We start from the raw sequence: 144179 nt of genomic DNA on the forward strand, positions 1-144179 counted from the left end.
CTCGGAGCGCCCAGCAAGCTACCGAGAGTATCCCGTCCGCATGGTAGAGCCTGGCAAGCTCCCTGTGGCGTATTCGATATGCCAAAAACAGTAACAACGAGTCTCACTACTGAGACGTTACTGGTGCCTGCTCGAGCAAATCGATGAAGAGGACAGTGCTACAGTATTAGTACTGGTGGCCAGAGTGGTAGTACAGCATGAAGGGTACTTGCTTTGCACACAGTCAACCCAGGCATCACATATGGTCCCCCAAGCACTAGTGGGAGTGATCCCTGAACGCGGTCAGGAGTAAGCTCTGAGCACTATTGGGTGCAGCTCCTAAACCAAAATATTAGTACAGTATTTTTACATCCCACCAGAGACTGGAGACCACTTCTACCAGTGTTTCCCATCTTTTCCATGTTAATAATAGTAATGCACAACCATGTAGTGCTGGAGAAAGGGCATGGGATGCTGGGAATAGAAGTAGTGGTTTCATGCATGCTAGGTGTGTGTTCCTTTGAACTATATCCCTGACTGCTATACTGACTTCGTAACTAGTCTCTACCTATTCCAGTGGCAGAGATCCTAAATTTATTATGGTAAAGATTTCTGATATTCTCATTGGAAAATAATTTTAACGTTTAATTAACCCTCACCCCTTGTCACTGATTTTACCTCTCTCCATGTTAACTTTCCATGTCTCACTAAGCATTTAGTGTAGGTGAAGCTGTCAACTATCTTTATGTGTTAGTGCTCTCATGTCAGTTGTTGAAAAGGAGGTAAAAAGGTTCAGCACCTATCTCAGCAGCTGGTAATGTTTTGCTATTGGAAGACTTACAGATGTCAAAGCAGAATAAAGTAATGAACCAATCATAGCATCTTCTACTCTTTCCCTATCTCTTTCTTGTTGTTTGGGCCACACCTGGCAGTGCTCAGAGCTTACTTCTGGTTCTGTGCTCAAGGATCACTATTCTTGGAAGGGCTTGGGAGAACATATTGGACCTGAGGATAGAACTTAGATCAGCTGTGGACAATGCAAGTCCCTTGCTACAGCTCTGTCCCACATCTCTTCAAATTCTTCAAAGTGTTCTTTAAAACAACTTTTTAGAGCCAAAGAGATAGTACAGAAATTAAGGCACCTGCTTTGCATACAGCTGAGCCAGGTTCAATTCCTTGCACCATGTCGAGCACCACCTGCTTGGCCCCAAAACCAAAATGACAATAATAATAATAGTACAGAAGTTAAGGCATATGCCTTGCATGTGGACAACTGCAGTATGATCTCTGAAACTACATGATCCCCTACCACAACTAAGTGTGATCCTGGAGGAGCCTAAACACCGAATGACTGAAGGAATCCCAGACCACTGCTTGGGAAGCACTCTACAAAATAAGTAAACAACTAAGAAGACAAAACCAAAAAATAATCTCTTAAACAATGTTAAAGTTGGGGCCAGAGAGATCATAGTACAATAGGTAAGGCATTTGCCCTGCACAACATCAACCCAGAATCCATCTCTAGCACCACATATGAGTCTCACTGAGGTTCAACCCTGAGCCCAAATCCAAGAGGAAGCCCTGATACATGTAGCCACTTCTGCACCTACCACTACCCCCTTACCCCCCCCCCCACACACAAATTAATATCAACCTTTTTTAAGTTCAACTTAGAATGTAAATATTTTCTGTCAAATCCAGGGCCTCACACACAAGCATATACTACTGCTGAGTCACACCCCTGTTCCAAAGCACAAAATTAACTGAAATAGGGGAAGATATAGCTCTGTGGTAGGCTAGATGCCCTGCATGTGTGAGATCTCAAGTATCACAAAACAAATATTTTCTCAGTCTTCCTTCCCTCCAAGAACCTTGGAACAGTAAAAAACTTAAATGGTAGTAGAGAACTAAAGAACTATCCCACATGACTGGACAAAGCTATAATCTGAATGTTTATCCCTATTATATACCTTAATCACAAAATGGCAAAATAATTTTTTCAGATGTTTTTGAATAATCACCATTAATTAAGGAATTGATCTTTTTTATTTAATAGCTTAATTCAATCAATCTGATGTCTTGAAAACTTCCAATTGTTGACACAAAACAAAGATCTAGGTTTAAGATAGAAGTTCTAAATCTGAACTAGAACAATCAAATGTAACTACGATACATCTCTAAGTTTTATTCACTGGAAAGCAACAGATGGCCTTTGTTCCTGGATGAAACGACAGACATAAGACATGGGGCAGAAAGCATACAAAATGAACTTACAATGTTATAAAGGATAACTAAGAACCCAGATAACTAGTGATGTGATATAAAGAGAATAAGTCAAACCCCAAAATTTAGCAATTAGGTGACAGGGAGATAGCTCAAGGGGCAGGAACACATACTTTGCATGCAGAAGTCCTAGATTTGATGCCTAGCATCTCATAGTACCCCAAAACACTGCCAAATGTGGTCAAAATTTGAAACAAACAAAAAAATAGGGCAACTTGAGATCAGTTAAGGCTTATACTAGGAATGTTTAAAATATCAAATGTTATAATTCACAAATAATAAAAAATTAATCATAATGGGATGAAACAACTTGCATTTAAAAAAATGGGAGTAAAGAAGGGTCTGAGTTGTGGCTCAGTGGTAAAGCACATGGCTTATATATGTGAAGCTCTGGGCTCAATCCCTGATGAGAGGGAGGGAGGGAGAGAGGTATGGAGGGAGGGAGGGAGGGAGGGATGGAGGGAGGGAGGGAGGAAAACTGGTAGGGCCAGAGTACAGTGGGGTAAGTCTCTGGCCTTGTCAACTTCAGTTTCATCTCTAGCACTGTGTATGGTCCTCTGACCCCCACCAGGAGTGATCAGGAGCGCCAGGAATAAGCCCTGAGCACAGTAGGGTGTGACCCAAAACCAAAAAAAATATTGGTAAAAAGAAAAAACAAAAATCAAGTATTATCTTACCACCAAGGAATTAAGTAGTAGGTATGGAAAATTCTTTTTTCCCTAAAAACCAAAAATCTTCTGTACTAGATACAAAATGAGAAATGTAATAAAAATTCTGTTGTAAGTGTGAAATGGAGGGGGAATATTTTATTTACCACATGCATAAAGCAACATCATTAGGATGAATCACAAAAATCACACCTATTAAATAGTATCCTGATTTCCACATAAGGAATTTAAAGGAAACACTAGAGTTTCACAGTAAAGTCCTTATGTCTAAACTAAGTTTTATATAGGCACCTCTAAAAAACAAAACACAAAAAAAATAAGAACTGGGACAGGGAGATGACTCAAAGGGCTAGATCTTTTGCAGACCACAACACCCAAAAGGAGAGAGAGAACACAGGGGATTGCCCCGCCACAGAGACGGGGGGATGGGGGGATGGGGGTGGGAGGGATATTATCCATGGTGGTGGAAAATGGGCACTGGTGGAGGGATGGGTATCTGATCATTGTATAATTGAAACCAAAGCACAAAAAATTGTAAATCTACAACTTTAAAAAAAATAAAATAAAATAAAGGGGAAAAAAAAAAAAAAAAAAAAAAAGGGCTAGAGCACACGCTTTACATAGGGTCCTGGGTTTGATAAAGCCTTGAAGCACTGCTGCGAGTGATTCCCTGAGTATTAAATAGGAAATAGCCTCTGTGTACTGTCAACTATGGCCCCAAAATAAACTAAAAATTAAGCCATTAAAAACGAAAACAAAAAAAGATTAGAAAAATAGCTCAACAGGCTACAGCATTGCAAAGCCTGGTGGAGGTCCAGGTTTGATCCCTAGAACTGCATGGTCCCCAGAACACTGCCAGGAGCAAACCCCACAAGCACATGGCTGGGAATCATCCCTTTGCATCACTGGATGTAACTCTCAAACAGAAAAACAAATACAATGAAATCACAAACAAAAAACCCCTCAAAACTCTGATTTTAACATATATTTCAGAAGCAATACAAGGAAAACAACGTTTAAAAGATTCTTATGGAGTGAGAACACAGTGGTAGGGTGTTTGCCTTGCAAACTGCCGGCCTGGCTGAGCCGGGTTCGATTCCTCCGCCCCTCTCGGAGAGCCTGGCAAGCTACCGAGAGTATTTTGCCCTCACGGCAAAGCCTGGCAAGCTACCCGTGATGTATTCGATATGCCAAACACAGTAACAACAAGTTTCACAATGGAGATGTTACTGGGCCCGCTCGAGCAAATTGATGAACAACGGACAGTGCAGTGCAGTGCTATTTACTTTGAATATGCGGCTGGCTTTAGAACACAATTCTCTAAAATTTTAACAATTCTCTCTTGTATTATCTCATTTACCTACATGGTTTTCAATTACAGTCTTGGTATCCACTATCCTGCTCCTTAATACATTCTTTAGCCTGTGGCATGCGGTACTATTTTGTCCAGGCTGAAAAAGTCTGAAATGAGTGTGCAATATTTGTAAACAACAACAACAAAAAATTTCTATTTTTTGGTTTTTTAATTGGTGATGATTATGCAGAAACTCCTTTACTTTGATGGGAATGGTTTTTTTTTTTTTTTTTTTTTGCTTTTTGGGTCACACCCGGCGATGCTCAGGGGTTACTCCTGGCTCATGCACTCAGGAATTGCTCCTGGCGGTGCTCGGGGGACCATATGGGGTGCTGGGAATCGAACCTGTGTCGGCCATGTTGGCTGCGTGCAAGGCAAACGCCCTACCCGCTGTGCTATCGCTCCAGCCCGGGAATGGGTTTTAAAAAAAGTAACTGTTTTTGATTCCTTACATTTATACTCTATTTATTATCTGATGCACTCTAACAGTTTGGTTAGGTATGAGAAATAGACACTGAAACAATTTAAAATCAGCAGGCTTATTTTATTAAAAAATAAAAAATTAAAATGTAAGGGCTGTGTGTTTTTTCACTTAATTTTTCTGTACCTAATAATGCTTAGAAGATTCTTAAATAAACACTCAAAGGAGGGGTTAGGACTAGTACAGCAGTTTGCCCCAAGTTCGATCTCTGGACCTTATGGCCTCCAAAGAATCACTGAATGTGGCTATGGAGGCACCTGGAACCCTGGCAGTCCCTGAGGGCATGAGCAGCACTGTATCATCAGGAACCAGCATTGAACTGCCAGCTCAGTGGCTGAGCATTGTTGGGAGTGGCCTTTGACACTGCTAGGCATAATTTTTGATCCCAACCCCAACAAAACCAGAACTAAGTCGAAGGGTTAAGACTCAAACTCCAGAGGTTTACAAGAAAAAAGGCGGCTGTGTGGCTTTCAAGTTAATACTGACTTTCGGACTTGAGAGTGAGTATAGCAGGTAGGGTGTTGTCTGACATGCACGCTGATGACCTGGGTTTGATACCCAGCATCTCATATGGTCCCCAGAGCACCCACTGGGTGTGATTCAAAAGCAGAAATAGAAAATCAAATAAATACTGACTTGCTTTGAACTATCTTTAGATGGGTCCTCGTAGAAACAGTGTTGTTAAGAGAAGCAGATAAAATATACCCCAAAAAATTACCAGTATGTAGATAAAATCAAGGGAACAGAAAAATAGCTTAAGTAGTAAAGCCCATATTTAGCACACATGAGGCCTAACTTTAACCCCTAGCACTGGCTGGGCTGGGCAAAGTATCATCAAAAATACATACCTTCAATCTCTAATAGTGCTGGATATGGCCTCCCGCGCCCCCCCCCCTTTATGTTTTTTGAAGCTCAAACACATCTGGGATCAACAAGCAGAAATCTGTATTTTATCCAGAAAAGTTGAAAATTTATTTACTGAGGGTAGGAAGTTGGTGGGGGTGGGAAAGGGGGCAGGGGGGTGCAGGACAGCACATAGCTAGAAATGCCCAGGTGTTAACTCCTGGCTCAGCACTCAGGAATCATTCCTGGCAGTGCTTGGGGGATCATATGGGGTACTGAGTATCAAACCCAGGTTGGCTGCATGCAAGGCAAGTGCCTTACTTGCTGCCCAAGTATTTAAAACATCTCTGACTTTTTACATGAATGCTTGAAACAAAGTGGAACACTGCGATACTGTTTAAATAATAAGTGAAGAATCCCCAAACATCCCAAGTCATAGCAATTGTAGAGATACTCTCTACAACCAGAGGCAAATAAGTATTTAATAAATCAGCCACGGACACAAGGTAGTATTTTAAATATGCAGTAGGAACATTTATTTTAACACTTCTAAAAGATATTTCTCCATGCCTGATGATTTGATATAAAAATCAAACCCATCATACTTTCCCCATCAGTCTCTCTACATCAAGGGCAATCAGAAATTTGTACAACATGAATATTTGCTTTTGAAACAAAAATTACAAATTAAGCGATAACAAAAATACACAAATCAACTGGACCCTAAGTGAATTTCTAATGAATTCTTTCCCCTTTTCCCCAATCACCTAGAGCTTCTTTCTTCAGCCTCATTCTGCTCCTTTTCCTTTCTTTGCTTGGCCATGAACTTCTGTTAAAAAGCAATTTGCAACATAAAATATTTATTAGATGCTGCTTTGTTATGTGTACAAACATATCTAACATATTTTATTATATTTACAAATTAAAAGAGCCTAATCCTACAAATAAAGATTAGAAATAGTGTCTTACATTAACATTCATTCCATCTATTCATAAGTCTTCTCATATTTATGACATACAGGCATTATACTTGGTGTTTGGGAATATTCAGTGGCCTGTAAGATTAAGTAAGGCTCTTCACTGAATTTATATTCTAGTGGGGAGATAGGAACAAAATTAAAGTAATATGGAATGATGGTAAACACTGACAAGAAAGAAATGTAACAAGACAACTAAGAATTACTTTTGAGGGAGAATGAGAGGGAGTTTGTACTACTTTAGCAAGGCCCATGTTTGGCAAAAGTAAAAAGTTGTATTTGAGTGCCACCTACAAAGCAGCTACACAATTCAGAGTGGCAGAAAACAAAGGAATAGCAACATGAATACAGGAAGGGAGCAGAGAAGCCTTTCAGGCTTGAAAAATAAAAACTGAAGAACAGTAAACAGTAAAAAATACTTAAAAAAAAAAAGTAAAAGGCCGTCAGGTCAGAGAAGTAAAAAGGAAACCAGATTATGTATATAAAGTGCTTTAGACTTACAAGAAACTGGGTATTATTCTAAATGTAATAATATCAATTGCCCAAATGATAAGTCACTCGGAAGATTTTAAATGGGGGGGGGGGGGGGGGGGGGGGAAGATAGGCTAACTTTAGAGCCTATGCTAAATAAAATTGTTTAAAAACTAAATAAGGGGCTGGAGCAATAGCACCGCGGGTAGGGTGCTGGCCTTGCACACGGCCAACCTGGGTTCAATTGCCAGCATCTCATATGGTCCCCTGAGCACTGCTAGGGGTAATTCCTGAGTGCATAGCCAGGAGTAACCCCTATGCACTGCCAGGTATGATCCCCCACACCCCCAAAAAAGAAAAAAAAAGCTAAATAAAACCAAGTTAGATTGGTTCAAATCCTAAATCTGCCACTATGAGAATTTGGGATTAGATTAGATTTTGGGTTTCGATACTCTAATAAACTTTCTTCTTTAACATGGGTAAAATTAATGCATGGCATGAAATACCATAAAGTAACAGCTCAATAAACGTTATGAGTGTCTATGAATATTTATACAACAAATTTAATATAAATGTCAAATAAAATAAAAATGTTCAGGGGGCAGAGTAATAGTACAGCGAGTAGGATGCTTGCTTTGCACATGGCCAACTATGTTCAATCTCTGACACCCCATATAGTCCCTTCAGCCCTGCCAGGAGTGATTCCTGAGCATAAAGCCAGGAACAAACCCTGAGCACTGTGGGGTATGGCCGGACTAACCCCATCTCCAAACACACATACAACATTCAGAATGAAATCAGAATTGTGATTATTTTTGCTAATGATAATTTTCTACAGCAATGGTTCCCAAAAAAGTAACTTAAAAAAACAAAACTATTCTCCCCGTTTGGTGTGGAGGCAGGGGTTTCTCTAGTAATACATTTAGAAAATGGGTTAAAGCTATACAATTTTTTGAGTAGACAATTTTTAAAAAACATGATACATGCCCATAACTCTGTGAGAGGGGCAAGGTAAGTTTTCCAAATTCAATGGGGCACCACATAGGATTAGTGAAATATAGTACTAGTGAAAGGCAGAATCTGTCTGCTAATGCTACCAGAGGCAAAGACTAAAGACTAGAAGTTGACTGGCAAAGAGGAATAGTGTAAGATAAGATTTTGGATTTAAGAGGAATAAAATGACACAAACCTGCAAAAGTTCTCCAAAAGGGAAAGAATGTATACTGTAAGTTGACATTTAAGTAGTTTTATGATAAGACAATAATACCACCTGAAATTTTTATGAGTTGAGAAGTAAAACAAACAAAAAAAATTACCTCTGTATTTTGTTTATGGCGTGTACTCTTGCAGTGATTTGTCATTGCTTTTTCACCTGAGTAGAAGAGGGAACAAATTGGACAGAAGAACCCAGCCTTCGGTACAAGAAAGTCTAAATCTGTAAGATGGGACGAGAAAGAAGAAAAATCAACCATAATTTATGTATTGGGTATAATCAATTTATCTTAACAAAAATACTAAGCACAGTATATAATATACATACAAACAAAACATACTGGTATTTATCAAGCTATCAAGAACAACTTAGCTTAAAATCTGAGATTTACCCTAGGTCTTTATTTTTTAACTAAGATTTTAATATTCAAGAGGCATCTAGGAAGGCAGGGGATTTCTTCTAAATAGCTATTTAGAAGTAGAGAAAGTAGCTCAGCGGTATGTGGTATGTCATATGCCTCACATCTGTAAAGCCCAGGGTTCAATCACTGGTACCACCAAGACAAAGAACAAGCAAATTAGCAATTCAATGAACTGAGGGCAGTAACTTAAATGGCTGGAATACAAGTTTTGCATGTGGAAGTTCCAGGTACAATCCCAGCGTCCCATTGACATTCAGTCCCTTGCAAACAGTGCTGGGAGACTGTCCACAAACACTGTGCGAGAAATAGCCCCCAAGGCTCAACGGCACAGTCATGGCTCCAGAGCCACAGAAACCAATCTCATAATTATCTAGCTCTTGGCAGAAATACCTCCAGGCTTAATAAGTAAAATATCAGAAATCCAAAATCATGTGGCCGCGGCATCATATGGTTCTCATAACTAACTGCAGAAAACAAATTATTTCACAATGCCTTTTCAGCAATTCTGATTGTTGGGTGTAAACTCTAAACAATAATGGTGCATCTTTGGTTGAAATAATGAATGTAATCAAAGTAGATAGAGCGTTAAGTAGAATTCATCTGCCTCACAGGCATTGGGAGGGGGGGTGAGGGGGGTATATTGCGGTTCTTGGTGGTGAAAAATAAGTACTGGTGAAGGGAAATGTGTTTGATCATTGCATGACTGAGTCTTAAAACCTGAAAGCTTTGTAACTTTTCCCAGAGTGATTCAATAAATAAATAAATAAAAGAAAAAGAAATATATAAAATACATAATATGGTTTGGGTGGGGGTGGGGTGGTGGCAGGAGCGATACTGGGAATACTGGTGGTGGAAAATGTACACTGGTGAAAGGATGGGTGTTCAAACATTGTATGACTGAAACCTGATCATGAAAGCTTTGTAACTGTACTTCACGGTGATTCAATAAAAAATAAATTAAAAAAAAAAAAAAGAATCTTGTTTTAAAAAAGGAAGACTCTCCACAGGCAACTGTCTACTGTAGGAACAAACTGGGCATACAAAGTGCCCCTCAGTTCACCTTAGTTGGCTATAAGCCAAGTTTTTCAGCCTGTTCTGTTTAATTGGAATTTATGTTTGGGAAAATATAAAGTTCTTGCCAGAGCAGCCCAAAAATTAATCAAGTAACATATCCTAGACTTGAAAAGTAGAATTCATCCTTGCCAAGTAAAAACTGCCTAAATAGGATCCTAGGTAAGTTTCTTAATAAATGAGACCATGTCTTGCTTCTACAAAGTACTGAGTTTGATCTCTGGCACGCCCCATGTTGCCAAGGATGAATTCTGACACCTCAACAAAGTATTCTACCCTGCAACACTAGCAGCAGCAACAGCAAGGGTAAAAACAGAACTCCACATCTAAAACTTTTCAGAATTACCAATGTGCAAATCCATCTTAAGTTTCAACTTTAAAATAATTTCCACCCTAAAATAATCATCTAAGCTAGATTTTCACTATTAACCACTGAAACAAAAGAACATTATGATACTAAATTTTTACTTCATAAGGATAAAGAATAAAGTCATTTTCATTTTACCTTCAGAGACATCAGATGTCACTGACGTTCCTAAAGAGTCATCTTCAATTTTCCTGCGTTTTCGTTCTGGTTCTGAATCCTTTAATTTAGATTCTTCATCAACTAAAGTTATTAAAAATTTTGAGGAAAAAAGTTATTTAAAACAGACGAATACATTTTTTAAAGGTAGTATCACAATGTTCCTGCTGTTAAAGATAAATCTATGATTCATCACTCTAAGTAAATCTTCCTAGGCTAATCTCATCTGGCTACTTGTCTATAATTCTTTGATATAAGTAATCAATGGATAAACCTGCTAAATGTTAGTAAATGATTGTAAAGGTACAGCACAAATATTTATTCTAGGGGCCAGAGAAAGAGTAAATGGGGAGAGCATTTGCCTTGCATGTGGCTGACCAGGATTCGACCCACAGCATCCTATATGGTCCTCCAAGCACTGTCATGAGTGATACCAAGAGCAGAGCCAGAAATAACCCCTCAGCACTGCCTGGTGTGGCCCCCCTCAAAAACCAACCAAATCTAAAAATTTAGTTTTTATCTCAGCTCGATACACAGGTTAAATCATTACTTTTATTTCTTTCCCAAAAATGGGAAAAGACTGATAAGAAACTGATGTGTACTAGGTTGCAGAGCTAGTGGCAAAGGTTAAAACCAACTTGGGACTTCAAGTTCAGTGCTCTCTATGTGCAAGTGGGTTGCCCCTTACCAAATTTAGGGAGATAGCTATAAAATATTTTTTTATTCTTTTACTACTCCCATTTTACAGTTTACCTTTACCTAAATGATCTACGAATAAAAAGGTTATTTCCCTTTTAATTTGATGTTTAAAACAGCCTGTCTCATCCTAAAATTTATGTCCTCGCCAGATTTACAAACTTTCTAATACATTTGCCATTACCACTAAAAAGGCATCACATACCCTAAAATAATAGTTATATAATTTAAATAGATTTAAACAAAGAGCTTAATCATTTGCTGTTTTGGCTATACCTGCTGGTGCTCAGGTACTTAACTTGGCTCTGTGCTTAGGGATCACTCCTGATGATGCTTGGGAGACCATATGTGGTGCCTGAGATTATATCCAGCAGCTGCAAGGCAAGAACCTTACCAACTACACTATCTCTAGGGCCCAAAGAATTTAAATTTTTTTCAGATGACTTTTCGTAGCCTAAATGCAGTTCTTATTACAAAATATTGCCCACTACTAGAAATAAACGGCTTGATATTCTTCAGTGAGATGAGGCAGTTCTAAATTATCTGAAGGTGATGTATAACAACACTGACGGTCAGTGTGAGCTGTCAGATTAATAGACCATTAACTATGACCTGATATCAAGAAGAAATGTTTAAGAAAAAGACCAAAAAGGAGTAATTTGCCTGACCATAAACAAAAACCTTTGAGGAAGTGGTAAATACTAACAAATAATTAGAGAAACAAAAGAAATAGGGGCCAAGGATCTAGTTTAATAGTCGAGTGCATGCTTCACAAATGAGGCCCTGTATTTGAGCCCCAGCACAAAAATGTAAATAAAATTGAATCCAATTTGCAAACAGGCAGTCTTTTTAATATTAATTTCATGAAGGAAGTCTAGAAAAGCAGACAAAATACACCTAGTTCAACATAGATGAAGAAAGGAAATGAAGAAAGGAAAGAAGTAGTACTGTTTTGTTCTGAAAGAAAGAGTAGGTGCTAGAGTATTCCAAGGCTAAGGGGCATGGTTTTTTAAATTTATTTTTTAAGTCATTTTTTAAAAAAAGTGTTGGCACCGCAATTTAATGATAGGATTTCACACCACCATCCAAGTGTCTAATTCCCTCCACCACTGTCTCAGTGTCCCCGTCCCTTCAATACTACTCTCTCCATTCCCCATCATTGTTAAGTCCAGGATGACATAGCCATTTTATGTATGAGGAGCCAATGTCGGTTTTAAAAAAAAGAGGACAAACAGAATATGGTGACTCTATTTAACTATGGTAAACAGAAACAAATGCAAACTTATGTGGTGAGTAATCACTGTATATCACTGTCACTGTCATCCCGTTGTTCATCGATTTGCTCAACTGGGCGCCAGTAACGTCTCCATTTGTCCCAGCCCTGAGTGGTGAGTAATAGGCTAATTAATGCAGTAGGTCTTAGGAGAAGGGAATAAAGGTATTACACCTGACCAAAAAAAATTTTTTTAAAAAGGAACACTGTGTAGCAGTACTGAAGGCCCCTGAGATCAGATTTAGTGAATTTGTACTGAGTCATAATAGGTGCATTTTCTTAAAGATAAAATTTAAAAAACCAAATGGTTGACTGAACTTCATCCACTAACTTAAACTGTGTTACTCTCCTCCCACTTACTCTTCTTTTATTAATCTTGCTTTACCTTCATTCATTGAGAACGCCTCTTCACCTTCTGCTGGTTCTGCAGTAAGAGCTTTTTTCAGTGGTACCATTTTCTCAATTCTAACTCTCCTGCTTGAAGTTTTAGCTTTAAAAAGAAGTCTAACTTATGGCTGTGGTAACCACATTTAAGTTGCTTCCTACTCTGAATAACAATTTTTTTAAAGGAAGACTCCTAACATTTATTTTCAAAAATATATTTATTTTTTAAATCTTCAGATATTCCACAATACAAATTACCTATAATCTTCAAATGCCAATTGTAAATTTATTTTCTGATCCATACCCTGCACTGCTCAGGACTCCAGGGATCATTCACGGCAGTATTTGAGGGACCGTATGGGATGCCATGGATCCAAATCTTGTTGACTGCGTAAGGGGCAAATACTGCTATACTACCTCTACAATTTTAACACCTATCTTTTACAAACAAAATAACTTTTAAGAAGAAAATTATTTCTAAATACATATTTAGTTTGTGTTTCTGGCATTTTTCATTCTCAGTTCAATCTTCAGAAATTTTGTTAGAAATTATTTTTATCTCCCTCAAGTTCTCTAAGTAAGCTGATCTATATTCTATAATGTTAAAAAATTAGTTAAGAGTAAAATGGTATCATTAAACATCTTTCTGCTAAAGTCAAGTTTTCTCCCTAATACAGATAGACCAATTTCATCCCAATTCTAAGCTGACTATTCTAGTTTGCTTCCTGTATTTTTTTTTCTTTAAAGATATGCATAAGATCAACTCTAACAGAAATTTGTTAATTTGTACGTGTTGATTAGCACAGTGGGTAGGGCGTTTGCTTGGGTTCGATTCCTCCGCCCCCTCTCGGAGAGCCCGACAAGCTACCGAGAGTATCTCGCCCACATGGCAAAGCCTGGCAAGCTACCCATGATGTATTCAATATGTCAAACACAGTAATAACAAGTCTCACATTGGAGACGTTACTGGGCCCGCTCGAGCAAATCGATGAGCAACGGGAGGACAGTGCTACAGTGCAATGCTACCATCCTCCCACCAGCCACAACAATTTGGTAACTTCGTACTAGTAATAGCATATATTTAACTTTTAGTTATTGATTTTTTTTGGTCCATACCCAGTGGTACTCAGGGTTTACTCCTGGCTCTGCACTCAGAGATCACTTCTGGCAGTGCTCAGGAAAACATTATATGGTGCCAGGAATTGAATCCGGGTCAGCCAGCTGTGTGTAAGGCAAGTCCCCTGCCCACTCTACTATCACTCTGGCCCAATATACTTAACATTTTAAATGCCATATGGTCTGCCAAGCCCATCAGGAGTGACCCCAGAGCACAACTGGGTGTGGTCCCAAAACCGAAAGAAAACAAACTGCTAAAAAAAAAACCCTAAGGAACAACCACTTTTAAATATGTACCTGTTAAGTGTCTTTCAATCGTGCTTTTCAGATCTTCTTCCACAATATTCTCATCTTTTGGACCTACTTCAGACAAGGCTTCAAGTTTTGTTTTCTTTGTGTCCATAGCTCTCTTTTTTCTCTCTCTTTTTTCTGCAGAATGATCATTTTTTCGTGCAAATTCTATTTTCAAATCATTAGCTACATCTTCCTCTTCTCCAACCTCATCAACAGTAACAAAATTAAGTTCTTCTTTAAGACTGTTAAAATCCACTAGAGAATCTTCATCCTCTTCAGTTACTTCATCTAAAGTCACTAAATGCAAATCACTGCTGTCATCTTGTATTTCATCTACAGTAACTAAAGTAGAAGGGTCTTCAGGCATCTGAGAAGAAATGAACCCAATGCTATCTCTTCCGGTATTTTCCTCATCTACTTTAGTATTTAAAGTAAAACTCAGATCTGCCGAATCACTTAAAGGTAGCTCTTCTACTTCTCCAATCTCATCCACAGTCACCAAACGCTCCTGTTTGAGAAGATCTTGTTCTTCAGCCACTGACAATACTGTAACATCTTTAGGTTCACTATGGGAAATGCAATCATCTTGATCAATTAACTCATCTAGCGTAAGAAGTGCATTTGAATTTTTTACCATTTCTTCCATATTTATTTCCTCTTCATCAATGACTTCATCGACAGTGACAAGATTCTGTGATAGATGTGCAGCTGCATCCTCCTCTTCCCCTATCTCATCCAATGTTACAAAAGATAATTCTCCCTCAGCAACATGAGAGGCAGAAGTTTTCCCCTTCTTCTTTAAGTTAAGCTCTGGTGTACTTTTGAGGGATTCCTTTCTTTTTGTCTTTTCTGGACTCTGCTTGGTTTGAAAAGGGTTCACATCTTCTACCACCTCATCCACAGTAACACATTCATCCAAATTAAATGAAAATAAGAGCAGTTCCTGTTGGCAATATATATAGGAAAAAAAAAAGTCACAGAACTATCAACTACTGATAATTTGCTTGGCATGTTCTAAATAATCATAGACAGCCACTTCCTACAGACTAAAATCAGGGTTGAAAAGATAGTACAGGAGTTAATGCACTGTCTGCAAGTGGCTGGTGCTGGTTGGATACTCAGCATGATATGATGCCCCAAGTATCACTGGATGCAGACCTGGAGGTCCTGAGCACCACTAGGAAGGCTAAGATAATTCTCAGCACTGTAGGGCCCAAACAGAACAGCATCCTTCAGCACTTCCTTACATTATTGGCCCAGTTGGCTCAGAACTGCTAGATGGTCTTTGAGCCTTCCAAGACATCACTTGGGAGATCTTCTGCCCTCTGTCTCAAAACCCTGAAATTAGTCAAGAATGTGGCACTGGGCATGTCTCACATTTTTGTGGCCCTAGACTGGATCCCTGGTACTACAAAATGAATTAGTTATAACTCACAGCATAGATAATTCATCTTAATAGCTTCAATTAGATTTACAAATATTTCTTCAAAGATATACAAATTTCAATGTTAAAAATGGTATTTCAAACATAGTAGTTATATTGTGACATTGACCTCTTTATATATGCAATATTTAAGGCATGCATATTCTACAAATTTCTGTATTTAAAATTACCACTAAAAGGTAAAGGTAAAGGTAAAGGCCCTCCCGTTGATCGTCGATTTGCTTGAGCGGGCCCAGTAACGTCTCCATTGGAGACTTTGTTGTTACTGTGTCTGGCATATCGAATACTCTCGGTAGCTTGCCGGGCTCTCCGAGAGGGGCGGAGGAATCGAACTCGGGTCGGCCATGTTGGCCGCTTGTAAGGCGAACGCCCTACCCGCTGTGCTATTGTTAAATGTAAGTGCATTAAAAAACTATTAAAAACAAATTCAGCAACCCTCCTAACACACTGAATAATATTCTATATCAATTAGCACATAATGATATTGGGATATACTATATTCCCACTATATATAAAAGTTCCATTATACATACTGGTTAACTATAATACATATATCCTGTAATCTTGAGACAGAAAACCATTAAAAAGCCAATAAAACCACCATAATCTTAATTTTGCTTATATAAAGATACACACATACTTTTCAGTAATAATGTTTCAATAAATAAGAGGCAAATTCATACCCCAGAAAAAGTGTGAGTGTATGCCCATGCGTGAGAGAGACAGAAACTGAGACAAAGAGAGAGACAGAGACAAAGACACTGTAGTGGTGGAAAAAAGGAACAGAATAAATTTGTGTGTCTGTGTGTGTGTGTGCGCGCGCGCACTCTTCCCCCCCAGCCCCCCACTATACTATGGATCCCACACAGGATCAATTCTAAGCAACCTTGGCACTAGGGACTAAGTTCAGGACCTCCTGCTTGCTCTGGTTGCCCCCCACCATTGAGTCGTTTCCTCACTGAAGATCCCTAATTGAGCTGGCTGGACAACCTCAGTGCTTGCTGGTAGCACTGGGTTTTGAACTGCTAGACTCGTACTTGCCAGGCAAGTGCTTGAAGTCACTGAGCCACCTTCTGGCCACCCTGAAAAAAATTTTATGAGCAGTGGAACCCTCAAACAGCAAATAACCAAATATAAAATGTTAAAACATACATTTGACAATAGAATTCAATACAAGAAAAATCAAGTCTTAGAGCTGACTCAATTAGTTTAACCACGTAAATGTGTGCAAGTTCCCATTCTCCTTAGTAGCAAGAAATCCAATCTCAAAATAGAAGGAATTTGGTCAGATACCAATTTCGATGAAATCTAATCTTATTCAGTGCGCACATCCGTTCAGTACGAGATTGGAAGTATTTTCCCACTCTAATACCCTGCTGTCCCTGTTCAATCCTTTACTTTGCAAGAACACAAACTAACTTAATACAAACTAGTCTAGCTCAAGATCAAAAAAACAAGTAGATGAAAAGAAGTTTTCATTACTTGTTTCATAGAGAACTAATTATTATAGGAGAAAATTCAAGTTATAAGGTCAAATGAGCTCTTATTTGAGGAACAGAGAGTTACAGTGTTAATGCAACATTTCTTACCTCATTAAACTTGGAGCTTCGACTAGGGGTGCTTTTAGGATTCTTAGTGTTTTTCCCAGTAAAAGTCTGAAATATTAAATGAGAAATACAGAAACATAGTATTTACACCTGGGGAATGAATACCCTTAAACACACACACACACACACACACACACACTCAAGCAGCAAACATCACCCACATTCAATTATGTAAAAGTTTAACAGGAATACCAAACTAAGTTAACAGTCACAACAGCAGAGCCATCATCATCTCCCTAAGTTGTAGTTAAGTGTAATGTTACTGATCTTTTCCTCCCTAGAGTCAGTTAAGAAGTTGGGTAATTAGTAGTTAATAAATAAAAGCAGTTTTGGTTTAAGGGAAAACAATTTCCTATTAAAAGAGCTAAATCACCTCAGTAGATTTGCTGTACCTTTTTAAAAATGCAAATGTATATTTCTGACCTCATTTATACATTATGTTTCAAACCTATTAATTACAAACTTGAACTTATTCTACATGCCTTCCTTGCATAATTCAATGGGATTAAGAAAGGAAAATAGGAGTTTGAGGGTGGCATGAGGAGACAAAGTATAAAATAAAGATTGCATCTCCACAGCTACAACAGCAGAAGTAATCACTTCAAAGACAGACTGATCATTCTTCCTATCCTCCTCACCTTGTTGCTGCTGTCTTCCCATTTCGTGAAGAGAGGTCTAGCCTCTGTTTCCTGAGATTGTTTTGTTACATCCCTGAAATCCGGTTTAGAATCCTTGCCTTGAAAGGCTGAGATCCTTCCACTGCCTCTGGGAAAAGCGCTCTGAGTGGGTTTAAATTTACTGCTCCAATCAGTCAAGCCTGACCTGGCACTTGTAGGTTTAAGCAGACCCACTTCCTTGGCTGCAAGTTTCTTCTCAGCAATTATTTGATCTCTGAGTACAGATCTCAGGAAACTTTTTTGGTTTTCAGATTTTGAAGCTGTAGCTTTTACCTTTGGAGAAGCAACCATTGTGGCTTTGATACTTGTTTTAGCACTAGATACATTTGGTGCAGGGAACATACTAGTTTTACCAGTTTCATCAGGCTTATTTACTTGACCTACTCCTTTATTTGAGAATGCTTTGTTCACAATGTTTTCTGCAGGCTTTTCTTTCACTGCTGCCATGTTCTTTTCCAACTTCTCTGTAACCACCTTAGAATCAATTTTTTCAGTATTTTCTGTTACGATCTGCAGATCTATTCCGGTTTCCTTTACATTAAATTCATTCTCTTCCTTTTCATCCATGTTACTTTTTCCAGAAATTTCCTTTTTGCTCAATGCCTTCTCATTCTCAGTAGAAATTTCTGGTACTAGTGCCGTAACACAATCAGAAGGTATTACTTCTGAAGCCGTTTTGTATTTGTTTACTTCAGCTACGGCTCCCATCATAGACTGTGTAATGTCAGAGAAAAAATCTTCTGCTTCAGATGGAGATTCTTCTAGAATTCCTTTGATGCTCCTTTCTTCTATAAATGCACTTTCAGATGTTAGTAACTCTGTTCCAGGATAAATAGTTTCTGCCTCTTCTGTATGAAAATCACTGGTAGACACCTGCTGATCTAAAACTGATTCCTCTATGTTTTCAGTGAGTAATTCAATACTGACTGGAGTGGATGCTACAAGAGGAATTTCCACCTTGATCTCTTCCTGAGTTTTAATTTCCAATGTTTCTATCATCAAGTCAGGGTCACACAGTGTTTCAGGTTTTTCCTCACCAGGTTCTTCCTTTAGTGTACAAGTTTCTGTTTGAATGTTGGTAATAGTTTCTTCTTCAACCTCACTAGGTTTAACAGAGGAACTATCAGTTGCTGTCTGAACCTCACTTTCGTCAACTGGAATGTTTCTCAAGTCAGGGCTAAAAATATTTGAAAACAAACGACAAAAGAACACAAAAACACAAACAAAAAAAAATCAAACTATGATGAGAATTCAACCATTAGAAATAAGTCGATTGATGCCAATTGTTGAGACTTCCTTTCGCCTTAGTATAAAAGCACTGGAAATCCAGCAATTAGCTTTAAAATGGTTAAGATGCTTTGACATAAATATGTAACAATATAAAATTTTTAAGGACCACCACTGAAGATTGAAGATTTCTTTATAATTCAAAGCATATAAATAAAATAATGACCACTGATATCCTTTTGCTTATATAAGTTATAACCAATTTTTTTGGTATCAAGTTTGCATTTGATATTGGAAAGCCAAATGTAAATGAAGTATCTCAAATGATTTTTGAGATTTTTCATTCTAATTCCCAATAATGTAACTGAAATAGTATCTGCATAGTTCCACAATTAAACTAATGAATAATACAATTAAAAAATGTTATAAACCTTACCTAAAAAGAACATAAAACAAAACTGGTAGGATGGTAAAGCTATACTCTACAACCATGAGACCTTTTATTTTTAGATGTGAAATAGATTCATTTTTAATTTTCCAAGGATCATGTTTGGAAATAATACTTTTTTCTTTAGTGGTATCTTTTAAATGTCCTGGTGGAAATTTATGGAGATGCAGTGTTATGAGGGCAAACAAATCAATCCACCACATGGTCTCATGAGCATCACCAGGACCCTACAGGCCATCAAACATAGCAGCACTGAAGAGCCTAAATGAAGCAGAATCCTCAGGCCCTTGCACCAAATCTCTGGTCCAGACGGCTGAGAATCACTGATGATGATGGCCCCAGAGTCTCAGTACACTACTTGGGGACCTCTGAGTACTACTTGGGAGCAGCAAAATAAACGAATCTTTATAGTGACAAAATAATACAATTACAATGTTAAAAATATAAGGACAAATGCAAAAATACATGACTAGTTATGGAGTTGATCTTATTTCATCATTTTCTTCCCAAATCCAAAGAGATACTAAAATTCGACTTTCATCTATAAAGAAAGAAATAAGCTTCTTTTTCTATTTAATGTTTGGCTGACAACAGGTTATCTTGAAGATTAACAAATCAATCATAGCTCCCAAATCAATCTTAGCATATCATCAACATAAAGTAGGGACTAATAAATATACTTGCTAAAAGAAAGATGGAAAAAATATGCCAGAAAGGATCATGAAACACCCGTATCTAAGGTAAAAAGTATTCATTCTTTTTCTCCATTTTTCAAAGATCTTCCCTTTGGTATACCAAAGAGAGGTCATTAATACAATATGATGTAAATCTGTATCTTAAATGTAAATATTTTTAAAAGTTTTGCAAAAAGTAAATGTTAACAAGTGAGGGTTTAAATTATTTTAGACATAAACTGAAATTTTCCCTGAAGATACTAAGTTTAAATTTCTAAAGGAAAAAATCTTGCAAGAAATCAGAGAAACACCACTTGAAGCAAGAGAAAGGTTTGAGGAATTTTAACTGAAAGTTAATAATCATAGACCTATCATCAATATAGGTTATATTCATTTATATAAACAACACTGCATGCTGAAAGGATGCAAACAGTTTTATTTGAAAATATTCATTTCCTTTATTTTGAAAAATACCAACAGTTGACTAAGTGTTCCAAATTTTTTTTTAGTTTTTGGGTCACACCCATGAGTGCTCAGGGGTTGGTTACTCCTGGCTCTGCACACAGGAACCACTCTTTTTGGTACTTTGGGAGACCATATAGGATGCTGGAGATCAAAATCTAGGTCAACTGCATGCAAGGCAAGTGCCCTACGTTATACTACCAGTTGTACTATCTCTCTAGTCCCCAAATTCTTAATACTAGTCAAAGCAGAAGTGGGGGAAAAGTACAAATATGGAAAAGGGAAAGAAGTAGAGACATTCAGTTATAGCATTTATATATAGCTCCTCAAAATTAAAAAATGTGTTTTAAATTACAATATTCATTTTTATAAATTAAGATTAAAGTTCCTATATCATTATAGAATTGCACATTTAACAATGTGTTGGCAATATAAACAAATGAGACTACATTAAACTAAGAAGCTTCTGCATCTCAAAAGAAACAGTGACTAAAATACAGAAAGAGCCCACAGAATGGGGAAAAAATATTTACCCAATACCCATCAGATAGGGGCTTAATATCCTAATATCCAGGATATACAAGACACTGGCAGAACTTTACAAGAAAAACCCCCTAACCCCATCAAAAAAACAGGGAGAAGAAATGAACAGAAAGTTCCTCAAAAAATAAACTCAAATGGCCAAAAGGCAAATGAAAAAATGCTCTATCTCGCTAATCATCAGGGATATGCAAATCAAAACAACAATGAGGTACCATCTTACACCACAAAAACTGGCACACATCAGTAAGAACAAGAACAACCAGTGCTGGCAAAGATGTGAGGAGAAAGGGACATTGTTGGTAAGAATGCCAACTGGTTCAGTCCTTTTGGAAAACAATATGAACATTCCTCCAAAAACTAGAAATAGAGCTTCCATAGGACCCAGCAATACCACTCCTGGGAATATATCCTGGAGATGCAAAAAAAAACACAGTAGAAATGACATCTGCACTTGCATGTTTACTGCAGCACTATTCACAATAGTCAGAAAAAACCCGAGTGCCTGAGAACAGATGACTGGTTAAAGAAATTCTTCACATCTACACAATAGAATACTATGCAGCTGTTAGAAGAGATGAAATCATGAAACTTGCATATAAGTGGGTAGACATGGATAGTATCATGCTAGGTGAAATGAGTCAGAAAGACAGACAGACATAGAATGACTGCACACTCATTTGTGGAATATAAAATAACATAATATGAGACTGACACAGAGCCTGGCAAGCCACCCGTGATGTATTCGATATGCCAAACACAGTAACAACAAAGTCTCCAATGGAGACGTTACTGGGCCCACTTGAGACTGACACCCAAGGACAGTAGAAACCAGGGCCAGGAAGACTGCTCCATGTTTGGCAGCCTGCCTCATGAGCTGGGGGAAAAAGTGGCTGGGATAGAGAAGGGATCACTATGTCAATGATGGTTGGAGGGATAGTTCCAGATGGGAGATGCATGCTGCAAGTAGATAAAGGACCAAACGTGATAGCCTCTCAGAATCTGTATTGCAAACCATAATGCCGAAAGTAGAAAGAATATGGGAGACATTGTCTGCCATTGAGGCAGGGGGAGGGGTTGGATGTGAGGGGGTGGGAGGTGAGGATACTGGGGACACTGATGGTAGAAAAAGTGCACTGGTGGAGGGATGGGTGTTCAATCATTGTATGATCAAAATTCAAACATGAAAGCTTTGTAACTATCTCATGGTGCTTCAATAATTAAAAAAGAAAAAAGCCAATGTATTGGCTAAAAATAAAATACTGGAGATTTTTGTTCCCTGCTAAAACAAATCCTTCACCTTTCCATTTTAAAATTAATCAAGTAAAGGAATTCAAATTATCTTTTATGTAAAATGAATCACTACGAAGGTTCCACACTTCAATAATAACAACTTTCTCTGAAAAATGGCCGAATTCCATTTTTAACAGAGTTCAATGACTAAAAATTATTTTATAGCTTTCTGGCTAATACAAAAAAGAGCCACAGTGCTCATAGTTAACCTATAAGTCAACATAAGATGTCAAATCTATCAAATTATTAATGTCAGAGACACATATAAATCTTTCAAATATCAAAGAAACACGATCTGGGAGATGGCACACACAAAAAAGGTTAGAGGAAGGCCATTGGCATAAAGATACCTAATTTCCCACATCCCACAACCCATTCCCATTCCCACATAATATTGAAATCTTTAGAAAAGGTCTAACAATAAAAACTGAGTATGAGAACAAAGGTTGACACCATAGCTTAGACTTTCTGAGAAACTAGACTGAGCCTTAATACTGAAGATTAGTATTTATTTCAGAAAAGTGAGTGGGTACTTTTCAACATGAATAATGAACTGGTAGAATTTTATCCAGCATCCTTAGTAGGGCCCTTAATCACATGATGTTTCCATGGGGATAAAAACTGAACAAGCAAAATTTAGCAATGTATAAATTACTAATTATCCATAAGTTTCTTTAAATATATTTTACATTAATTACAAATAGGATCGTATTGTTAAGCATCCATACGTAATTTGAAATAAAAAACATAAAAGCACCAGTATTTTCTCAAGAGCAGTTTACTCCAAATAAAAAAGTGTAATATTAGGCAACTCCCATGTCTTTTTCTGTAGCATTACAGACATATCAGGGAAGAAAAAAAAAAAACACAAAAATGGAAATTTAAATTAGCGACAGAATCTTTTAAGTGATTTTGTAAGAGGCTATCTGTAAAATTATCTGAGTCAAAATATTACAGAGCTGGGAGAGTGCTCAAAGGGCTGAGGACATTCTTCCCTGCAGGCACAGGTATGACCCCTGGTGCCACATGATCCCCAGAAACAGTCTGAGTGGTCCCTAGCAATGCACTGGATGTAATTCCAAAATTTAAAAAATAACAAAAAAATATTAAGAGGAATAAAATGACCTAAGTACAGATAACACTATTTGTAAAGACCCTTAAAAAAAATTCTGCAAAATGAAACATAATTAACTATTTTGAAGAGTCTATTTACCTACCAGCCCAAATTAATGTGATCAAATTATGTATTTGTCTACCTTACTACAAGAAACATTATTATTCTCTATATAATGTGCACTAATAAAATGTACATTATATTTATATCAATAATGCATAGTAATTAACTGCATATTGTGTAAGACGTACAATGTATATTATAGCACTGAGTGGGCTTTATACACAATAATATCAAACAACGGTGCTGTATTTTTAGTCATTTTACTATCCAATAATGCATAGTATTTAAATGCATATTGTGCAAAATGTACAATGTAAATTATAGAACTGAGTGGGCTTTATACACAATATCAAACAATGGTGATGGTATTTTCAGTCATGTTACTATAAAGGGCATGAGAATATATAGCTTAATAAATTCTGTGCTATCAAGTATCAACAACCTATTGAACTACCAATATATTTCAATGTATTCATAATCACCTTTATCACTTAAAGATCACTTTAAGAAAGGAATATATAAGACATACTATTTTTTAGGCTTTACAAAATTAAATAATGAAATAAAAACACATTAAATATTTACATACCAACTTAAAAATTTTTACCACAGGTATTCTGAGGTAAAATAATAAGGGTAAATAAGGGTAAAGTACTTCGCATAAAGGTAGTAAAAAAACTATAAATCAGTGATTTACCATCAAAAGTAGTAAGGAGGGATTGGAGATAGTACAGTATTCAGGGTGTTTGCCTTGCATGCAGCCAGCCCAGGTTCTATCCTGGCTACCGTAAGAAGTCCCCTCAGTACCACCAGGAGTAATCCCTGGGTACAGAGCCAGTACTAAGCCCTGAACACAGCTGGTTTGGCCCCAAAATAACAAAAAAGGTTTTTTTTAAAGAGTAATAAAAGTGAGTTCTTAATTGGTTGAACAATGATGGTTATGGTATTCACTAAAAGAAAGTTACAGTATACTATCTAGGTAAAAAAACAAGGTGACTGGGTTTGTGTACACTGAAGAACAAATTTTGTGTACACTGAAGAACAAATTTTTATAGACTTTGAAAACACAAAGTGCCACACATAGTAAAACTGTTTTTGCAAAACCCCCTTCTACCCCAATTGTTTTTCTGAAAGTTTAAAAATATGTAACAAATACACTTTGACTTTAGGTCAAAAAACTAAAAACAAACAAAAAACACCTACAAACATCTAAAAACATGAACAATAAATTTTTGCTACAGAAATAAACCAAATATTAACTATATACTATATGAAACATTAGCAATATTTAAACAACATACCTTTCTTTTCCTGATCCTGTGTACTTCTCTGCTTGAGCCTGTAACATAATTCCACAGTTTATTAGAAGCTATTCTACTGGGCTTTAAATATTTAACCCATCAATGAAATGCTTTCATTTCTTAAAATGAAAGCCAAAAAAAAGAGGATAATCTTAGAAATAAATCAAAAAAGCTACTGACATTGTCCATAAAAATGATCAAGACTTAGATTTAGATTTTTTTAAATTAGTAGGTAAAAAAAAACTCTTTCAGGTTATACAGGGTAACAAGCAACCAATGAGAAAAATAAGTTTCATAAAAACTTTCACCTTTAAAAATCCTGAAAATATTACCTTTTCCTTAAAATATAAACAACTATAAACAACTAGGTCCCAGGATGTGGATCAAATGCTAGTGCAAATGTCCTGCATGTGTGAAGTTCTGGGTTCAACCCGTGATACAACACAGTGCCCTACCATCCCTTGACATTCTCTTCTCCGCCCTCTGCCCTCCAATTAAAAACTCTCTAGGTCCATTTTTCATTTGAGGGTCACCTGCATGTATAATTGACTTTTTCTCCTCTAGAGAAACCCATCTTTTCTCGTAAACTCTCTTAAACTCTTATTTTCCTTATACATCTCAAAATATAAAATGGGAATGGAGAGGAGTGGGAAGAGGAAGAAGAGAAAGGGGAAAGAAAAGGAAACGGAAAAAGCACTACTCAAGCAAACAGAAAAGTCATACAAGAGAGCTGGTGATGCCAAATCTAAGAAGTAACAGAAGTAACTCAGCAATTAAGATGAAAACCAAAGGTGTTCATGAGAGTTGCTTTACATAGCAAATGGCCACACATTCAAAATAAGGAATGAGAAGAAAAGCTGGGGTTAGATCCGAGTTCACAATCACAAACTGTTTGAACTACATAATATACAAATTCAAAAATCTCCCAAAGCAATACCAAATCAATTCCTAAATTGCACACAATCTAAAGAAAACAAAACAAAGCATGATTAGGAAAAATGACTGAACTTCAGGAAAGCAGCCCAAGCCATACAAGTTGTAGACATCTCTCTGTCATTCTCTCTCTTCACTCTCATTGTATTTGCTTCTGCAGTAAATTATCTTAATATGCAAAATATGAAAGATTCCGATACCCATCTTATTACTTTAGAATTAAGACTTCAGGCTTCATATGCAGGATAACTATAGTTAAAGACTTAATCTAACATACAACATTTAGAAGTAACATAAGCAACAAAACAGGAGGAGCGAGGAAGAGTAATATATCAAGTTAATTAATTAAAAGCAGGGTAATTTACAAAGTGCTATTAGAATGATCTAAAGACAGATTTATTTCCATTTCACAGTCTATTCCTAGGTGTGGCTTTCATTATTTCACAGACTACAACACTTTGATATTAGGGGATCAAGCCCAAGTCAGCTGTACATAAGGCAAACACCCTATGTACTCTACATCTATCACCAATTTATCATTCTTTGAGTATACATACTGGGTACCACATTATCAACAGACCAGTAAAATGCAAAAACATGGTTTTGAGTAAGTCTTAGGGAATAAAATGATCAAATCAGTTAATGGTTTTATATCATTTCTTGAACTAAGAATTTGGAATGTTTCTGAAAGAAAATTTATAGTCAGTGTTTACTTAATTTTAAAAGTTGGCTGCAGGAGCCAAAGCGATACTACAGTAGTAGGAAGGGTGACTGCCTTGCACACGGCTGACCCAAGAGTTCAATTCCTGATATCCCATCTGGTCCTCCAGGCATCACCAGGATTAATTCCTGAGTGCAGAGCCGGGAGTAAGAATAGGAAGAATAGGAACGATGGGGGGAAAATACTCCAAGACTAAAATTTGCTAAATAGAATAACTTGGAAAAATATCAAATACAAATGCTTTAAAAGTATCCTGGAGTGAAGGGACAGTACACTAGGTAGGAGGCTTGCCTAGAACGCAGCTGATCCAGATTCAATGCCTAGCAATTATCCGGTGTAATTCCTGAGTTCAGAGTCAGAAGTTATCTGAGCATCATTAGGTATGGCCCCCAAACGGGGACACACACACACACACACACACACACACACACACACACACACACACACACACGAACAAAGTGTCCTATTGTGTAGACACCAAATATAAAGAACTAAAATGTTAAAAAAAAAAAACAACCAAAAACGGGGGGAGGGTTTGAAAACCTAGCTCGAAGGGTGGAACACATGCTTGCTTGCACACATGTGGCCACAATCAATTTCCAACCCTGCATTATTCCTTCTCACCTAAGTACTACCAGGTGACCTGGAGGCACCTGAGTACTGCACAGTGTTTCTTGTGGCCCGCAGAGCACTGCTTTGGATCCCTCACACACAATTCCCCCCCCCTGGAATTAGCTAGTTAAATCACTCAAATTTGTACTTAAATTAGTGCCTCTCTTTACAGATACTCAACTTCATTGGGCTTTAAATACTGCAAATTTCACTTCAGTTAGCACAAGATTTTTGGCTTACTAACAAAAAAACCATGTATAAGAGAAAAAGATACTACAAAAGTTAGAGTAGAGCTTATAAAAACTAAAAATACATGGAGCTGGAGCAATAGTATAGTGAGTAGGGCTGCCTTATACGTAGCCTACCCAGGTTCAATCCTCAGCATCCCATATAGTCCCCAGAGCAATGCCAGGAGTAACCCTGGAACATCACTGCCAGGTGTGACTCAAAAAGGAAAAAAAGCCAAAAAGGGGAGGGAAAAAGGACTCAGAAAATAAGGCTCCCAGAAGAGAGCAACATAGAACACAGCATGCCACAGAGATGCCTCCAGACCATGCACCAGGCTATCTTAACTGGGGTAACTCAGAGGGGGTTTGGGGGGGGGAAGGGGGGAGGTGAGTTTCCCTCAACAAAGCACCAGCAGCCAAAAACCTCCAGAACTCAAATCACCACCATGCTCACAGCGGCTCTCAACAGACTGTGACGAATCAATCTGCAGAAAAACCCAGGTTGCAGAACTTGTGACTGAAATCTCCAAGCTCGCGCAAGTGGGAATGGGCCTCCTCCTACTCCCATTTCCCTAGTTCACCAGTAGCTTGGCAGTCACACCCACAAACTACTCCTGGCACCTTATAATCTCATCAACAGCCTCACCCATGAGTGAATCTGCTGCACAACCAGAGGTCTAAATCTTAGACCTCTCATACTCTACACCACTGCTGTACAAAGAGTAGCATACGACATTTGATGAGGTTTAACAAAGATGTTAGTTATCAGGGCTTACTGGCTCCAGGATGAAATACAACAATCTTCACACAGTTTCCATAAGGAAACCTTATTGGACCATTTTTAGCGGAATATTCATAACAAGCAATGCAAAATTGTTCTACTTTGGGGGGCACGGTTAGAAACATTCGAAACATGATGTAATGGTGGTGGAATTAGTATCTGAATATTAAATGTAATGAATTATTGTGAACTTTATAAAAATAAAATTAAAAAAAATTTTAAACACAGAATATTGAAACCAATTTTACTAGTACCCGAGAATAATTCATAAAGTTCATCTTCCAGCTTTGGGAGAATAACCTTTATGCTTTATTTGTTAAAAGTACAAAATCTGATACAAAACAATCATACCTCTGACAAATTCATTTTTGGAGATAATTTGCAGGTCAATACATGGTCACCTATGTTCTGTGGATGTTGTTTCAGAAAGCTATACATTGACTGCGCAGATTCAGGACTATCGAGCTGAAGAATTGCCTATAAAGAAGGCAAAAAAGTGTGAGTGCTTATTTACAATTTAAAGATGCAATTACAAATATTCAACAATTTCATCTTTTGGTCTATGTCCAAAGACCTGATCAGGAACTCAAACAGTTATTCATATACACATATTGGTATTGATATCAGTTACTTTTAACCAAAAAGTAGAAAGCCAAGTGCTCATTAACAGTTAACAAGTTAAAATGTGATTTATCATTTGTAATTAGTTGTAACAGAACAGCAATTCTGGCAAATGCTACAACACATTCCAGAAAACACTGTCGTAAACCATGTTTGTCACCAATGAACAATATTCCACTTATATGAGGTGCCTAGAGCATTCAAATTCATAGAAAGTAAATAGCAGAATGATGCCTGCTAGGAGCTAGAAAAAGAATGGGAAGTTCTATTTAATTCAGTCTGGGAACAAAACAAAGTTCTGGCAATGGATAAAGATGATAAATAAACAAAAATTATGACTATAATACTACTGAACTGACAGGTAAGGTCAAAAGGGTAATTTTTACATTCTATGTATTTAATCACAGTACATATCTAAATATGTTAATGACAAATATTTCTTTTAATTTAAAAATTCATCTATTTTGGAGGGCTGGAGCGACAGCACAGCAGGTAGGGCGTTTGCCTTGCACACAGCCAACCCGGGTTCGATTCCCAGGATCCCATATGGTCCGAGCACTACCAGGGGTAATTCCTGAGTGCAGAGCCAGGAGTAACCACTGGGCCTCTCCAGGTGTGACCCAAAAAGCAAAAAAAAAAAAAAAAAAATCATCTATTTTTCTTCAGGACTTCAAATATTTGATTACACCTGTTTCTTCCTTTTAAAGTAAATCAGAGGGTCTGGAAAGTCAAGACAAAATTTAAAGTAATGGCATTTTAATAGTTACTTAAATTTTTGATTCTTTGGTCACACCTGTGGTTCTTAGGGGCCAGTTCTTGGCTCAGTCTTCAGGGGTTACTCTTTGCAGTGTTAAGGCAGCAGAACCCTGGGCTTCCTGCATACAAAACATGAGCTCTAATTCATTAAGTTATCTTTCTGTCCCAAGATGATATTTTTAAAATAAAGGATTAAGTATGTCTAAAGAGTCAGAATTATTCCACCTACTCTATCCTTTCCATCATTTGTCACACTACTTCTAAATATCAAACTTAGTGTATGCTTCTAAAGCAAGCCAAAAAGTTAAGTATCTACTTGTGGTTGATTCGGCATTTTTTGGTGAAGAATACACTGCCAAATTTGATATGAAAACCTACCTTTCTAGGTAATATAGGATTACAATAAGGTAACAGTATTTGGGTAACCATAAGGTATCGGGTATAAAATTGGGGCTTTCTTTATGCAAATCATGCCCTCAACCCAGAACACTATCTCTTCAGCTTTTTGATCTTTTATGAGTATAACTACCAGGATAACAAAGAACAGATCATTCCTTCAGGTATGATCTAAAACTCCTAAAATGTGAATTAAACATTAAACAGAGAGCATGACAAATGTAAACAATAGAATCCAAGTGTTTTATGACTAGAAGGGACTTGTAATAATTCTGAAGACAGATATAAACTTTTCTTGTCAAAGCCGGAGAGTAAATATGAAGGTTTTTCATAACTCTAAGAGACTGAGAAGAATTTGTGGAGTTTTAATGTTTAATTCAGAAGCCAAAGAAAAAGCTACGGACCACAAAAATATTAAAATTCAGTTATATACACTACTAAACTTATAGCTAAAACAAGCAGAACCTTGTTACCTTGTTTCTATTACTCATGAATATGTGGTGATCCACTTTTCCAAACTGAAGCCCAATACAAAGTACACATTGAAGTCCATCTTCTGGTAAATTATCAAGGTGTACAAAACGATCGTAAATTTTATCCATATTTTCCTGTAGGTTTTGAGACAGTAAGAAAAATATAAATTAGCAACACTATTTCAGAGGTCAAGGGTCAAATGGTGCCCTCTCAGTAAATAAGAAAATGACTTCTGATGAACAAAGTGAGGTCTTATAACTTAATATTTTTGTTTGTTTATAATTTCTCAGACTGAATCTAGATCATCACATATATAAAGCAGGTGCTCTGACACTGGGCCACAATCTCAGTCTTTAGATATTAGTAAACAGTAAAACAATAAACAAAAAGAAAAAATACAAACTTTTATCTATCAATCTCTTATTTACCAAAAGTGCCTCAGAGTACTAACCCATCTGGACACTTGACATGGCTCCAAGTACTTAGAAAATATTTATCAGGGATTAATACCATCAGCATTTGTCTTTACTTTTACCAAGAGATGACTCAACAGAAATCTTCATCACTTCAATATTGGCTAGAGATGTAATATAGCAGGTAGGGGTTTGCCCTGCATGTGGCTAAGCTGGGTTTGATCCCTGGCTTCCCATATGGGAGAAATTTCTGAGCACAGAACCTGGGGTAATGCCTGAGAATTGCTGGACGTGGCCCAAAAACCAAAAACTAAAATAAGTTCTACAGTGTCTTTAATTCTTAATTAATAGATACCTAGAACATCAATGATTTTATCAACTAAAGAAGTGTAGAAAAGCATTAAAATTAAAAACTTACCGATGGGTCATTTTCTTTAATCAAGGTTGTGAAGATAGCTTCCTGAAAAGCCAAAATAGAAAGAAGTTGAGGACACAAGGTCTTCCTCAACCACTTAAAAGTCAAAAGTAATAATAAAATAAACGGCATAAAAATGCATTAAACATAATTTATAAATTGAGAAATCAGTAAGAGTTGTTCTTTAAAAAAATTTGCCACACTTGTAATAAGTTACTGAAATTCACTGTACCCACAGTTTAATTCTTCTTATACATAAAATTTAAAAATAGTAATGTGCAGTCACTTAGGATAGGACATCAAAACTTACATACACATACAGGTAACAAAAGATTTAATTCAGCAGAGAACTCAATTCAAAAATGAAACTTAAGGAGCTAAAAACATGTCTTAGAATAACAGCTGGCCCAATTTGACACTACAGTGGTCACCACGGGACCACCAGAGGTCACTCCTGATCACAGGCACTACTGGGTATGGCTCCAATACCAGCCCAAAAGAGCCAAAGGTGAAAGATAGCGAACTGAATGAGCACACACTTTGAATGCAGGACAAACATGGGGATGTGGCTCAGTGAGAGAATGACTGTTGTGCAGTCATGAGACATATTCAATCCTCACTACTTTTCTGCTGGTAGAATGTGATCCCTAGCACTGCAACAGAGCATACAAGGCCTAGATACCAAGAATCTTTATAATAAATAAGTAACAAAATCTTTAGAGTGTTCTACGAAATGGCTCAAAGACCAGAAATACATGTTTTGCATGCAAGAGTCCCAGATTCAATCCCTAGTACAAATATTAAAGAGAATATTAAAGAAATGAAAGCTAGCAAATAAATAAATAACCAAACAGAAGGGATTAAGTATTCTGAGATTTAGATAGTAAGTTATAGAATCTAAAGAATAATAAGACTATGATGTTGAAGCTGACAGAGGCTAGCAAATAGATTTATATTTACAAGAATTTATCTTATAAGAATTTAATTCTTTGCTTCCCGTCCAATGCATACCATATTTTATGAGGGCACTCAGTCTGATCACAATCTTAGAAATAGGTCAAAACTAGTTTCTACATTTTTCAGTTAAAAGTCTCTGAATTATAATTGAGTGGCATACTTTATATATGCTTTGAATAGCTACAAACTTGAAATAATCTGTTCGTTGTAACATGTGAAAGTACCACAGATGTTATAAATAGTGATCTATGGGTTCCCTATTTTCAAACAATATAAAACATTCAAGTAAACATTCAATCATTAACATACACATAATTTCTGTTCCTTATTGAGAGTCAAAGAGATCTCTAAGGACAAGAATAGACACATAGTTGCTGGAATTGTGCTATAACTTCTAAAAAAAAAACAAACCGATCAACAATATTCAACAGACATATGTCGTTACAATTGAATACATACTTTCAAAACAACATTTTAAAATTCAACTGTCTGATGGATATAAATTTCATTCATTTCCATGTTCCTCTAGATTCTAGTGTCTGTTTCATGCTTTAGCAATTGATAATAAATTTGTAGGTCAAAAATATGAGTTCCTTCATTAAATCTGAATACACCTGAATGTAATTTAGTCTCACAATTTTGTGGAGGAATCTTTTGATAAAGACAAAACTGCAGATACAAGATATGCTACTTTAGTGACTTCTAAGATGGGAAGCAATGGTAAGGAGAATAAAGAAGGAATAAACTCCAGAAGTATTCAGGAGTTAAAGGAGAAAAGAGATAGTAACAGAACGGTGGTCTAAACTGGAAGGAAAAAATTAACCTCTGGGATTCTAGTTTGTAGAAAGAAAATGACCGTGAAATTCTCTGGGGTAGTGGAGAAGGGGGAAAAAAAAATCACAGAACTCTTTTGACAAAGAACTTTCAACGTTTTTCCTGACCCCAATATATAAGGGATAGGATTTCATTGATATTTAAAGTCTTAAAGAATGAAACGGAAGAGGGTAGAAGGACAAGAAGCTTTCACACTACCAGAAAATATGGAACATAAATCTTACTTTCTCAAATTTATTAATGCTCTAGAAAAAATGGTAAGTTTAAATTCATTACTTACCTCATCTTTTATATTCATACTTTCTGGAGCCATACTTATTGAGAGTTGATTTCCATCTACTGATATTGGGAAACAGGTATAAAAGTATACCATAGAATCTGCAGATTTTTTATTTAACTCTAGAAGAGCCTTTTAAAACAAATTACAAGAACAGAAAAATTAGTGTCTTAAATTATCCTTCCTTAAAAAGCTTTGATATTTTTAAGATGTTACTGGGCCCGCTCAAGCAAATCAAATACTGGGAGGACATTGCTAATAGTTAAATTACGTTGAATCATTTTTAATTTGAGGACAAATAAATGAATACCCCCCAAAAGATGATAATAGACTAAAAAACAATATATCATGACAATGCTCACATGGCAGTAATAGAAATATTAGGGAACATTCTAGTAAAAGACAACAAAAGAAAATTTTGTAAATTTTATTCTTCACTGTATTCTTACTGGTTAGCATGAAGCAGATACTTAAGTGGAAAATAATTTGGAAGGCTAGGGTGAGGGATACACGGCAACACATCTCCCAAGTGGTGTTCAGGGACCTCTAGGTTACTGCTGGGAGTAACATGGTCAACTGAGCTGGGCAGAGTTGCTTGGGTCTTGTGGAGCTGTATGCTGACCCCACACCTACACTTGGCAGTGTTAAGGAGGCATCTGAGTTATGGGGTTTGAACTCAGATCCCATGTATACCTCATCCCACTGAGCTGTCTCTCTAGACCCTATATAATTTTAATTATAAAACATAAAAAATGAGAGAAATAAAGAAATGCAAAGCGACGGCCCATTATTTTCAGTTGCTTCCATAGGAGCAAAATTGTAACTCCATATATTTGTCTTTAATTTTCATTCATAGTTAAATACTAGTCAAATATCTATAAGTTTTCAATTTATATTTTGAACATTCTTCTTATTATTAGTATTACTACTAAGTCTATTCTTTTTCTCAGGGGTTTGAATCACATCCAGCAGTGCCCTGGGATCACTAATAATAGTATCCAGGAGACCACCTTTGGTGCTCAATCTCTCTGCCTCTGAACTTTTATCATTTTATGTACATCTTAAAATGTAAATCTTTTGTTCTTCATTCTACACAAAAAAATTCTTTGGTTTTGTGTTTTGGCCACACCCACTTCACAGCCACAGAGCTTAACTCCTGGCTCTGTACCACCATGAATGGTAGGGTTACCTAAGCCTCTGCAGATACTCTCAGGACCAACAAAGCTCTTTTCTAAAAGGCAGGTAACATAATGCCCAAAAAGGGGAGAGAGGGAAGAGGGAGGGGAGGGAAAGGAAGAGAAGGGAGGAAGGAAGGGAAGAGAGAAGAAAGGCAGAATGCCCAAAAAGGGAAGAAAGGGAAAGAAAGAGAGGGGGGAGAGAGGAGGGAGGGGACAGAGAGAGGGGGGAAGTAGATGGGGGGGGGAGGTAAAAAAAAGTGCCTGTAACAGAGGCAGGAGTAAGAGACTATGATGACAGGACTGGGGACACTGGTGGTAGGAAATGTACACTGGTGAAGGGGAGGGCTATGGGAACATTTTATGACTGAAACCAAATCATCAACAACTTTGTAACTGCATCTCACTAGATTCAATTAAAAAATAAATTTAAAAATTTAAAGGGAGGCAGCAAGTTTTAGAGACAAGAATGATAGCATTTTTCAAAAATAAGAATTTTATGACTGCACTGAATTTGGGAAAGTAGTAGGAATCTTGGAACAAATTACTCTATAATTAGATCAAATATAAAATAGTTAAATTAGAAATGAAATACAGAAATGTAGCCAGAAGCACATAATTTGCATGTGGGAGTCCCAAGTTCAGTCCATGGCACTGCATGGTCCCTAGCACCACTAGCAATGACCTTGAATCCATCTGGGAGCAATTCCTCCCACCAAAATACAGAAAATCTAATCAAGTATAATGATTAACATTAGAGTTTGTCCTAAATTTTATTTTAAAAAATCAAATGAGCTGAAGAGATAGCAGGTGGGTGCTTGATGTGCATGTGGCCAACCTGGGTTCAATTCTCAGCACCCCAGACAGTTCCCTGAGCCTGGGAAGAGTGATTCCTGAGAACAGAGCCAAGAGAAACCTCTAAGCACCACCAGGCGCGGCCCCAAAACAAAACAAAAAGCCGTAAAGTAAATAAAATGAAACTGTGTAAGAGCTGGAGAGGCAGTACAGTTGGTAGGGTGCTTGCCTTGCACACAGCCAACCCACAGTAGAGCCCCAGCACTGTATATGGTACCAGTGCCAGGAGACTCCTGAGCAGCAAGCGCTGAGCACAGCAAGTACCGCATCTACAGCGCCTCCCCACCCCAAAAGGGAAAGTTTTGTTGAAAGTTTAAAATGTCATAAAGTTTACCCATTTAAGTGTTCAATCAATGGTTTTCAGAATATTTAAGTACTATGCAGTAGATCTACTTTTAACAGTAACTTGCATTTGGCTCCATCTTCTTAGGCTCAGATTAACATCATCAAACAAAAAAAATCTCTAGTGATCAATTGCTTTCTATTTTAAGAGTGCTATTTCCCACCACTGTAATTGTGTAATTTCTATTAAATGACTGAAACCTTTCTGAAACTATATACCTACCCCAAGTTGTTTGGTATAATTAACATTACAGAGAACTATAAACACAAAGATAAACTCAGATTAAGTATAAGTATGAAAATGAGTTACTCCCAATGAATATCATAGGCAAAGCAACAAATATACTATTGTAAAGAAAAACTAATAAAAATGCTACGTCATTTTTTAAAATATGCATTAACATGTTAAGGGTAGAAAACATTTTTGATTTTTGAGCTACAGTTGAGTGCTCAGAGGTTACTCCTAGCTCTGATGCACTCAGAAAATAGTGCTGGCAGTGCTAGGGGAACCATTGGGGATGCTGGGGATCCAACTCAGGTTGGCCTAAGGCAAGTGCCCTAACCACTGCATGATTTCTCCAGCCCCAGATATAAATATTTTCTATTAAACTAAAAACTGGGCAAAATTTCTAAAACATCAGTTGGCCATTCTTCCTTCTTTAAAATTACATATGATTTGAAAGTAAGGAATATCTTTATGCCATATTTTTTAAATTCTTTAGCTTGAGGTTTTTTTTTTTCCTTCCCTTTTGGGTCACACCCAGCATTGCACAGGGGTTATTCCTGGCTCATGCACTCAGGAATTACTCCTCGCAATACTCATGGAACCATATGGGATGCTGGGAATCGTAGCCGGGTCGGCCGCATGCAAGGCAAATACCCTATCTGCCGTGCTATCACTCCAGCCCATAGCTTGAGATTTTTGTCCTGTCTTTAAACCCATTATAGTTTTGTCAAATTAATGTTTTTCCAAATATGCTTGCAAAAGTGAACAGCTATTATAAACTCTTACCTTTTTGTGAGATGATAAAATCAAAATATCCTTTAAACCACCAAATGGTTTTACTAGGTTGCAAATTTCTTCTATAGAATATCCTTTATTAGGCAAATTAGAAATAAGTATCACGCACATTTCCTCTGTTTCCTTCAAAACAAATTTTAGAGTTGACATTAAATTTCGAGTTGTATATTTACTCAAGTTTATACTGTAGGTCATGACAGTATTCAAATTGCATTAGTATGATTAACTCAAAAGACTAACTTCAACCTCAAATTAAAAACAAAATGTAAATTTCCTCTCAAATACAATGAAATATTTTCACTCCACCATGTCACATAAAGGTTTTTAGTTCTTTTCAATTGCTGTTCAAAATGCAAATTAGTCTGTCTCTTGACAACTCTGTTCTTTTAAATAAATACTGTTTGTATTTTTTGTTTGGGGGCTACACCCCCGGCAGTACTCAGGGCTTACTCCTAGCTCTGTATTCAGGGATCACTCAGGAGCCGAGACCATTTGGGGTGCTGGGAATCAAACCTGAGTAGGGTATGTGCATGGCAAGTGACATAACTGCTATTCTATCCCTCCAGTATTTTAATTAATGGCAAAATATTGTTACCATTCCTGTGCTTTGTGATGCTAACACCCCAAGATTCAATCAGTGCATATCCTTTCATTTGCAGGGGTTGGGTGGGATCATTTTAAGAAAATAAAATACAGCTTTTTAGTGTCCTTACCCCATAACCCAATCACCACTACAAAGAAAATACTCCCTTTTGTGCCTTCTCAGATCGATTTATTCTTCAAGATGACTCACTGTCACTTTTTTCTGTTAGTGGATAGCAGGTTAATCTCCAAAGGTATGTTACATACAGTAAATGTAGCAACTTGTGACTTTTCTTTTGAAAAGTAATAAAAACAAAAAGTGACAATTGTAATTTTCAGAAACCAGCTGAGAATGATTATCATGTCAACTGTGCTCACAACTGGATTCTTCTAAAGTACTTTGAATGAATCTATAAAAACTCTACTGGTAGTTTAAAATATCCTTCCGATAACAAGATGTATTATTACTTGGATAATCCACCTACCAGTCAAAACTAAACTCATGCTTATCCCTGAGTTATCTCTAGGTCTTATCCAATAAAGTCTTAAACCAATAATATTTAATATTCATAACTGAAAGATGTAACAAGTATGTTAAAACTTATGCTTTTAAATACAATGTGCAACTCAATCCTCTTTAAAATGCGAAGAAAAACTGGTATCTTAAATAATAATATATTTCCTATTGCTTTTTAAGGAGAAGAAAATTTTCACAAAATTCTATGCTTTTAATTTACCTACTCAAAAACACACTCTGGCCCAACAGTTTGGCATATTCCTAAATTCTTATGATTTATTGCAACAGTTGAAGGCTTTTTATTTCAAACTGTAGTTTGAAATAAAAGTCACAAGTGACTGAAGTTTTACACGATACCAAATACTTTTTTAAACCTTTGGTTTCTAAGAAAAACACACTATTGTCAAAATGTTTCAAGCTTTGAAAATGTAAAATCTGAAAACTGACCTTTTTAACTGGTTCATTTTCTGAGGCATCCAAAGCAGTTTCTTGAGACATAAAATAAAAGAATTCATAAAGAATTATATTTTTCTTATCAAAATCTCAATTTATTCCACAATGAATTAAATAGTAGCTAAATGAAAATGTCTACAACTGAAGAAAGAATGAGATTTAAATAGGAAATATATACAGAGTAACACTGGTTTTTAATTTAGCATGAGGGGACGTGGTAAGGGGTGGGCAGCAGATCTGCCCATCCTTGCTCAATGGGCAATACTTCCCCAATAATGTGAACTTGACAGGTCCAGTCCTCACTTCCAGTGATGCTGTGCTTTTCTGGCTCTGGGAGTACTGGGTCTACCAGGGCAATACTTGGTGATAGAGACTTACATACGAGGCATGGACTCAGTCCTTTGAGTTACCTCGAGCCCCGAAGGTTTTTTAATCAACAGTAGTACTTATTTATTTAGAGTTATTTAGTTTATTTCCATTATGGAGAAGCCCAAGTTCTCTTTTGAACACATGTATCTCTAATTCTTTCTTACCCAACACATGTCTCTAGATGAATTTCATTAAAACTATTTTGCTTGACTAAAATATTTTTTAGCTATATTCTTTCATGAAACAAAATTTCAGAATAACCAAGAAATAGGGGAAAGAGTTGAATCACATAATGTGCTTAATTTTATTTAATTTTTGAAGAAAGTATAGATAAAAAAAAACCATATTTTCTTAGAAGTTTAATATTCTAGCTCTGAATTAAGAGAACACATACTTTTTTTTGACCTACCTGAAACAGTTTCATCGTAAGTACTTTCAGTAGCTTTGGCTTTCATTCTGCTCTTTAGTTCAGATTTTTCTGCATGAAATAGTCTAGTTTAATAGTCTAGAAAAACACACTATTAAACTAATGAATCTAACAAAACAGAACCTAATCTAGTATATTTTTCTGCTCCAAATTTCTCGTTGAAAACAAAGTAATTTAAAAATTTTAAACTATGATTTCAAAAATATCACAGAGAATAATATACAAAGAGAATATAAATCGAAAAAAACTTCGGGTGATATTTTAAGCTTACCTGGTACGATCAAAGATTTGTTAGTATCTTTTTTGCCAATGCCACTTTTTTTGAGTTCCAGAAATTTCTTTCCACTAGATTTGGCTTTAAAAAGCAGAATTGATCAATTATTTTAAGCATTTGTTGAATCATGTAACATTTCATTACAATGTATTAGTAAATAAGAATTTCAAGATTTTATTAAAACAATTCTTCACATTTATTTTTAACATCTTACCAATAAAATTTAAAGCATATACAAACCAACATTTTGTTTTGTTTTGGGGCCACTCCCACTGATGCTCAGGGGTTATGCCTGACTGCATGCTGAAATATTCCTGGTGGTGCACAGGGGACCATATAGGAGGACCATATCGGAGACCGTATGATCGAACCTGGATTGGCCTGCAAGGCAAGCACTCTACCTGCTATATTATCTCTCCAGTTCTGAACTGATACAATTTTTATTGATGGTTAGTAATTAGACAAATTTAACCATGTGGCAAAAAACACATCAAAATCACACCAAACACTGTATTTTATAATTTCTACAATACTTTTAAAAGGGCTGGAGCACAAGCACAGGGGGTAGGACATTTGCCTTGCACACAGTCAACCCAGGTTCAATTCCTCCGCCCCTCTTGGAGAGCCCGGCAAGCTACCAAGAGTATCCCGCCCACATGGCAGAGCCTGGCAAGCTCCCCATGGTGTATTCGATATGCCAAAAATAGTAACAAGTCTCACAATGAAGACATTACTGTTGCCCGCTCGAGCAAATCGATGAACAAGAGGAGGACAGTGCAGTGCTACAGTGCTACTTTAAAAAAAAAAATTACCCATTGGCAAAATATATCAATAAACATACCATATTAGCTTCAACGAGTTCCATTTAAGAGTTCCATTTCATTATGGAGGAAATACATTATTTACAACACTGATAAAAAATCTCTTAAGAACATGTAAAAACTGAAAAAAAGTAACAAATATGAAGTGGCAGCTTTTAAAAAGGAGGGGCAAGAGAGATAGTACAGCAGGTAGGGCGCTTGATTTGCAGGCAGCAGACCAGGGTTTGATCCCTGGAATCTCAGATATGTCCTCTGAGCACTGTCAGGAATTATCTGAGTACAGGGCCAGGAGTAAACCCTGAGCACAGCTGGTGTGGCTCCCAAATTGAAACATAAATAAAACGATGTGCCTGTTAAAAAAAAAAAAAAACCTCAAGGAAATAAAGATTAAACAATTTATCGGAGTGGAAAAAAAGTGCAAGGCTGAAAATGTACAGATGCCAAAAATCTATCTGTAGTAGCAGATACAATATATCAAAGTAACGCAAAATTTAATTCCTGTGTTAGATTTTAGATATTAAATTCCTATAATACTTTTCAAGACACTATTTACACATTATAAATTGTATAAATTTCAAACTGTTGATATATTATGTCTTTATAGATTTATTTATTTTGGGGGTTTGGAACACACGTGGCGATGATGAGCAGTTACTCCTGGCTCTGCATTCAGGAATCACTTCTAGAAGGCTCAGCAGATCATATGGAATGCCAGGGATCAAACCAAGAATGGCTGCATACAAGGCAGGGACCTAACCTGATATACTATCAGTACATTGTATTTTAAAGGCATAAGAACAAACTTTAATAAAATCTCTTATTCCCAACAATCTTACCTGTTTTGATTGAAGCTTTACCTTTAGCTCCTGTTAGCACAGATTTTACAGAACCAGCAGGTTTCCCTAAATCACAAAAACTAAAGTCAAAATTGGTTTATTTAACCAATAACAACAATCTGCAAAGAATCTAAGAATTTGCATAATGGGCTAAACTTAAACTATGATCTTTGGGGCACAGGTTATCTTCTTTTTCTTTTTCCTTTTTTCTTTTCGTTTTGGGGCCACACCCAAAAGTGCTCAGGGTTTACTCCTGGCTCTATGGGCAGGGATCATTTCTGGCAAGCTTGGGGGACCACACAGAATGGCAGGAATCAAACCTAGGTTGACCACAAGCAAGGCAAGTCATTTTCTAAATCTAGCAATAACAATAATTTACAGGAAAAATGACACCGAAGTAAGAACTCACATCCTGTTTTGAAATATGCAAAAATAGCAATCAGGAAAATGAAATAAATGTCTAAATGTATGGCTCTAGTAGCAAAAGTACTAACTGAAAGGATAACATAACTGTCTTAAGATGCTTTTAATGATTCCAAAAGCAGATTATTTAGGACCTCTCAACTACTGCTTCTACTGGCTCCCTCTAGATGAAAGAACTAAATTATACCTACATCACAGTTAGGACACAAATAATGCGAGATTCATTCCTAGTAGAATGTATCTTAATGATAAAGGGATATTTAAGAGGAAGGGAGAGGTTTTCCAAAGTAGTGCTCAGGGGGTCCCAGGGCCATTCCTGGCCATACTGGACCAAATAACATGTTATCGTTTAGACCCATCAGTGCTCAGGGAATCATAATGCTGGGATTAAACTTGGAACTGAATATGTGAAAGCACACACCCCTCACAACTGAACTATCCCCCAAGTAATTAATGGAAGTATTTAAATTGCTGACTCTTCTTCATAAATAGGAATGCATTATTATTATTATTAATAATAATAATAATAATTTTCTAAGATAGTATTAGAAAATTTTAATTTTCTAAGATAGTATTTAGAAAGACTGTGATCTTCAAAGATCAGTCAAAAATCCTTTCCAATAAGGCCAGAAGGACTTGTCAATGAGTGGGAATTACCACAAGGGTGTGAAGGATGGAAGGTAGTTAAGATAGAGGAGGGTGCATTATGACAATACTTGCTAGAAATGAATGATCATTCTGGACAAGAACTGAGTATTGAAAGTAGGTAAAAGGATATACAGGATAACCTTTCAATGTCTGTATTGCAAACCACAATGTCCAAAAGGTGTTGGGTGGGGAGGAAGGGAGGTGGGGAGAGGGAGAGGGAAGATAGAGGCAGGCTGGAGTAGGGGGTGGCTTGAAGGGGTGCAAGGGAAACTGGGGACACTGGTGCTGGGAAATTACACTGGTGGAGGGATGCGTGTTGGAACACTGTATGACTTGAAATGCAATCATGAACAGTTTTGTAATGGTCTATCTCATGGTGACTCAATTAAAAAAATATTCTTTCCAGTCAGATATCAATAAGCAAATTAAATTCTATAAATTAAATTAGCTGGGTGGTATAAAGTGGAATTGTCCAGGATCAGCAGTCAGCAGACAGATTCAAGCTGAATTCCAAGTTAAGCGGTGAAGTCATGGGCATTAACTGACTTCACATTTTCCCATTCATAAACAAGGTTGATGACTCTTATTACTACCTAACAATACATTAATACCTAATAGTACCCTGTGAAAATTGATCATGCTTCTAAAAGTTAACATACAAATAAATATTAATTACTAGCCACAAAATTCCAAATAGTTTACAAATCTAACCTTTACATCCGAAAACAGTCCCATCTTTGTTAAAAAAAAAAAAAAGAAAGTCATGCTCAAGGGTAGCAGACAACCAGGGAGTGTGGTCCAATGGTAGGGCCTGAAGATGCTCAGGTTCTGTTGTGCCAGGGAACACTAGGGCCCCCTAGGGGTGTTGGGAGTCACCAGAACCATGGCCAGCAGGGATTGTGGGGCTTCAGGGCTATACCAAGCAGTGCTGAGTTAGGGTATGATGTAAAGGGGTAGGGGCAGCACCCGTGCATTTGATCAGACCAATACTTGAGTCAGGAGAAGGTACAGGGCACAGAGCACACTAGGTTATCAAGGGCTAGCCAGGCAATGCCCAAAGGCTGCAGGGCTACACCTGGGAATGCTCAGAAGCCCATACAGTGCCAGAGATCAAATCCCAATTAGGTGCAGTAAAGGCTTGGCCCCTGTAACTTCTTCTGGCCCTTTACAAGGAATTTTCTCATCCTGCTCAGACTACATCTTTTAAAATGCTACTATATGAAAGCACTAAATAAGCCACAGAAAGTAACACTTCAGTTCAAGAAGGCTTTCTTCCTTTTCTATTACTCAAAGGAACATAAAATTAATAATCAGGAACAATGATTTAAAACAGAAGTTAAAGAAAATGGTTTTATTGCACCCAATCAGGATTTGATTCCTGGCACTACTATATGGGTTTCTGAGCAACTCCATTTTAGCCCTGAGGACTCTGGGAGCTACTTGACTAGCCTTCAGTAACCTAGGCACCACAGGGTCATAGCATCACAGCAACTGACCCCCAGGATTACTTAAGCACTCTTTATTTGGGAGGCATAGCTTCCACCAAATACGCAGTAAGTAACTTAAAAAGTTGACTCATTAGCCAATATTTAGCAGAAACAGGGAGAATAAAAGCAGCAGAAGTCTCAGGGGGAAAGAATAATTTTTGTTTTTGCGCTGCATCCTTAAATCCTCAGGGTTTATTCCTGGGGACCATTTGTGGCGCCAGGGAATAAACTCCGGTCAACTTCATGCAAAGACAAGCACCCTACCGGCTGACTGTATCTCGAGCACCAAAACACTGATTATTTAAAAACATACTACAGCTCATTAAGAAACTAAGTTCTGCAGAATTATCACTTTGACTACAATTAAAGGAAAAGAGAACAGTCATTCTTAGAAATAATTTCCCAGTTAAAAACATTTCTTTGGGGGCTGGAGTGATAGCACAGCAGGTAGGGCGTTTGCCTTGCATGTGGCCACCCCAGGTTCGATTCCCAGCAATCCATATGGTCCCCCGAGCACCGCCAGGGGTAATTCCTCAGTGCAGAGCCAGGAGTGACCCTTGTGCATTGCCAGGTATGACCCAAAAAGAAAAAAAAATTTTTCTTTTGATGATTACAAATAAATTAGGGCTGAAGAGACATATGGGTTACCACAGGTGGCATCCCAGCACTACACACACACACACACACACACACACGCACGCACGCACGCACGCACGCACGCACGCATATATGTACATGTATATGCATATGCACATACCCAATCACCTGAGCACTGGCAGGAATGATCCCTGAGCAAATCATGTGCTACATTCCTTCCCCCACCAAAAAAACAAATCAAAGTGCAGTAGCTACTTAACTCTCCTTCTTCCAAATTTCGAGATTATAATTTCAAAGGTTATAATATCAATCTCAAACTAATCTCATCATTTATTGATGCCCTGTGAAATACAAAGCTACCATTCACATGTTTATAATAAAGTTAACTAATATGTTAAGATTATAATGAAAACCATACCTGAAAATTTATTCACTTTGGCTATAGACGTCTTTGCTTGTCCAGTTTTGACTATAATAACAAGAAAAATACATTAATGAGACATTAAAAGTAACATCATTTAAATATCATGTAGTCCGTAAATGATTTTGGAAAAAACACACACAAGAAGCATCTCTATATTAATCTTTTATGATTGTGGAACTATAATTATAAATTTATTTAAATGTGGAATCACTGAGACAAAAAAAATTTTAATTTTTTAAAAATAATTAGCATTAAATTGTCATCCAGAAAGGCTGCAGTTAAAATTTCTATTATTAGAAAGTACATATGGGGCTTCCCTAATTAACACACTGTAGGTCAGAAAAATCATTCCCCCCCAAAATTGAAACTGGTATTTTAGTTCCTTTTATTATTCATAAAGCTCAGTTGTCTTTAATAGTTGTGCTCTCTCTACTCTTAATATCTGCCAATTTATTTTCTCATTTATTGAGTTTTTTTTTTTAAGCTTTATTTTCTTTTAAAGAAATATATCTAGGGCTGGAGCAATAGTACAGCAGGTAGGAGGCTTGCCTTGCTCGTAGCCAGTCTTGGTTTGATTCCCGGCACCCCATATGGTCCCCCCCAGCACAGAGCCAAGAATAAGCCCCGAGTTCCACTGGATGTGGCCCAAAACAACAACAAAGGATCTATCAAACACTGTGCAAAAATACTTATGCAATATAATTTCTAGGAAAAATTAGAAAATCTACACAATTCTACTTTCCAATCACTCAAAATATTAGTTTCAATATAAAAATTATCTATTAAAAATTTACAACATGCTCTACTTTCCTTCCAAAGACAAATATTCAAAACACAATTTCATTTTCTTAATTTATCTACTTTTGCTTTTTTGTCTTAGCCTACTCTATCAAACTCTAATTTTACTAGACTGGAAAGTCCAAGGGCTGGAGCGATAGATAGCACAGCAAGTAGAGCGTTTGCCTTGCACGCAGTCAACCCGGGTTTGATTCCTCCGCCCCTCTCGGAGAGCCTGGCAAGCTACCGAGAGTATCCCGCCCACACAGCAGAGCCTGGCAAGCTCCCTGTGGCATATTCGATATGCCAAATACAGTAACAAGTCTCACAATGGAGATGTTACTGGTGCCCATTTGAGCAAATTGATGAACAGGAGGACAGTGCTACAGAAAGTGCATGTTCTCGTATGTATATGCAAGGAATACCCATTCCCTAGTACTGCACCAACTATCCATTCCCCCTCTCTATGTGAATGCAGTAACTTCTTTCCACCTTTTCAATTCCACATGGACTAATGAAAAAGATAGACGTGGTTCATCTGTAGAGTACTTGCCTTTCATATGTGAAGTCCTGGATTCAATTCCTATCACTGCTGAGAAAGAAAAAAGAGAATGATAACTCAAGTATAAACAAAATTCATTTAAATTATGAGTAATAATTAAAAAGTCTTTTCCTGAAACTACAGAAACAATCTTAGTGCATTAATCTAGTAATATCCATTTCTTTGAACCATTTTTGTTTCTGGCAGTCAGCAGACTTTGATCAAAGGAAATCAGATAATTATGCAACACTTTCGTCTTTTGTTTACGCAATAAAAAAGGTATTACAAAACTAATCAAGTTACATGTGTAAATATCACTTAGGATGCCTCCATGCAATCACTATGAACATTCGTTAATTTAAATAATTAAATATTTATCTAGCCATTTAGGGGACTGCAAAAAAATAACTAAATCTCTCTCCACATATATGATGTCACTGAGTCAGTATTCCAAAAATAATTTTTAACTACCTGGTACTAAATGTTCAATACTAGCTTTATACAGAAGTCAATGTGGGCTCTATTTCAGCACAATATATGTTTTACTAACATCTTAAGAAAAATTTCAATTAAACTGACAAGATATTCATTTGAAGAAGTACTAAAAAACCCAACTTACTAGCAGTCACAGTTTCAGCAGCTTTGGAAGTATCGGAATCCTTTCTATTTAAGAGAACAAAGTATTAGACAAAGAATAAAATTTTAAGTTTTAAAATTCCCAAAAACTCAAAGTGTAAATTTTAAATAATTTGAAATAATTTGAATGACATCCCACTTTTTAAACTGAAGGGAGTGTAATAAATATATTAAAAGCAATTGTAAAAAAATAAAATTCAAACACAAATTCCTTCTCAATACGAAATCGCAAACTTACTTTAATGTAGATGAAACTGTTTTCTTTGAATCTATTGTCTTCTTTTTCAACTCTTTGTTCTATTAAGAAAGTTATTTGAAAAAAATTATTTCTTCTTCAACTATAGAAAGCAATTTAGATCCACAAAAGCTTATTTTAAGAGTTTATTACGTACACACAAAAAGGGAAAAAAAGCAATTTAGAAAATACATCAACGTTAAATAAGCATATTAATCTTCCTATTGTAACGTATGATTATTAGATTTTTCTATTTACAGTTCAATTTTTAATCACGCGGTATAATTTTACACCCCACCTTCTGTCAGTCACCTACATTTTACTTTCTTTTTTGGTTTCTTGTGTCACATCCAGGTGTGCTCAAGGCTATTCTCAGCTTGGTGGTCACAGCAATATCAGGGGATAATGTGGTGTAAGGATAAAGCCTGGGATTCTTGGACAATGTGTGGCCTCCTCATGCACTGTCTTTCATTTTGCTGTACCATCTTGGCCTTGGTTTAAACCTGGCTGTGCTTAGAGTCCCTCCTGACTCTACACTCAGGCATCACTCCTGGCAGGGCTCATAGGAGTTTGTTATTCCCAGGATGGAACCAGCATTTCTGCCTTTCTCTCCCCTTATTTCCTAAATCAGGCTCTTTACTTCACTATTCATCTCCTCCTGAAATTCTTGTCTGTGAGAGAAAGCAATGGACCTGGAAAGACTTAGGACTGACTTTCCTTTCTAGCAAAGAGCAATTGCAAAGGGGCTGGAGTGACAGCACAGCGGGTAGGGTGTTTGCTGTGCAAGCGGTCAACCCGGGTTGTCCGATTCCCAGCATCCCATATGGTCCCCTGAGCACTGCCAGGAGTAATTTCTGAGTGCAGAGCCAGGAGTAACCTCTGAGCATCGCTGGGTGTGATCCAAAAAAGAAAAAAAAAAAAAAAAACCAAGCAAAATAAATAAATAAATAAATAAATAAACCCTTCTAAGGGCTGTAAGTACAACAAATAGTCCTCTGAAATAATTCCCGGAACCACATAGCTCCCCTACATACTTTTTCATGTGTGTGAGGAGCTAGGAGCTAGCACCAAAAAAGTTGTATCTTGGGCTAGAAAGATACCTCAAGGGCCGGAGTACATGCTTTTGCATGCAAAAGGCAAGGAGGCAAAGGAGTGGTCCCCAATGCTATGTGTTCACCTGAGCACTAAGGATGCTCACTTGAGGATGTGGCCTCAAAAAATAAGTTACTAAATTTCACTACATTTGCATTTATACACTACTAACTGCTGCGTGAACATTTACATTGCTGTTTTCCAATATGCGTACTTTAGAAAAAAACACATAAAATTTACATACAACTTACCTGGGACTTTTTCTTTCCTGGAACACATACTTTAACACTTTTCCCTTTTATCAAAAGAGGTGTCGTTTCAATATATTTCATGACTGCAGTAACTGTTTCTTTATATTCCATTTCCAAATAAGCCTAAAATAATGGAAAAAAATCTTCTACATTATTTGTGGATCATAAAACTCTAAAATTACCTCAAGTTCTGGTTACTTTCACCTCTTTTTTGTTTTGCTAAAGTATAATCTGTACTATTACCAAGAAAAAGGAAGTGTATTATCCATGACAGTATATAGGACAATAACAAATAGGAAAGCAGAGATCACTGAACAAAAAGTAGCAGAATCTAATCTAGCTGCTGTATCTGATGATTTTTAAGTCTTCTTGCAAGAAAAAACATTACCAACCTTGTTCCCTTATCTCAGAGTTTTATGTTCTGCTTAGTTTAGAAATGTGCCTTAAACTTAATAAACTCTACTATGTACAGGACTAAATATCACATGTAAAAAAATACCTAGTACGTAAAGAAAAGTGTTTCAGTAAATTCTTATTAGTGTGCTAAAGCAATTACTGGCAAAGAGGCCTCTTGTCTGTTCTTATGAAGGGTGGATGTAAGGAACTGGGTCACATCCAGTAGTGTTGAAAGGTGATTCCTGGCTCTATGCTCATGTTGCCTAAGATTGTAGTGCACTGAATTCTAAACATGGTCAGTGGGATGCAAGGCAAATAATTTACCCCTATGCATTTTTTTTGACTGTTCCTTTATTAATTTTTTTTTTTTCAGTGAAACACCATGAGGTAGTTGTAGACTTACAGATTTCTGTGCTTGGGTTTCAGTTATACAATGACTGAGTACCCATCCTTCCACCAGTGCCCATTCCCCACCACCAATGCTCCCGGAATCCCCCACCCCCACCCCACCCCTGTGGCAGCGCATACCCTTTTGTTCTCTCTTTTTACCGCTTATGCTATTTCTAAGGCCCCTCTCACCAATTTTTGTAAGAAGTTTTTATGATAATCATGTTCATCCATTCATATATTATCTATAACTGATCTTGTATTATGAAAGCAGTGTCAAATAACTGCAATCCTAAGGGAAAGGCAAAGCCTTACTATGTGACCCTTTACAGAAAGATTGCTAAAACCGGTTACACCCATCACAGTGCTCCTGAGGCACTCCCATTCCTGTGTGTTTATCTTTAACCTCTTCTCTGTGCTCTGCTTCCCCAATCGGTCATCAACTTTATCCCCTAATTAGACTCTGTTAACTTGTAAGGTCAGATCCTTCTAAGGACACTGGATTTGTATTTGTAAGTGAAATATTTTTTTCTCTTCTTATGCCCTTTGAATAGTTACTTCAGAGCAGTGTCCCTTTTGTATAGACAGGAAGACAGTTAATGCTATGCTTTTGTAACTTGGAAGTTAACTGACTCCAAATAATAATTCACTCCTGAGCATCTGTTTTCTCAACTTAAGCCTCAGTTGCCCGCAGGGTCTCGACGAGGGACTGGATGGACCCAAATCAAGCCATCGATGGGCCAGGCCAAGCGCCATAATTCTTAACTATAAGTTAAGACCACAGTCATGGACAAATTCTGCCATGATCCAAAGAGTAACAAGTGGATTAGGACCTTGCTAGGGTTAGGAAAGACTAATCTGGCCTAAGCACTGTAGTCTGAGATCTATAGTGAGATGTCCCCAGGAGAGCCACCCTGTAAGTTTAATATATCTCTTACTGCGTTCATATAAAATGACTAATATTATCATTAAGTAGAAGTAAGATAAATGTTTATATTTTATATGGTTGTAGGACTAAGGAAAGGAGAAACGCATCCTTAGATGGTTATTTCATCCTTAGGCAGGTCGTCTTGCTGAATGAAAATTTGTCCTAGGAGCAGCTTCCCCTGAAAGAAGGACTTTATATCACTGATTGTATGATCACACCTATGTGTAATTGCTACCCTAATCCCCTCATGATTTGGGATATAAATAAGGCTATAAGAGTGGGCAGAAGAGGAATGAAGGAGAATCGGAAGAATCAAGGAGAATCAGAGAATGCAGACAAGACTGGAATAAACTGCAACTGATCCAACCAACCTGGCCCTCATTTCCCTTTCATCTGCCCACTGCCATCGGCCATCCAGGGTGGGGAAAGCGGCCCGAGACAACCAAACGTAGGCAGTGAGAGAGCGCTGCAGCTTCATATTCATTTTCTGAATACACAATTTGAATCTCCAAACACAGACTTCTCAAACGATACATGTGTAGTAAAATAACTAAAATTTCCAACAAGTCTTTAAAATAATGACTTTGCATGCAGTTTAGATTCAAATGAATGACTCACCTCCTTTCTATATGGAACAATAAGGATATCATTAACTTTCCCAAACGGCTGAAATATTTTCTTAACATCATCTTCAGTACACCCATCCTCTGGTAATTCAGATACAAGTAGAACTGAACCATAAGGTGAAGTCTGATCTTTCCGAAGCTATTTTTTGGGATAAAAGAAAATTTTAAATAAACCAAATTAAACCACAATGTAGAATAAAAATATTTTCCAATATAATTTTTCTCCGTCATTAACCTTAGTATTTTAAACAGTCTTTTCTAAGTATTTTAGCACAATTAAAAATTTCAGTGGAGGGCCGAAAAGGTGGTTCAATGGTAGTCTTGCAGTATATTAAAATTAAGCCCTGTGTTCAATTTCCAACACTGCTTATTCCAGAGTCTGAGCAGTAAGATGCTGTTCACCCCTTTGCCATCCAAGATTCTCAATTTAGAGCCAGAGATAGCACAATCGTTGAAGTACATGTTTAGCACCCTGGAGTATTATGTGGAGAAATCCCCAAGCAACAAGCTAGGAAGAGCCCCTCAGCATGCTTGGTGTAGTTCAAAAATAAAATGTAAAAATGCTTTCTGGTTTCCAATTAAAAACAAAACTAGTAATAAGTTTACATGTAAGTAACAGGCACGCTAAAATTAATTCAAAGCTATTATAGAGTACTTCTTTGAAGTTTGTTTTGGGGTTTTGGAGACAGACCTGGCAGTGTTCAGGGAACAGTCTTGATCTGTATTCAGGAGTGACCCTAATCAGTGCTTAGGGCACAATATGCAGTGCTGGGGACAGAACAAGGGTTGTATATATGCAAGGCAAGCATCTTAGCTCCTGTACTATCTCTCTGGCTGAAGAGAGTAATTTTTCTTATGAAACTGCACTACCCATCACTAGCTAAGCCAAAAGTACAGCTTTGTTCACACTGTGTTCTAACAATTTAAAATCATTTAAAGGTCAGAGAAATGATCCCTGCGTGGGAAGCCAGGAATAAGCCCTGAATAATGCTAGGTATGACCCAACCCTTCCTACCCCCTGCAAAAAAAATAAAAACAACCCTTTAAAAAAATGTTATCTGGTATATTTAGGTCAATAAAGTAACAGATTTCCCACCTGTGAATTAAAAAAAAATGTCTAGGAACAGACAAGAAAATACAGTGTGTAAGGTACATGCTTACATTGCACATAGCCAAGCCCAGTTTGTATCAACACTGCATATGGTCCCCTGAGCACTGCCAGGAGCCAATCCTTGGCAGAGTCAGGAATAAGCCCTGAGCACTAGCAGGTATGGCCCCAAAGCTTCTGATATCATAATAACAACTATCTGAATAAATGAAAACTAACAAAGATGTACTGACCTTACGCTGAAGAGAAACCGGTTTATCAGACACCGGTTTACATTCTGGTAAGGTTTCATCTTCAAGATTCTTTGATTTATAACGAGTAGAATGTGCTAAACTCGAATCACTCTTTGTAGCACTTGTAGATTTAATGAATGGCTTTGATCCACTGCCAGTTTTAGGCTTTAGTGCTGGTGAGAGTCCTTTATCAACTGCTTCATGATGCTTCTGTTTACTAAATTCTGTCCCATATCCAGATCGCTGTACTACATCTTCTAATGCTTTTTTCCTATCTAGTATAAGGATATAATTATAATTTCAGTTAAAAAGAAATTAAAGTAGGAACAAATATCATGACATTAAGGAGGAAAAAAAAACCCAAGTGCTTACATATTATTACAGAATATTTATTACAGTAAAGGTAAAGGCCCTCCCGTTGATCGTCGATTTGCTCGAGCGGGCCCAGTAACGTCTCCATTGGAGACTTTGTTGTTACTGTGTCTGGCATATCGAATACTCTCGGTAGCTTGCCGGGCTCTCCGAGAGGGGCGGAGGAATCGAACTCAGGTCGGCCATGTTGGCCGCTTGTAAGGCGAACGCCCTACCCGCTATGCTATCGCTCCAGCCATCTTGGGCCAAATATAGAACATATGCACAAAAAACTTTTTACTGAAGTTTTCTGATTCAATGAGCTTCTCTTACACCAATTACCTAAATTTTTGTTTAAACAGTCAGGGAAGTAGCACAATGGTTAGATATATGTCTGGAATGTACCAGCCCTGGTCGTCTCCAGCACCAGGCGGCTTCCCTAGCAGTGCCAGGTATAGCCCTGGAGGTACCTGAGAAGTGCTGGGATAGCCCTGGTGTAACCAACAGTGCAGAGCCTGAGTGGCACCACATCCTCAGACACTACCATTCTATAGATAAGCATGGCTGAGAATTGCAAGATATGGCCTACAGAACTCTTAAAGACCACCTGGTAATTTGGTTTTTATTCTACTTTTTGCTCTTAAAAAGGGAGAACTTTAAAGAGCTTTCATTTTGTAAAATTTATTAAAACTCACAATATAATTAATACAGGCCTTAAAAAAAGTACATGATTTTGGTTTTGGTTTTCTGGGGGCGGGGATGGTGGTGGTGGGGGGGTTGGCTTTTTAAGTCACACCCAGCGATGCTCAGGGGTTACTCCTGGCTCTGCACTCAGGAATTACTCCTGGCAGTATTCAACCATATGGGATGCTGGAGACTGGACCCGGGTTGGCTACATACAAGGCAAATGCCCTACTAGCTCTACCATCACTCCGGCTCCAAAATCCCACGTTAATATATCTCTAAAAACTACTTTAAATCCCAAGACACAAAATGGTTAGTCAAATGAGTAGCCCCTAGCACCTCTGTATTATTTTCCCATACATTGCAATGCTGGGCTTCAAGACATCTAAATTCTATCAAAATCTAATTCAGTTCACTAGAAACATTACTTGATTAAAATATGCAAAGAAAATCCAGCTTCATAGATAAGAAATGGAAAACCTTATAGATTTCTGAAAAGATTGTAAAGAATAAATAAAATTTGTGTAAGTTATTGTTAAAAAGATAACGAAACAGGGGCTGGAGCACAGCGGGTAGGGCATGGCCAACATGGCCGACCCAAGTTCGATTCCTCCGCCCCTCTCAGAGAGCCCAGCAAGCTACAGAGAGTATCTTACCCGCAAGGCAAAGCCTGGCAAGCTACCCATGACGTATTCAATATGCCAAACACAGTAACAATTGTCACAATCAAGAGCACAGGCCTCATAGGTATGAGGCCCTTGGCTTGACCAAAGCACTGCAAGAATCAAAACCAAAACCGAAAAAACCCAACCAAACCACAATAAGTAGACTATCTATAACCCTAAATGTACCTGATGATCTCACTGATCTCCTTACTGTCCTTTCAGGACTAACTGATCGGTAACATTTCGGACTGCCCCTATATGAATTTCTCATTCGATGTGGTGAACGGGATCTGGACCGGTATCTAGAAATATAGCGATGGCAAATTCTTGGACTTCGACTTCTTGGTCTATATATATATTGCGTTGGACTTCGAGACCGTCGGAATCTGTGACTTGAGCTTGATCTCCTGGAACGTCTAGGACTGGGGGAATGAGAACGTCTTCTTGGAGTTTCATTTTCTTTCCTATTGCCTTCATTTCTACAAAGTACGAAAATCACACAAGATTTAGTAACTTCAAGTAAAATTAAACTATATAAAAGTACCTTCTTAAAGAAACAGTACCAAATGGAAACTATGATTTATTTAAAAATAATCATGTTATAAAATTCAATCTTATAAATAAGAAATAATCAGAACACATCATCAGCCCTCTAATTGTTTGAACACCCTGTTTAAGTAAATTTTGGATGACTATCTTGGGCTCTTCCTAGACCAAAATTATATCCAATTATGATTGAAAGCATTAACAAAGAATTTAAGACATGACTTCCACAAACAAATGGTTTCAACAACATCTTCCTAAAAGATTGTGTCATCTAATATTTGCAAACATGTACTTATGTATATGTGTGTATGTATATTGTATGTACATAAACATACATAAACATACACATACACACACATTAGGATAGTTTATCACTCCAGTCTTCTGAGCACTAAATCTCACAGCTATGAAATAGTAATTATAAAAAAAGTTTTAGAAAAGACACAGAAAAAAAACAGAAGCTCATAGAAAGGAGTTATCACATTTAAGCTGGGGTAATTAAAAAAAGATTCAGAAGTTGTTGCATTTGCTTGCTGTTTAAAAGTAAAAATGGTCAAAACAGGAGTCAATTCAAAACAATACCATTTTTTAAAAAGTACTTCTTTACTTTTTTAAAAAAAAGAGTATCAAGTTTCATTAATACTATTAAAAAGTAGTCACCTTCTTGATGGTAGGATCTCAGGATTCCAATCAGGATACCTATTTTGAGAATAAATAATATTAATGAACAGTTTTTAGAAAAGACTAAGCTCAATTATTCTTTCCCTGAAGGAAAGACTGATCAAACTTACATGATTTTTTAGTATAATAAAAATATAAAATCTGTCATGAAAGTAAAATAATTTTAGTATAGTAAGTCATTATGCTAGTAAGCAATTAAGGGGGCAGAAGAGACACATTCCCCATACTTTAAAGGCTTTCTATTTACGTAAAATAAACAGTACACTTAAAAGTGTTAAGACATACTGAAAAGGTAGTAGATACAAGTTTAAACTGTGGGGAGAAGGTTCACAGTTCACCCACTTTGCAGAATTCCACGGGACACTTTTCTACGAAAACTACATGAATGGTGTCCCTTCCACGGTACCAAGTAATCGTAGGAAAGATATATCTAGTGGGAGGAACTAGAAAGTTGGTTTTCTGATAGCTGTAATAAAAGTCTCTTTCAACAAGCATGAATCAGGTTAGGTTTCTTCAACTGGTAATACATAAAAGAAACGTGGACAAAACATCAGTCTGGCCATAGAAACAAGAGGGGAAAAATCTGAGAAAAATTAAAAAATATGGGCCAGGGACAGACTAGCTCAGTGGGAGATCACTTGCATTGCATGAGTGGTTCCCACCACCCCCTCCCCGCCCCCAGGTTTGATTCTTAACACCACAGAGTTTAAAATAAAAAATGCTGCATATAAATAAAAGGTTCTAGGGAACAAAACATTCCTAAAGAACGGAGGGCATAAGAATATTTTCAGAACTGGAAATAAGTATCTGAAAAAGGGGCTGACATATTCATAAACCAAGCATGAAGGAACCACAGTTACAATATAATAAGAGTGAGTAAGTCCAACAGAATGGATTTGGAGATAGCAAACTGAGGAGAGAATACACATACTAAGTTAAGAACAGACAAATACATATTAATGAAAGAGATGAAAGGACAATTATATAAAGAAAAATTAGAGTATCACAGAAATTAAACAAAAAGACATTTCCATTCTTAACTTTTCTAGAGAATAAAGACTGTAGATGTCAGGATAGTGATTAAATCACATTATTAAATTATTTTTCGGCCGACCTGGATTCGATTTCTCCACTGCTCTCCGAGAGCCCTGCAAGCTACCGAGAGTATCCCACCTGTACAGCAGAGCCTGGCAAGCTCCCCATGGAGTATTTGATATGCCAAAAACAGTAACAACAAGTCTCACAGTGGAGACATTACTGGTGCCCGCTCAAGCAAACCAGAGCTATGATTAAACTACTTTTATTTAAAAAAAAAAAAAAAGGTTCGGGGCTGGAGCAATAGCACAGCAGGTAGGGCATTTGCCTTGCCTGGGTTCGATTCCCAGCATCCCATATGGTCCCCTGAGCACTGCCAGGGTAATTCCTGAGCGCAGAGCCAGGTGTGACCCCCCCCCCAAAAAAAAAGCTCAATCCACAAACGAAACACAGATAAAGAAATGAAAGCAGCAAACTCAGTGAGTCTCCTAGCAGGGGAATAGGTCAAAAATCTAGTACATGCAACATGGATTTTTGTTGTTAATCTATCTCAGAATTTGTTAGCTGAGTGACACGATTAATTTCTTTATTTTTGGTTTTTGGGCCACACTTGCAATACACAGGGGTAAGTTTTGGCTATGCACTCAAGAATCACTCCTGGCAGTGCTGGGGGACTTCATGGGATAGTCCCATGACTCAAGATCAACTCTAAACTCCCCTCTCCTTGTGTGCCTCTACTATAAGGACTTAAAAAACAAAAATAAAATCAGACTAGAGAGTTTGGTGGGTAGGATACTTGCTTTGCATGTGGCGACCCAGGTACGTTCCACAGCAACCCATTTGTCCCCTCAAACAATGCCAGAATAATTCCTGAGTGCAGAGCCAGGAATTATCCCTGAGCCATCACCTGGTATGGCCCAAAAAACCAACCAAACAAACAAAAGTTAAAAACAAACCTATCTACTTTCACTTTAAGATTTAGGTTTAAAAAACAGAAGGACTAAGAAAACTTTTGCTTCCCCTTCCTGATTTAAAGTATGTTCCTATGTTAAAACATGACAAACTATGAAAAATTAAAATATTAATATATATCACCAACAATTGTGAATTCATGAACTGTGAATTCATGAGCACATGACAGCTTTACTTCATGTATTCATACTTCAAAGATAAAGTCATATCTATGGCATAATTATTAAGGGTAAAACCTATGGAATCGAACAAAGCTGGATCTAAATCTAGGTACTATAACAGATGGCTGTTAACATATGTTATATTTCTAAGGTCCTCCAGTTTTTCAAGTCACAAGAACTTGAGAACTTGGTCCCCTGTGCCATTCAAGAGCTGGCATGCATGAATTTTTCAGATGGTTACTGAGCTGACTACAGAATACAGGTTCTCATATCTGCTGCCCAGAACAAAAGATAAAGATACAATTCCAAAAGTAGAATTTGAAATCCTTGTATATTGCCTCAACAATTTAAAATAGTTTTCAGGAGGCAGAGTAACAGTAAAGTAGGTAGGGCACTTCCATTGCACATGGATGACCCAGATCCAAATCCCCAGAGTGTATCAATGATTTTCAAAAGCTCACAGTAAAAAGAGAAAAACCAAAAAGCAAAAAATATTTCTAACATTTTTAAGAGAATCCAATTCAGATGTTCTTGAAATCAGAGCCACTTAGGCTTCCCAGTTAATGAGCTAATGAAATTTCTAAAAGATTGAGTTAGCTCATTATTTATGACTAGAAAAGCCTTCTAAGTTATTCTGAAATTATTCAATCATGAACATTTTTGGCATTTCACAAAAAAACAAAACTCAATTGCCACAAATCCACTGGTAAAAACCTGTTACTACTGTCTAGTGGCTACGAAGTTAATACCTAACTAGATCAGTGATTACTGAGAAAGACAGGATTATTAAAAATCACACTTTTGTGGGGGGAATGCAGAGTGAGAGTACAGCAGGTAGGATGCTTGACTTGCACATAGCTGACCCCGGTTCAAATCCTGACACCTCTTAAGGTCCCCTACGCACCCACAAGGAGTGACTTCTGAGTACAGAGCTAGGACATGAGCATCACAGGGTGTGACCCAAACCAATACAAACTCACTTCCTGTCTTCATAGGTGTCCTGGCTAAAAAAGGAAAGAGGAAGATTTAAGATATCATCTTTATCTTCTACTTAAGGTTTAATCTGAAAATAAACTGTAAATCAGAGAAAGCTTTGGCAAAACAACACATCTATCTTCTTTATCTTCTACTTAAGGTTTAATCTGAAAAGGTAAAGGTAAAGGCCCTCCTGTTGATCGTCGATTTGCTCAAGCGGGCCCAGTAACGTCTCCATTGGAGACTTTGTTGTTACTGTGTCTGGCATATCGAATACTCTCGGTAGCTTGCCGGGCTCTCCAAGATGGGCGGAGGAATCGAACTCGGGTCGGCCATGTTGGCCGCATGTAAGGCGAACGCCCTACCCGCTGTGCTATCGCTCCAGCATATACTAAATCTGAAAATAAACTGTAAATCAGAGAAAAGCTTTGGCTCTATACTAAGCACTGGTGTTTGGTTTGAATTTTTAGTTATTCATCTTTTGAGCATAAGGGTGGGGAACAGGTGAGAGATAGGAAAAAGAAAAAGAATCTGCTTTGAAATAGATAATTCTACAAAGGAAGGCAAGTCAGCAAGGAATGAACCAATGATGAAGTTACAAACCTAACTACTGCAAGAGTATAAGAAATAGCTCAAAGAGCTGGAGGATATGCTTTACACGCAGGGGACCCTATTTCAATCTCTGGCACCACATGCTTCCCTCAATTGCCTGGAGCAACCCCAAACACTAAGCCAGGAATAGAACAGCTTTGAGAACTGTCAATTATGGTCAAAAAACAAAGTAAACAAAGTCTTACATTTTGATTAAACTAGTTAAGAGAGGAAGGCGTATTTAATTTTTTTTTTGAAAAACATTAAATATACCCTTGTAAAACTATTATCGCAAATAAACAATGACTTTTTAAAAATATTTTTCTCCAAAATATCACACTAAAGCACTTAGTCTATATACATGAACACTAACAAATCTGCATATTTGCATCCTCTAAAAATGAAAAAATTGTTCTTACTGTTGACGTAACTGTCGGCAGCTCTCAATATGAGTAGATGTATTTTGATGTTGAATCCAATCCTATTATAAAAGAAGAGTGCTAAAATTAGAATATTTCTATTGACTAATGAAACTGATTATCTTTAATGACAGCATTTTTGTTTTCAAAAAATTAAACAGATCTAGTTATAAACAGCAGTCAAAATTTTTATAGAAAGAAAAGGTGCCCCAAGTATTCAAAACACATAACTTATTAACACCATTAAATATATTTTGTACCAAAAAACTTAAAATATCATACTCATTAGAAATAAAATGTAAGTGTGAATTTCAAGAAAATAAAAGAACAAAAATAAATCATCTCAAATATACTCAAGTAAAAACCTACTCAAACACCTAAATTTTCACAGAAAAAATGGTTTCTGATAAGGCATCCTTACACTATAGAATCTCAATAATTTCTACCTCAAAATTCAAGGTAAGCTATTTAACCACAAAAATATCCTACGTCTTAGACTAGTACCATCCAAACAAGGAACACACTGTATTAGCAAAGAATAAGCCAAGTACAAAAAAAAAAGATCAAATCTTATTTTTAAGATCTAAAGGAAAGGAACACCATCTTAAAGACAGAATATCCCTTACACATATGCATTTATCAACAAAATTCTTATACATTACTTCATTTATAAATCTGCCCTAAAATTACATTCTGTACCAATATACATCTATATATACAAAAACAACAAAAACGATGAAGAGTTTTCAAAGATCAAGCCCCCAAGTGCCAGTTTTTTAAAAAAGGAAAAAAAGCAATGTGTATATCCATTCGATTTTATTGTTTCTCCAACATTTGGACAGGCAGAAAGTTTTACTGAATAGTTTTATATTTTTAATTTTTCCTTGAACAAAATGCTATTTATTTCCATTTCAAGAGCTCCACATTTTACCATTGGTAAAGACGAACTATGTTTCCATCTATAGTTAAAACCAGTTAACACTGATTTTGAATCTGCCTTGCCAACTACCTGAAAATAAGTGCATACTATCAGCAACAAGTTATGAGAAACTCTAGACTATTTCATTAAATCATGGAACTGTTATGGATTACAAAACAAGTAACTGTATATTCAACTCATATATAAATAGAAAATTCTAAGAAGGCGATAATTTAAGAGTTCTCCAACACTGGCAAAACCATGTCTCTTACATTCACTGAATACTATATCGAACAAACACAATGGCAGGTAATGGTGGACTAGCATGACCATTATTTGACCATTAAATTTTATTTACTTTGGTGCCAGGATCAAACCCAGGGTGACTTTCATGCATGCAAAGCAGGTGCTCTAACACTGAGCAATCTATGTTTCTTCGCTTAATGAGTTGCCCACATGTAAAATCTAGAAATCTTAACACCAAATTCATATTTCCAGTTTTTCCTTAAAAAATATGAAGATTGGGGGCAGAGATACAGTACAGCAGGAAGGGCGTTTGGCTTGTACGTGGCTGACCCAGATTCAATCCCCAGCATCCTATATGCACCCCCCCCCCCCCCCACCAAGCACCACCAGGAGTAATTCCTGAGTGCAGAACCAGGAGTAACCCCTGTGCATTCTGGGTGTGACCCAAAAAGGGGAAAAAAATGAAGATAGGGTAATGCTGTGATACAGTTCATGTAGCAACTAGCAACTGATGCTGACAGCTTGCCCTATTAAAGGCAGTTTGACAAACATACACATCACACAGCCACTCTACTGTCTGCTGAGAGGCTTTCTCAGGGGATAGGGAAATAGCTCAAAGGCAAAGAAAATGCTTCGCATACAGTACCACCCAGGTTTGATCCCAGGCACCCTGTGATTTACAAGCAACCCCCTCCCTCAAAAAAAAAAAAGGAAAGAAAAAGTAACCACTGGAAATCCACAGGCTCACTTCACTAATAACGCTGTCTTTAAACTCAGTAAACAGGGCAGAAGAAATAGTTCACAGGGCTAAGTGGGAGGTCAAGTTTCAGTCCCTGACTTCACTTGGTACCTAAGCACTGCAAGTATGGCCCCAAAACCAGGAATAATAAATTCAGTAAATTCACCTACCTTTTTACCAGTGCAAGTTCTTAAACTCTCTAGTAACAATATTCAATTAAAGGTACAAAAACAGTACCTTTTGAGAGAAAGATACTACCTCTTGAGAGAAAAAGTGCTAATTACTTACTAAGCAGATACGACAGTGACTATAGGCTTGATTAGGTCGAGAATCACTACATGAAGGTAACTGTACATATGGGAGCTTCCTCCTCCAACTACCTCAAAAATCTTAAGTTATTTTCTCAAAATGAAATATTTCAGAAAGATCTGCAACTCCTCATCTACAGTCTTAACCCCAATTTAGAAATAAACTTCACATTCTATAGCTGAACCTTTTTCAAGTTGTAAAGACTATTAAGAGGGGCCAAAGAGATGGTAAAACTAGCAGAGAATTTCATTTGCTTGCACAGGACAGACTTGGATTTAATTGCCAGCACCCCATATGGTCCCCTGAGCCTGCACCAAGGGGTATGCCCCCCCCAGCCTCTCCCCGCCCCCCCCCCAAAAAGACTAGTAGTAAACACTGTCAGATGCTAGTTGGTATGAAAAAACTTATAATTAGTAATTTACACATAGTGGCTATATTTTTGTCACATATGTCACACTTGTAAGACATAAGATATACCACAGAAATTAAAGGTAACACTCTAAGTTCACATTCACAAATCATTTGGTGACCGAGAACTAAAGAATTTTAGTTGCACTATACTGTTTTGACTGTTAAGTATGTGAAATGGTATCAATTTTTGTGAGGTCTACTGATGACCAAATTTCTTCTCTCTTTAAGTTTCATTTTTATCATATTAACCCAGACTTTCGCCATGTTATAAATGAACAGTCTGGAATTAAGTGTATTACCCTCTTTCATTCCTATTTATCCTGTAAACCCAGACTGTTTTCAACTCTAAAACTCCACATGTCATTTTCTATCAAGAACCTAGTAATTGACTTTAGAATACCTCACATTAAGTCAAATTTCTGTCGACTAGTTTTCCAAGGCCTTTTATATTTATTTTTAAACAGACTGACCACATCTTTCCAATCACCTTCCAACACAAGATAATGTGGTCTTTTTTTCTTTTTGTTAGCACGTTTGCTCCTCTACATAAATAATGTTGCTTCCATCTAGAATGCCACCCTCTTCCCTGATAATATATGCCTACTCATCACTCAAGACCTCAACCTATATCATGAAATCTCACTCTAATCCAGTTAAGCTACACTGTAGCACTGTCCTCCTATTGTTCATTGGGTTGCTCAAGGGGGTCCAGAACCCCTCCATTGTGAGACTTGTTATTGGGTTTGGCATATCGAATACCTCACAGGGAGTTTGCCAGGCTTCGCCAGGCAAGATACTCTGGGCAGCTTGCCGGGCTCTCCGAGATGGGCGGAGGAATCGAATCTGGCTCGGCTGGCTGGCCACAGGCAAGGCAAACGTCCTACAGCTGTGCTATCATTCCAGCCCCACAGAGGTCTTTTATCTTTTGGGGGGGTAAGGGGAACAAGGGGGCAAGGGAGGTAACACAACACTGGGGTCACACCCAGCGGTACTCAGAAATCACTCTTGGCTGGATCACAGAATCATTAGCAGTGGGGCTCAAACTGGAGGTCACCACAAGTAGGTTCAACCACCATACTAACTCACTGTCTCCCTAGAAGCCTTTAAAAAAAATTCATTATTTTTTGGCTTTTTGGGGGGCCACACCCACTAGGTACTCAAGGCTTTCTTCTGGCTCAGTACACAAGGATCACTCAAGGATCACTCAAGGGACCTTGTATATTATCAGTGATGAGCCAAAATGAAAATTGTATCAATTGTATACATCTCTTCAGTCCCATACTGCTAAACATAATAGATGTTATCAAACTAACAATGCTGGTCTGAACTAATATAAAATGAAACTAAGAGATAAACATTATCTCTTCCCCCAAATGAGTTCTCTACAATCACCAAAATATTTGTTATCCTCCACTTTTATTTACTTAGCAGTATCAGGAATCAAATTCAGGGCTTCACTCATGCAAGTCATGTGGCATAACACAAAGCTACATCCCTGCTTTCCAAATTTTAAAACATTTACAGGTATTTTGCGATTTTCCTCTTCAACTAGATTATATAAACTATGTAAGAACAACATTTGTATTTTAGTTATTTATACCCACGTCATGTATAATACCAGCAAATACTTTATAAACACCGGCTGAAAAAAAAGGTAAACATTTTCTACTTCACAGATTTTTAAAGTCATTTTTCTTGGATTCATCATTACTATTACTATTAAAAGTTCAAAACCAAAAAATATTAGGTTTGAATTACTTATCCCCTTCGATAGAGTAAGATAGCTCTTATTAGAACTAAATAAATCTGACTAAAACAGGGAAGACTACTGCTTTCCTCCACTGAAGTTAACCTTAAAGGCATCAACTCTAAAATTAGCACTAATAACTGATGAAAGATTCAGATTCCTATTAGCTAAACTCTGGTGAGGGGGTAAAAGGGCAGCACTTGGAGGGAAAAATAAGAAAATTAACAACACAAGTTTTTAAATCTATTCAAAATATATAAAGTCAATGCCACGGCCTTAAATCAAACCTTATTTCCTTTAGAAATCTGTTCCTTTCCAACCAGTTAAAATTTCTAATCATATTAATAGACGGTATAATGGTTTTAAAACAAATATATTCAATATTAATTTTCAGCACCTGTATACTACCTTCACCTATATTGCCATGTAAAATATTTAAACTAAAGAGTTTCTTTAAACTAAAGAGTTTTTTCCTCTAAATAACTATTGCTTTTCCCTCTATCCTCTGAACCCACAGCTGGTCCCAAAATGATTCATCATTATTTAATCTGCTATGAATTATTTTAGGAAGCTCCTTCTCATGAAATGTTTTTTAAAAACCTACTCCACAGACAGAAAACATTTTTTTAGTTGAAGATAAGTAAATACATGCAAGACCACAATGTATACTATCTCTTAAGTGTTCAGTTCAAATGCTTTATTTCAACTTTTATATTTTTATACTAGTAGATTCTTTTAAGGGATTTTGTGTGTTTATAGTAAGTACACATTATTTTATTAATACACAGATTATGTTATGTAAATTTTATGCGCAAACTTTCTAGGGTAACCAATCCAGAACTCAAAAAGAAACGGACATCCATATTGTGTGCCCATTCACAAGAACACAGAAAGCTTAACACTCAATACAGTACTTTGGCCAGAGATATAGAACCACTAATTGTTGATGTTGCAAACAAAATTAATTTCTGCCAATTCCTTAATGATTAAGACCAGCACATACACAGAATTCAGAGAAAATGTGGGCGCTGAGCATCATTATACAGTGATCTTTAAAAACACTCACCTTCAAATGACTACATTCTACGTTACACAGAGAACACAAATGTGGAAATATTCTTGGAGATGCTGCATAGTAATCATTCATCATAGAAGGAGTAGGAAGTCTCTTCATCTTCTGGGCATCAGCGTGTGAAAACTTTGGTAACCATGATGCTTTCACAATCCCGAAGGGAGACTGAATTGGAGTGTCAGCCTCTGACCGGTAACTCTTTTTACTTCCTCCTGATGATCCATGTACATTAGATGAATTAACCACAGGTTCACGAGAAATTCGATCTTGATGGCTTACAGATGAAATGACTTCTGATGAAAATGGCTGCTGGTTCATAGATGGAGGAATCAAAGACTGACTCATTGTCTGGTTAACTGTTTGGCTAATGGACTGGCTGGCGGATTTTACAGGTTCAAGGACCGAGTGTCCTCCTGAAACATGTAAGCCTGACATCTTGGTTCCACTCTCAATAGGGAAAAATGACTGATTACTGGACTCACTGGGAAAGTCCATGGGTCGAAATACATCTTCAACAGGAAATACAGAATTACATATCACATTTGGAGTGGGAACAGATGAAGAAATGTCCTGTTCTGATTGAAATTCATTTTTCACTTCCTCAGTTGGAATTTCAGGATCATAAATACGAACTTCAAGTGGATCTTCTGTGTAGCCATATTTGCTTGCATGCCCATAATCAATCACATTGCTTGAAACTGAATCACTGCCAAGGGTTTCTTTATTTCTACTCTGAGAAGGCAAATTAGGTAACCGGCGCCCCATTTTTCGCATTCTTATATCCCTCAAAATTAATGGCATATTTTCCGGAGTTAGCTGTTCATCAGGGTAACGACTAAGTTCTTCTAAATCTTCATTAGATAATCCAAAACTTGCCAAGATACTTGAGGCACTCTCTTTTGTATAGCGGCTCTGTACTTTAGGACTCCGCTCTGTAACTTGTGTTACAGAACTCTGTTTCACTCCCACTGATGGAGACAAATGAGATTCATCATCCCACCGGCTACCATGAGGCTTCCCCTTCTTTTGTTGTGCTTCATGAAAATCCAACTTTTCTTTGGTCAATCTTGGATCAGTTCGATGCTGAGTTACCTGAACATTCATTCTTTGTGGTCCCATGTTCTGGTAAGATTCATGGCCAGCAAATCTGTGTGGAATTCCACGGGCTCTCCCTGCTGGGTAAAATCTTGGAAGACCCATAGATCCAGGCCTCATAAATGGTCCTGGAGGCCTCATCCCAGAAGGATTAGGTGCTCGTGGCCTCTGCAGTGGAAAGTTCCCTCGAGGATTAAACCTGGGTCTCGACATGGCTATTTTCAAGAAAGCCTGATTTAATAAAGTATAAGGTGGTGCTGAACTATGTGAGGCAACGGCATTCAGCTGCTGAAGCGCCAACTGAGTCTTAATCTGAGCAAAGTGCAAAGGAGATGGGCCCAAAAGAAGTGGGTTTGCAATGCCCAGGTTCAAGGAATTCACAAGTGGTGCGAAATTTTCCAAGAATAACACAAAGCTGAAAGTTAAAACACAAATATTAGATCATTTTAACTTAAACTAATTCATGAAGTGGGTTCTACAGCCAGTGTAATACATTTTGAAACAAAAACCAGGAAACCACTCTGTATTTCATACAAGAGTAAGCGCTTACAAGAATTTTGTTTCCCAAAAATGTTCTCTTCTCTTCTCTCCCAAATACAGAACAAACCCCCAAACTCAAACCAGAGTTCATGTAGATTGTGCTGCACTGGGTGCTGTCCTAGGTGCTGAGTCGTAATTACAACTCCTTTTAAATAATTTGGAAAACATTGAAATCTCATGCTTTAGTACTAAAAAAAAAAATGAAAGTATTAAAATATTTTTAAATGTACACACTTCATATGTATTTTATCATATGTACAATCAACGAAAGCAGGAATGGTAAGCCTAAAATTTTACAAGGCTGTTTTCCAAGACAGTCTTCCTCATAATCACATTCATAAATTAAACATAACTTAGTTTTGTGTCATTAAACAGCTGTTTATGATGAAACTGACACCACTAACTTGACTACAATATCTGACATATCATGGGATTGGTAACAATATAAAACCTAATGTAACAAAAATCATATGCCTTTCTCTTGGATTCCTTCCAGAGGGAGAGCATAGACAAGTCCTATCAATCATAACAATGATAAATTTTAAAAAAACATCATCCATACGTTGATTACAGCACTTCACAGGAATTGAGTAAATTCATTCACATAACCCCTTTGATACAGTTTTACAGAGTCAGGAATTAAGGCACCAGGAAATTAAGAAATTTAGAGTGGTAAATCCTCAGATTTGCACTTATAGCTTGTAATATACACTGCTTAGCATCAGTGCGAATAACAATATTCCTAAGTCCCCAAACAATTTGATGAGACCATTTAATGCCCAGTCCAGGAACAAATCACACCAACCCACTCTTCAGAGAAAAAGTTAGCTATCATTCAGGACCACAGTCAGCAGCTTTACAGAAAAGCAGGTTAAAAAATGTGAACTTTTGAAGCATCTGTCTACTACATAACCCCCAAAACTAAGCATCCCATGTGGTACTCATAACTTTCTGGTACAATGTACGATTTCATCTATAACTTATATTTTATTAAAATTTGTATTTGATGTCAGTGAAATGTTAATCTGGCTAAAAAAATGTACTTTATCTTAACTCTTTTAAACTTTTACATGTGGGGACCACATTTAATCTAAGAAACAGAACATTTTCACTTCATTTCACTAATGCAGTGATCACATTCACTTCTGTGATCACTGCATTAATGTGATCTTTTTACTTAACTCTATTATTGAAGTCCAATCAACCTAGCCAACAGTGCTATATTCCTATTTCTATGAGCATGTATCACAGTTTGGCCTTTCTTCTATTCTTTTCTTTCTTGTCCCACATCCATCTCTTTTAATCAAAACAATATCCTGGGGCTGGAGTAATAGTACAGTGAGAAGGCTGTTTGCCTTGCAGGCTGTCTATCCAAGTTCAATCCCTGAGCATCATCTGGAGTAATTCCTGAGTGCAGAGCCAAAAGTAACCACTGCGACTCGCCAGGTGTGACCCACAAACCAATAAATCATTATCCTGGTCCTATAAGACTTGATTTTATTCATTGTCAGTCTCTATTATTAAACCTTTCTAGTGAGCGAATCTTTCAATAAACATTCTTATTCACTGTTTGTACCATTTTGAGACTCAATCTTTTTACTATCTTATGTTTGTGTTAATGTCTAGTCTTTGTCAACAATCCTGTGTGCAATATAATGCCTAGTATCAATCCTAAAAAGTAATTGCTTTGAGTAAGCAGTATGTCATCTACATATTCAAACATTATAGTGTATACATTCTTTACATACATACATATACATATGTGTGCATTCCATGTATGTACGGTGTATATAAATTTTATGATGTATGTTTTTCCCTACTGGTCACAAATCCACTCACAAGTTTGGGAGCAAAAATTCTCTGTCTTCCCATTAAGAAATAAAAAGAAACAGATTTCAATTAGTCATCTAATTAGTACACAGGTTGGAAGGTTCTAGATTTTCAAGACTTCAAAAAGCAAAAATAGCTCTATGTATTTCCTAATATAGTTTGTCTTACACTGAAAAATATATAGAGTGCAAGAATTATTTTACAGAATTTATATACTGCACTTCATAAACTATGTACCCTTCAGGAACTACTGTTCTTTTGTAAGAGTCTGTCTTCCACAAAGAAACTCCCTGGTTTAAGTCTGAAAAGCAAGTACCTGCTACCCTACTTAGGGAATATATCACCTACTAATATCAAACAGTGAGGTACCCTGTATATCAATGTTTTTCACCTCTATACTTCCCAAACTTGAACTTTTTAATGAATATGCCCAGAGATGATATTTTAATCATTTAGCTAATTGGTAAATTAACGATCTATTGTTAGAAAAATATTTGTGCCTGTGCACAAACAGGCCTTGTCTCTCAGTTCTCGCTTCACATGCTGCTCCCTCCCCGCTGCTCCCCCCCACATAAAAAAGTATGCAGTTGTAGCATGACGGTATTAGAGCAAATCCTCGGGGGGGGGGGGGGACAGAAAAAGCACACTTTTGGGTCAGCTGCTACTTACTAACTAGGGCAATTTATATCCATATTATCTGGATATTATCTGGCACTATCCAGATAAGAGAGACTAAGTTAAAATGCCATATTCGCAAGTTGCATAGCTGTATTATTAAGTATCGATACTAAAGCAATGTCTTCCTTTCACAGAACAATCTGGAATACACATGAAGAATGAAAAGATCTTTTTCTAATTAACAAATTTCAACTATCAGTAAGCAGAGGTATTGTCTTATCTGAATTCGGAAATCTTTTTTTAAAAATGACATTAGGGGCCAGAGACCCTAGTACAGTGGCTAGGATGCTTGCCATCACAGTCTACCCAGACTGAATCCCTGGCATTCCATATGGTCCACTGAGCTCATCAGGAGTGATACCTGAGTACAGAGCCAGGAGTAAGCCTTGCACATAGCCAGATGTGGTCCAAAAAATAATAAAAATAAATAAATAAATAATCCTCAGAGGTTGAAGTCAGCACTTAACTTTTATCCCCAAACTCCTTGCAAATCTGTGAACGTGGGTCACTCCTGGCTGTGCTCTGTACGACGGGGCGACCATATAGAGTCAAAGAATGAACCTGGGCCTCCTGCATACATAGTACATGCTCAACTTTGAGTACCCAAATATCTGGCTTTTAAAGTTTAACATTTTATTTTGCACCTAGGAATATTTTCCTAGTAACCCACTAATATAAAATCACTAAACAGGCCCAAAGAGCTAGCACAATGATGTAACTGTCTTGCATGTGGCTGACTCTGGTTCATCCCTGGCATTCTATATGGTGAAATCACTCCGGAGCCTGCCTGTCAGGAGCGATTCCTGAATACAAAGCCAGGCGTAAGCCATGAGCACCACTAAGTATGAATCCTCCCAAAGGTTTATCTACAATCTAGATACCAAATAATGTTATCATAAATTATTTTCTAAAAAGCAAATGTGTGGGGCCGGGGAGGGGAGAGGGGGGTGCTACACCTGGGCGTTTGCTCAGAGAACCATATTGTATGCCAGAAATAAAACCTGGATTAGTCAGATACAAGCAAGCACTCTACCTGCTGTACTATTCCTCCAGCACCTCATTTTCAAAATTTAAGTTTTTGGGGTTTTTTTTTATGAAAAGTTTAAGAAGTCTAGTCTATTCATATTTCATGTACATAATTTTACATGGGAACCATTTATTCAGAAAATGCTTTAATCTTCTCAAGTTCACATTCACATTCATTCTAAAATGTTTTGCTAGTAAGAATGCTTGGAGCTGTTATTTCTAGCTATCTATGAAGTTTTATAAATCTCTTCTGCAATTATATACTTCTAAAACTGTTTCTCTGAATCTCATTTTTCTTGGGGTAGGTGAAGGGGCTGGACCACACCAACAGATGCTCAGAGTTTACTCCTAGAAGGCTTGGGGGACATTATGGGATGCTAGGGATCAAATTTAGGGTGACCGTGTATAAGGCAAACGTCCTACCTATTATAAGATTTCTCCAGCGCCTCTCCAAATTAAAGGCAGTTTATAGTAAAGCTCCACCATCAGCATATTTTCTTCCCTTGTTTTATTTTTGGGGTCAAAATGCTGCTGAGGTGGGATGTATCACCCCTAGCAGTGCTCAGAAGACCATGTGAGGACCATAAAAAGCAAGAAAAGCTCCAGCTCTTCAAACTATCTCCCTTTTGCTTCGGCCCTATCAATGTCCCAGAACACCTACTTGCGAAAAAGTTAGTGAGCTAAGGACAAGAATTTATGGCCTTATTCAATTCATGGAAATAGAATCCCAGAATCAACTACAGGTCACTGCTATTATTTGAAACAAAACAATCAAAAAAAGCAACAAAAACCTAGATAGGCTTAAAAATACAGGAGCTTCTAAAACAAAGTTCCTGATAAGAAACGTGATTAAGAATTGTTATGCCACACCAAACAACTCTCTTCTGAGAATATTGTAATCTGAAAATAATGTGCTAAGAACAATAACCAGTAAAGCAAGAGCAAGTTCGGCATTAACACCTGGAGAATAATCAAAGTAATGGTAACCAGTATAAATTCTTTCTTATATAACTTCGCAATCTCTAGTCAAGAAGTTCATTCACCTTCACTGATTTGTGGATAACAAACGTACAAAATCTTTAAATTTGAAAATTTTTACTTCTCTCATTTGAAAATAATTACACTTAAATATTAAACTTCAAAAGGAACTTTTTTTTTTACTCATTAGGTAATATCCTTGTTATAACAAAAAGTTGTACAAGAAATTCTTACCAATAAGTGTATCAGTATTTTTCTTCTAGTTTTTTTGTACATGCACGCATAAGTGGTTAGAAAAGAAAAGATAGATACTCTCAACCAACATATTTTTCAAAAACAGGATGAATTATTTGGATTTGTTGGTTTCCTGGCCACACCAAGAGTGCTGGGGGATTACTCCTGGCTCTGTACTCAAGGATCATTCCTAGTGGGCTTGGTTCCAAGGAATGAATCCTGGTCCAGGCAAAATGTCTTACCTGCTATCTCTCTGGCCCCAAGATAGATATTAACTACCACAAAACATCTCAACTCCAGAAACTTCTATTATTTTGAAAAGTTAACAGTTACAAAGCTCTTTTAAGAACCAAAATAATGCTACCGATTTTCCAAGGGACAGTGGCTTAGATAAGGATAACATCTTTTTTACTTTTGGGGGCCACACCCATTGATGCACTCGGGAATTACTGCTGGTAGTGCTCTGTGGAACATATGGGATGCCAGGATCCAACCTGGATCCAACCTGGATCCAACCTGGATCCAACCTCATAAAAGGCAAATGCCCTACCTGCTGTACTCTTGCCCCAGCCCCAAAAACTGAGTTCTTAAGGCAGGAAATCTCTTATAGATTAAAAAGCAACATCAGGGGCCATAAAGATGGCTCAAAGCAAATGTTCCCAAACTTATTCAATCCATCACCCCCTTGCCCGAAAAACAATTACTTAGTGCTCCTCTGGAAATCCACCTTTTTAAGTCAACAACTGCACACAGATTTGTATCGCTCAGTTTGAGAAAAGGTGTCTTAAGCATAAGAGTGCATTGCTTGTTGTGTGGGAGACCTGGGTTTGTTCTCCAGCATTATGTAATTCCCCATTACCAGCACTGATAGGAATGACCCCTACATACTTAGCTAGGAAGAACCTCCAAGCTCTGCCAGGTGAATCTTTCATCCTCTCTCCCAACCCCCAAAGTACTAAATACCATTAGGGATTTCTGAGATATTCATTATTTAAGAAATCAAGGGGCAAGGACAATAGAATAGTGAGTAGAGCTTTTGTCTTGCATATAGCCGACCCAGATTCAATCCTCACATTTGGTCCCCTGGGCACTGCCAGGAGTAATTTCAAGTGCAGAACCAGGAGTACCCCCTGAGTATAGCTGAGTATGACCCCAAAGGCCAAACAAAAACCATAAAAAGAGGAAATTAAGAACTGGGGACATAGAATTATCAGTACCGTAGGTAAGGTGCTTGCTTTGCATGTGGCCAATCCCAGTTCAATACCCAGCAATCTATATGATTTCCCAAAAACAGTCAGGAGTAAACACTGAATACTGCAGGGTGTGCACACGTGCCCTGCAAAAAAAAAAATTTTTTTTAAATAAAATCAAGAGCCTGTTATGTGGGGCTTTTGTTTGTGGGGGAGGGGGGAGAGGGGAGGATCTTTAGGGGATTTTCTTGGGGGGGGGGCCAAATTTGGCAGTGCTCAGGGACCATGTCGGGTGCCAGGTCAGCCGCATGCAAGCGTAAGTCAAGCACCCTACCCAATATACTATCACTCCAGCCCACTGCCTGTTATTTTGTGCAGTCTTTCAAGTTTTCTTCTGTCCAGTTCCAATCTTCTCGCTCTATTCCCCTGGTTCTTGTCCCCTTCCTAAGGTCTCATACCCTCTATTCCCTTTAAGATCTCAACACTTCTACCTCCAAGTCCCTTATGTGGCCTATAGTCTCCATGAAGAGCACCAGTTCTTTGCTCCTGAGAGCCCTGCTTTCCCTATAGTCATTCCTTGAATAAGCATTTTCAGAAAACTCTATTCTAGGGCACTGAAACTCCACAAACTTCAGCAACTCCCCAAAGTTCCTAACCCTAAAGAATATTTTTTTAATACAGAAAAGAATCTGAAATCCAAAACTCTAAAGGCAACATCAAAAGTCAACCATACTAACAGTTCCCTAAGATTCACAATGGAAACACTGATATCAAACCCCAACCTTAACTTCAGAGCTCCTCATTATCCAATTTTACAGCAAAGAATCCTAATTTACACATTATGCAAAACCATACAACAAAATGCCAAGAACATAACTACAATCTGAAACTCCTAAGTGTTTATTCCAAGCTGTATTCTGAGTAAACGGTAAACTTTTTTCTAGTTATAAAAAACTCAAGCTCATTATCACCTCCAAAGAAAATCATCTTCATGACATGCAGAAAATAAAAATATTTTTTCTATAATCTAACCATGAATGAAAAACTACCATTAGCATTGTTTCTAGGTATATACCCACACACTCATTTGGTGCTACTTTGTACAAGAGTGTCTCAAAATAAACTAAATTTACTTTCACACCTATGAATGCAGTATTAAACTGGTTAGTAAGTACTCTGTAACAAAGGTTAACATGTCATTCTGCATTTTTTTTCCTTTAACTGGTATTCGATCTGCTAACCTGCTAAGCCTATAATCCAGATATACACAGATCCACTCAGTTCTCCCTCCTGGCTGTTAAAGGTATACCAGTCATAATTCTGAATGTACCACAATATGAATTTCCCTTTTTTTCTAGTGTTGGGCCACACCCACCGGTGCTCATGGATCACTCCTGGCTCCTTGCTCAGGGATCACTCCTAGAGTGCTCAGGGGACCATATGGAGGTACCTGGGATCAAACCCAGGTTGGCTAAATACAAGCAAAGTGCCCTGCCTGCTGTATTACTGCTCTTAATTTCTAGCTGAATATTAAGATGCCAAAAAATGCAGTCTCAAAGAAATTTTCAAAAGAAAAGAAAAAAGAAACATTTGATATTATGAAGGGCCACCACAAACTTCACTGCTACAAGAACTGAGAAACATTATTTCAGATTACTCCTAATGGAAAAAACACCAAGAACCTAACAGCAATGGGAACCACACAATTGAGTCCCATGTACTATAATAGCTGGGCTGGAGCAATAGCACAGAGGGAGGGCATTTGTCTTGCAGGCAGCCAGCATGGCCGACCCGAGTTCGATTCCTCCACCCCTCTGGGAGAGCCCGGCAAGCTACCGAGAGTATCTCGCCGGCACGGCAAAGCCTGGCAAGCTCCCCATGATGTATTGGATATGCCAAACACAGTAACAAGTCTCACAATGTTACTGGGCCCACTTGAGCAAATGATGAACAACAGGAGGATAGTGATAGTAGTATAATAGCTACAAAGAAAAAAAAAACCTCTGATAAACAAACTTCAAAAAAAAAATCCATGAGGCTGGAGCTATACTACAGCAGGTACCTGCCTTGTATGCTGCTGACCTGGGTTCAATCCCCAAACCCAATCCCCAAACGCAATGTGGTCCAAGACTACTAATAATCCCCGAGGGCAGAGTCAGGACTAAGTCCTGAACAGCACCAGATGTGGCCTCAAAACAAAAAGCAGTAACAACAAAAAGATCATGCAAACTACATGCATAAATTTGGTCAAGAGAACACAACATACTCAATGATGCCCCCTAGAAATCTGTATCAATAGTCCTGCTTACCCATGTAAAACTTACCAAATATAATGAATGCATAGTTCCAAAGAAGTTAACTTAAAATAGATATATCCTAGGACTTTTTTTAAACACTAGAAATGAGAAGCCAAGAGATAGTACAGCAACTAAGGTGCTTGCCTTGCATGCCGCTGACTGGACTCACTTCCTGGCTCTGCATATGGTGCCCAGAGCCCTGTCAAGAGTGATCCCTGAGCAAAGAACCAGAAGAAAGCCTTTTAAGTAAAGCCCAAAAACTAAAAAACAAATCCAAAATGACTCTCAGTATAAGTTGGTGGGTGTTGATAAAATTAAAATTCTACTGATACTTGGGTCAGAGCAACAATACAGGGGATAGGCTCTTGCCTTGCACGGCGCCAATCCTGTTTCATACTTTGGCATGTCATATGTTCTCCCAAACACCACCGGGAATTCCTAATGAAGAACCAGGAATAACCCCTAAACACCCACTGGGTATGGTCCTTCCTCCCCCCCCCCAAAAAAAAAAACAGAAACAAAAATTGCTACTGATACTTTATGCCTAGTGAAAAAGCACAAGGACTGAAACAAAATGAAGTTAATATAACAGAGGAAAACCAAGAAGTAAACAGTACTGGTCCTATTTTAACTGCTGCTGAGACCCAAATGCATCCCCTGCTCTCCCAGCCACTTGGATTTTTACTTCTTTCATGAATAATATAGTAGCCAAAAAATACAGCAAAGTAGTTCCTTCAGTGCTGACACCCTGAGGACACAGCTTCACATAAGGTAATTTTTCTGGTCAGGAGTGCATAATTCGTTCCCATCTGTATAAAATGTGCTTACAAAATCTCGAAGCATATATAAATTACCTGATCAAATGCCTTAGTTCTTTACGAAGTATAAATAAGCATGATTTAAAAAAAAAAAAAAAGACTAAGTATACAAGTATGCATGTACTTATAGTTTTTTAAAAAATAGAACAAGGGTCAGAGAGATAGGCCTTGTCTGCTGCTGACCCCAGTTTGATCCCCTGCACCCCACATTTTCAAATGAGTACCATAACTAACTAAAGAGAAAAGAACAAAAAAATACAATTAACTTAAGAATCTACTATTTGACTTATTGATGCTGTTTTGGTAAAGGTCATGTAAAGGGAAGAACTATAAATTCTTATTCTCTAAGGTTTTGTTTTTCTTAACTGTGGTATGGGTAAAAAACAAATCCTAAGTTACTTTAGATCAATCTTAAGAATGAGCAAATGTGGGGCTGGAGCAATAACACAGCGGGTAGGGCGTTTGCCTTGCACGCGGCCGACCCAGGTTCGAGTCCCAGCATCTCATACTGTCCCCTGAGCACCGCTAGGAGTAATTCCTGAGTGCATGAGCCAGGAGTACCTCTGTGCATCACCAGTTGTGACCCCAAAAAACAAACAAAAAAGAAGAGCAAATGTTTCGATAGTGCTGAGAACTGGAGGTCTCATGCAAAAAACAAGACACAGAAATATAAAAAAACAATATGCTTAGTTGGATCAAAAAATCTTCATTTAGAGTTGGTCAAATTAGGTACTATCCTCAACATCCTGTAAGGTTCTCTAAGCACCAACAGAAAGGAGCAATCCCTGAGGGCAGGTTCAAGAGTAAGGCACGGCTGGGTGTGACCCAAAAACAAAACAAAAGGAAGAAAGGAAGGGAGGGAAGGAGTGAGGAAGGGAGCAAAGGTGGAAAGTAAAAGAGCAGGACTGCAGTTTCAAAAAGGTCTACTTCAAAAAATGTCTACTTTGCCAAGAATGACTCTGGAAATATTCAGAATAAATGAGATTAAAGAGACATGACAACTAAATGCTAAGGCAGGTACCAGAATTGTACTATGTACATTCTGCAGGGTAGAGGCAGAGACAATTACGAAGAACAGGTGACTCAGCAAAATCTGAATATGTAGATTAAGAATTTTAACCAAATTAAAATTTACTGAATTTGATAACTGCATGGACTGGAGCGATTGCACAGCAGGTAGGGCGTTTGCCTTGCATGCAGCCAACATGGCCGTCCTGAGTTCGATTCCTCCGCCCCTCTAGAAGAGCCCGGCAAGCTACCAAGAGTATCTCGCCTGCACAGTAAAGCCTGGCAAGCCACCCATGGTGTATTTGATATGCCAAACACAGTAACAAGTCTCACAATGTCACTGGGCCCACTCGAGCAAATCAATGAACAACGGGAGGATAGTGACAGTGACAGTGATAACTGCACTATGACTATAAAAGATCCTACTAGGAAAGAAACTAGGTTGCAAAGGTTACATGCAACTTTTCATCAAATAAGCCTATTTTAAAAAAAAAAACCTGTAGGGCTGGAGCAATAGTACAGTGAGTAAGCCATTTGCTTGCACGTGGCTGACCCAGGTTCAATTCCCGGCAAGCCCACGAGTGGAGTGATTGGAGTGATTCCTGAGTGCAAAGCCAAGTGTGACGCAAAAAAAAAAAAAAAAAAAAAAAAAAACCACACCACAAAAACACAAACACATCAAAAAAAAAAACCCTCTGTGTAAAGTAGGGATAAACTCAAGGTGTTTATTCATTAAAATAAACAAAAAAGTTAAAGACCAAGCTTTTAATTACAACTCCTTCACCTGTTATATTGAGTCAAAAATGACTGTAACAAAAATGACACCAGGAAACCAAGAGGCCAGAGAACTAGTACTGAGGTTAAGGTGTTTGTCCTATATGACCCCAGTTCTATCCCAGGCAACCACTGGTCCCCAAAAACTAGGTGCGGCCCCCAAACAAACAAAAACAAGTTTGTAATGCTCAATATTTAAGACAACTAAAAACCTGATATAAAAAAATACGGATCAGCCCTAAACATTTTGACCCTACTTTTCCTGAATTATGTTCACTGCCTAACTAATTGATGATTAGTCAGCCCATTGTGCAATCTTTAATAATGTGATCTTTGAGGAAATTTCCAGTGATCTGAAGATACCCACCCTCCTAGGAGAGAAGCCAGTGAATGATTTCATGCAAAACTGGTTAACTCCCATAAGTAAGATTTAACACTAACGTATCATGCTTAAAAACCTGGACCTGGAGTAGGGAAGAAAGCTCAAAGAGCTAGTACGCAAGCTTCGCAGGGAGGTCTTATACATAAGGATGGCTGCAGGAGTGCACAGGGAGCAGCAGTGAACAAGACGCATGGCCCCCAAACAAAATATAACAAAACAACAACAAAGCAGAAACACTGTCCTCCCGTTGTTCATCGATTTGCTAGAGTGGGCCCAGTATCGTCTCCATTATTTTGAGACTTGTTGTTACTGTGTTTGGCATATCGAATACGTCACGGGTAGCTTGCCAGGCTTTGCCGTGCGGGCGAGATACTCTAGGTAGCTTGCCAGGCTCTCTGAGAGGGGCGGAGGAATCGAACCTGGCTCAGTCGGGCTGGCTGCGCACAAAGCAAACGCCCTACCACTGTCTGGACCCACTGGCTAAAAATGCAAACCTGAACAAGATGATTAACCAAAGCCTGAATTTCATCAGGTAAAGAATAGGAATTTTATAACTACCCATGTGAGAATGTCTTTAAGAATTAAGAATTAATTTCTGGGGCCAGAACGATAGTATAGAAGGTAGTGTCTTGCATGCGGCTGGCCCAGGTTCGATCCTTAAAACCCATATGGTCCCCCTGAGCCTACCAGGAGTGATGTCTGAGTGCAGTCTGAAGCCCTGAGTATGACCCAAAAATTTAAAAAAAAAAAAAAAGGTTGATTCCCGACAATTCAAAATACGTCCACAAAAAAGCTTTACCTAAGAAACAGCTAAGCCTAAGGAGGACAAGCGATACAGGGATAGGAAGTCAGAGAAAAGGGAGGCAGGGAGAAAGGAGGGGAAGGAGGATTGATTCAAGGGTTAAGGCTCATGCCCTGCACACAGTCAACCACTGCAACACACAGAAGATCCCCCAGATTCACAGTTGGTCCTCAGAGATCCCAACCCTCTCCAGCATAATCAGAGGTGCCCCAGGTCTCCTAACCATCACATGAATCCCACCCAAATTCCTTTCCCTCCCCCCCCCCCACCACCCAGCAAAACAGCTAAGGATCAGGGATGTAGGTCGGTGTTAGAGAATTTCCCTTGCATGTATGAGGCCCTGGGTTAGACCTCTAGCATCATTTAAAAGAGAAGGAGGTGGAAGAGGAGGAGGAGGAGGAGAAACCAAGCATGGAAATTTTCTGAAAATCACATGGCAGTTGAAATGGACATTAATATACACATGCACATCTACATATGGAAAATCTAATACTGACTGGTATTATTTCAATTAGTGATAAATATTTTTCTCTTAATATCTTGAGAGAAATTTCTAAACTATAAATAAATGATTTGAATTAATATGGGATTTACTTTAAAATAACATAGAACAATAGACATAGCTCAAAGGGTTGAATACATGTTTCTCGGGCAGAAAATCCATGCTAAATCCCTGGTAGCACCACATAATCCCCAGACCACCACCAGGGTACAATACAGAACTAGTAGTTCCAGAACATCATCAGGTGCGGCCCAAAACCAAAATAACAAAATGAATAAGAAGTCAGAGACAAGGATAACTATAGCTTACAACTGAAGCAAGATGATAGACAAATGGTGAATCATTAATTCTCCCTACTCTTGTAAATTTTACTTTTTTCTTAACAAAATGTTGGGGTCAGGGTCTCAAGATTGTACAGGAAGCAGAGCACAAGCCCTGCACATGGCAGACCCAAGTTTGATCCCCTTCTCCCTACAGTCCCTGGAGCAGTGACAGGAGTTCCTGAGTAAAGAGCCAGAAGTCCTATGCTGAGTGTGGCCCAAAAACAACAGAAAAGGCTTTTTGAGATAAATTTAAAATTATCTTCCATGGGGCTGGAGCAATAGTATAGCAGGTAGGGCGTGTTTGCCTTGCATGCAGCCAACCTGGGTTCGATTCCCAGCATCCCATATGGTCCCCAGAGCACCGCCAGGAGTAATTCCTGAGTGCATGAGCCAGGAGTAGCCCCTGTGCATCGCCAAGTGTGACCCCCCCCAAAAAAAAGAAATTATTTTCCATGAGTTGCTTATCTTCCATATACCTATAGTTTTATTTTATTTTTGTTTTCAACTACAAATTTCAGGCTATCGGAAATAAAACTGAACCAACGAAAGAGTATGGAAAAGTTAGATGGCAGCTTAATAACATTGGCCCACTGACATCAGTTTAAAGGATCTCCAAGTCATGTTTCCACATTCAGTAGTTTCTGAATCTTTATAAAATAAAATAGTCAAAATTATATCACTGGGTACCCGACAGGAAGCACTGTTACTTAGTACGAAAACATTTTACAAAGAAATTGGAAAGATTCATTGAACTCCTGGCAATGTGACAGAATATTATTTCAATATATGGACCTATGTTCTGAAGACAGGCTGAGTTCATTTTCTCAATTACATGAATACCTAATTCAGACCAGGCAATGGGACAGATAAACGTAACAATCATATAGTAAGCCACCACAATGTATTTTGTTAAGTGCTAAGAGAGGCATATTTGAATATATGGGCCAGTGGTGCTTTTGCTTTTTTACCCAGTCATCAGCATGAAGAGCAAGAACCCTACCCATTATGTTATCTCTCTCAGTTCCCAACAGGCCAATGTTCTTTTATTTATTTATTTTTTTTTTTTGCTTTTAGGGTCACACCCGGCAATGCTCAGGGGGTTACTACTGGCTCATGCACTCGGGAATTACTCCTGGCGGTGCTCAGGGGACCATATGGGATGCTGGAAATCGAACCCAGGTCGGCCATGTTGGCTGCGTACAAAGCAAACGCCCTACCTGCTGTGCTACTGCTCCAGCCCCCCAATGTTCTTTTTTTGGGTTTGTTTTGGGGGCATACCTGATTATGCTCAGGGGTTACTCCTGGCTCTGTGCTTAGGAATCACTCCTGGCAGTGCTCAGGAGACCAAATGGATGCTGAGGGTTGAACCTGGGTTGGCCATGCACAAGGCAAAAATCCTATCCGCTATACTGTCTCTGCAGGCCCCCAGGCCAGTGTCCCTAAGGCAAGCTGAGTTCATTCTCTCATTCAAGCATTTAATTCAGACCAGACACTGGAACAAATACACAAATGAACATAACAACCACATATTAATTTACCCCTATATATTTTGTTAAGTATTATGAGAGGCATATTTAAAGTTTACAGATACACAAAATTGTTAAAAGATTAGCTATCTTTCAGCTTCAAGATTCTATTAGTCTGAATTCCTTTAAGACTTCTGAATTAGGAAGAACTGTGCTAGGGCCAGAGAGATAGTATAGTGGGTAGACATTTGCCTTGCAGTTGGTGGACCCAAGTTGCATCCCCAAGCATCCTATGATCCCCTGAGCACCACTCACCAGGAGTTATCCCTGTCCACCTTCAGGTATGGCCCAGCCCACTCCACTCCTGGCTCCCAGAAAGCTGCCAGGGGAGGGAAAAAAAAAACTGTAGCCAAATTAACAGGCTATTTTAATTAAACATTTAGTACTTGCTAAGGGACTGGAGCTTTCTATATACTATCTCACAAAATCTTCCTAACAATTCCAAAAACTACGATTACCTCTTTATAGTAACAAAAGAGGTTCTGAAAAAAAAGTACCAAATTTCTGTCTCTCTCACACACACACACACACACACGCGCGCGCACACACACACAAAGAGGCTAGCTAGCAGACCTGTTTCCAAAGCTTAATCTTTTTCCCCTAAACGACTTTTCATTTTCTTTCACTACATAAAAACAAACCAGAAGCCACTTTTTAAGAGCACTAAAGAGAGAAACTTTCAGACAGACATGAAGTACCAAGCAGTCGCTGATGGCCGCACTCAGCCTTCTTTATTGCCCAGCATCCTATGATCCCCTGAGCACCACTCACCAGGAGTTATGTGATGTATATACAACACCCTCTCCAGACATACAGATTAACAAGACACAAAGAAGTCGTAACACTCAAGTGGTAACAATAGCTGTGTTTGGGACAGGAATAAATCCCAGTCTGAGAACAAACGAGCTTGTTTTTCCCCCACTTCCATTTTCATCCTTACTTGGTACCAACACGAACCATGGGGCAGCCGGGCCTATTTCAGCAGAAACACAACTGGACTCCGCTTTATTCACAAGTACACATTACGAGAGTGCGTGAATACAGTATAAAGCCCACAAAGTGTGAAAGTTTCCAAGAGAATAGCAGCACAGGTCGACTCAGTCCAGGATGCCTAGAGGAAGGAGTCTATCAGCAAAAAAACTGCAGAGGAATGTAAACTACTGAGACGGAAAGCGAGCCTTTATTTTTCTGCGCGAACGCCAATCAACGGGAAGAGAGAGAGAGAGAGAAAAAAGATTATATGTCCTTTTCTGATTCCTCCAAGTTCACAGCACACCCTTGGGGGGGGTGGGGGGAGAACAAGTTAACCCTTGGACGACACGTGAGGAGGAAAAAAAACGAATTTTGAGGCGTGCACAATTCCAACCGCAGGTTGAGGAAAAGAACTGGAATCCGCAACACCCGCCCCGCTGTCCCCCACCAACCCGGCCGGCTGTGGAAACGAGCTGCTTTTCCTCAGAACTCCCGCGGGGCGCCGAAGTCAACAGCTAATTCCACGACCGGGCGCCCCCCCCCCCCCGCCACACACACACACACACACACACACGCACAAGAACACACGAACACACACACACACAGATACACACGAACACACACACACACAACCCTCCCGCCTGGCAGCGAGAAAAGTTAGCGGCGGGTGATGGTAATGGTCGGGGTCGCGTCCAGCCCTCGCCGAGACGACCCCACCACCACCACCACCACCACCACCACAACTCGGTCCCCAACGCCCCCGCCCTCAGCTCCCCGACACCGTAACCCGGCCCGGCCGAGACCCCCGGGCGAGGCGCGCCGCACGCCAAGTCCCACTTCCCAGCCCGGCAGCGCTCGGCCGTCCGTTCCCCCTCCCGCCGCCACCGCCAACGCCAACGACGACGACGGCGGCGGCGACGACGACGACGACGACGACGACGACGGAGACGGCGCGGAGGGAGCCGCCGAGACCCGGCGTCCTCAGAGGCCGCGTCCCGGGCGCCGCGGGCCGGCGGGAGGGAGACTGAGGGAGCGGGGGGCGGCTCCGAGGGCCGGCGGCTAAACCCCCGCACCTCCCCCACAGCAACACACACACACACACACACACACACACACACACCCCACACACACATGCGCCCCCTCCTCCCCTCCCCCTCCCCCCGGCCGGCCGCGCCGCTCGCACACCGCCGCCTGCGGGCCGTCCCCGGGGCAGCCGCCACGGCGCCGCCTCAGCCCGTCAGGCCTGCGGCGGCGCCGAGAGAGGGGAAGGGGCCGACCCGGCCGTGCACACTCGCCGCCTCGGCCGCCAGCTCGGGCCCCCCTCGGCGGCCCACCCGGGGCTCCTCCGGGAGCACCAGCGCCCGCCGCCAGGCGCGCCGAGGGCGGCGGGGACGCGGCCAGCCGCGGGGCCGCCGAGCTCCTCGGTGCCCCCGGCTCGCCACCTCAGGGGGTCCCCCGACCTCCTCCCGCCCCCGCCGTCTGCCTGCCGCCATTTTGTGCGCAGCCGCTGCGACACATACAATAGTCGCCGGGGTTCGCACGGGCCAGGCGGAGGGCGCCCGCGTTACGGGCTCCCCCGCCGCCCGGTCCCCCGGCCCCCACGAGGCCGCCGTCCTACCTATGCCTACAGGACTAACGGCCGGCTCCCACTTGCGCCCCACAGTTTAGCACTCAACCTCCAGGGTCGACGCCGGGGAAGATACCGCCTCCCAGCCGCTGCACGCATGCGCGCCCGGCCCGCCGCGGCGAGCCCTCGTCGGCCCTCGGCGCCTGCGTACCGCGGCGCGGGGAAAGGGGCGGCTCCGGGAGGGGGCGCTCTCGCTCTCGGGCGCGGCGTTCCGGGCAGAGCGAGCGCAGGCACCCTCCCCATCCCCTCTTTTTTCTTTTTCGGTTTTTTTTTTTTTCTGCCTTTCTTAATTTGAGGCATTCTTGGAAACATGTTTGCCTCCACTCTAGGAAGTCCGCCCTGACTGTGGTCGCCTCTAGTAAAATAAACAGGTGACACCTAGTTCTGGATGCCAATGTTTTGCATGGTTAAGATTTTGCTTTTTTAACCTTTCTTGATTCATTCCTCTTTATAGCGGTGTGGCCCAACGACAATGGACAATGACAGCCACTCAGAATGTTAGAAAATGTCCAGGAAAGCATATTGGACTAAACAGATGAGTTTAAACTAATATAGTATTTCACATACACGTGCCTGTGTAGTTGCAATTTTTTTTTTCTTTTCAGGTTACATCTGGTGATGCCCAGGGGTTACTCCTGGCTCTTACACTCAGTAATTACTCCTGGCGGTGCTCAGGGGACCATATGGGATGCTGGGAATCGAGCTCCGTCCTCTGCGTGCAAGGCGAACGCCCTACCTTCTGTGCTATCTCTCTAGCCCCTATAGTTGTAATTTTTGTTTTCGTTTAGATTGGGGCCACACGCAGTGCTGTGGGAGGGGGCTATTTCAAAGGGTGTTTGGGTTCCCTGCTGGGGTTCCCTGCTGAGGGGCTGGGTGAACCGTGTAGTACTTGGGCTACAGGCCATGGGCTCAGACATTTGCTTCAGTCCCAAGATAGGAAATTGTTGTTCTGTTTTGGTATGGGGCCGTGGTGATCAGGGCTTATTCCTGGCTCTGTGCTCATGTTCACTCCTGGCAGGGCTCTGAGGACCGACCATTTGGAAAGCGGAGGATCAAACCTGGGTAGACGGCATGCAAAGCAAAGGCCCTACTCATTTTACTATTGCTCTGGCTGCCTCATGAGTTTTATTTTTTAACTCTTGCACTAATGATGACGAACCTTCAGTTGACATTAGTTCAGTAAATTCTCAAATAAACCCAATCATTGGGACACGAGAGATAGTATCATCACTCCTGACGCCTTATGGCTGTATTAGCAATTTTGAGTAATTTCTTCCCAGTCCCAGAAACATACATACCAAGGAATTCTGCAAAGGTTATTTTCAGCTATCTTTTCTTTTCTTTGTTTATTTTGGGGCAACACTGGCAGTGCTCAGGGGTTACTTACACGCCTTGCTCTGCACATAGGGATGGTTCCTGGCATTCCCCAGAAAGACTATATGGGATACCCAGAATCAAATCGGGGTCCACTTCCAGCAAGACAGCTGGCCAACCTCTGTAGATGCCTTATCTGCTGTACTTTGGCTCCAACTCCCTGTAGCTTTCTAAATTTTGCTTACAATTTAACAACACTTTACATTTAAGTATTTAACACAGAATTTATTGTCTTCATTGAACAGAGACCTAACTTGTTTTCTTCTCAATGTGCCAGAGCTTCAAGATATTAAGTAACCATTCTTTTCCCTACTTCACTGAAATGCCTCTTCACTCAAGAACTTTAACATCAACAGCTTTAATAAGATCCTATATACATGTAAATGAGTTATGAAGTTTTTAATCTATATTAACTAATTTACCCACACAGCCGACCGGGTTCAATTCCTCTGCCCATCTCAGAGACCCCTGCAAGGTACAGGGAGTATTCTGCCCCCAAGGCAGAGCCTGGCAAGCTACCTGTGATGTATTAGATATGCCCAAAAGAGTAACAAGTCTCACAATGGACACGTTACTGGTGCCTGCTTGAGCAAATCGATGAACAACGGGAGGACAGTGCAGTGCCGTGCAGACCCACTGGGTAATGAACATTTGTTCATTCATTAGCTTGACCCAATTAATATTACTTGAAAATTTCCTCTGTGCCTGGAACTCTTTTAGGTATCAGAGGCAGCAGGAAGCCAGAGGACACTTCCTCCTTTATGTATAGTCTGGGGGAGGGGGTGGGGGAGAGGAAAATTAGAGAAAGAAGAAGTAAAGATGTCCTTGTGCAAGTAAACATGGTGATATGTTCTCTGGAGAAAAACAAAGCAAGAAAAAGACACAGAACGAGAACATTACAGAGAACATGGTTTAAATAAGATGGTCAGAAAGGCATTACTAAATAGTCAGCCTTGGAGCAGAAACCTAACTGAAACGTGTGAAGAAGCAGTAGAGATAGCTGAAAGATTTTCCTATCAGAATGAACACTAAAAACAGAAAAATTCTAGATTGAGGACCTGAGAGATAAAACAGAGGGTAGGGCATTGGCCTTGCACAAGGCTGACTCAGACAAGACCAATCCCCAGCATCCCACATGGTTCCCTGCCATCACCAAGAGTGATTTCTTGAGTGCAGAGCCTGGAGTAACCTCTGAGCATTGCTGGGTGTGGCCCAAACACACACACACACACACACACACACTCACAACAACTCTAGAGTTAGATAGATCAGAGACAGAGCACTAACATGTGTAAGGTTATGAATTTAATCTCTAGTTTCACAAAATTAACAGGTAAAAGTAACCTTAAGAAGCATACTTAAGAAACAAAGCAAGCCAAAGAGGTTGCAGAAGCATGAGTAATAAAGGACACGGGAGGTGATGTGAAAGGAAACTAGGAATGCTTGGGAACATTAGTGAGTTAGGGCTGCCTAGTAAATACCAAGTCGGAATGACTTAAGTAGCAAAGAATTATTTTTGCTCAGTTCAGAAGGCTGAACATTCAAGTGTGGACAGGTTTAGCTTCTCCAGTGACCACTCTCCTTGGCTAACAGGTGGCCATCACCTCTGTGCCTCTCACCTTGCATTTTCTCTATGTACACACATTCTGGTATTTCCCCCTCTTCTTTTTAGAATATCAATCATTAGTTTAAGGATCAATTGTGGCACCTCATTTAATGTCAACCAACTCATTAAAGTCTCCACTTATTACTATAGTCACTAGGGTATAGATCTCTATCATAAGAATTTCGGAGGACCTAAGTCAGTGCCTTGCATGAGGCCAATCCGGCCGACCCGGGTTCGATTCCTCCACCCCTCTTGGAGAGTCCGACAAGCTACCGAGAGTATCTCGCCAGTACGGCAAAGCCTGGCAAGCTCCCTGTGACGTATTTGGTATGCCAAAAATAGTAACAAGTCTCACAATGGAGCCTTTACTGGTACCCGCTGGAGCAAATGGATGAACAAGGGAGGACAGTGCTACAGGACAGTGCTACAGTGCTATCTTGTTTTGCTTTGTTTTTTAGTTTTTAGAGGCCACACCCAGCAGGACTCAGGGCTTACTCCTGGCTCTGTACTCAGAGATCACTCCTGGCCGTGCATGAGGGACTGCAGGGATAAACCTAGGTTGGCTGCATACAAGGCAAGCACCGTAAACAATGTAATATTGCTCCAGAACTTTGATTTTTACTGTAAATGTTATGAGAAGGTTCTGAGCAAAGAGATGACATCATTTGACTGATTTACCTCTGTGCCATTCTATAAAATATTGGCAGATGTAACAGTCACAAAATTCAAGTACACACTTTCATAAAATTTATATTTCAGTGATAAAAAACAACACAAATGTGATAAAATAAAATGAGAAAAAGCAAATAAGAGAAAAATGTTGAGACAATCTACATGATGTCACATTTAAGTAGAATAGGGAAAATCCTCCCTTGTGATATGATGTATGAACATAGGTACAATGAAGGAAGAAAGTCACACAGCTATCAGAAGAGCTTTGCACACTCCATATACAAAGGCTCTGGAATAGGAACACTTTGGTTATATATGATGATTAAAGAAGGCCAGCTCAGTTGAGGGTATAATGTAGAGAAAGGACAAGACGAGGATGAAAAATTGGCAAGGTCTAGATCATGCGAAGTCTTACAAGCTACTTAAGGCAATACAGAAAACAATGAACTCAGTATCACAGAATTATCTTTCTTTTGGCAACTGGGGGATTAGGCCATATCCAATCATGTTCAGGGATTCCTCCTGGATCGTGCTCAGGGATCACGCCTGATGGAACTCAAAGGGTGTAGGGGAAAAACCATGTGCAGTGCTGGGAATCCAGCCAGGCCTGGCTGTGGGCAAGGAAAGCACCATACCCAGGTACTTTCACCCAAGAATTCTCTCCCAACACCCTATGCTAAACTCCTTATAAAGGGAAATGGGAGAGTAGTGGGGGTTTTATTTATTTATTTATTTTTGTGGTGGGAAGATTTGAAGCCACACCCAATGGGTATTCAGGATTTACTTTTAACTCTGAGCTCATGGAACCAATGTGAGAACAGATGGAGATGGTGGTGGTAAAAGGAGTGAATTCAATATATATATATATATATATATATATACATATATATGTATATATATTATTGTGTTAGGTGTTAGGCAATAACTCAGCAACACTCAAAAACACTGTCCTCCCATTGATCATTGATTTGCTTGAGCAGGCCCAGTAACGTCTCCATTTTGAGACTTGTTGTTATTGTGTTTGGCGTATTGAATATGCCACAGGGAGCTTGCTAGGCTTTGCCGTGTGGGCAAGATACTCTCGGTACCTTGCTGGGCTCTCCAAGAGGGCCAGAGGAATCGAACCTGGGCTGACCGGGTCGGCCTCATGCAGGCAAACGTCCTACCCGCTGTAAAATTATATATTATAAATAAGTGATAAATCAATAAAAAAGAAGAAAAACCTAAAAAAATTAATTATTGGGATATATACAGAACCATAATGAAAGTTTGAGAACTTGTACAATTCTGCAAAAGGACATATATATCAAGAAAACTTGATTATTACTAGCATTTGAATTTTGCAGCATTTATGCCAGGTATTCTCAAGAAAATTCAAAAACAAACTTAAGAGAATAAGTAGTTATTTTTCTGACTTTTTACCAAGCTATTTATCAAAATTATTTTTTATGATAAACTCACTTTATTTTCTTTGGATTGATGAACATTTTTAGTTTGAAGCAATGGTTACACATTTTCATCTGTAGGCCAATTAGTTAAAATGATTAAAATGATTAATTTTAAGAAAACATTAAAATTTGTTCTATTAATTTCATCTGTATAAAAATATTTTGTAAGCAGTTTCAATTATTTATCAAAACTATCAAGTATGACAAGAATTCAATTTGCTGCTTCTTGTTAAGGTGGTTTCTAAATTTGTCCACCAATTCTTCGATATACTTCACTCTAATTTGTTTCACTCTAATGAAGTAGACTCTAACTTCACTCTCTTTGGAGATAGGTCAGACTTAGCTAGTCATTCTGAACAAGCAGAATGTGGTAGAAGTGATGCTATTTGACTTCCAGGGTTAGGTCATCAAAAGGATTGTTTATGTCTGACTTTCTGGTCTCTCTCCTGGATTACTCACACTGGAGAAAGTCAGCTGCCATGGTATGAGAACATCCTATCTGCCTGTGAAAAATCTCAAAAGAGGGAGAATTAAAGCCTCCTGCCAACAACGATCAAACAACTACCAGCTATCAAATTGATAACCATTTCACTTAACTACTTTGAAGATACAATTACAAGCTCCAGCTAAGATGACTCAGGCTTAAGTTGACATCTAGAAAGCAATTTCATGAGGGACCCCGAGCAAGAACTGCCTAGCTAAGTAAGCACCAATTGTCCAGCCGTGGAAAAGACAAAATATGTATACATATATATCTGCTTATGGGTTTATGTATTATATGCCTTTACATTTATTATAACTTTTATGTAGAAATGCATAACTAATTTGCATGTTATGTGAAGACTAGGGTCTCAATTTTATAGCAATCTCTTTAGAAAAGATGAAGAAACTTCCTTCGATATAAAAACATAAAACTTGTAGGGGAAATAAAAAGGAAAAATCTTCAGGGATAAAGTGATCTTAGATATGCTAGATCTGTAAAGAAAAATATTAATTGAATCTCATCAAAATAAAAATAAAATCAAAAACATAATGTATCAACCAGTAAATAATCACCTAGAATTTAGAGAACAGAATTTTGACTAGTAATCAATGTTAATTTTACTTGGACTCTCATGTAATTAATGTGAACATTAAATCATCTCCTCAAGCATAGTAAGAACAAAATGGAATTTTCACTTATGAATGCCTTACCCTTACATTACTACATAAAGTCCACATACCCGTCACAAAAGGAATTCAAGAAAACAGCTTCTTTGAGAATGGAACCATAAAGAGACTTACAGGCACCTTCCCCAGCAATCCTACCATCACGGTCACGGTCCTCCCGTTGTTCATCAATTTTGCTCGAGCGGGCCCAGTAACGTCTCCATTGGAGATTTTGTTGTTACTGTGTTTGGCATATCGAATACATCATGGGTAGCTTGCCAGACTCTGCCGTGCGGGCGAGATACTCTTGGTAGCTTGCCGGGCTCTCCGAGAGGGGCGGAGGAATCAAACTCAGGTCAGCCATGTTGGCTGCGTGCAAGGCAAACGCCCTACCGCTGTGCTATTGCTCTAGCCCAATCCTACCATACTGTTAAATTTTATTTTTAAAAAAACTATCATTTAGGCTAAAGTATACAACGATAAGGGAAATAACAGTTAATTAGAAAACCAAGCTGATTGAGTTTGGTAATCAACAGCACTGAAAGGAAAAAAATAATGAGGAAATGTAGGAATAGTATAAAAATTCAGTTGGACGACACAGTAACAACAAAGTCTCCAATGGAGATGTTACTGGGCCCGCTCGAGCAAATCGATGATCAACGGGAGGGCCTTTACACTAATAAAAACATTTGCATGTAAGTGTCCTAGAAGAAAAGAGGGTGGTGGATATCAAAACTCTATTTTAAGAAATAACAGTAGAGAATGTCCTAACTCGTGGTGGGGAGAGGTGTTTGGGCAACACCCAGTGATGATGCTCAGGGGTTACTCCTGGTTCTGCCCTCAGAAATCTCTCCTGGCAGTGTTCAGGGGACCATATGGAGTGCTAGGGATCCAACCCAGGTTGCCAAATGCAAGACAAGAGCTATTCTATCTCTTACCCACTATTCTATCTCTCTGGCCCCAGACAACTTCCCTAATATGTGAATTTGTGAAGAAACTAAACATTCAAATTCAAGAGGCTCAAAGAACCCCAAACAAAATTAACCAAACAGGTACACCCAAGACATATTGCAATTAAAGTGCTGAAAAGATACAAGCAACTTAGGAAAAGGTAATTTACACACACAGAAAATCCCATAAGATTATCTACAGACTTCATCAGAAACCATAAGATATAAGGAAATGGTATGATATATTCAAAGTTCTGAAGGAAAAGGATCTTCAGGGATCAGTGCACAGGGAACCACATGTGGTGCTCAGAATTTTTGAACCAGAATCAATTATATGCAAAGCAAGAGACTTAACCCTGTACTAGCTCTCTGGACCCAATTTTTTAAAAAATATGCTATTTTATTATCTTTGCGGGGGGTGGGAAGGGTAAGACATACCCAGCAGTTCTAAGGACTTATTCCTGCCTCAGTGCTCAGGGATTATTCCTGGTGGTTTTCAGGATACCATATGTGGTGCTGGTTATCAACTGGGTTTGTCAGTGTGCAAAGCAAGCGCCCTACTCACTACACTCTCTCTCTAACCCTTTATTCAAAGTTCTAAAGGAATTTCAGGCATGGGAGAGATGTTACTTGGCAGGAGCCTGGCCTGGTTTGATCCACAGTACCTCATATGATCCTCTGAGCACACCAGGAGTGATCTCTGAATACAGAGTCAAGGGTAGTCCCTGAACCAGGATTGGCTTCCCCACCAAAATAATAAAAGGATCTTTAACCACACACTATTGGGTTGACATTAGAATTCAAAGCTATGTAGGAAATAGTAGAACACTCAAGGAAATTAGTGAAAAATAAAAGTGATTCTTTGAATAGAATGGCATAATTGATATACCTCAAATGAGATTGATCAGGTAAAATAAGTCTTCATTAAAAATGCCAGAAATGAAAGTAAGCTTGCTCTTCAAGGCTGTGTTCTCTCTTTAACATAACTCTTGCTTGCTTATCTCTGTGAGTCTCTGCTTGCTATTTCCACTGAGGAGGAGATTACTGTGTTCTTTCCTGAACATGTACTATCTGTTTTCTCTCATGTTTCTAAATAAGTTTCAATAGAAACTATCTTGCTTCATCTTTAAAAAAAATTGAAAGCAGTAAAACCAATCACAAAATTTACAAATATTAAAGAAAAAATAACATGGTATTAGGGAAGAAGCTTTTATGTTATAGTCAATAATTTTTATTTAATGAATTAATTCTTTGAAAATTACAAACTTCTAAACTTGGTCCAAGATATAACAAGTAGAATGAATAGTATACTATTATCACTACAAGAAAAATTGACTTATAGTTAAAACCTTAAAAGAGAGAAATATTCAGGTAAGATGCTTTACACGCATTAAAATGAAACAACACCAATTACCAATTTTATGTAATCGCTGTTCAAAAATATGAAGCAGCTTCCAGCAATGTATAATTTTTAGAAGATATAAAAAGAAAAAATATTCAGGGATAAATACATTGTTCTTAGATATGATGATAAATCTATAAAAGAAAATATTAATTGGACTTTATCAAAAGAAAAAATTTTGTCCTTTAATATATACTCTTTAGGAGGCTGAAGAGATCGTACAATGGTTAAGTACAATGATTTGCATACAGCCAACACTGCTTTGATCTCTGGCACCACATATGGTCTCCCAGCCCTACCAGGAGGAGTGAATACTGAGTACCAAGTTTGGAGTAAGCCCTGAGCATCACCAATTGGCACTAAACCCTCCTACCCCACACAAAGAATTCTTTAAAGACACTCTAAAGAGGCTAAAACAAAAAACAACAGGCTATAGACTGGAAGAAAATATAAGCCACATATGTGAGAAAGGACGTGTATAAATATATAAAAAGAATTCTTAAAACTCAGCACTAGGGCCAGAGTGATGGGATAGCAGGTAGGGCACTTGCCTTGCATGTGGCCAACCCAGGTTCAGTCCCTGGTATCCAAAGAATTTAAGAAAAAACGTAAAAAAATGTTCAACATAAATGGAAATTAGGAAATTCAGATTAAAACCATCACAAGATATTACTACATGCTTGTTAGAATTCCTAAAACTTGACAATGCCAAATGTTAGCAGGACGTAGAGCACAGGGACTTCACATGCATTGCTAGTAGGAGGGAACTATCATTCTAGGAAAGAGTGGGTACATCTTTTTATGAAGTTAAACAATGTATAAAAACTGTATAACCCAACAATTCTAATCCTTTTATTTGGGGGAGGGGCTCACCCAGCAGTGTTCAGGGATGACTCCTACTCTGCACTCAGGGATCACTCCTGGCGATGCTTTGCAACCATGTGGTACAAAGGATCAAAGCTGGGCAGAAAGGGCACACCCGCTCCATCTGAGGTGCCCCAGTGGAACTGGCTCTCAGGCTTGAATGTGCTGGAAAAATTCAAAACAATGATGGTGGGAAGGTGTAATGGTGGTGGGATTGGTGTTAAAATATTGAATGTAGTCAATTGATGTGAACAACCTTATGAAAATAAAAATTTAAAAAAAGGATCGAACCTGGGTCAGCTGTGTGCAAGACAAGTGCTCTTACCCCTTACCTGTTGTGTTATCACTCCGCCCCCCAACAGTTCCAATCCTTTGTATCTACTCAGAAATAAAAGCTTTAAAAAGTTCACACAAAAATCTATGCATAAATGTTCACAGCTGGCTTACTTGGAATGGCTGAGTTATTTGGAATAGTCCCAAATTGAAAACAACCAACTTTAGTTGTGTAATTGAAAAAACAAATCTGTTGGATTTTATTTTTTTTTGTTTTGACCACACCCAGAAATGCTCAGGGGAGCTCAGGGGCCATACTGGGGTTCCAGCATACACAGCATGCACACCAGCCATCTGGTTAATGCAAGGAAGGCCAGAGGGACCATTTTGTACAAACCAAACCTAACGTCAACTGTCAGTGGGACAAGGAATAACTTCAATTCTTGTAGATTGCTATTACATGCTACTTCTATCAAAAGTACTAAATTTTATTTGAACACTTTCCTATTTTTATGTATCTTGACCCCTTATTTCTTCATCCTTTCCTTTTTGTTTATCACTGTTGCTGTTGCAATAACCTGAGGTCATACAGTCTCAGTTGTGGTACTTGACCATATACTCACCTGGCCCTGAGCCTTTTACTTATGATGCTCCACAGGGTTTGGTGGTAGAGCTTGCTTGGGGTCACACATTTGGTTATGGTACTCACTGGGGCACACACTTCACTTGCGGTACTTGCACACAAGTGGTTTGTAGTATACTAGAGATTGTACATGTATTTTGTGTCTTCAGAGATCCAATATGGCAGGACTTACAGGTTAATAGTCAACACATATACAGTGGTGCCAGGGACTCCACCCTGGTTCTCTTTCAACTTTTGTGTTTATTTTTTAACTATTACATTATATTGCTTTCCTAAAATTATAACTTTTTTTGGTGAAAGGAGACAGAATATAAAAAAGGGAGGGAAAAAAAGAAAGAAAGGGAGAGTAGAAAAATTAGAAAGCACCCACATCCAAAAGAACAAAAGCAACAGGTGTTGGTGCAGGTGTGGCGAGGAAGGGACTCTCCTTCACTGCTGGTGGGAATGCTGACTGGTTCAACCTTTTTGGAAAACAGTATGGAAGACTTTCAAAAAATTGGAAATTGAGCTTCCATTTGACCCAGCAATACCAATTCTGGGAATATATCCTGGAGAGGCAAAAAAGTATAGTTGAAATGATATCTGCACTTCTATGTTCATTGCTGCACTGTTCACAATAGCCAAAATCTGGAAAAAACCCAGAGCCTGAGAACAGATGACTGGTTAAAGAAACTTTGGTATATCTACACAATGGAATACTATGCAGCTGTTAGAAAGGATGAAGTCATGAAATTTACATACAAGTGGTACTACATGGAAAGTATCATGCTAAGTGAAATGAGTCAGAAAGAGAGGGACATAGAAAGATTGCATTCATCTGGGGAATATAAAGGAATATAAATAGAAGAGTAACACCCAAGAATAGTTGAGATAAGTTCCAGGAGGTTCACTCCATGGCTTGGAGGTCAGCCGCACATTCTAGGGGAAAAGGCAGCTCAAATAGAGAAGGGAGCACCAAGTAAAGGGTGTTGGGAGGATCCTCCCAGGATGGGAGATGCATGCTGAAAGTAGACTATAGACCGAACATGATTGCCACTCAATGCCTCTTTTGTAAACCACAGCACCCAAAAGGAGAGAGACAATAAAAGGGAATGCCCTGCCACAGAGGCGGGGTGGAATGAGGGTGTTGAGGGGATGGGAGGGATACTGGGATCATTGGTGATGGAGAATGGGCACTGGTGGAGGAATGGGTACTCGATCATTGTATAACTGAAACCAAACACAAAAATTTGTAAGTCTACAATTGTACCTCATGGTGTTTCACTAATAAAAATTTTAAAAAAAGAAAAATTAGAAAGCAATAACAATATCCAATATTGATATCTGTCAAGGTCTGAGAAAAAATACCTAAATAATTTACCAATTTTTGTTCCCTCTCTCTCCAGATTCATTGAGTTGGAATTTAAAAATATATAATACATCTAATAATTAAAGGATATATTATGTGGTCTGGAGAGATGGTGCAGCATGTACAGCGCTTGCTTTTCATGTGGCCAACTTGAATTTGATCCCCAGCATCCCATATGAACCCCAAGTCCCAGCAGGAGTAATCCCTGAGTATTGAGTCAAGAGTAAACCCTGAATTTAGCCCCAAAACAAAAATAGATGAAAAAATATTCTTAATAAAGTATACATTATAATACAGTTATTATAGTAAAAGGATTTCTTTTATCTAGATAATATTTATCAATCACCCCACATATTTAGATATGTTGCATATCAGCTCTGGTCACCATAGTTTACATTCCATCTAAGGCCTTATTCTTTTTTTTTCTATGATATAGCATTTTAAAAAAATTTATTAGTGAAACACCATGAGGTACAGTTGTAGACTTACAAATTTTTGTGCTTGGGTTTCAGTTATACAATGATTGAGTACCCATCCCTCCACTGGTCCCCATTTCCCACCACCAATGACTCCAGTATCCCTCTCACCGCTCCATTCCCCCCATCCCACCCTGCCTCTGTGGCAGGGCATTTCCTTTTGTTCTCTCTCTAAGGCCTTATTCTTACAGCTGAAGGTTTGTACTCCTTAACCAACCTCTCCCTATTTCCCTTATGATCATCCAACCCTTGCAAGCACTTTCCTATTCTATCTTTATTCTTTATGAGTTTGACTTTTAAAAAATTGTTTTTAAATGGTTTATTTTGGAGCCACACCCAAGAGATGCTCAGGTTGTACTCCTGGCTCTGTGCTCAGGGATCACTCCTAGTAGACTCAAAGGATCTTATGAGATTTTGGAAATTGAACCTGGGTTGGCCCCATGCTAGGAAAACACCCCACCCACTATGCTATCACTGTGGTCCTTAAATATTCTACATAAAAGTGATACAACTTTTGTTTTGTTTGGGGGAGAGCACACCCGAGAGGTGCTTAGAGGACCATTTGGTACCAGGAATCAAACCTGAACCTCCTGCATGCAAAGTCTAATGCTCCAGACCACTGGGCTATCTCTCCGGCCTCATGATACCACATTTCTACAGCTTTTTAACATTTTAAAAATCCTTTCCCATGGAGTTGGAGAGATAGAACAGTGGGCAGGGTGCTCATGTTTTCACACAGTTGACCAGGGTTTGTTCCCTGGCATTCCATATGGTTCCCTAGGCACTACTAGGAGTGATCTCTGAGTGCAGAGCCAGGAGAAAGCACTGAGCACCGGCTGGGTGTGGCCTCCCCTCCTAAAACAATATTCCTTTCTCTGAACAAAAAATATCACAAGCATTGACTATATTGCCAGAAAGAAGAGCTGGGCTCTGGCTATGCCCATCATATACTTTGTATGCGGTGATTAAAGTAGTTTTTTTAAAACTGCCAGGAAAAAAAAGTATTTTGATCATTCCTCAAACTTTGAATACAGACATTCTCAAATTTCCTTTCCCTTGTTTTCACCAGGGGAACATCTGCTCTAATAACTGCCTCTCCCAAGTTTGTTTAAAAGGGCATTTTGGGTGATCCAAGGAGAGTTCCATGGCCTGGCAGCATCCCACAAACTGGGTGTGCTCCAGACAGCACTGACATTTGGGATTCCCATGAGACCCCAGGTCATCATAACAACAACAAAGAAAAGGGATTGGGTAAAAAAATAAAGATTAACAACAACAAAAAACGACCCACTTCATTTTTTTTTAAAGGCACGCTAGGGTTCTTTTGCCATCTTGTGGTCTCTTAACGCATTGCAACTGGAAAATTTTTTCAATAGTTCTTTTGGCTTGGGGGCCACACCTGGCAGTGCTCAAAGGTTTCTCCCAGATCTGTGTTTGAGAGGGATTCCTGGTTCAGGAGTTCAAACCCACATCTTCTGCATCCAAAGTTCAGGCTATTGTGCTCTCTGTCCCCTGCTGAAAATTTCAAATGCCTCTGGTTAGGACTCAGAAAAGAAAATAAATAAACACGTTTTAGGTTTAATATTTGGATTTTAGCAACTTTCTATGGGCTCCTGAATTTTTCACATTTAAAAAAAAATCATGGTGAAAAAACACAGAACAATACAGTCTATTAAGAGGTGAATAATAAAGTTATGGCAGCCATACCCAGAGAAAGAAAGAAAGGAGAGGAGAGAGAGAGAAAGAGAGAGAGAGAGAGAGACAGAGACAGAGAGAGAGACAGAGAGACTGAGAGATAGAGAAGAGACAGACTGAGAGACAGAAAAGAAACAGAGGCAACAGGACAATGAGAGGAGCTGTCTCATCAAGGCCTTGCTGAGAAGTCTGTGACTTCTCAGTCACAATTATCTCAATAGTTATTTCTACTGAACTCATCCTCCTGAGCTGAATACTTGCTGGGTTTCCTTCATACATAAAATTCTGAAAGTCATTATTCCCCTAGTTCCTTACCTAATGGCTGGTTTTTCCATTCTTGTTGCTCTTTTCATTTTGTAGAACTGACACACTATACCTATTAAACAACAACGTCCAATCTCTCTTGTAAGCCCTGGAAAAATCACAGACCAGATATGGTTTTAGCTACTCTAAGTAGCATCAAATGATCATATAGCATGTACCCTTTTGTAACTGGTTGATTTCACTTAGTATAATTCAACAAGATTTGTCTATGTTGTAGTAATTACAAAATTCCCTTTCACTTTAAAGATGGATAATATAGAGCTGCAGTGATAATACAGCAGGTAAAGCTGTACTTGCCTTGCACACGGCTGACCCAGGTTCAATTCCCAGCACCCTATAAGGTCCCCCAAGCACCGCCAGGAGTAATTCCTGAGTGTAGAGCCAGGAGTAACCTCTGAGCCTTCCCAGGTGGGGTTCCTATCACTCTGGCCCTGGATAGTTTATTTGGGATGCCAAAATTAAGTGTCCTTTTCTAGAAGTGACAAGGTATCTGTTTTATCCATTACCTCAACAATTAACACTTGTCGTTCAAGGAAGTGAATTGACTATAGCTAGCACAATGGGCCTGATTTTCACAACATAATAGCAGGGAAGCAGGAAAACATGAAAATCTTAAAAAGTCTTAGGTTTCCATGTACAGAGGTTTAACATAGGTGATATGGAGGAGTAGTTCTCAAATTTTAGGGTACATCAGAACTATCAGAAGGACTTATCCAAACACAGCAGATTCTTCCTTTGAAAGAGGAGATTTGGGGTCCACACTGAGCTGTGCTCAGGGCTTACTTCTTGCAGTGCTTTGGGAATCATATTCTGTTGTTGCTAAGCCAGGACATTAGGAAGAGTCTCTGGACACTGCCCTGCAAGCAGGAAACAGAACCAAGGCCCCACTTTCACATTAAGTGGGCAAACTAAAACTTGTGAGTCCAGATGATCTGGAGAAGTACAGCATGCTCTCATACACACACCTGGTCATACATTATCTTGGCAGCACAAGGCAGCAGTTTCCCCCTCTCTTACACATCCTTAATCTGGTTTGACCTTCAAGTAAAAGTACGGGCCTTCTCTTTGCCCTATGTGTAACCAACCACAAGAATGTGGGGGACATAATCTGTAAAATCTACATGTCTGGCTCAATATCTTTCTCTGACATTTTTAATCGTAACAATATAGCTTTGACAGCATAGGTTTGACAGGACAATGTATACCCTGATGTTCCTTTGACAAACGCTTATCCTCTGTTTGTACTTTCGTTAGTGAGTCTTTCACTGTGATGAAGTCATTACGATGTAACTGATAAAAAAATAGAATAAAAGAAGGCCTCTGGCAGTCGCTCTCCACCTCGAGCCAGATTGAGCCTTGGCCCTCCATGCTTTTTACTTTCCTCTCGCATGTCTTGTCTCTGTGCTTCCGACCGAAAGAATATTCATGCAACAATATGCAGTGTTGAGGATTAAACTGGGTTGACAAGTTTGATGATATAGTAGGTAGGTCACTTGCCAAGGTCCAATTCCTGCTACCCCAGATGGTCCCCTGAACCCAACAGGAGTGATTCCTGAGCTCACAGTTAGGAGTAAGCCCTGAGCATTGCCAGGTATGATTCCCCCCCCCCCACAAAAAAGACCCCAAAACCTGGGTCTACTGAATACAAGATCTTATCCCCTGTATTATTTCTCTTGTTCCCACTCACCAAGAGTTTCAGAATTTTTAAACCTGGGATAGGACTCTATTCCTCCTCTTCCCTTTCCTCCCCTTTGCTTCACTTCCTTGAGCTTCCTCCTGACTGCGCTCAGGAATTACTCCTGGTGGGGCTAGGGGACCACATGAAGTACCAGGTATTGAACCTGGGTTGGCCGTGTGTAAGGCAATGTCTTATCCGTGTATTTTCTCTCTGCCCCTCTTACTTATTTTTGTTAGGTTCTATTCCCAGCTTATACTCAAAATCCTATGGCACCCTGGAGATGCCCAGGGGGTCATATGCAGTGCTGGGAAAGAGCCAGGACTCCAGCATGCTAAGTCTGAACTCTAGCTCATTCGTTCATCTCTCTAGCCCACAAGCATTTTCACTTCTACTCAGGCAATGCCAGGAACTATACTTTGACCACTGCTGAAGAGCCTATTCAGAAACATAGCTCCCATTTTAACTACTGGATCCCAAAGGATGACCAAAAAGAAGCAAAGAAAAATGGGAAATGGGTAGCTGCCATTTTATCCTTTCATATATTATTTCCTTACATAGAAACATTTTTTAAACATTCATGAAAATTAAGGGCTGGAGTGATAGCACAGTAGTAGAGTGTTTGCCTTGTATGAGGCCGGCCTGGCTGAGCTGGGTTCAATTTCTCCACCCCTCTCAAGCTACCAAGAGTATCTCACCCATACAGCAAAGCCTGGCAAGCTACCCGTGACATATTTGATATGCCAAACACAGTAACAACAAGTCTCACAATGGAGACGTTATTGGCCCACTCAAGCAAATCGATAAACAATGGGAGGACAGTGTGACAGTGCTACAGTGCATGAAAATTAAAATTTAAACACTAACAATATGGTCCCACTTCTCCTTAACATGTGGTCTCAGCATTTTTTTTGTGGTCCCAGTCAGTGTCTGGGCCCTGGTTCCCAGCCTAAAGACAGCCCTGATCAGGTCACAGGCCCCAGGAGCCATGGAAAATGTTGACATTCCAGAACTGGCTTTTTTCTGCACTTACAGAAACGTCTCATTTGATCTATACATTCAAGGTAAAGCACAGTTTGAAAACTGTGTTGTTTCGCATAGAGGAGAGATTGCTGAGACAGCTCTTTGGTCAAAGTAGCGTCTCCATCATGAAGTTTGAAAAGGAGTTCCAAGCCAGAGCAATAGTACCGTGGGTAGGGTGCTTGGTCCCCAGCATCCCATATGGTCCACTCCCCACCTTCCCCCTACCACTGTCTGGAGTAATTCCTGAGTGCAGAGCCAGGAGTAATCCTGAGCATCACCAGGTATGGCCCCAAAACCAAAAAAAAGGAAAAAAGAAGAGGAGTTCCAGGAGTTACCGCAGGTGGGCAAACTGCACTAGGCAGGCAAGGTGAAAATCCTGATCAACGGGAGAAGCTGGTCCAGGCTACTTTCATCTGGGCTTTGAAATCGGAAGGGCAGAATAAATGCCTCAGAGATACACTGATACTCATCGAGGCAAACAAGTCTAAAAGACTCGAAGTCGCTCCACTGCTTTACTCTCTAACCCTGCAATAACAAGACTGGATGTGGCCATACAGCTCTGGAATTAAGCCATAACACTGCCCAAGATACCATCAACCAAGACGGAAACCACGTGATGGGGACCGGGTCTCGGTCTTTCTGAATCTTGCCTTTGTTATTCTGGCTGGGTGAAAGCAAGTTTTGTCTGTGCTCTGTCCACCCTTTGGCCTACACACTTGTTTGGAAATGCAAACATGGCTGGCAACTCATTAATAGTACTTATAAATTGAAATTTAGAAAAACGTTTTTCCATTATTCTCCCCCCCCCCACCCCCATTTCTGTTTTCCTTGAACTAAGTTTGGGAACTTCAGAAAAAACTTTTCCCCCTACTGTCAAAAGCTTTAATAGAGAGTCGTTGATGTCTATAAGTCTATGAAAAGGCAACACATAGGAAGCAATTGAAAGGCAGAGCCATAGCTGCCTCTGAGTCAGCGCGAGGATAATAGTACCAGAGAGAGAGCAGTACTAGGCAGCTTGTCAGAGAAGACAGACATCTGCTCCCAAACCAAAGAATTTCAGTGAGGCAACAATAGAAATTCGTGAGTTATCAGGACACTCCTGAATTATATAGAAACTCATGAGTTATCAGGACCTGATAACACAGGAGTTAAGGGCTTGCCTTCTATGCAGCTGATGCTGGTTGGAACCCTGGCACCTCCAGGGGTTATCTCTGAGAACAGAGCCAGGATTAAACCCTGAGTATGGCTGGGTGTGGCCCATAAACAAATGATCACAATCATCCTGTTGTTCGTTGATTGCCTCGAGTAGGCACCAGTAATGTCTTCTTCGCCCTAACCCTGAGATTTTAAAAAGTGCCATATTCAAGGCTTTTTTAGGGCTAGGAGAATGAGAGCCATCATTGTTACTGGTATTTGGCATATTGGGTACACCATGGGGAGTTTGCCAGACTCTGCCATGTGGGCAGGTTACATTCGGTAGCCTACCAGGTTGTCCTAAGTAAGAATGAGATAGTAAGATGTTGCGCAGCCACAAATGTAGCCATGCACTTCTGCTTTCGGGAGCTGGGTTTTATAGTCTCTGGGTCTTGGCTGTTGATGGCATTACATGGCTGTTGATGGGATTACAAACAACAAGAAGAATCATATATTGAATATTTCACAGAGAATTTTCATTGAAGATTCTGTCAGGGGGTTGAGAAAAGAGTGAAGGGGAAGAAGTCTTGTGACATGATATTTACCGTGATGAAATTAATAAGCGGGAATTCTCAATTTTCAATTCCTGAAACTATGATCATGAAACTAACCATCACGAAAATATGTTTAAGGATGTTAAGGAAAAGTCATAATAGTGTCAAATTAATTAGAATAATATGATCTACTATATTTTCAGAGGTATTCTCTTCCAATAATATAATTTAGATTTTTTAAAAATCTTATTTATGTATTTATTTATTTTTGCTTTTTGGGTCACACACGGCAATGCACAGGGGTTACTCTTGGCTTTGAACTCAGGAATTACCCCTGGTGATGCTCAGGAGACCATATGGGATGGTGGGAATCGAACCCTGATCGGCCTCATGCAAGGCAAATGCCCTACCCACTGTGCTATTGCAAGTATCACAAACTCAAATATTCCTAGGGCACAAGTGATGACATGAATAATTGATGTAATCAATATTTAAAAATTCAAATGCAAAAACAATATTTACATTTATTTTTATTTAAATACTATGATTTATAATATAATATCAATGAAGATTTCGGGGGGCCCCACCCCTAGCAATATTCAGGGGTTACTCCTGTCTCTGAACTCAGGAATTACTCCTGGTGGAGCTCGGAGGATTATATGGGATGCTGGGGATTAAGCCTGGTATTCAAGGCAAGTACCCTACCTCCTATACTAGCGCTCCAGCCCCCTCTAATATTAAAGTTTCAGAAATATAATATTGATACACCAGACCCACCATCAGAGTATAAGCATCCTTCCATTATTGTCTTTAGGTTTCCCCTCACACTTCATCCCTTCATCTCTCATCCCTCTTCATACAAAACTCAATTCTGTAGACTCTCAGAGTCAATATTATTGGCCATTTCCCTCTTTACTATCTTTATACTCCACATAAGAGCCATATCATTTGGTATTTGTCCTTCTTCCTTTGACTCATTTCACTCACCATGATATATTCTACTTTAATTCAAGTTGCAACAAGCTGCAAGATTTTCATTTTTTCTTCTAGTCTAGTAAGATTCCATTATATGTGTATAAGGTAAAGGTAAAGGCCCTCCCGTTGATCATCGATTTGCTCGAGCGGACCCAGTAACGTCTCCATTGGAGACTTTGTTGTTACTGTGTCTGGCATATGGAATACGTCACGGGGAGCTTGCCAGGCCCTGCCGGCGAGATACTCTCGGTAGCATGCTGGGCTCTTCGAGAGGGGCGGAGGAATCGAACTCGGGTCGGCCATGTTGGCTGCGTGCAAGGCAAACGCCCTACCCGCTGTGCTATCACTCCAGCTCCAATTTCTTTATTCACTGATCTGTTCTTGGGCAATTGGGTTGTTTCCAGATCTTGGCTATTGTAACTAGGACAACAATGAACACGGAAATTCAAATATATTTTCAAATGAATATTATTAGGTTCTTGGGGGTAGATGCCAGGAAGTGGAATCACTGTGTCAGATGGAAGCTCAAGTGTAGTTTTTGAGAAATCTTCATACAGTTTTCCAGAGAGGCTGAACCAGATGGCATTCCCACTAATAATGAATGAAGGCTCCCTTTTCACCTCATCCTTACCAGCACTGATCTTTCCCTGTTCTTTTGATGTACATCATTCAGTGATGTGGGATGATATCTCACTGGTATTAGGATTTGTCACTTAATCACTTAACTTCCCGTTAATCGTCGATTTGCTCAAGCGGGCGCCAGTAACATCTCCATTTGTCCCTGTCGCGTGCTAGTGTAGCCCAATGGCGTCTGTTCGCTCTAGGAACATGAAGAGCCTCAAACTGATTGTTCATGATCTTGATGAAGAAGTCTGACCATCTGGTAGGTGGGTGGCCACGCGGTCTTTTGACATCCCGTGGAATCCAGTCGGTAACAGCTCTAGTCCAGTGGTCGTCTTTAAATCTCATTACGTGACCAGCCCATCTGATTTTTGACACCTTGGCAAACGAGACAGCGTCCCTGATTCTTGATCGTCAATGGATGTCGGAACTCCAGATTCTTTCTCTCATTTGAGTGAACCGTGATATTCCAAGCATAGCTCTTTCAATTCCTCTTTGGGAAACCTGAATAGCGTTCTCATCCTGTTTGCGTTAGGATTTGTATTTTGCACTCAATTCTTAAGTTTGCCCCTTCTGTATTATAATTATTAATTATTTTGCTTCCTTAATAGAATGGACTGACTGGAGCGATAGCACAGTGGTAGGGCATTTGCCTTACACGCAGCCAACCTGGCCGACCCGAGTTTGATTCCTCCGCCCCTCTCAGAGAGCCCAGCAAGCTACCGAGAGTATCTCGCCCACACGGTAGGGCCTGGCAAGCTACCCATGACGTATTCGATATGCCAAACACAGTAACAACAAAGTCTCCAATGGAGACATTACTGGGCCTGCTCAAGTAAATCGATGATCAACGGGAGGGCCTATTTTTAATGAACAATAATTTTCATGGAACCCAATATAAGAATGTATTATATTGGAAATAATAAATTCGAAATTTGAGGCTAACAAGACAGATGGCTCAATGGATGACATGGGTTCAATTCCTGGTACTGCACACTGTTCAGAGAAGCCCATGAGCACTGCTGGGCATGATCTGTGCTCCCTACCTTCCCTGCCCCAAAGCAGTAGCTAGAAACATTCAAATTCAAAAGTATTGAAGGCTGGAAGATGGCTCACTGGCTAGAGAAACCATGAGTTCATTCCTTGTTGCCACCTGCAAGCGCTGAGCAAGTAGTCCTGTGGTTCTGGTATCTGCAATCTCCAGGGGCATAATAGCATATATAATCTCTGGACCACAGACTGGCGGGTGCGAGCACCTTAACTAAAGATCTGAGACAACTGTGACTGGGAGTGAGACGTCTGCTGAGCACTGTGTGCACATCTCCAGCAAACACAACACCAAAATATAAGAGAGAAACAGTAGGCAGTGTTGCCCCAGCTAAGCCTGTGCCTGTGTGAGTCAGTGCTGTGATCAGATGCGTGACTCCAGTCAAGCAACATCACCAAAAGCATGCACCAACTCAGCAGCTGCAATAGCAAAGGAAAGGGGGGTGGGGGAGTGGCTGGTCAGAGCATTTAGTTTTGGGACTTTTCTTTTAGCTCATCATATGTTTTTTCTCAAACCTAAAACTTGACACCATTTCCCCCAAACCAGAGTGTGTTAAGACAGTTAAGAATCGCATGTAAGGGGCCAGAATGATAGTACAGTTGTTCTGCATGTGGTCACCCTAGGTTTGATTCCTGGCACTCATATGGTTCCCTAAGCTCTTCCAGGAGTGATCCCGTGGCCCAATAAGCAAACAAACAAACCAAAAAGAAATGAGTGTAACATGCACTATAGAATTCAGTCCTGTATTATTAAACTAAGAGCAGTATTTGAAAGACAAAGTTTCAGGGGCCCCAAGAGATCATACAGTAGGTAGGGCGCTTGTGTGGCATGTGACTGACCTGAATTCAACCCCAGGATCACATAAAGTCCCCTGAGCTCTGCTGAGAGTGATCCCTGAGCTCAGAGCAAGGAGTAAATTCCTGAGTACTGCTGAGTTTGGCCCAAGAGACAAAACAAAAAAGAAAAACCAAATGAGTTTCACAAGAGAAAACAACTACATAGACACTTTCAATCAAAAGATAAATATTTTCAGTGAGTTTTAAATTGAGGGTAATGCAAAGGTATTTATAAAATTCTGGGCTTTCAAAAGTAGAGAGAGAGTTTGGGGGAAATTGTCTGCCATGGAGGCAGGGGGAGGTTGGGAAAGGTGAGGTATACTGGGGAGATTGGTGGTGGGGAATGTGTACTGCTGGAGGGATGGGTGTTTGAACATTGTATGACTGTAACTCAAACATGAAAGCTTATAACTGTATCTCACGGTGATTCAATAAAACAAAATAAATTCTCAGCTTTGCCTTTATAATATTTGGTGTACCATACTTTCATTAGTAAGTACCCACTCAGATTATAGCTTTTAATTTTTAAATGCTATGTCATTTACATAAAAGGTATAATAAAATAGTCAGTCTTGGAATTCAGTCTTAAATTTCATAATTTGGGGTATGAAGTAAAGACCATATTTTTTATTTCTGGAAACCAATTTGAGCATATGAAAGTGATCCTGCTTATTCTCAACCGAAAATAAGATAAATGTTTGCCAAAACAAATGTTTACTAGAAATGGAAGAAGTGAATCATCTTAATGTGGAACTCTTTGTGAAAAATCCTGTTAATAAATATGTGCAGTGGGATCAGAGCGATAGTACATCAGGCAACGCCCTGCACATGGCTGACCTGGGTTCGATCCCTACAATCCCATATGGTTCCCAAGCCAGCCCAGAGTGATCCCTGAGTACAGAGCCTGGAGTAATTCTTGTGCACCACCAGGTATGCCCCACAAACCAAAATAAATAAATAAATAAATCACTTATCACTTAATCACTTAATCCCCGTTATTCATCGATTTACTCGAGCGGGTGCCAGTAACGTCTCCATTCATCCCGGTTGCGTGCTAGCGTAGCCCAGGGGTATCTGTTCGTTCTAGGAACATGCAGAGCCTCAAACCGATCATTCAGGGTCTTGACGAAGAAGTCGGACCATCTTGTAGGTGGGCGTCCACGTGATCTTTTGATGTCCCGTGGAATCTAATCAGTAATGGCTCTAGTCCAGCGGTTGTCTGTAAACCTCATTACGTGTCCAGCCCATCTGATTTTTGATGTCTTGGCAAATGAGACAGCGTCCCTGATTCTTGAGCGTTGACGAAGATCAGAACTCCGGATTCTATCTCTCATTTGAGTGAATCGTGATATTCCAAGCATAGCTCTTTCGATTCCTCTTTGAGAGGAATTTATATAATTAATTATTAATATATAAATAAATATATAAATAATTAATATAAATTAAATAAATAAATTTAATAAAAAATATGTGCAGTATTTAAATTAGCTACCATACCAATCCCCAAAAGTCAGATCTTTAAACCATTCTTTACTGTTAAACTGTCACTGTCACTGTCACTGTCCTCCCATTGTTCATTGATTTGTTCGAGCCAGCCCAGTAGCACTGTGAGACTTGTTACTGTGTTTGGCATATCGAATACATCATGGGTAGCTTGCCAGGCTTTGCCGTTCGATTCCTCTGCCCCTCTCAGAGAGCCCGGCAAGCTACCGAGAGTATCTCGCCTGCACTGGTAAATTAAGGCAAGATGTTCCCTGAGATAACAGATTGAGTTCCCTTAACAATTTATTCTATTATTTGCTTATTTTTTTTATTTTGGGCCACACATGACTATGCTCAGAGATCACTCCTGGTTCATGCAGTGCTGTGGATTGAACCCTGATCAACTTCAGGGAAGATAAGCCCTTATCCACTGCATTATCTCTTTGGCCTTTCTTAACAACTCAAAATGCTTTTTTTTTTTCTTTTTGGGTCACACCCAGCGATGCACAGGAGTTACAAGAGTTACTCCTGGTTCATGCACTCAGGAATTACTCCTGGCAGTGCTTGGGGGACCATATGGGTTGCTGGGAATCGAATCTAGGTCGGCTGCGTGCAAGGCAAATGCCCTACCCACTGTGCTATTGCTCCAGCCCCTCAAAATGCATTTTTAGGAATGTAAAAATAGGCCATAGCCTGTACAAGGAAAACTACAAAACGCTACTTCAGGAAATAAAAGAGGACACGAGGAAATGGAAAAATATCCCCTGTTCATGGATGGGGAGAATCAACATCATCAAAATGGCAATACTTCCCAAAGCACTATACAAATTCAATGCAATCCCTATAAGGATACCCATGACATTCTTCAAAGAAATGGAGCAAACACTCCTGAAATTTATATGGAACAATAAGCCCCCACGAATAGCTAAAGCAATTCTTGGGAAAAAGAAAATGGGAGGAATCAACCTCCCTAACTTCAAACTCTACTACAAGGCAGTAATAATTAAAACAGCATGGTACTGGAACAAAAGCAGAGCTGCAGACCAATGGAACAGAGTTGAATATACTGACATTTCCTCCCAAACATATAATCATCTAATTTTTGATAAGGGGGCAAGAAAAGTGAAATGGAGCAGGGAAAGCCTCTTCAACAAACTGTGCTGGCAAAATTGGACGGCTACATGCAAAAAAGTGGGCTCAGATCTCTGCCTAACACCATGCACAAAAGTAAGATCAAAATGGATTTATGACCTCAACATCAGACCAGAATCCATAATGTTTATTGAAGACAAAGTCGGCAAAACTCTCCATGATATTGAAGCTAATGGTATCTTCAAAGATGTCACGCCACTGGCTGAGCAAGTGAAAACAGAGATAGACAAATGGGACTATCTTAAACTAAGAAGCTTCTGCACCTCCAAAGAAACAGTGACCAAAATACAAAGACAGCCTACAGAATGGGAAAGGATATTCACCAAGTACACATCCGACAAGGGGTTGATATCAAGGATATACAAGGTACTGGTTAAACTCCACAAGAAGAAATCACCCAACCCCATCAAAAAATGGGGTGAGGAAATGAACAGAAACTTTCGCAAAGAAGAAATTCGAATGGCAAAAAGGCACATGAGAAAATGCTCTACATCACTAATCATCAGAGAGATGCAGATCAAAACCACAATGAGATATCATTTCACACCACAGAGACTGGCCCACATCCACAAGAACAAAAGCAACCGGTGCTGGCGCGGATGTGGCGAGAAAGGGACCCTCCTTCACTGCTGGTGGGAATGCCGGCTGGTCCAACCCTTTTGGAAAACAGTATGGACGACTCTCAAAAAATTAGAATTTGATCTGCCATTTGACCCAGCTATAGCACTCCTGGGAATATATCCCAGAGAGGCAAAAAGGTATAGTCAAAGTGACATCTGCAATTGTTTGTTCATTGCAGCACTCTTTACAATAGCCAGAATCTGGAAAAAACCTGAGTGCCCAAGAACAGATGACTGGTTAAAGAAACTTTGGTACATTTACACAATGGAGTACTATGTAGCTGTTAGAAAAGATGAAGTTATGAAATTTACATACAAGTGGTACTACATGGAAAGTATCATGTTAAGCGAAATGAGTCAGAAAGAGCGGGATAGACACAGAAAGATTGCATTCATCTGGGGAACATAAAGCAACAAAAAGTGAGAGTGACACACAGGAATGGCTGAGATTAGTACCAGGAATTTTGCCCCATGAATGGAAGGCCAGCCACAGGCTCTAGGTGAAAAGGAAGCTCAGATAGAGAAGAGATTACCAAATGAAGGGTGTTGTGAGGGCCCTCCCAGGGTGGGAGAAGCATGCTAAAAGTAGTCGATAGACCAAACATGATTGCCACTCAAAGCCTCTCTTGCAAAACACAGTACCCAAAAGAAGAGAGAGAGAACAAGGGGGAATACCCTGCCACAGAGGCAGGATGGGACGGGGGGGGGGGATGAGGGGGGGGGATGCTGGGACCCATGGGGATGGATGACGGGCACTGGTGGAGGTATGGGGACTTGATCATTGTATAACTGAAACCCAAGCACAAAATTTGTAAGCCTATAACTGTACCTCATGGTTTTTCACTAATAAAAAAAAAAAAAAAAAAAAAAAAAAAAAAAAAAAAAAAAAAAAAAAAAAAAAAAAAAATAGGCCAAAGGGTTGTAGCTCATTATCTGGGTTCAATCACCATCACCACATACCCTCCCCTAGCAAATCCAGGTGTGGCCTCGGTGGCACCCAATATCTCATTTTTGCCATTTTTGTTTCTGAAATCTAGAGCCAGTATTTTGCCCACCTTTGCTATCTACCATTCCCTGGATATGTCATTCTATATACTATAGATTAATCAGAATATCGGGGTGTTTGACCTTCTCTTTTTTTTCCTTTTTGGCAGGGGAAGGATTTGGGCCACATCCAGTGGTGCTCAAGGGCTATTTCTAGCTCTGTGCTCAAGAGTGACACTGGCCATGCTCAGGGAATCAGGGGATTCAAACCAGGGTCAGCACAGTACAAGGCAAGCACCTTAGCCCTAGCACTAGCTCTCCAGCCTGACCTTGTCCTCCTGACTTACTAAAATGTCTAATGTTAACTCCAGTTATTTACTATTCCAGGAATATTCTCTATTAGCAAGCTAAGTTTTTACATATTAAATTTTTACAGTCTTTTCTAACACATAATAAGAGTCATCTGGTTCTGGACATTTCATGGGCATCAACTCCAAATATTTGTTTCCCTACTTTTGAAAATAAGTAGACCTTAAATGCCTTGCCCATTTGTCAAGTAACAGTGGTAAAACACCCATAGGAATACAAAGAATAAATAACTCTTAACCCTTCTAGCCCAGACACTGGAGGCCAGAGCACACACCCCTCTAAAGGGGCAGTTGCCATCTATTGCAGCCATGAGCTAGAAAAAAATCCTCCAATTTTTACAGCTTGTCTGGTTTTGGGGGACTGGGGAGAGGGCCACAGCCAGACATGCTCAGGGTCTATTCCTAGCGGTGCTTAGAGGTCATATGTGGTAAGGGGGATTTGAACCAGGACTGTTGTCACCGTGGCTGTCTCATAAAGGCAAATGCCTTACCTCCTATACTCTCTTTTCAACCCCAGCTTCTAAGTTTTCAAAACTAAAAAAAAAAAAAAAGAAAAAAGAAAAGATTTGGTGTGTGTGTGTGTGTGTGTGTGTGTGTGTGTGTGTGTGTGGTGTGATCCAACAGGGACATACTTCCCTACATAGCCCTCCCTCTGCCCATCCTGAGATGAATGTTCTACTGACCTCAAACTATATCTTACTATATCTAGTAAAACACAGTGTTTTTACATAAAAGGCCTCCCTTCTTTGGCTGGAGCTTAACGGTCATCTGCCAAATCGTTGGCAGAAAGTTTTAACCTAACTTAACTCCCTAAGAGCTCTGAGTTTTTTGTTTTGTTTTGTTTTAATGGTTTTGCCTCACTTATTTTTGCCATTAAACTGTCCTTTTTCTATGAAGATAAAACTTCAAATAGTGCAAACTTCTCTTGTAAAACTAAAATTGTAGAAGAAAATAAACATAAAAAGTAATTCATGGATGGGCTGAAGAGGCAGTACAGGGGTTAAGACATTTATCTTTTCTTGTTGTTGTTCTTGGACCACACCTGGCTATGATCAAGGGTTACTCCTGGCTCTGCACTCAGAAATTACTTCTGGTGGTACTTGGGTGACCATATGGGATGCCAGGGATTGAATCTGGGTTGGGCACATGGCAAGGCAAATGCCCTACCCACTGTACAATCACTCTGGCTTCTAAGGCACTTGTCTTGCATGCAGCCAATTCTGGTTCATTCTCTGACACAACATGACCTCCAGAGCATCACAGGGTACAGCCCTGGGAGCCCCTGAGCAACCCAACATTTGGAGGTCCCAGAGCCCTGCGTGGGTGACCTGAGTACCTCAGGACCCAAGCAGCACCACATCCTGGGGCCCTCACCTTGAACTATTGATACAGTTTGTCAAGAATTTCTAGGAGAACCTCCAGCTCCCAGTTATTGGAGTGAAATATCTTCCTTCTGCCTTCCCTTCCCTTTGTTGCTGATGCAATGACTGAGGTCAAACACATGTGTGGCTATGATGCCTGCATTTGGCTGTGGTGTTCAATGGTTGTAAATCTGGTTGCAGTGCCCAAACTATCAGTCTCAGTACTTTCAAAGGGTGGCACACTTTTAGTTGTTGTTTTAGTTGCACACTTGCTTGCCAGGGGTCACACTTCTGCGCTTCATTCTCAGGTTTGTTGGTTTGTTTGTTGTTATTGTTGTTTTAATTGTGGCACTCTCCAGGAGGTCCCGAAAGCAGAGCTTCGAGGTCATACTCAGCACATAGGGTTTCACTGGGAATCAGACTTGCAATATTATTCTAGCAAGGCAGGGACTTCTTCCACTGAGCCATTCTGGAGTTCATGAGCTACTTTTGTTCTGTTCCGATAGTTGGTATAAGTCAAAACTCTTGTTTTTGTTGTTGTTTTGTTTTGGGGTCACATCTGGTGGTGCTAAGAGCTTACTCCTGAAGGTGATAGGGGGACTATATGGGGTGCAAGAGATCGATCCTGAATTGGCCACATACAAGGCAAGCACTTTACCTGCTGTACTATAGCTTCAGTACCCTTAAGAGTACATTCAAAACTTAAGTACACAGCACAAATGGTCTGCCTGAGAAGGAATTAGCAATGTCATGCTTCTCTATAAAAAAGTGGAAAATCTGGAGAATAAAGAACTAGAAAGAAATTTTAAAATGAGTTTTTGATTTGTTTGATTTTGTTTTGTTCTGTTTGGGGGGCATACCCAGTAGTGTCCAGGGCTTACTCCTGGTTCCGAGCTCAGAGATTACTCCTGGTGGATTCAGGGAATCATGGGATGCTGGGGATAGAACTCAGTTTGGCAATGTACTAGACAAGCACCCTACCCACTGTGCTGTTGCTCAGGTCCCTTAAAATGTATTCTTTATGAAAAACAAAAATGTTCAAGCATGGTCAAGGATGTGACTCGGTGGTAGAGCATGAGGCCCTGGGTTCAATCTTGCACAGACAGACAGACAGACACACACACACACACACACACACACGCACGCACGCACACACATATATGTTCTCAGGAAATGATGTCATTTAAAATAACAATATCGAGAACACAATCGCTACCATGCTCACAGTCGATCTGCAAGGGCTTGGAATGAGCAACATTCATGAATGAACCTGTTAAAAACCTCATATAAGGATTTTATGATCAAACTCTCCAGACTCTCATGGAGTCGGAGATAGGTGACCTCCCACTATCACCCTGTTCTTCCAGGAGCCTGGCAGTAACACCTATGAATTGCCTCTGGCACCATATAAACTCATTAATGGCCATCATCTATATACTCATAAATAAATCACAAAAGAGATTAATAAGTTGCAGAGATAAGACCCCAAAGTCATCATCCAGTTAAAAATCTAACTCCAACTTTATCACCCCATTTAAAATTTGCACAAGGCCACAATATCTCAAACTCTATAACACTGATGTCCCAGGAGTAGTATACCACATTGGATGGAATATAAGGTAGAAGGCAACCAATATCAATTAAAAAATATTAGCACAAAAGGCTCAAACTGTAACAACATGTTAGTAATGTCTTGTACAAGGGCTTAATGGCTCCAGGGTGAAATACAACAATCTTCACACACTTCCTTCTAAGGAAACTTTTTGGATCATTCTTAGCTAATTATTCATAACAATCAATACAAAATAAATTACTTAGGGTCTGATATTGGGGCAGGCTTGGGTAATTTCATTCATTCATCATCCTGTTAATCGTCGATTGCCTCGAGCAGGCCCCAGTAACGTCTCTTTCATCCTAGCCCTGAGATTATATTCAAGGCTTTTTAGGAGAATGAGACCCATCATTGTTACTGGTATTTGACATATTTGGTGCACCACGGGGAGTTTGCCAGACTCTGCCCTGTGGGCAGGCTATATTCGATAGCCTGCAAGTTTGTCCAGATGTTCTGATAAGATGTCGCGCGGCCGCATTTGCGGCCGCGCGGTTCCGGGAGCTGCATTTTGTAGTCTCTGAGTCTTGGCCGCTGATGGGATTACACGGCGCCAGGGGGCCAGGTGGTGGGTGTGACCCCCACCTACTGGAATTTGGAGGATCTGGGTGGAGGATGCTCGACTCCAATTCGAGTAGGCTTGGAGATCTCGGCCCCGGAACCCGCGTGGCTTTGTCCCTCTGCCAGTACCTTCATGTGTGCGGAGAGTGGTCTCAGCATGGTGGTGGCTGGTCCTGGAGGTCTTCGGCTGCTGGAGCCCTGGTCGGGGTGGGGAGGAAAGCTCAACCCGCTCCCCTCCAAGGGACCCTGGTGAGGAACAGCCAGGCGCAGGGGCAGGAGACTGACTGCTTGGGTAATGGTTGGGAAAATTCAAAATAATGGTGGTGGGAAGGTTTAATGGTGGTGGGATAAGTGTTGGGATATTGAATGTAATAAATTATTGTGAGCAACTTTTTTTCTCTCTTTGGGTTACACCTGGTGATGCACAGGGGTTTCTTCTGGCTTTGCATCCAGGAATTACTCCTGGCGGTGCTCGGGGGACCATGTGGAATGCTAAGAACTGAACCCAGGTTGGCCATGTGCAAGGCAAACGCCCTACCCGCTGTACTATTGCTCCAGCCCCTGTGAGCAACTTTATAAAAAATAAAATAAAAATTTTAAAATAATAAAAATAAAATAACAATGTCCTGGATTCAATTTCTGCCACTACCTGGTCCCCAAGCACTGCCAGCAGTAGTCCCCAAACCAGGTATAACTCTCAAAATTTTAAAAAAATCAAACAAAAAATCTGCTGAAAACTAGCAATATATGCAATGAAATAAGCATGGTAACACCTTGGTTCAGCGAGTAGGTGAGCTATATTCCCAGGTTTTGAATCAAATCTTGCTAATATTTGTACAATTCTCAGCACTGGTAATCATAAGGTATTTGCTTACGGCCAAAGGGTAAATAACACTTCTGTAATCCTAGGGAATAGGCCTGTGTGATACAGAATTAACAGAAGAGAGTATCTTTATTTCTGAGCAGTTCTGAAGAGATAGAATAGATATTTGTTAGAATGCAGATAATTTGCTACAACAAAGGCTCCAAAACAAGATATGACGTAAGTATGACCTAAATATGATTATTTCTCAATGAGCCATCTAGCCATGGGCTAGCAGTTTTATTGTTATGCTGTCTAGTCTTTTTTTTAAATTAATGAATCACTATGAGGTACAGTTACAGACTTACAAACTTTTGTGCTAACATTTCAGTCATAAAGCGATCAAGTACTCATCCCCCCACCATTCCTCCACCATCCCTCCATCATTCACCACCAACAATATTCCCAGTATCTCTCCCACTTCCCCACACTCCCTCCCCATCTCCCCACCCCGACTCTATGGCAGGCATATTCCCTTTTACTCTCTCTCCTTTTGGGTGTTATGGTTTGCAGTACAGGTGTGTTTTCTAGTCTTTAAGTGCCCTCTTTCTGTTGCTTACATTCTTTTTTGGTTTGTTTATTTGTTTTATTTTAATTTTTAAATTAAAATTTAGGGGTATTTTTAGGGTAGCTACCAGGAATCAAACCTAGGAACTCTTATAAGCAAAGTATGTATTGTACCACTGTCCCTCAGTCCCTCAAGGTTTCCATGCCCAGATATGTGAATACAGACTTTTTTCTCCACCCCTCAGTCTGGCTGAAAGTTTCCTAACTTTTCTGTGCAAAAGAATTTTTTTCTAAGTGTCAGGCCTGAATATTAAGCCAAGCAACATTTTTAAAAGTAGTTCAGAATCTTTCTGTACTTCTTTTAACCAAACTGGAACACCAATTATTCCTTTGTGAGACTGTATTCATAATTCATCCCAGGAATGGCCAAAAGCACCTGCCCTGCAAGCATGAGGCTACGAATCTGCTCCCCAGTGCTATGCATGGGGGTCAAGAGCTATCCTGGCTACTCTATGGTTTGGAACCCCTGACAACCCAACAACGTGCAATCACACCACAGCCAGATGTGTGCAAGTCCCAAAACAAAAGTGTGCAACTCCTGATAAGTACAACAACCAGATGTGCAGAAGCAGCCTAGCTCCAGCGAACATGTGTGCAAGCACTGCACTACAAGTGCTAACCACCAATGCACACAACCAAGCATGCATGTGGCCTGTGGTCACTGTAGAAACACTGACAAGAACAACCAAGGGAAGTGGGGAGTTTTCATCCCTGACATAATGTATCCACCCTTTTATTTTGTCAGAGTTCTCCTACAGTATATAGCTCTGTGATGGCTACATACTGCTATACTAACATAAAAGCACTTGGGTATATTACAATAATTATAAGATTATATATATTTATATCACAAATCATCCTGTTATTCATCGATTGCCTCAAGCAGGCCCCAGTAACGTCTCCTTCATCCTAGCCCTGAGATTATATTCAAGGCTCTTTAGGAGAATGAGACCCATCATTGTTACTGGTATTTGGCATATTGGTTACGCCAAGGGGAGTTTGCCAGACTCTGCCCTGTGGGCAGGCTACATTCGGTATTTATATAATCTAGATTATATATATTTATATATATTTCTATATGGGCTGGAGCGATAGCACAACGGTAGGGCGTTTGCCTTGCACGCAGCCAACATGGCTGACCCGAGTTTGATTCCTCCGCCCCTCTCGGAGAGCCCGGCAAGCTACCGAGAGTATCTCACCCGCATGGCAGGGCCTGGCAACCTCCCCGTGACGTATTCGATATGCCAGACACAGTAACAACAAAGTCTCCAACAGAGACATTACTGGGCCTGCTCGAGCAAATCCATGAACAACGGGAGGACAGTGACAGTGACAGTGATATTTCTATATAATCTAGATTTTAAATTATTTTGTCATTTTTCTATTCACACACTGAATAATTTTAAAATCCCACAATCAGAAACAACACTGCAGCAAACATTTTAACAATTAACCCTACATGGCACAGCCATGGCTCCAGAGGCAAAAGGACTTAATACAGGACTTAATACAGGCAGCTTGCGGCAGAAAAGTGAATGGAACATGCATTAAACTACGGTTCCATGCCTCCCCGGAGGGAAAGGGTGTTGCTCTCTTCCACCTTTTTCCCGCCTGCCCGGCAGCAAGGTGGCCACCGCCTCAGAGCTTATTGAAAAGCCAGGTATGAGCCCGTGGTGACTGGTGACGGGGCAACTGCAGTCTCATGGGAAGGGGGGCAGTACCAACTCGTCCTTCATGCCCTACCTAGGTCATGAGTTGCCCCCCACGAGTGACTCTCCGGCATGATACAGAGCCCGGCAACTTGCGGCAAAAAAGTGAATGGACCATGCATTAAACTACAGCTCCATGCCTCCCTGGGAGGGAAAGGGTTTTGCTCCCTTCCGCCTTTTTCCCGCCCGCAGCAAGGTGGCCGCTGCCTCAGAGCTTATTGTAAAGCCAGGTATGAGCCAGCGGTGACGGGGCAACTGCAGTCTCATGGGAAGTGGGGCAGTACCGGCTCATCCTTCAAGCCCTATCAAGATCACAAGTTGCCCCCCACGAGCGGCTCTCTGGCACAGCCATAACACCAGATGCACAGAAACCAATCTTGTAATTATCTGGCTCTTTGCAGAAATCCAAAATCCGCAAGGCTGCTATTGCGGCCACGCGAGATTATATGATTCTCATAACCAGCTATAGAAAACAAAGTATTTCACAATGCCTTTTCACCAATTTGATTGTTGGGGGGGGGGGGAATTCTAAACAATAATGGTGCATCTTTTGTCAAGATAATGAATGTAATCAATGTAGAGAAGAGTTAAGTGGAAATCATCTACCTCACAAGCATTGGGAGGGTTGGGAGGGGGGTATATTGGGGTTCTTGGTGGTGAAAAATGAGTACTGGTGAAGGGAGAGGTGCTTGATCATTGCATGACTGAGACTTAAACCTGAAAGCTTAGTGACTTTTCCCACAGTGATTCAATAAATAAATATAAGAAGAAATATAAATAAATAAAATTATGAAAAAAAGGTGGAGTTCATGCCCAATTTAATCAGCTAATCAGTGGCTGAATAAATAGTAGTACTCCTACATTAAAAAAAACCAATTAACCCTACATATATATTATTATTTTTTAATTTAATTAAATTAATTAATTTATTTATTTTTGCTTCTTGAGTCACACCCGGCAATGCACAGAGGTTACTCCTGGCTCTGCAGTCAGGAATTACTACTGGTGGTGCTCGGGGGACCATATAAATGCTGAGAATTGAATCCAGGTTCGCCTCATGCAGGGCAAATGCCCTACCCTCTGTGCTGTCGCTCCAGCCCCTATATCCATTATTACTTCCTTAGAATAAGCTTCTAGCAGAACTGCTGGATCAAAATGAGCATAAAAAAATTGAGAATTGTGGTAAGTTTGGACAAAAAAAAAAGCCTCCCTAGACCTTACAATTAATGGGAAATTAACTACACAGTACTTAAGAAGAGTGCAAATTAACTACACAGTACTTGAGAAAAATGCAAAAAAATGCACTCTGAGTGTTCATGTCCCCTAGCAGAACCCCTAAATTTCAAGTATTTTTCACCTCTAACTTGTCAACATTTTTAAAAACAGAGTAATAAACGTTGACATCTGGGGTGGGGTGGAGTGGGGGGGGGGAACCCCCCCAAAAAAAACAGGTCAGCAATATTAGCTCCGGGGGGGGGGGGGCGGGGGTGGCGGAGGTGGGGAGGACTTTGATTTCAAAACCACAGCTCCTAAAACAGGCTACAAGAAACATGCCAAAGCTTTGAAAAGAAGAGGCTTGCTCTTCAAGCCTGTGCCCTCCCTTGACAATGTATCTTGCTGCTTGTTTGTTTTTTTGCTGCCAGTCTCTCCTAAACACGTTTCCTCTCTTTTTCCCTTCTCACATCTTTCTAAGTGAGTTTCCATTTTAAAAAGAAGAAAAGGAATCTTGAACAATAGCATGTCACTGAAAGATGACAGAATTAAATTCCAACTTAATTCATTAAAACAAAAAAAATCACAACATTTGGGGCCAGGGGATATGGCTTAGTGATAGTGTTCACGATCACAGGTGTGAGGTCCTGAGTTCAATCCCAGGAACCACAAAAATAATTACAGCATTTAACAGTAGTGGCTACAATATTCAGAATTATTAACTACTTTATCATTACATCCTTTTCTTTTTTTTCTTCATAATTTTATTATTTTTTCTTCTTATATTTATTTATTGAATCACTGTGGGAAAAGTCACTAAGCTTTCAGGTTTAAGTCTCGGTCATACAATGATCAAATGCCTTTCCCTCCACCAGTACTCATTTTTCACCACCAAGAACCCCAATATTCCCCCCTCCCACTCCTCCCAATGCCTGTGCGGCAGATGATTTCTACTTAACTCTTCTCTACATTGATTACATTCAGTATTTCAAAAAAAGATGCACCATTATTGTTTAGAATTCCCCCCCCCCCAACAATCAGAATTGGTGAAAAGGTATTGTGAAATACTTTGTTTTCTATAGCTGGTTATGACAATCATCTAATCTCGCATGGCCGCAATAGCGGCCTCGCGATTTTGGATTTCTGCAAAGAGCCAGATAATTACAAGATTGGTTTCTGTGCATCTGGTATTATGACTGTGCCAGAGAGCCGCTCGTGGGGGGCAACTCATGACCTCGGTAGGGCGTGAAGGACGAGCCGGTACCGTCCCCCTTCCCATGAGACTGCAGTTGCCCCGTCACCGCCAGCTCATACCTGGCTTTCCAATAAGCTCTGAGGTGGTGGCCACCTTGCTGCTGGGGGGGAAAAGGTAAAAGGGAGCAACACCCTTTCCCTCCCGGGGAGGAATGGCACCATAGGTTAATGCATGGTCCATTCACTTTTCTGTTGCAAGCTGCCGGGCTCTGGATTAAGTCCTTTTGCCTCTGGAGCCATGCCTGTGCTGGAGAGCCGCTCGTGGGGTACAACTTGTGATCTCGGTAGGGCATGAAGGATGAACTGGTACTGTCCCCCTTCCCATGAGATTGCAGTTGCCCCATCACTGCCGGCTCATACCTGGCTTTCCAAGAAGCTCTGGGGCAGCAGCCACCTTGAATGGGGTCCAGATGCATTTCTGCCAAAAGCCGCTGGGTTTCAAGATTTGTTTTTGAGTCTCTGGCATCATGGCCGTTAATTAGCTTGATCAGGAGCCAGAGAGGCCGTTTGTAGGCAGCGACTCAGGGTCTCACTGGGATGGAGAGGAAACTGGTTCCACCCCCATCTGGTGAGGCCCTGCGTTTCTCATCACTGCAGCCCAAACCTGACTGTCCAGTGGCCTCTGGAGGATGTTGGTCACTGGGCCGCCAAGGGGAACAGGCCAAGGCACGAAACCTATTCCCACCTGGAGTGGCCCAGCACCAGTAACCTACTACAGGAACATGATGCATTTCTGCCAAAAGCCTTTTGATTCCGAGATTCGTTTCTGAGTCTTTGGGATCATGGCCATTAAGCAGTGTGATCAGGAACCAGAGAGGCCATGCCTCCAATTATATAGCTGAGCTGGAGATGGTTTGTGGGTGTGTCTCCCACATATCTAACTTTTGGCCGTTTACTTTCTTGGTAAACTTTGCCCCAAGTCTTTGGGGTCTGGCCAAAGGCACAGCAGCAATTTTGGGGTATCTGAAAGCCTGACGGTGCCATCAGGCTGCTGATGCACTCACTCCACAGGTAAAAATTGACCTGCTGGTGGCACCATACCCCCATCACATACTTTTCTTGATGGAGAAAATGCCATAATGATCTCATTTGGAGTTGATATTTCAATGGAGATAAAGAAACATCTTAATAAAATCCATAAGCCTGATTCTCCCAAATTGCATATTCAGCTCTACTAACATCATTGCAATGTACTTATGTGCGTAATCTGAATATGTAGTTGTGGGTGAAAAATAGATCTAAGTGGAAAAAAACTGATAATTCAAAAATAGTATACATGGCTTTTTTATTTTTGTACTTTGAATTTTTTTTTAATGAAAGATAGTGTGTTGCCATAAGATAAAGTTTTAGGAAATGAAAATGTCAGTATTACATTCGAATCCTGGCCTCAAAATATTTTTTTGGATAAGATACAATTTTGAATGATTTTATATGTAATATTCACAATGTCAAGGGTTTTTTTATAAACAATCCCAAAATTCTTTAAATTATTATAGGCTGGAGCGATAGCACAGCGGGTAGGGCATTTGCCTTGCATGCGGCTGACACAGCCAACCCGAGTTCGATTCCTCCGCCCCTCTTAGAGAGCCCGGCAAGCTACCGAGAGTATCTCGTCCGCACGGCAGAGCCTGGCAAGCTATCCATGACATATTTGATATGCCAAACACAGCAACAACAAGTTTCACAATGCAGACATTACTGTGCCCTCTCAAGCAAATGGATGAACAACGGGAGGACAGTGCTACATTTTTTTTTTCCTTTTTCCATTTTTTATAATTTTATTTATTGAATCACCGTGAGAGCAGTTACAAAGCTTTTGGGTCTAAGTCTCAGTCATACAATGAAACACCCGTACCTTCACCAGTGCCCATTCTCCACCACCAAAAATCCCAGTATACCCCTATCCCACACCCTCCCCCTGCCTGTGGGGCAGATGATCTCCACATTACTCTCTCTCTACTTTGATCACATTCACTACTTCGACACCAGACCCACCATTATTTAAGATTTTACCCCAACACTTAGATCTGCTGAAAAGGCAACAATAGACAATTTGTGTTCTATTGCTTGTTATGACTAACATATGATGTCGTGTGGCTGCAGTAGGGCCATGTGGTTTTGAAGTTCTGAAATTTTAACACTTAAATCTGGAGGGATTTCTGCCAAAAGCCACTGGGTTTAGAGATCTGCTCCTGAGTCTCTGGGATCATGGCCGTTGAGCAGCTTGATGAGGAGCCAAAGAGGCCATTTGTGGGCGATGACTTGGGGTCTCATTGGGGTGGGGAAGACAGGCCCGGCTCCACCTCCTCCCCCATCCCGTGAGACCCAACAAGTTTCGTTACTGTGGGCCCAAGCCTGACTGTCCAATGGCCTCTGGAGGATGACAGCCACCAAGTCGCCAAGAGGGAGCAGGCGGAGGGACAGCACCCATTCCCCCCTGGGGTGGCCTGGTGACAGTAACCTACTGCGGGGTCCGGACACATTTCTGACAAAAGCCGCTGGGTTTCGAGATTTGTTTCTGAGTCTCTGGGATCAAGGCCACTGAGCAGCTTGATGAGGAGCCAGAGAGGCCGTTTGCGGGCGATGACTTGGGGTCTCGTTAGGGTGGGGAGGACAGGCCCGGCTCCACCTCCCCCCCTCATCCCGTGAGACCCAACAAGTTTCGTTACTGCGGGCCCAAGCCTGACTGTCCAATGGCCTCTGGAGGATGACAGCCACCAAGTTGCCAAGAGGGAGCAGGCGGAGGGACAGCACCCATTCCCCCCTGGGGTGGCCTGGTGACAGTAACCTACTGCAGGTTCCGGACACATTTCTGACAAAAGCTGCTGAATTTCGAGATTTGTTTCTGAGTCTCTGGGATCAAGGCCGCTGAGCAGCTTGATGAGGAGCCAGAGAGGCCGTTTGCGGGCGATGACTTGGGGTCTCGTTAGGGTGGGGAGGACAGGCCCGGCTCTACCTCCCCCCCCCCATCCCGTGAGACCCAACAAGTTTTGTCACTGCGGGCCCAAGCCTGAGTGTCCAATGGCCTCTAGAGGATGACAGCCACCAAGTCGCCAAGAGGGAGCAGGCGGAGGGACAACACCCTTTCCTCCCTGGGGTGGCCCAGCAACAGTAACGTACTGTGGAGTCCAGATGCATTTCTGCCAAACGCCACTGGGTTTTGAGATTTGTTTCTGAGTCTCTGGGATCATGGTTGTTAAGCAGCTTGATCAGGAGCCAGAGAGGCCATTCGTGGGCGATGACTTGGAGTCTCGTTGGGGTGGGGAGGACAAGCCCGGCTCCACCCTCATCCCGTGAGACCCTGTGTGTCTCGTCACTGGGGGCCCAAATGTGACTATCCAGTGGCCTCAGACGGATGGCGGCCACTGGGCCGCCAGGGGGAATAGGCCAAGGCACGAAACCTGTTCCCACCTGGGTTGGCCCAGCACCGGTAGCCTACTGCAGAGACCAGACGCATTTTTACCTAAAGCCACTGGGTTCTGAGATTCGTTTCTGAGTCTCTGGGATCATGTCCATTAAGCAGTTCAATCAGGAACCAAAGAGGCCTTGCCTCCAATTATATAGCTGAGCCGGAGGTGGTTTGTGGGTGTGTTTCCCACATACCTAACTTTTGGCCGTTTACTTTCTTGGTAAACTTTGCCCCCAGTTTTTGGGGTCTGGCCAAAGGCACAGCAGCAATTTTGGGGTATCTGGAAGTCTGAAGGCGCCATGAGGCTGCAGTGCTACATTTTCATATGATGGATAAAGTGACTGCCACCATGTGTGACCAACAGGCTGTCCTGCAGAGACAAAGGCCACCTCTGTAATGTTTAGTCTCAGTTTCCTCAAATTCCTGTCCATTTTGAGAAATTCTGAGCTTGTCACACTAAGTAAGAAACTGCAGCTGAACACTGAGGTGGAAGATCATGACCACAGAGGCCACCTGCAGAAGCAAGTGTTTTCCTAGCTATGAGGAGGTAAAGTCAGAATTAAAGGAGAGTCTTGGTCTTTTCACTGGGGAAGTCTCAGAATTTTGTTCTGCCTGCTATGCAAACATCCCAGCTAGCCCTTCTGCATATATAGGGAAGTAACAATGTATAAAGCCCCCTGCTTTTACTGTTTCTGGGCTCAGATTTGGAGTATTCCTCTGAGCCCAAGTATTAAAATAAACTCCCTGCTCTTTCAATTTATTCAGTGCCCATCAAAACCAATGTATACTTGCACTCCACAAAAGCTTTCCAGAGGCAAAAGTTGATTACTACGTTTTATAGCTCTTTTGTCTAATTCCCCTAAAATAAACTTAAAAGTTTAAAAGTCACTAAGAATCTTGACAAAAACAAAAGAAAAATACTGCATAAATCTTTTAAGCATATGTGGAGGTGTGGTGCCACTAGCAGGTCAACCTGTACGGAAGGGGCAAGTGCATCAGCAGCCTGATGGTGGCTTCAGGCTTCCTGATACTCCAAAATTGCCGAGTGCCTCTGACTGGACCCTAACAACTCACGACCAAGTTTTCTGGGAAATTAAACCGCCAAAAGTTAGGTATGTGGGAGCAATGCTCACAAACACCTTGGCTCAGCTATACAAGCTCATTTATTGACCTTGCTTTCGAGACTCATAAATAAATCCTGAAAGAAATCAAAAGCTGCAGTTAATCTCGGATCTGCACAAGGCTGAACAAACCAGGGTAAATCAGATGAAGCAGGTCAGCTCGGTGCCTGCTCAAGCAGAGCCCCTAGCACAATGTCTCTGGCCAAACTCTACTGTCTCAGGATGGACCTCACCAAGATATAAACTGCTGAAAATTCAGGTCTGTGGTTTTTATGACTGAAATCTCCAGGCTTTCTTGGGGTTGGATGAGATACCTCCCCCCACTTCCCTATACTCCTGAAAGCATTGGCAGTCCCCCACATGAATCAACTCCAGAGACACCATGTAAGTCTTCAACTGGCCTTGCTTCAGAGACCCATAAATAAATCTCAAAAGGATCGAAAGCTTCATTTAAATTAATCTCAGACTTGCACAAGGCTGAACAGATCAGGGTGTATTGATGGGGGGCAGGTCAGCCTGTACTTGCCCAAGCAGAGCCCCGGCAGTCACTTGCTTCCAAAATCGCTGCCATGCCCCCAGCTGGATCCACTGTCTCAGGACAGACCTCACTGAGATACAATCTGCTGAAAATCTGGGTATGCAGGTTTTGTGACTGAAATTTCCAGGCTTTCTCAGGGTCGGGATGGGCTACCTCTTCCCACCTCCTTGTACTTCCAAAAGCCATATCCACACCCCAAAGCTGCCACCCAGTTGAAAAGCTATACTAGCCTTACCTTCCTGATAAAAATACTGAATGCTCTGAACAAAGACAATGACCTCTTAGTACTGGTATTGCAAACCATAATGTACAAAAGGAGAGAGAGAGAGAGAGAGAGAGAGAGAGAGAGAGAGAGAGAGAGAGAGAAGTGCCTGCCATAGATGCAGGCTGGTGGTGGTGGTGAGGATGGGGGGTGTGGTGTTGGGGGATAGTGGGAGGGAAACAGGGGACATTGGTGGTAGGAAATGTACACTGATGGAGGGATGGGTATTGGATTATTGTATAATTGAAACCAAATCATGAACAGCTTTGTAATGGTATATCTCACAGATATTCAATAATTTTTTTCTTTTTGGGTCACACCTGGTGATGCTCAAGGGTTACTCCTGGTTCTGCACTCAGGAATCACTCCTAGTAGTGCTCGGGGGACCATATGGGATGCTGGGAATTGAACCCGGGTCGGCCGTGTGCAAGGCAAACTCCCTACCTGCTGTGCTATCACTCCAGCCCTCAATACAATTTTTCTAAAAATAAAGTGAATTAAAAAAGTTTTAAAAATCTTTTAAGCATATGCAAAATAAATACACTTTGTTTAATCATGGAAAAGAACTTCTTTTTTCTTTCAGTGTTTGGGTATACTAGGCAATGCTCAGGGAATCCTCCATGGGCAGAGCTCAGAGGACCATATGTGGAGCCCAGGATCAAACCGAATCAGCAACATGCAAAGGCAAGGATCTCACTGGCTGTATTATCTCCCTGGCCCCTATACAAAGAATAAAGCTGAGCATCATTTCTATTTTTTAACATCCTCATAAAAACAATACTTAAGAATTCTACAATCTTCAATACTCCATCATTAAAAAAAACATCCTAATTTTCTGACCCTTGGAAAGTAGCAGACTGAATTCTAGTATCTTTATTTCAATACAGCAATAATCTCTAATGGATAAAAAATTAGGCACTCTGGTGGAAAGAGACAGGTATCTACCTGGCTTGATCTCCTGCATTCCATGAGCATCACTAGGTATGGCTCCTGGGCACCCCAGGTGACCCTGGTTGTCCATACAGGGTCACAGCACTGAAGCACTAGACCAAAGGTCGAGTTGGCTAAAATCCCCATGAGTGACACACAGCTTGGGAGTCCCCTATTCCCTCCACCCACTAACACACACGCACATATACAAGAGAGAGAGAGAACATAAGAAAAAGAGAGTAACACAAGAAAAGTAGGAAAGAAAGAAAAAGGAAAGAAGGAAGAGAAAAGAGGAAATTTGAGGAAGAAGAAGGAAAGAAGGAAAGGAAAGGAGAGAAAAAAAGAGGGAAAGGGAGGGGAAAGGAAGGGAGGAAAAATGAGGGGAAGGGAGGGAAGAAGAGGAAAGGGAAGGCAAGGATTGGTAGTCACACCTACTTCCCACTGCCACCATGTAAGCTCACCTACTGGCTCTGTTCCAAACTCATACATAAATATCGAAAGAGATCAAGTAGCTGCAAAAGTTTCTCGGATGCGCAGTACCAGCTGAGACTTTTGGGGTGATCTCAGGATGGGCGGGACAAGTCTCTGCCCTTCCAAAGCCCACGCAGCTGCACTCACACCCCAACAGCTGTCGCCATGCCTCTGGCCGCACTGCCCAGTTAAATCTTCTGGATTTTCTGGAGCGACATCTCCAAACTCTACAATACTAACATCCCAGTATACCAGATTGGATGACAATGTAACACAGAAGCCAACTGAGCTCAATTAATAAAAGCATTAAAGAAGTCTCAAGTAGCACTAACAGCTTAGTAAACAAACCCTCAGACAAGGATTTAATTCCCCATGGGGAGACATGACAATTTGCACAAATTTTCTTTTACTGAAGTATTTCTTTTTATAATTCCATTAGCCATGTTTTGGTAACAAGCAACATAAAATAAATTAGCGTGGGCCTGCTATGGGGGCAGGCTTGAAGGATGGTTGGGAAAATGAAGACAAGGGTGGAGGGAAGCTGACATGACGGTGGGATTCGGATTGGAATATTGAAGGCCTGAGACATCATGAACAACTTTGTAAACCACAGTATTTAATGTGGGGGGGAACCATCTAGAAGCACAAAAAAAAAAAAGAAGGAAGGAATGAAGAAAGAAGAAAAGAAAAGAAAAGAAAAGAAAAGAAAAAAGAAAGGAAGAATAAAAAAGGGTTCAGGACAGAAGGGAGGGAGAGGAAAATAAACTACTTTTCCTTTTCTTCTCAAACCATCCCAGCTGGGGAAAGGTCAAAACATTTAAAACAATGTCCCCAGAACTTGAACCTTGCTGGTAACCAGCGCCAAGAAACATGACATAATACTAGAGCATTCCGTTCTATAAGAAGGACTGTCATTCTCTTCACTCCAGACTCCCACCCAACAACTCTCAAAATGCCACGAAGATTGGAAGCGGGCAATACAGTACTGGTATCTTGTTGCAGAGCAATTCATTTCATTATTATAATCTTCGGTTCAGCCGCTCCAATGAAAGCTCTGGGGGCGCGACTCAGGCCACCCGGTGAAACGCAAGTAGTTTAAGCTGCAAGGAAGTGTCCTCCAGGCAGGGACGTGTGCAGTGTCCTAAGAGGTCTGCAGCCTTGGGACTCGGGGAACAAGCAAATCGCAGTAATCAACACGCCGCTCAGCTGGTGTCCGCCCTCCCTCCGGGCTGCCCGCCTCTCTGAAGAGACCAGTTGGGTGCCCGCTGGAGCAGCCTGATTTCCAGGCGTGGCTGATTTCCCCTCTGCTGTCAAATGGGATTAGGTGACCAAGGCACACGCGTTATTTACACCATTCCAAATCCTTAAATCTCAGTATGCAGTTGTGGATGAAAGCAAATCTAAGCAAACTATTAAAAAAAAAAAAAAGGAAAAGCAAAACACTCAACGTGACTCACTATCAGACGAGAATTCTTTTATTTTTATTTTTTCTGTACTTTGAAAAAGTCTTTTAATGAAAGAAATCCTTTTCTTTAAGAAAGCTCGAAGCTATTTAGGAAACAAAACTACGAACGCTGTAGTTCAAATGACTCTGCTGATACGAAGGCATGATTTGCGATGATCTTCAGCACAGTATGCAATTTTACGATGTTACGGGATTTTTAAATCGCAATCTTTAAAAAGACATCAGCTATTTTATGAACCCGAAAGCAAATAGGAAGCTATTTGGTGACAGCTCCTGCCCAGCTCCCAGTGTTGTTCTCCTAAACGTTCCCAAAGGTTCCGTTCTTTTCTCATAGTTGGTGACAGCACCCGCCCAGCACCGCACCACGTCCACCGAGCTTGTCCAGACCCGAGGAACCAGCAGTTGCTGGGACCATGAAGCCCCACGACAGCTGACCACGAAGGAGCCACGGCGCCTCGCTGACCGGCTAGCACCACCACACACACACACACACACACACACACACACACGCACACCACTTGCCCTAGACACGCCGACAGGGGGGAGTGGCTGTCAGTGGGCCGGGGGCGGGGGAAGGGGATTTGGAGGAGTGGGACGCGAACCCTGCAAAGCTAGGATGACTCTCGGAGGTCAGCCCTGTCCTCCCGCTGCTGCCCACTTGCTACCAACCTGCCTGTGAATACAGGGAGCTCAGGGGGCAAGGAAGTGCTCACCGCGCCAGCGCGTCTGAAGCCCCTGGTTCCGTGGCGGTGGCGGACACTGAGCTCGGCGCCCCGACTCCAGCCGCCGCCTGTATTGCAGCTTCAGAGGGAAGAGCGTCCCCGGGCATCGCCGGGCCGGCCGCGCGCGCAGCAACCGCGCGACACCGGAGGGTCCCGGCTCTTAGCGCCTGGGGCCCCGGGTGCCCGGCTGCGCCCGGGAGGGCCCGCCCACTCCTGAGAGCCGCCAATCGGCACGCAGCGCGGGAACCAGGGGGCGGGGCAGGCCCGATGGCGACGCCCAGCCTCCCTGTTTGATCAAGCTGTCCCCGCATCCTGGCACAGGCTGCTCCAGGGTTGCCCAGGTCTCTCCCCGCCGCTCACACTGAAAACGTGGTTCAGGTAAGTGAGGTGGGTCGTGGGAGGAGAAGAGCATTTCGCAAAAAAATATATCTTTGAATCAAAAATACTCTCCCTCCCCCACCTCTCCCTCTCTCTCTCTCCCACTCTCTCTGTCTCTCTGCTCTGTGTGTGTCTGTCTGCCTCTCTGTCTCTCTGTCTCTGGGTGTGTGTCTGCCTCTGTGTGTGTGTGTCTGTCTGTCTGTCTGTCTCTGTGTCTGTCTCTCTCATTTTGAGACCACACCTGGAAGATTCTCAGGGCTTACTTCTGGTGGTGTTCAGGGAAACTTATGGGATGGTGGAGATGGAATCTTCAGTGCTATCTTTCTGTCCCCCTCCCCTTTTTCTCCTTAGACAAAAAAAAATTTTTTTGAGGGTCAGTCTCAATGATTGGGAACCAGGGAAAGGAGAAATAGGTGCTGCTTTTAGGCACGGTTTCCAACGGTTCTTACCTGCAAACAGGCAGGTGGAAACCACTGGTAGAGGTCCTCACAGTCGGGCAAAAGGAGAAGGGACAAATCAAGTACCAAAGCGGGGTGGGGTGGGGGAACCTAGAGGGCATGTTCCAATAGTTCTGACTTGCAAATATGGGGTTGGGAGTGTAGGAAAGAGGAGAGATTGGTTCCATAAGAGCTAAGTTTCAGATTTATTTTCCTGGAATTTTTTTTTTTTTCTCTTTGGGTCACACCCGGCAATGCACAGGGATTACTCCTGGCTCTGCGCTCAGGAATTACCCCTGGCGGTGCTCATGGGACCATATGGGATGCTGGGAATTGAACCAGGGTCGACCGTGTGCAAGGCAAACGCCCTACCTGCTGTGCTATTGCTCCAGCCCCTTTTCCTGGAATTTTGATGTCATTTATTACCAGTAAATAGTCCACATGTCTTTTAGTTTGTACAATGAAATAGTTAAAATTTTCAACAGTATCAAAAGTACATGATATGCAATGCAAAGAAAGTTTCTTTTCCTCCTCCTCCTCTTCATCCTTCTTTTTGGTGCTGCAGCTAACAGTATTCAAGGGTTACTCCTGGGCACTCCAGAATCACTCCTGGCAGTGTTCAGGGTACCATATGTAGTACCAGGGATTGAACCTGGGCTGGTTGCTTGCAAGGCAAACACACTACCTGCTGTACTATGACTCTGGCCCCGAAAAGAAAGTTTCTATTATCTGAAAAGAAAGTTTCTATCATCAACTGTCACCCACTATTCTTTCCTTTTAGGTTACTAATTGCACAATACAGTCATACTCTAGGGTTTACAACACTTTCTTAACATACCACTGTATAGTGAATGACTTGTTTTCCTTTTAGTGATTGCATGGAATTCCATCATTTTTTCCCAAGGTTCCCCATTCTTTTGCTATTACCAACAACGCAGTCATTTTATTATTAATAGCTACTTGGTATGTAGGCAAATGTAAATCTTTAGACAGCCTAGGTGGAGTCTGAATGTTGAAATATAAGGTAGGGATGTTTAAAATTCTCATAAAAGTTGCCAACTTCTTTTCTGTACAGTTTGTTTCTATTTATGCTTCTATACATGTGAAAGATACCTGTTTAAGCACATTCTCTATACAATGTTTTAAATTTTAATTTTTCTTTTCTGTAATCTGCTTATATTCTTTGCTTCTTTTTCTCTTCAGTTTCTATTACTTTTTTAAATTATAAAATCTATCAGGGCTATATAGAATAAATGATTTTAACCTGTTATTACTAAATTGCTTGTCTCGGTACCCACCTTGTCTATTTGACTTTGTTTATTTTATGTATTGCAATTAATTTAAATTTTTTTCTCATGAATGCTATTTGCCTTTTGTTTTTCCTTTTGTCTTTTTAAATTATTCATTTTTTATTGAGGTAGCAATAGTTTGCAAGAATGTACCTTTTTTCCCAGTTGTAGGCATAGGTTACTATACTGCACCCATCACCAAAGTGCTAATATCCCCCAACATTTTTCATAGTATCCTTACTGTCCATGCCTTCCTTGTAATCTTAGTTCTGTTCTCAGGGCCTAAGGGGTTTTTGTTTGGTTGGTTTGGTTTGGTTTGGGGCCACACCCAACTATGCTCAGGGCTTACTACTGGCTATGCTTGGGGGACCATATGGGCATTGGGGATGGAACCCAGGTCAGACTCAGACTCATGAAAGGCAATTGCTCTACCTACTGAACTATTTCTCTGGCCCCTCTGGGTCTAAGGTTTTTTTAATTGTCTGTTCCCCCTGCTTTGTTTCTTTATATTCCATATATGAGTGAAACCATCAGTTCTTTTCCCTCTAACTTTGATAAGACACCGTCAGTTTGGGGCTGGAGTGATAGCACAGTGAGTAGGGCGTTTGCCTTGCATGTGGCTCACCTGGGTTTGATTCCCAGCATCCCAAATGGTCCTCCGAGCACTGCCAGGAGTAATTCCTGAGTGAAGAGCCAGGAGTAACCCCTGTGCATCTCTGGGTGTGACCCAAAAAGCAAAAAAAAAAAAAAGACACCATTAGTTCTATTCATATTGTAGAGATTTATCTTTTCATTTGGAGGCTTGGGGTGGGCCACTCCCAGAAACACTCAGCCTTTTTCTAGCTCTGTGCTCAGAAGTGACCCCTGAGGAACCATATGTGGTGTGAAGGAGAGTACTAGGGTCAGTCATATGCAAGACTTTACCTGCTATACCTCCAGCCCTCTTATCATTTTTCAAAATTTTCAAATGATTACATTATTGCTCACTTTCATTTTTTAATTAGTTTTATTGCTTCTAGAAAAGTTGGCAATATCTCCAACGTTTTAGAAAAACCGTCTCTTTTGCTTCTAGCACTTTCATAAAAATATATAGTCAATTGGTTAAAGAAACTTTGGTACATTTACACAATGGTGTACTATGTAGCTGTTAGAAAAGAGGAAGTCATGAAATTTACATACAAGTGGTACTACATGGAAAGTATCATGTTAAGCGAAATGACTCAGAAAGAAAGGGATAGACATAGAAAGATTGCATTCATCTGGGGAACGTGAAGTGGCAGAGTGGGAAGCTAGCACCCAAGAATGGTGGAGATTGGTACCGGGAATTTTGCTCAATGACCCGGAGGACAACCACACATGTTGGGGGAGGGGGGAGCTCAGAGGGAGAGGGGAACACCAAATGAAGGGTGTTGGGAGGATCCGCCCACGATGGGAGAGCATGCTGAGGGTAGACTATCGACCAAACATGATTGCCACTCAATGCCTCTTTTGCGGGCCACGGCACTCAAAGGGAGAGAGAGGGAAATGCCCTGCCACGGAGGCAGGGTGGGATGGGGGCTGGGGGGTGGAAGGGATACTGGGATCCGTGGTGGTGGGGAATGTGCACTGGTAGAGGGATGGGTGTTTGATCATTGTATAATTGAAACCCAAGCACAAAAATGTGTAAGTCTGCAACTGTACCTCATGATGTCTCACTATTAAAAAAAAATTAATTAATTAATTTAAAAAATATGTAGTCAATCCACAACGCAGGGACAGTGACCATAATATTATAAAAAGAAACAAATCTAGGGAGCTGGAGCGATAGTACAGCAGGTAGGGCACTTTTCTTCCATGCAGCTAACCCAGGTTCAAACCCCGGCATCCCATGGTTCCCTTTAGCACCACCAGGAGTGATTCCTGAGTGCAGAGCCAGAAGTAATCCTGAGTATCACTGGTGTAGCCCAAAAGCTAAAAAAAAAAAAACAAAAAAAGAAACAAATATAAAAGTTAGTTCCCCAAAGAAAATATAAATATAATGTGTGCTTACTTAATAAGCACACATTAAAAGATATTTAGACATAGTAATTCATGAAATAAAAATTAATATCACACTGAGCCTGAGAGATAGTACAGAGGATAGGGCACTTGCCTTGCAGTTGACTGACTTGAGTTTGATCCCTGGCATCCTGTATGGTCTTAATTTTTCACAGTTTTAGGGGCTGACAATATTCAAGATTGGGGTTCTGGTCAGACTGGGTGTCTTAACAGTCTATTTCTTAAAAGGCTATTATAAAAATGCAATAATTTTATTCTTGAGAGCTCCACCTCCTGATCTAATAAATCCTTGACAGTAATTTAAAAATATCAAAATAAAGACTTGGTTTTATTATATGAATTATGGGGAGAGGGATACAGAGAGATAGCACAAAGGTTAAGGTACTTGCCTTGCGTGTGGCCGCAGCATGAAACTGAATTAGAAAACTGAATTCCCAGCATTGTATATGATCACCTAAGCACATGACCAGATGTGACTCTTTCAAAAAAATAAGAATCTTAGTGAATCATCAATGTTTTATCTCTAACAGCAGAGATTATGGAATGAATTTTGTCCTCTAAAATTTACATGTTGAAGCTTAACCCCTAATATGCCAATATTTGGAGATAGGGCCTTCATAAAATCAATTAAGGTGAAATGAGACCACTTGAGTGACTCATCCTAATATGATTCTATCCTTTTAATTTTCAATTTATTTTAATTTTTGGTTTTGGAGCCACCCCTGCCTGTGCTTAGTGCTTACTCTTGGTTCTGTGCTCTGGGATCACACATGGTGAGGCTTGGAGAACATACATAATGCCAGGAACTGAATCCCTGTTTGGTCCCAGATCCCCTGCAGGACAAGCACCTTACTCTCTGTCCCTTTTGTTCAGCCCCAACTGGTATCCTTTAAAAAAAAAAAGTAAGAGATACGAGGGTGTGGAAACACAGAGAAAAGACCATGTGAGGAAACCAAGAGTGTAGCCATCTTCAAGTCAGAGAATGAAATCTCAGAGAAACTAGACCTGTTACCATTTTAATCTTAAACTTCCAACCTCCTAAATCATGAGAAAATTTCTGTTATTTAAACCATCCAGTCTGTGGTATTTTGCTTTGGCAGAACTAACATGCTAATAAAGAAAGAATGTGAAGGGATTGTAACTTCCTGCTTATGGGAATGGAAAACGGTGCAGTTACTTTGAAAACCACTCTGGTAGTTCCTCAGTTGATACAGTTCCTATATGACACAGCACCAGTACTCCTGTACAGATATCAGAAGCATATGTCCAAACAAAGACTTGTACTTGAATGTTTATAAAAAACACTCACAATAGACCAAAAGTACAAACAACCCATATTCCCATCAACTGAGGAATGTGTAAAGAAATATGATTGTTCATACAATAAAATCTTACTTAGCAATTTAAAAGATTGAGTGCTTTTACAAGCAACAACATAGATGAACATTGAAAGCATGTTAAGGAAAAGGGAGTGGTTGTAAGGATGGGGAATAATATAAAGGTTAAGGCACTTGCTTGCATGTCAATCCTGGCACTGCATGTGGTCCCCTGAGTAGATTGGGTGTAGCTACAAAACAAACAGAAAGAAAGAAAGCATACTGTAGCACTGTAGCACTGTCCTCCCATTGTTCATCAATTTGCTCAAGCGTGCACCAGTAAGGTCTCCATTGTGAGACTTGTTACTGTTTTTGGCATATCAAATACACCATGGGGAGCTTTCCAGGCTCTGCCATATGGGCAGGATACTCTCGGTACATTGCCAGGCTCTCTGAGAGGGATGAAGGAATCAAACCCGGGTCGTCTGCGTGCAAGGCAAACGCCTGACCTGCTATGCTATCGTTCCAGCCAAAAAAAAAAAAAACAGAATGAAGGTAGTTTATAATTCTATTTATATTAAATATTTATATTAAGTATTAAGTATTTATATTAAGTAGTTTATAATTCTATTTATATTAAGTATTTATATTAAGTATTGCCTGAGTGCAACAGGCAATTCAATAATAAACAAAGATTTGTGGCTAGGAAAGATGCTCTGACTGGGGGTGAAATGGAAGGGTAGGGTGGTGATGACGAGGGAGGCATAATTTCTTTTGGAGGTAATGAATTTTCCTAAAAGATATGTATGGGAGGAGATGCCATGTCCAGTGATTCTAGGGACAAATCTTGACTCTCTCTGCTCAGATGTTTCTCCTGATGATGCTAAGGATAAAGTACCAGGAATCAAACTGGGGTTAACTGCTTGCAAGGCAAATGCCTTAACACTTGTATTATGTCTGCAGTCCTAAAAGTTATTGCTGATATGTTTCACAGCTCTGTGTAGACTTTCAATGGACAAATTGTGTGGTGATTGGATTGATCTCAATAAAGTATTAGAATAAATTTGGTACTGGGGCTGGAAAGATAGTATTGCCTTTTACACAGCTAATCTGGGTTTGATTAACAGCACCCAAAATGCTCCTCCAAGCTCCTTCAGTAGTGATTTCCTGAGCACAGAGCCAGGGATAAGACCCAAGCACTTCTGGATGTGGTCCAAGCCCTACTCTCCACATACCTCTGCACACCAAAAATGAAAAAAAAGAACAAAATTGGTACCCAGATTTTGCAGGACAAAAGGTTCATGTATGTGACTAAATTTTTCATACATTAAAAACAGAGACAGAAACAGTGGAGGTAGCTCAGTGGTTAGGAACATACACTTTGTATGGAGTTTGAACCCTGGCACCACAGAGGCTCTTGGAGCACCACTCGCCATAGCTGTGAGGGATCCCCTATCCCCAGCACTGCCAGGTGTGGACCTGGAAACTTCTGAGCACTACTAGGGTGGCCATGGTGGTCACTTCAGGATCCAAGCATTTAGTCAACCTACTCAACTGGCCAAATATCACTGGGAATGGCACCTGGCACTCCTGAGAACTTCTTGGGAGCCCCCCACTAAAAAGTCAGAGAAATAAATCTTAGGGAAATGATTTTTCATGTTGAAAGACTGATTGAAAATTATAAAGGAGAATATAGATAAAACCAAAAATAAATAAATTCACCCAAAGTTAATAAAATTGGTGGAACTGTTTTTGAAAGTATTAAGGCAAAACATAAGATCTATGAAATTGTTCATATAAATCTCATAATCCATATATTAGAGTGTTTTCCCTCAAAATAATCCATGAGAGAATCCATTTTCACTAAATCTTTATAGCAGCGTTATGTGTAATACAAAAACAAAATATAATTGGAAACAATTGAATTAGTGATAATTGAGAGTGTGTTTATTAATGTAACAAACATAGATTACATAGACATGTGGGAAAGTATATGCAATATAATGAGAAAAGTAGAACTCAAATCAGTCTGTAAATGCTGATAGTATATATAAAGAATGAGCACTGCTATGAGGAAATGTAGTAATACATTTGGCCTTCTGTGTGTGGGTTCCATAACTGTGGATCTAATCAACCTGGAATCACGACATGTACTATGTCGCTGGGCTTAGAATGGGTACTGGATTTTAGTGAAGATATTTAGAACTTTTCTTGTTGTTATTGCTTGAAAAACTTATTATTTAAATATATAGTGTTTACTTTGTCCAGTCATACATTGCTGAACAACTGGGATATCATCTGAGAAATGTAACATTGGTGATTTAATAGTTATGTGAACATCGAAGTGTATACTTATTTAAACCTAAATAGTATAACCTGTTGGCTATATGTTACAGCCAAGATTGTTTGTAGACAGATCTATACACCTGTCACTGTTTGAATATTATTAGTAATTATAACACATAGAATGTGTTCATCTAAATATTGTTAGACATAGAAAGGGTATAGTAAAAAAGAAAAGTATGAAAGACTTCAAATGATGTGTATATTTAGGGCGCCTGTCATTGAATGGTGTTTGTAAGTCTAGAAGTTGCTCTGGGTGGGTGAGTGAATGAGTGAGTGAGTGAGTGAGTGAGTGAGTGAGTGAGTGAGTGAGCAGTGACTGAAAGTCATGGTCTAGGAAACAACTGCATGACTGAAGATTCATCTGTCCTATGTATTTAATTTACACTAATGCTAGGAAAACTGTTTTTCATTCTTTGTTCATAAATTTACTTAAGCTTACTGGAACATTTTGCTTCATAAACTTCAAACAAGGGGATGGAGCGATAGCACAGCATATAGTATTTACTTTGCACGTAGCCGACCTGGGTTTGATTCTCAGCATCCCATATGGTCCCCCGAGCACTACCAGGAGTTATTCCTGAGTGCATGAACCAGGAGTAACCCCTGTGCATTGCTGGGTGTGACCCAAAAAGCAAAAACAAAAACACAAAAACAAACAAACAAAAAACTTCAAACAAAATGCAAGCTCTTCAGCCAGGGCTCTAGCTGAGTAGCAGGATGGATTGCATATGCAAGGTCCTGGGTTCCAGCACAGCGGGGACTTGGTTGTGGTACTCTCACATTTGTTTTCAGTGTGGTACTTGTTGGGGGTCACACACTTTAGATGAAGTGTTGGCACATACTTGGATACAATGCACCAGAGACCACATACTTCTTATTTGTGGATTGAACTCATGGTTTCAGACTTTTGAGGCAGGCTCTAGGTCTATGATCTATCTCCCAGCTCCCAACTACTTTGGCTTCTGTAGTAACACTTAGTTTAAAGCTCCAACACATTTTACAACTTTATAAGAATACTTAATTTATTAATATCTATATAAGCATTTTTTCTCTTGTAAATTAAAAAATTTTCAGGGCCAATGAGAGTTCAAAGGGGATAGAGTGCATGTCTTGCATGCACAAGGTCCAGAGTTTAGTTCTGACTCCATATATAGCATACCAGATATGGCCATGTAACCCCTGAGCACTGTAGGGGTTTCCACATCTAAGTAGCATCATATCATGAGGTCAAGCAGAGAGTACAGAATAGCAGCCTATACCACTGAGCTGAATATTACCAGGAGTGGACCCCAGTCTGTGATCACACTAGGGAGGCCCTGACGAATTAAAATGTATATATTTTTTTCTTATATTCAAAGGTTTCGTTAAAAATTAAGACACAGGGATGGAAAGATAGTACAGTGGGTAAGGCGCTTGATTTGCACATGGCTGAACCTGGGTTTGATCCCCAGCATTGCATATAGTCAGTCCCCCGAGCACCACCAGGAGTAATCCCTGAGTGCAAAACCAGGAATAAGTTCTGAGTGCCTCTGGGTGTGGGTGGACAGGGAAAAAAGGAAAAGAAGAAAGAAGGGAGGGAGGAGAGAAAGGAGAGTCACAAGAGTCAGTAGGAAGAAAAGTCGGAATTCCTGCATTGAGTGAAGGGCTAGTGGAAAAATTATTGGTGTGATGGTAGGAAAGAGAGCTTAATGAACATTCTGTTAATCTATGAATTAATTTCAGTTGTTTCTTCAAATATTAAGATATCATTAAAGCTTTATATGAATGTAGTTCAAATTTAGAATAATTATTTTATGTGTTCTATTTTGAAGTATTGTTATAGCAAAACTTGAAACAAAACATGATGAAATGTCCAAGGTAGTAAGCAAGAAAAAAACCTAATTAATGTGTAAGTAATTCTCAGTGAGCCTGTTGAAGCTTCTCGTTGCCCAACTCCAGAATTCATGACATTTATTCACCTAGCCAGAGGAGGTTTACTAACCAGATCTAGTTTACAGATGGCAGCTCTGTGGCTAAGATCTAGAAGTTGTTTTCCCAAGGTTATAGAGCAAGCCAGAGGGTGAACTGAAAATAGAACTGTAGCTCACACTCCCGTGCAGGCTATATGATAACTTGTGTGCTGTCAGCAAAGAGTTGAGGAATTAATGTCCTGGAGAGGTGAACAGTTTTATGGGTAAAGGTGACTTGCTCAACAATTGCTTGCAGATGCTACTTGACTACAGCAAAAGACGTACCAAATCCCATAAACAGTTATGATCCAGGAACTTAAGCAAAACTAGCAGAAAAAAAGAAGTTAACAGGGGCTAGAGCAATTGTACAGTAGGGCATTTTCCTTGTGTGTTGCCATCTGGGTTTGTTCCCTGGCATCCCAGATGGTCCCCCAAGTACTACCAGGAGTAATTCTTGGGTGCAGAGCAGGAGTAATACTGAGAATCGGGGGGTATGCCCACCCCTCCACGAAAAAATAGTTAAAATAAATCTGGGGCCTCACTCCTAGCAATGTTCCCACCCAGAGATAGTTGTGGGACTATGCAATGCTGAGAATCAAATCTAAGATCTCAAACATGCATGATATATGCTCTACTGAGGACAGAGAGATAGTACACTAGGTAAGGCAATTGCCTCACATACAGCTGATTCAAGTTTGATCTCTGGCACCACATATGCTCACCCAAGCCCCCGTGGGAGTGATCCCTGAGTGCAGAGGCAGGAGTAAACCCTGAATGCAGCTGGGTCAGCCCCAAACCTAGATATAGATAGATAGATAGATAGATAGATAGATAATATAAACTACATGCTACAATGTATATATACATATATTCTACTACTTGAGCTACATCCCTGATCCTACAGTTGTAAAAAAAATTTTAATGCACAGTTCTATTGTTGTGAAATCAGCTCACTTATGTCACACTCAGACTCACAGACTCACCTTTTACCCTCCTCCCCTAAACACTAAACTTGCACATAAAGATACACAATACTATCAGCAGATTTACAAGACCTTAATACTTCCACATATGAAGAAATTTATGGAGACTCAGTTCCTCCATGATAACTATGCAACTTTCCTTACTGAATTAGATAGACTAGAAAGTAGAATGAGATAGTTGTATATTACATCCAGGATTTAGCCCAGAAATTTATTTCCCTAGGACACAGGACACAGAGGTACTGCTCAACTAGTGGCTACACCTTAACTCAGCTGTTGTGTTCATATTTTAAGAAAACATTAAAAGCCTCTCTCGGAGAGCCCTGCAAGTTACCGAAAGTATCTCGCCCTCATGGCAAAGAATGGCAAACTACCCGTGACGTATTCGATATGCCAAACACAGTAACAACAAGTCTCACAATGGAGACTTTACTGGGCCCGCTCAAGCAAATCAGTGAACAATGGGAGAACAGTGTTACAGTGCTATCACTGCTTCTGTTCTCTAGGATATATTCTTTTTGTTAGTTTGTTTTTTTTGTTTGGGGGCCACATCCGGAGATGCTTATGGGTTACTCCTGGCTCTGCACTCATTCATGAGTTACTCATAGCGGTAATCAGGGACGATATGGGTGCTTACAAACCATATGGGATGCCAGGAATTGAACCCAGGTTCTTTACATGCAAGGGAAGTGCCCTACTCCTATCTCGCCTTCTAGGATAGATTCTTACCCATATTCTGCTCAACAGAATTTTAAAATTATATGTCTTCAGGGTCCAGAGAAATAGTACAACAGGCAATTGTACAGGGCTTTTGTCTTGCAGGCCAGCCCAAGTTTGATCCCTGACATCCTATATTGTCCCCCAAGCCTGCCACGAGTGATCCCTGAGCACAAAGCCAGGAATAAGCCCTGAGCACCACCAGATATGGCAAAAAAAAAATTGTGTGTTTTCAGAAGAGTTGTTATCCCATTCCCACTTTTCAGAAGGTTTTTTTAAATTTTTTTGGACAATTGCTGTGTAAAGTTATTTAGTACTTTCATTTTAATGTGAGTATTACAGTTAAAGACTATTGTCTACTTGCCTCCTACTTCTTCTCAGTTCTGCAGCGCTGCAGTCTCTACAAGGCCCATCCAGAAAAAGAAAATCTAAATACACAGTAAAAAAAGAAAGTGATAGTTTCAGCAACTATTTTTCAGTAAGCTCTGACTTAACTGGTGAAAGTTGTTGAATACAATCCCCTCCATAGTATAACATCATAACTGATAGATGCCCCGTCACAATCAGGATCAAAGGGGCCAAGAATGTAATTTAGCAGCAGAACACTTCCCGTGCATGTCTGATTCAGTAGCTTAATCCCAAGCACCACTAAAAATTTCTTTTTACTTAGCATGGATTGAATGAATTAATATTATAAAAAATGACCATCTCACCGAAAGCACTATACAGATTCGGTACAATCCCTATCAAAATTCATATGGCATTCTTCACAGTACAAATATTTTAGAACAAACCTTCAAAAATGTTATGGAATCTTAAAATTTAAGAATAACCACAAAAATCCTTAGAGACAAAAAAGGGGGGGGGCTGCATTTTCTGACTTTAAACTGTACTATAAAGCTATTAGTAATTAGAATGGTGTATAGGGGAACAAATGGAATAGATTGAGAGACTATAGGTTAACACTCAAATGTCTGGACAGTTAATTTTGACAAAGAAATAGTATGCATAAAATGGATAAGGAAAGTCATTTAAATAAATGGTGTAACCATATGCAGGGGCAGGGGAGGGGGAGAAATTGGATCCCTATCTCATTGCATAAATAAATGTTAAATCAGAATAGATGAATGATTTCCACGTTATTTCCATATTATTATGTATTTCCAAATACATAAAATACATTGAGGAAAACATAGGCAGAACTCTTCATAATATTACCTCGTTCACAAAGAAAACAAAGTAGAGATAAACAAATGGAACTAAATCAAAAGAAAAATTTTCTGCACTGAAAAATGGTAGCTAAAATCAAAATACATCCTACTGAATAGAAGGAAATATCCACACAACATATAAAGGGATAACTAGTTACATGAAGTATTCACAAAAAGTAACAAAAGGCTAGTAAGTTGCATAAAGCACTCACAAAGCTAAAATACTTAACAACAAAAACAAACCCTATTAGGGCCAGAGATACAGTAAGCAGGGAGGGTACTTCCCTTCCACCTGGCCAAACTGAGTTCTCCAGCATCCCATAGAGTCAACCCAAGCACCACCAAGGGTAATTCCTGAATGCAGAACCACAAATAACCCCTGAACATCACCCTATGTGGCCAAAACCAAAAAACAAAAAGAGAAGGAGAGAAACCCTATCAAAGTATAGGGAGAGGAGCTGAACACTTTTCCTCAAAGACATCCAGACAGCCAACAGGCATATGAAAAAAATTTCATTGTCACTGATTATCAGAAAATGCAAATTAACAGGATCCCGAGTCGCTGCCCACGAACAGCCTCTCTGGCTCCTGATCAAGCTGTTTAACAGCCATGATCCAAGAGACTCAGAAACAAATCTCAGAATCCCTGTTTTGGCAGAAATCCCTCCAGATTTAATTGTTAAAATTTCGGAATTCCAAAATCGCGTAGCCACTACTGCGGCCGCATGACATCATATGTTATTCATAATAGAAAACAAAATTGTCTACTGTTGCCTTTTCAGCAGATCTGAGTGTTGGGGTAAAATCTCAAATAATAATGGTGGGTCTGGTGTCAAAATATTGAATGTGATCAAAGTAGAGAGAGAGTAATGTGGAAATCATCTGCCCCAGAGGTAGGGGGAGGGTGTGGAATGGGAGTATACTGGAGTTGTTGGGGTGGAGAATGGGCACTGGTGAAGGTATGGGTGTTTCATTGTATGACCGAGACTTAGACCTGAAACCTTCGTAACTGCTCTCACAGTGATTCAATAAATAAAATTATAAAAAATAGAAAAAAAAGTAAGGTGGAGTTCATGCCCAATTCAATCAGCATAATCAATGGCTGAATAAATAGTAATTCTCCTACATAAAAAAAGAAAAAAGAAAAAGAGAGAGCGCCTTGGTGATCCTGGTTTTCACATCAGGATGTAATTTCCTTGAATATAATTTCCTTGATAAACTGACTACACTTCTAACAAATAGAAACTGCTAAAGTGATGGGATGTCACTTTCAAATGACTGACTTCCATCCATATGGAGTTTTTCTATTGCTTTCTTTTCAGCTTACATGATTTGATGAAGCAAGCTGCCATGTTAGAGAGCCCCATTTAGGAATGAATTGAGGGAGGCTTCCAGCTAGTAACTGTGAGAACTGAATCCTGCTAACCACCACGTGATTGAGCCTGCAAGTAAATCCTTTCTTAGTTGAGGTTCAAAATCTCCACAACCCCAGCCAACACCTTCACTACAGCCTATGAAACACAGCCTTCACTACAGCCTATGAAACAACACCTTCACTACAGCCTATGAAACACATCAGGCCAACTTGGTTGCCTGCGCAGAAACTGTGAAATAATAAATTTTGTTTAGGTTTAAAGTAGATGACAACCAATCTTAGGGGCATATATATATACATATATATATTTATATATATATGTGTGTACATAAGCACACACTGCTCAACCTTTAACAACTTTTTACTAATGTCTTATAGAAGGGCTTAATGTCTCCTGGATGAAATACAACATTTTCATACACTTTCCTCTAAGAAAACTTTTTGGATCATTTTTAGCAGATTATTCATAACAAGCAATACAAAATAAATTATTTCGGTTCTGCTTTGGGGGCAGGGTTTGGGGTTAGGGACGGAAACATTCAAAATATGGTGGTGAGAAGGTGTAATGGTGGTGGGATTGCTATTTGAATATTAAATGTAATCAATTATTGTGAACAACTTTATAAAAATCAAACTTAAAAAATAAGTAAAAAATAAATGTTGGGGCTGGAGCAATAGCACAGTGGGTAGGGCGTTTGCCTTGCACGCGGCCGACCTGAGTTCAATTCCCAGCATCCCATATGGTCCCCTGAGCGCCGCCAGGAGTAATTCCTGAGTGCAGAGCCAGGAATAACCCCTGTGCATTGCCGGGTGTGACCCAAAAAGAAAAAAAAATGTTGTTTAAAGTCACCAATTTTGGAAAGGTAAGTAGTTACACAACAAGAAATAACTAACAAAAGAGATAGTATGTTCCTTGCAGAATTGCAATGAGGATCAGAATGTGAGAAGGATTAGAGAAATGATGATGATATGATGAAAATAGGAGATCCTGGATAAGCTTAAATTAAGATTCATAACCTGACTGGTGTACTACTTTTGTTGTTGTTTTGGTTTTTGGGCCACACCTAGGCGTGCTCAGGGAAAACTCCTGGCAGTGCTCAGGAGACCGACCATATGTGATGCCAGGAATCAAACCCCTGTTGACCACATGCAAGGCAAAACACCCTACCTGCTGTACTATTGCTCCAGCTCCAGGTGTGCAACTTTTGTGAAGATTTCAGTGCTCAGTTTCCTGAAGAAAGATGTAGGGGTAGACAGGTATTGCTTCTCATTCAGGCTTACACTATATTTGACTTTGATTTAAAAATATATATATGCATATATATCTGAATTTGATAAAAAAAATGGGGGGGGGTGCTTGTGAAGCCAAGGAGATAGCACAAAGAGTGAGTGCATTTGCTTTGCATGTTGAAGACCTGGGTTTGATCACTGGCACTTTATGGTCCCCTGAGCACTGCCAGGAGTGCCCCATGAGCACTATTGTGGGAGTAACTACTGAGCACTGTCAAGTGTGACCAAAATACAAAAACAAAAATCAGACGGGGACACTTATGCGAAACTAACATCGCAGATTTGTGAGAACTGATGAACAAGTCGAGTGATTTCATTCAGCAAAGATTAAGGGAGGGGAGATGATTCTTTCACTCCTACTCAAAATGGAGCATGGCTATGCTCTAATGGGACAGACAGAGCTATGCTCAACTCCAGGAATATCCTGCCTTGGGGGCACGGAAGAACCTTGGCAGTGAGGAAGGGTGCTCATGGAGGACACCCCCACAGTGAACTGCCAAGATCCTCCCACTTGTGCTAAGATCGGAGCATAGCTCTCTCTGTGGTTGGTGAACAATAGGGAGATTATGGGATTGGAACACAGACACTCTTGATTCCGGGAAGCTGCTAATTAGAAAAACCCAGGACCTATAATATCACAAGGAAATTTAGATTATAGGCACCTTGAAGGATATGTAGTGTTTCGTTTTGGTTTGGTTTTTTGTTGTGTTTTGTTCAGGGCTACACCTGGCTATTTTCTTTTCTTTTTAATTTTTAATTTTATTGTCATAAGGTTGTTCACATTAATTGACTACATTCAATATTTTAACTATTTTAACACCAATCCCACCACTATTATACCTTCCCACCATCATTATTTCAAATTTTCCCAGCACCATTCAAGCCTGCCTGTCACAGGCAGATGCTGGATAATTTATTTTCTATTGCTTATTATGAATATAATGAGAAGTCTCGAAGCCACAAAAGCGGCCACGTGCTCCTGGAATTCTAAAATACCTGGCTATTTTCAGGGCTTACACTTGGTTCTGCACTCAGGACTCCTGGCAGGGCTCGGGGGTTGGGGAGAACATATGATATGAGGTGCCGAAGGGATCGAACCAGGATAGGCTGTGTGCAAGGCAAGGACCCTACCTGCTGTACTATCACTTGGGATATGTTGTGTTTTGATAACAAAGAAAAGCAGACATTATAAGCTGAGAGAG

The 144179-nt window shown here is 40.0% G+C and overlaps 1 protein-coding gene across 3 annotated transcripts; it reads right to left on the bottom strand.

The window, feature by feature from the left end:
* Positions 1-6117: 6117 nt before the first annotated feature.
* ZNF638 (zinc finger protein 638) lies at positions 6118-83016 on the bottom strand. Of its 3 annotated transcripts, none has more exons than XM_056122858.1 (28): positions 82892-83016; positions 64293-65808; positions 58856-58917; positions 54682-54720; positions 53662-53954; positions 51776-52050; positions 50427-50573; positions 48098-48220; positions 46758-46816; positions 46503-46546; positions 45896-45931; positions 44560-44610; positions 40987-41052; positions 39327-39410; positions 39038-39106; positions 38254-38294; positions 36699-36830; positions 33318-33446; positions 31250-31291; positions 30418-30552; positions 28523-28648; positions 24898-24935; positions 17737-18952; positions 17081-17146; positions 14051-14990; positions 10267-10368; positions 8373-8491; positions 6118-6437 (listed from the first exon to the last, which is right to left on the bottom strand). In XM_056122858.1, exons 2-28 carry the CDS (start codon positions 65604-65606, stop codon positions 6372-6374), a joined length of 5814 nt encoding a protein of 1937 aa, XP_055978833.1. In that variant the 5' UTR covers positions 65607-65808; positions 82892-83016; the 3' UTR covers positions 6118-6371. The 3 variants fall into 3 exon arrangements, with proteins under 3 accessions (XP_055978833.1, XP_055978828.1, XP_055978822.1); XM_056122853.1 differs by having other exon boundaries at positions 6118-6442; positions 8378-8491; positions 45896-45934; XM_056122847.1 differs by having other exon boundaries at positions 45896-45934.
* Positions 83017-144179: the final 61163 nt, after the last annotated feature.

The sequence above is a fragment of the Sorex fumeus genome, unplaced genomic scaffold (assembly GCF_029834395.1).
Source record: "Sorex fumeus unplaced genomic scaffold, SorFum_2.1 ptg000006l, whole genome shotgun sequence".
Classification (NCBI taxonomy): Eukaryota; Metazoa; Chordata; class Mammalia; order Eulipotyphla; family Soricidae; genus Sorex; species Sorex fumeus.

Excerpts from the sequence above, each read along its gene's own strand:
- ZNF638 (XM_056122853.1), bottom strand. The coding sequence starts at position 65,606 with ATGTCGAGACCCAGGTTTAATCCTCGAGGGAACTTTCCACTGCAGAGG. Across the intron at positions 54,721-58,855 it reads TGCCGACAGTTACGTCAACA|GTATCCTGATTGGAATCCTG; the intron begins GTAAGAACAATT and ends TTCTCAAAATAG. Across the intron at positions 52,051-53,661 it reads GAGATCAGTGAGATCATCAG|ATAGGAAAAAAGCATTAGAA; the intron begins GTACATTTAGGG and ends TCCTTATACTAG.